Here is a 123,939-nt window from a genome sequence, read left to right on the forward strand (position 1 = left end):
CTGTCGGTCAGTTTAAGGCCAGCACACACTACTATACACTACTACAGAAGGATCAGGCCGAATTTTGCCCCGATCTTCTCCTCCCGACCGAAGCCGACAAGGTCCGACTGTCGGGAGTAAGATAATGATCTCGGGTCTGAACTTCGTGTAGTGTTCGGGGGGTTCAGAGAGATGTTTTCCGGTCGGAGCCTCTCGGGAGGCGTCGGAAGGGGAGATCGTAAATAATGAACATGTTTAATATTTCTGATCGCAAATCCTGTGGTGCGTGGAGCTCTGAGAGGCGCTGATCAGCTCCGAGTAGACCTGTCCACACCCTCGAAATAAAGCTCCCTGATTGGCTGGTGCTGCTGCTTAAAAAAAATCCCCTCTCAGCTGTCAGAGATGGAAACATATGTGAAATATATTCACTATATGACAGTGAAAGAGAAAAGTCAGAACTCCATTCAGACCCAAACTCCGATCTGCTCATTCATCTGCATCGCCAGCCCTGCAATAATCCCGATGTTTGAATTCATGTCCACTATTAACCATCATGGAAAAAAAAACAACTTTCCCTGCCTTCAGAGAGACGAAATTTACCTAATCGCTTAAGAGCAGTAGCAGACTCTGACAAAGCTACTTTTTAAAATCACCATATATCTTAAATCATTCTTTTTGTCCCCAGATTGGATAGTTTACACCAGAATAAAATCTCGTTGAGCTTTGATTAGGTAAATTTCATGATGCGTCGCTCGTCTCTCTGAAGGCACGGAGTCAGGATATTAAAGTTGTTGTTTTTTTTTTTCATTTATTTTTTTCCTCGTTCTTCCGTGATGGTTAATGTAGGACTTGCGATGCAGATCGTAGTTTGGGTCTGAATGGAGGAAATACAGTTTATCCTGGAGCGATCCAGTTATTGAGGATTAACCCCTCACTTTCTTCACTGCTGAGTTTAGGAGTTCTGACTTTTCTCTTTCACTGTCATATAGTGAATATATTTCACATATGTCTCCATCTCTGACAGCTGAGAGGGGATTTTTTTAAGCAGCAGCACCAGCCAATCAGGGAGCTTTATTTCGAGGGAGTGGACAGCTCTACTCGGAGCTGATCAGCGCCTCTCAGAGCTCCACGCATCACAGGATTTGCGATCAGAAATATTAAACATGTTCATTATTTACGATCTCCCCTTCCGACGCCTCCCGAGAGGCTCCGACCGGAAAAAATCTCTCTGAACCCCCCGAACACTACACGAAGTTCAGACCCGAGATCATTATCTTACTCCCGACAGTCGGACCTTGTCGGCTTCGGTCGGGAGGAGAAGATCGGGGCAAAATTCGGCCTGATCCTTCTGTAGTAGTGTATAGTAGTGTGTGCTGGCCTTAAACTGACCGACAGGGTCCCGTGACCCGCCCACCTTCCCGCCGACAAAAACCAAAACACAGACGATAGAACTTCCGGGTCACGGAGATCGAAGAAATTGAAAAATCACATTAAAGTCTGCTCTGTGGCCGTATTTCAACTTTCCTTTATTTGATCTGTCTTAACAAACGGGATATTGAAAAACGAACCAATTTTCATTTATTTGTTTTCATTTTAAAAACGAAAAAAGGAAAAACGACTCATTTTTCAATATTTTGTTTTTTGATTCTAAATTGAATATCAATTGAACGAATGATACACGGATTATGGTAATATCAATTTGCAAAACACACATTTCAAAACACTGACTAACGTTTCCTTCTACAATCCATTCATGCTTTGCGTGACATTTCAGCGTCACAGCAATGAGTTCATTCATCAAAAGTCCTATCACTATCACGTACACTGTCAGAGCTAACAAAAATCCATTTTTCATGATTTCTTTAGAAAACATAAATCATACAAAGTAAAGCAGGCATAGCAACAACCCCCCCCCCCACCCCCCACCCCCCTCAACATTAATGAGTCAATCTTGAATTATACAGAACCTTTCAGACAAAATGCAACTCAGAAAGAGCTCCATGGCTGAGAGACTCGTGCATGTTTGCGTCCATGACACTGCACACACACACACACACACACACACACACACACACACACACACACACACACACACACACACACACACACACACACACAGGCTCTCATAGCTTTTTCAGCCTTTCCTCACCTGCGCTGACAGAAGCAGGACATCTCCATCAGTCATCCCTACACAGCATAAACATTTTGATCTGATGAATGACATGTGCTCTAAGGACCACAAAAAGTCCTTCACCTGTGCCTTTAGCTGCCTGGAGTGCCTGTCTACAATTACTTGTTACAACAATGATTTGATGGTGTAAATAACTACTTCTACTGTTAAGTGTTAGAAACCACAATGATAATAATAATTACAATAAGCAAAAATGAAAATAATTGGACATGAGTGACAATGACATTTAATGTCTTCAGTCTGCTAATTACTATGAGTTGCAACTAAAAACTAACTCAAAGGTGAAAAAAAAACAATTATTAATTGTTGGAATAAAGCATCTATTGTAAAATACTCAACATGCCATTTCAGAAATGCACAGTTAAATTGTGTTGAAATAAATATTACAGAGTAGAGATTATAAATATGAGAGAAGGACAGAGGTGAGGTGGTTCAGGAGGACACATAAGAGATGAGTCCGCAGGGAAAACTGACAGGCACCCAGAGATGAATCATACTTTCACTGCAAACGAATGGGCCATTTAGCATTTGGTGTGTGTTGAGTGAGGCTGTTGTTTGTGTGTTTGTGTGTGTGCGCCTGTCACGCCACTGCTGGAGGAGACAGCAGCATTTGCCCTGTGACGAGGCCGTGCAGATTGGTGTGAAGTGAGAAGCCAGTTCGGATCTGGCGTAGCAACGCTGTGCATGTCATATTTGATCTGATGGCGCCGAGTTAAAGGGAAAACAGCGGGGCCGTCACATCCGCCGCGGCCCTCTGTTCTGCTGATGACGGCGGGGAGAGCGAGGCCGGCCGCACAGCAGCGCCGCTCCGTCCACAAGGACAGGCCAGAGGCTACGGCCGCGAGGAGCTGCGAGCCGAAAAGTCACCTCCTCAGCAGGGACAGGAATAACAGCATTAAGCATCCAGCAGAAATGAATCATTAGCACTTTTACTGGAAAAGGATTATTATGAAGGCTACCTGTCATAACAACCCTCTATGATCTGATTGGACAGTCTGCTTACCTACACACAATAAACTACACCACTTTATAAAATGTTTATTTCTAATTCTGATTTCATCTTCATGATGACAAGAAAAACAATAAAATATGAAGTTTTCATTTAACTATCACTTAACGTGGTGTGCTTTTATTGTGAAAGTCAGTGCTAAACACTTTATTTACTGTTTTTGTAAATATTGGACTGCTAAGCACAAGTAGTACATGAAGTATGCGTAAATTAGCTGAATTTTTTTCCAAGATAAAGACTAGACACAATGAAACAAATTAAAAAAAGACAAAATTAAATACTATATCACATGGTGTTTCATGTCATGTTCCTTTATCTTCAGCATTCTTGTCCCTCCGTCCAAGCTGCACATAGCTGGACAATGGAGGAGAAGGGAGATACAATTTTTCGGGGTAAAAAATAAACATGCAATTGCACCCAAACATGTTCTGGATCTGGATGTATTCTTTAAAACTGATGCCATCAATAAAACAAAGGATTTTTTCAAAGACAGAAGTTATTCACAACATCAGTCCCTAGAAAGATGAGAGAAAATGGATGAAATAACATGTCAAAAACGTTTCTTCTGACATGTCCAATATAAATTACACAAGATTAACTAAACTAAATTAAAATGCAATAGTTTTTCATTGACTAAAGTAGCACTAATATAATAACTACCATATTCTTGGTCTATGATGAAGACTAAAATGATGTGATGAAAACAAACAAGGCCGAAGTAGTAACGAGGCAAAAATGAAAAAGAAAAAAGAAGAAGACAAAATTGTCACTGCTTTAAATGACAGCATCGGAGTAAAATAAGCCAACAGATGGACAAACACCCACCTACAGAGTTTATTATGGGCTTAGCAGTGAAAAAGTGTGGTTGTGGTAAATTATGATGCAATTATATGAAAGTCCATCCGTCTGACAGCGAGACAAGGAGACGGAGTCAGACGGATGGGGGAGGACAGGAAGATGCATCAAAGTGGGAGCTGGGATGGAGACGGAGGAAGTGGAGGAGATAATACCAGTGGTTGTGCTGACTTTTCACATGCAGCATGTTCAGAAAAATGTAACAGAATGTGAGGCAACTATAATGCAATCACACAGAATGACAGATATTATGAGCTCTAAATACTTTTTTTTTTTTTTTTTTTTTTTTTTGCATCAGCACTTTTTGCTCCACACCTTCAGCTTGATTCAACTTTTTGGCCTTTTTGCATTTTTCCCCAAATGCATGCTCAAGTTTTTATCTGGTTTCCTTGTGTGTGTCACTGTGCGACTATCTCTGTCGGTGTTGTGATGGACTGGAGAGGAATGAGCTCCAGCCTCCTGCAACCACCAGATGTAAAAGACACTCTATAGAATGTGCATGAATGAATAGAAGGAATACATCTTCTAATAATATAACCAGAACCTTCAATTGTTATCAACAGTGTTGATCACGATTTACAGATACAATCTGCAAGTGCACTTTGTTTAGTGCACATGAAATATGTAATTTTAAAAACATCATCACACACTGCATTGCATTATTTCATACCAAGAACAGATAAAATAATAATGATACATCTCTATAAATAATGGAGCATTTCACTCACAGTTGTAATAAGAAAGACTTGTTTGGATTGCGACGGCTACAGTGGAATAAATCATTCTTATTCCAATTTTCATTCTCTTTCAGCATGTTTCCACTCACTGAATGATGGATGTTGAGTCACAAAAATTTAGTTTCCCCTCATTGTGTTTATAATGACATGATCAATAAAGTTTTTTGGGGTTGAGTGCTGTTCTCCGCTCAGTTAATGGTTTCTTGTGGTTTTTGCGCCTTCATCTCCGCCTGCGATTAAACAAAGCTACGGCTCCTGCGAGAGAACGAGCGAGCAGAATATGTAAGTGTTCCTGTGTATTTGAAGACCTGCGGAGATGCTGTTCTGTCGTCCATCATACGGTGACATTAAAGCGGCTACCCAGATGGGGGGTAAGAGGAGATTTCTGGCCACACTTCCTGAAACCCCCGAGATTTAATTGATCTTCCTCTTCCTCCTGCTGGTTTGTGCGATGTCCTCGTCTCCCGCTTCAGCATCACCACTGTCCTGCCCGAAATTAAACATCATGGTTGGAAAAAAAAAAAAAAACAATGTTCTTGCTGAGTTTGGGTGACTAATATGCAAGTTTGTGATAAAAACAACCAGTTGGAGTCTGCGCTTGGGAAAATGGGAAGAACGGCGTCACCGGCGTTTTTCAACATGAACCATGAGTGTGAACGATTCATTTAAAGGTAATTTTCTGGCAGAACTACAATCCTGGTACTTTGTGTGCTTGGAAATGGAGGTAAACTAAACCTTGGAGGAAGTTATTCACTCCTGCTAATATAAATAGCACCTGGCTGTCATCTAAATGCCATTCTTAGTCACGGCATTATGATGCATGTAGCTCTCGGTGATGACGAGTTTCCCGCCGCTTTACCTTTGAGAACAGAGCGAGAGCCACAAGTCACAGAGAGGAGGGAAAAAAACAACAACCTGCACCCCAATTACTGTCACGCTCACTTGACCTTTCACCTGAACTTTTCTCATCAGCACCTGAAGAACTAAAATAGCCAAAACACGCATCCCGGTTTCCCTCCTCTTGGCCCGTTGTTTCCATCTCCAGCGTGGAGCCGGGCTGAATAATTGAAGAGTGAACAGAAGACGCATGAAAGGAGTGGCTGCCAGAGCGCTGCAGGGGCCCAACGCTCAACACAAACCTCCAGAAACTGTGAGAGGAAGCAACAAACTCATCCATATTCACTGTCTCATCACATCACTGTAGGCTGGAGGAGGAGGAGGAGGAGGAGGAGGAGGAGGAGGAGGAGGAGGGAGGCTGCACACTTTGTTTCCGCTGTGAATGTCTGTGCAGGTGTTTCAAATTGAGAGGAAAAAAAAAAAGAAAGAAAAAAAAACTTTTGGCGGCTTTGTTAAAGTATCACTTCCACTTCCAGACCTATTCAGCAAAAAAAAAAAAAAAATAACTACCCAAGCATGTTTTCTAAAAGTAGATTTTATATTACTAAATGCTGAAAGCTACTATATTACTCCCCAAAGCACCAGGGAGCTTTAGTGGAGAGCTCAGCTGCGGGAAATATCTGGGGGTCTGGAGGATGAATTTTCTCAGCATGATTCAGTTAGAAAGGTAAATGAGAGAAATTCAAATTAGAAGAACATGTTTAATGGGAAACCAGAAGAGTAACAGGCAATATGCAAACACCTTCAAGTGTTTAAAAGTAAAACTGTCGAAGAACTAAACACTTCAATTGTATCCAACTCTTGATTTGCTTTATTAAACATGTTTTTAATCGTATTCTTGTACACTTTTTGTAACCGTAGCCCACATTATATCAATTTCATACGTGCAAACAAGCAAAATAGCTTCAATACATAAAGAGATAAATTGACGAATACAATTGCATATTACTGCATGACTTAAATCCAATCATCTTTTTGTTGGTTGTCATGTGATGTGTACTGCTTTGCTCTCTTGCTGCACTGTGAGAATCTCAACAGGACCACAGCTTCAGTAACGAGGTATTAACAGATCAATTCACTTACAGGCATTAATTATTAAGCTGCAAGATCAGCTGTTCAGTCAGTCCATGTGTGTATCAGCAGCTTATCACCATGTCTCCATTTGCCATCCAGAGTATTGAAAGCATTTCTGTGTTATGGTGCAAGATTTTTTTTTTTTTTTTTTTTTGAAGAGCGATTATAGATGAGAGTAAATGTCAATATCACAGAAATCCTTTTTAGTCAGCAGAACTGATGTGCTCCATTTATTTCCATTCACTGAAGTTTGAACAACACTGCACCCTGCAGCCTTTAAGGTCTACACTGGTTTGCGAGACGTGTCCCTACATGAGCCTTCAGACAGCAGAAAAAGACTAAAATACATCAGGGACTGCATAAAACACTAACTCAACAAAATGCTGTACATTAAAAGCACAGAATCCGGAGTCAGCAGGAGAAATTCAGACAGAACACAAGATCCAATTTGGATAAACTGTGTTTTTAGGGGAATAAATCTTATTCTTTTCATTTGTTTTTTTAATTAAAAAATAATTTCTCAATCAGGATCTATTCAGAGTTTTCTGTGTAAATATTCCATTCCTAAAGCATAAACTTTAAATGAGGATTAATGAACGGACGCCCTGTTGCTCCTCCTCTCATCCCTGTGGGAAACCACCTGGTCAATGAGCAGCTGAGCAGCCTAATGATGCAGCCTTTTACGAACTAGTTTGCAAAGTATCAGTGGAATGAAATGAGTTTCCCCTCCAACATTTCAGCTACTCTCTCATGAGAAGATGTGGGATTGTTGTGTTTGGCAGGAGATTATTGAAAGCATAAACCTGGGCAGGCAGCAGATGGCTGACTAAGCTGCAGCAGGAGGAAAAAGAAGTAAACAAACTTGCTTTGTATTTTACACTAATGATCCTGGCTGAGGACAGACAGCGTGTCACCGGCAGGGTGCTGAAAAACAGCACGGACCACACCACTGTGCTAATTGTGACATTTACAGAAACACTAACATTTTGTTTGTGTTGCGGCTGAAAAGCTAAACAGCGAATCAAATTTATTTCTGTTCTTTTTCTATTTCATGCAGGATGTTTGTTTGATGGCTCATTTAACACAGTGCACTACCAGACCTGTGCTTGTTTTTGTAAGTTAAATAAAAATGAGTTTTAAGCACGACTGTAAATATGCGGCGTCGTTAACTTGCTGCAGAAGACTCGTCGTCTGCCATGTGTGTCTGGCTGCTGGGCGATGTGGCCAGCCGGTTAATGAGCCACCTTTACTTTTATATGCAAATAATGTGACGATATAAAGAAGAAAAACAAAGACGTGAAAAGAGACGGCATTACGAGGTAAACCAGCTTGATGTGCATTTGTTGGTGCATCTTGTCCTCCTTTCACCTCACGATCAAAGTTTGATCCCTGCAGTCCAGTCCAGACACACAGGTCTGAGACCAGCCGCACACACACACACACATACACACACACACACACACACGTATGCACAGCGTGACAAACACATTGATCTTTAGCCAGTTTCTTTTTTCCTCTCACTGAAGCTTCACGTGTGTTAAGAAATCACTATCAGAACACACACACAAGCACATACTGGCATATAGGAGTGTGTTATAGCTTTCAGCACAATTAGAGAGCCACACAAATGTGATGGTGTCATGGAATACTGGGAAGAGAAAGAGAGACAGGGAAGGAGAGAGAGAGGGAGAAATTAATTCAGAAATAAGTTTTTTGATATTCAGGCTCAGAATCTAAAAGGGCGAAGCCACTGAAACAACGTCATTCCTACATTTAGAGCCAGCTCACAGGGAAACGATAAAGATAAAGACAAAAGAGAGAGAGATCACAACATAAAGAAATATATTGTCATGTGATTGTTTGCCACTTCATACACCATTAATTTGCTGGTTGAGACGCAAAACAACGGAATAGATCATTTGCTTCTCTGTATGCATGAATTATACATTATAAATTATACACATCCTGTTTTGACCTCTGATCTCTGATCTGATTCTGGGATCAACTTTTCCCCATTGTCAGTCTCGTCCTCAGGTTCTAATCTGCATGACCTTAACTTGCATAGCAAAGGTCCTGCAGCTGGAAAAAGTAGCCACGTCCATTTTCTGGGACTGATACTCCATAGTATATATACACAGTGAGTGTGTTTCCCACTGCCCGGTTGAGCACATCTCCCAACATTTGTAGCGTTGCCTCAGGCCAACACCTGCATGAAGCTGCCCCGAGGCAACGAACGAAAAAACGCAATTTTAGCATCCAAACAAAAATAAACATATTTAAACCATCACTCATCTCCACAGACTTTTATGTGCTGCAATTTCACTGACAACTTGCACAAGATGGCAGCACATGGGCACCATAGGTATATACAATACACTCTTGGTAGACTCGTCCATCCACAGTCCGCATGGGCGGCGTGTGAGAGTGTGTGGTCGTCTGTCTCCATGACGGACTGGTGACCTACCCAGCATGCACTCTGTCTTCACACAGAGTTAACTGGGAAGGCGAATGTGAAGACAGCGTCTGGTTGTGGGGATGCCCCGCAATGATTTGAAGAGTTCATGACTCTCGGCGTCAGTATTTATTCATGGGACACAGCGGTGCTGACAGATAACTCCTCTTCCGGGAGGAGCCTCTCCTGCCACAGACACAGGTTTTTTTTTAGGATGGCTGAACTCCCTGCAGACTGCTGTTGGACTTGAATTATGCAAGTCCTTGAGAAGACAAAGGCACCGACTCACTCAGCCATTGTTCATTCAGTTTATAATTATGTGGCATGATTGTTTAGTCTGTTGAAGTTGAAAATCACCAAGACTTCACTCACTTGAATTACTGTTCTTTTGTTTGAGATGCCATATATGAAAATCAACAAGTCCAAAGTGAACTCTCTAGACGCTAACCAACGCAACAAGTCGTTTCAGTGATTGTTTTTCCTTTGAAAGAGGCCATCATCAGTCACACACTGTTGTGTTTTCTCAATACAATTCAAAAACATTCAATAACCCTTACAAAGGTTATCTTTGGCGAATTGACAGAATGAAATGTGACCGCGTCTGCCACATTGGAAAGTCTCAGACTTTTGAGAAGCAAAGTGAATTTCTGGTGCTGTTCGGGGTGAGGCGGGGACACGTGACGCTTGACTTGCTCCGAACAAAATAAAGAGACTTTTTCACAGTAAGCTCTAATAAACGCTGCAAACCTCTTCAGGGCTAAAGTGAAAAGAGATGAAAGGGGCTGATGGTGAAAATCTGCCAACCTTGAAAGCACTGTGAGCTGACAACCCCCCCACTAAACCTCCCATCTGTCTCCCCACTCCTTCCCTCACACTGTACCAATCCTCCTGCTCAGGCCCTGAAACGCGAGGAGTCGACGCAGCTCACTGAGAGTTACGGAAAGGTAAAGTAATCATCGTGATTAATGCACGAAGCCGTTCGAACCATCTGAGAGAATCACAACAGATCTCATCCAAGCTAAGTCGGGTTGACTCAAATGTGACTGCATTTCCTAAACCTTTCACTGTTACAACATTAAAACAACAGCAGGCTGTGCACTTCAGCCACAGCTCTCATCTGCCAGCCATTTCATACTCTGGCCATATTTTCTCCTTGTAACGCATCAAACCCCTCCAAAGCAATTATACCTCCCACAAAAATATGTGACATTATGCAAACTTTGGCCCTTTTCTGTTGTCTTATGTCCTTACTTTGCACCAGCTATATCCACTTGTCTTCTCTACCGAACCTCAAATAAGTTCCCCTTGCTTTCAAAAGTGACAGTGCCTGCGGGGGAAGCGTGTTCAGACATATTTGCGTTTCTTAGCGTTTGAATTAGCTCCTTTTGAAGAGAGTAATCTGAATGCAAAGCGATGGGGAGGGAAACGTCTGAGAAGGTGCAGGGTTTTATCTGCCGCACACATTCTTTGTGTCCTCACATGGAATCCAGGAGGTTTAGTTGGCTGCAGGGGTCTTTTTCCATTAAAGATCTCATTCGTTTTAGCCCTCTGCCGCGTCCTCCCTGGGAGCTACGGTCCAACTTCAAAGGTGTTGGCGGAAACCTTGTAACGTGGGGGTTTATTCTCCCCCTCCATACCTTCAACTGCAGGCCGAGCACATTATGTTAAACTCACACAGAAAGCTTGAGCTCTCCTCGTAATTTGTCAAATTAGTGGAAGGTTTGTCACACATTTCATGAATATATAGCTGCAAACTGTATAAGTGTGGAATTTAATTCAAGGATCATATACCGAACTTTTGCCAGCAGCTAAGTTAAGATGCAAACTGACACACAGGTCATTTTGAGCTCAGTGCTCAGTGCTTTTATTAATTAAACTGTTTTGGTCTTTTATTTTCAATTGAAATGAATACAGACAGTCTAAATGTTAAGGAGATACTTTCAGGGATGGATCACTGTTTAGATTAGAAGCTACACGTGGAAATCCACAGCAGACACATTTACTAACAGTTTTTATGCAGGAGTCTTATTTACAATCAACAACAGAAAACCAGGGTCACTGTTAGAATTTCTGGAGTTTATGAGTGATTTTTATATATTTTTGAGTGTTTTCTACATTAATTTTTACTGTACTGGTTCACTGACTTAAAAGACATTCTGCTCTTCTAATATTTAGCTTTTCTAAGCTGATTAACATTTCAAAAAGCCTTTTGCTATTTTAACCCAAGATTTGGCTTCCATGCTAATGCTATTTCACATTTCACATGAGGGTAGCATTATTATAGGAACTGCTGCCATCTGCTGACGTGTCAATATCAAGTTATGTCTGTTATTTGAACAACAACAACAAAAAAGAGGAAATCTGATTATTTTTCTGAGCAAGAAAAAGATCTTTGCAGTTTTTCAACCCGAAGTTGTCTTTTTGGCCAGACGGAACAATCTACGAAATTCTAAATCCATTAAAAACACACCAAGACAAACAGCTGTTCTTCTTCATCGATGGCGGCAAATCCTGGCCAAAAAGGAGCAAGTGCAAATGAGATCCATGCCCATGAATATAAGCGAGCGACGAGTGCAACTGCAGGACAGCTGCGAATACATTACATTTGCTGTTTTTCTGCAAAGTTCATTCATTAGTCCATTGCAATCTCAAAATGACTTTTCTTCCAAGTAAATAATGGGAACATGTTTCCACAGCTATTGTTGGGAAACTTCAGGATCGACTGGAGAGAAGTGCTGAATGTGTACATGTGTGTGTGTGTGTGTGTGTGTGTGTGTGTGTGTGTGTGTGTGTGTGTGTGTGTGTGTGTGTGTGTGTGTGTGTGTGTGTGTGTGTGTGTGTGTGTGTTCAGAGCAGCTTTTCCCCTCGCAAGACAAAATATTGAGAGTGCTGCAAAGATTCTGGCAAAAATAATACACACCTGGATGATTCAGCTGCGCTTGGCTTCCTTGTTTTGCTGGCATGGCTGTGACTTGATCTTGCAAAGTTTGGCAGGGATTAGCTGCTGCATTCGTCTCAACTCTTTCCCATTAATCAGCTACTTACATTTAATTTTCACATCAATGTGAAAACAATTATGTCTTCATCTTTTGGAGCTTTTCTTGCAGATACTGACGTAGTAGTGCTGTCCTATGATAGTAATTTTTATTAAAAAAATCCTTTCTGCAGCACCCTGTAATGATGATCGCACGTCTCATGGAGCAGCTGCACTGTCTGCCATTCATTCATTTATTGTCGATTGCGTACCAACCCAGTTACTCCAGCTTTCACCAGCGGAGGAACCAGAAGCAAACTGCAGTGGACCTGCAGCTCAGAGCCAACAGGTGGATGCTGGAGATGGAGGATGAGCTTTTAAAATGTTTTCACGGCAGCGGCGGCTGGGCTCAGCTGAATTTGGAAATAAGCAGTGTATCAGCACCGACACAGCAGAGAAAGGAGAAAGACCAAGATAAATTCCCTGAAACTGCACTCAGGGCCTGATATAAGCGCCTCCTGTTTTACCTGCCTTCTTGCATTTTCGCTTATTTATTTATATACTTGCCCTCATATCAGTGGCTCTTTGTCCCTGTCCTTAAGCATCTTTCAGCAGCACATCTCTACGGCTATAGCTCAGGGCTAATCTTCACAGGGATTATAGGATGACTGTAATGCCAACCGATCTTTGTTCTTTGTTCTCCTTTTTTTTTTTTTATTTATTAACTGTATTACTTGTCCTTGTGTGCACGTTGCTTTGATGTGCAGACCGCAGTGGGGATGTTTGAAGTGTGACCTCTGCTTTACTGTACCATATGCTATCTGGTGTTGCTTTTGCAGGAAGTGGGAATACTTCAAAGGTCAAAATAAAATCGATTAAATAAAAAAAAAAATAAAAAAAAAAAAAAAAAAACAGTCTCAGGAAGTGCTTTATTGTTTTTGTGTAAACTGGGTATTGTGGAGTGCCGTGAAGCGAAGCTCTGTGTTTACCTGAAGCTCCGGCCTCACCGATGGGCAGGAACTTTGGGTCGTGACCAAAACAACAAGATGGTGGATGGGACTCGACTGAAATGAGTTTTCTCTGCAGGGTGCTGGGCCTCGCTCATCATCACAGAGTCAGGAGCTCGCCGGTCCTCCACACTCGAAGGAAGCTGTTCTGGATGGCAGGCACATCCCACCGGGAGGGGACCCCGGGGTCAGTCACGGCCCCGCTGGACACATCCATGCTTCTCTCTTTTTATCAGAAAGAGGGTTGGGATTTCCTCCTGAAGCGCCCGAAGAAGTCTCTTGTGTTGATAGATAACCGACTCCCAGGCTGAAACAGAGTGTGTTCCACTCCTATGTGAGTCCCGGCTGACATGAGTTCTTGCTCTGGAAATAAGCAGAAAGTGGAAGAAATAAAACTGATAACTAAGTGTAACCTGTGATTATAAAGGCATAGTCCTGTATTTGTTGGTCAATCCATGGGAATTAATCTGTTGTGTAACATAAACATTCACACAGATATATATATTTTCCCAAACGCAAAGCGGTTGCACGATTTTCTACATCGTTGCTTCACCGTGACGTCTGGCATTTCTGAAACTCAAGGAGAGTCTCACTTCTTGTCCCCTTTTGCAAGAAACGCTTCATTTCAATATTTTGGAGAGCTGCAAGTGGTTTCAAAGGCAGGAAGACTTTCTCGTTTGTCATCTCCGTTTGGAAGAATGTGAAGCGAAGTTCACTGTAAGCAAAGCAGGAACCTACTGTAAGTGTCAGTGAGTCGTAGCAGCGACTGGAACCTCAAAACTCACACAACACAGACAACCAACAGCGAAATCTAAAGAAGATTCTGTTATTACTTGATTGTTTTTAAACAGAACGCAGTAAAGCTACAGTAAAGCTTAAAAAGAGAGCAGCTATTTTTTTGTTGTATTTTGATATTGAGTCATTATTTATATAACTTACTAGAAAAATCTGAGCTATTTTTGGACTGAAGAGAGATTAGTTTACACAAAATACAGCATGTTGCAACACTAACAAACCATTGCTCTCTTGTATCAGAACCTGGCATCATGGTCCTGATCAGCTGAATCTGGAGCATCTCTAAAAACAAGAAAAAAAAAAGAGATGCACAGAAAAAAAAAGAGAAAGACTAACTAGATCACTTACATTTTCAGTTTCAGTTATTCAGCACCGCCCTCTGATAAAACCTTGATCCTCACACCAACACTATCACTGCAGAGCTGCTCTTTTTTAACTCATAGCTACGTTTGGTGGATTTGTGTGATTTTTTTTTTCAAGCTCTGCAATGAAGCTGATTTGTTGGTCTGTCCCCACTCCTGCAGTTGTGTTGAGGCATGACAAAACTCAGTAAAATTCCTTCAGGTCGCTGAACAGACTCCTGTCCTGTCCAATGCTGGTTTCCCTTTAACAGATATCGCCCTCCAGTACCAGTGAAAACCGTGAAGCTTGAGGAGGTTTGAATTCTCTTGCATGGTATAGGGGGCATTAGCTGGGTGATTTTAAGTCTGTGCACTCATGCATGTCGCTATATGTGTGCAAGCAGAGGCAGGGAGTGTGCATACGTGGACGTGCGATATACGAGCGGGCCTGCATGCCACTTTCTTCATTGACTCAAGGTTACTCTGCGAGTACTGTCACTGGCTCTGAGGCCTGTTCTCAAATGAATTATTCAGATGTGCGTTCTCTCTTCCAACCCAGTGGTACATGTTAATGTGAAATTAGTCCCACTTTACTCTGCTGATCTTTTTGTGCACATGCTGCTATTATACATCACAATAAAGTGGACCCTGCAACCAGATCTCTGAGTAGGCTGATGCCAAGGCGTGCCGCATCAGTGGGACGTGAGAGCGTTCTCCTATTGTCCTCCCATGTTGTTTCATGCAGTGTGGTGCTGATTTACATTGGTTTTTTCAAAGCTGCACTGATAAAATTAGCATTGTCTGTTCACTGTTTATTTTTTTCCATGGCTGAAAATTGTCACAAAAACAAACAGACTTGAAGAATTGTGGTTTGCAATCCACTAAAATAGTCAGGGGACATCTGCCACGGGACACCACTTCTTCTTTTAAACTGTCATTTATTTACATCTGTTTCAACCTGGAGGAATTGTCTGAAAGATTGAAATTCATATGACACAGACCCTAATGTTTAATTCACAAAGGTTTCTAAAGACTTTTGAAAGATGATTCATGATATTCATGAAACCTTTTCCAATAACAAGACCTTCAGTGGATCTGTTCGCTGCGGTGCACAGATTGTACAGTAAAGTGGGAATATGAGAGTGATGAGACTGTGTCCAGGAGAGATGATGCTACATTTTCTTCCCACAGTCCAGATGTTTCGTTTGATTGTTGGTGACTCAAAATCTTCTAGAGATATAAATAATTGTTTCTCTATTTGCCCTTTGATGGACTGATCATCTATCCATTCTGTCTTTGCTCATAATCAGCTGGGATCAGCTCAGCTTAGATCTTAGGTTCAATAAAGCTTTGGAGAAGATGGATGAATATGAATGAATGTCACCATATTCAACTACTCAGTGTCCTTATTTGTAAGTTAATTATCTTCTTTAGTTTTAAATTAGTGCAGACTTTAGAGGACATGATCTGCCAAATCAGCCTGGCTTAAAATAGAAAAGCTTTAGTTAATTTAAATGTCTTTAACTTAACCGCCCCGTTAAAAACTTGCCAGGTTTTGTATTAGCATGATAATTGCAGAAAAAGAGAATAATCCATCCTCAGTAGTTTCATGTCTGCACACAGATCCAAGTTGAAATTTCTATATTTTAACACACTCCGAATGAATAATTGTGATTTACATCAACATTTGGAAGGTGTTCAACATACAAGTTTGCTCTTCAGTGGTCTAAAACAAAACAAAGGAACCATTGTGTCTCTGAGGTGTTTCAGCAAAAAGGCCAAGAATAAAGGAGCCACAGGAACCAACCTATTAAGAGGAACTAGGAGGCTGCTTAGAAGAATCAGACCGTACTCCCGCTGATCTAAATCCATCTTGAATTCAGGCTGGTGGACGGGATGATGCTGTGTCACAGGAAGTGGTGTGAATCCGGCTCTGCGTATTTCTTCTCAGTCCACACCAGAAAAGAATAACACCAGGCAGACCGCCCTTCAATGCAAAAGCTACTCTGACCTTCAGGAACAAAATAAAGCAGCTCAACAAACAAGTTTTCTGTCCGTGTTGTTATTTATTTTATTTTTTTTTTTGAGAGTGATCTTTCTTCCCCTTCCATCAACTAGCTTTCATTTCTAAAGGAGTTGCTCAGCTCTTGTAGATTCAACCGTAGAGTCAACCGAAAAGGTGCCGGTCCTTCACTCGGCAGGAAACCGCCTTATTGAATCATGTTTAATGCAGAAAGAGGATGGGAAAGCAGCTCAGCGTTCACATTTAGATACAATCGAGAGCCTGAGCCGTACAGTACTGAGAATAAGAGCAAAGGCACACAATGACACGGAGCAGGAATAACAATGAGAGCAGTGCCGCAGTGTGATTCCACCATGAACAAAGACACTGCGTGTGGCACGGGTGTTATGTGTGTCTGTGTGTGTGTGTGTGTGTGTGAGTGTGGATCAGAGCACAGGGAGCATGTGTTGTATATCATTTCTCTAATTGCGCTTCTGTCGTCTGATTACGGTGCAGAGGGGACAGATTCTACTCTCTGATCTTTGCCGATGCAAATTCCATAGGTACACTTTCTTTAAGGAATCATGCTCGTAGAAAAGTTTATTTCCTATTCTTTTGAGAATCAGATTGTCTCCCAAGCACGTGGGATGCTTGTGCTGAAAGAAGGGTTGTTGTCCATCACAGTGACTTCATTTGACGGGTTCAGAGGGCGGCAGCAGGATGAGTTTGAGTACGAGAGGAGGATTAAGATGATGATCCACCGCACGTCTGTTTCGGACACTGCATATGTGGCACCTCACTGATAAATTGGGTCCTTTTGCCACTGCAATAAGAGAGAGCAATATTATAAAGAACATAGCAGGGTAGTTAGAACAAAAGCTACTGCTGGATGTAGATGAACTTTTGTTGGAGTCTGCAAATCCAGAAACAGCTGAATCACACTTACTATATCAGTGATGTTTTCTTTTCCTGTGATCTCAGGATACAAAGTTAATTGGAGTAAACGGAGGTAATGCAATTATCTAATCAGGACTGGCACTATAAGTGGCCCCCAGCAGGTCAGAGCAGGTTCTCCATACGGCAGATAAATCTTCCTCCTCTTTTACTGAAAATCAAGAGCACATTCAGAAGAACCGGGCTGTTAGGACTGAAGCAGGGATTACATATGTTGAAAATGCCTCGGAGGGAAATAAATTAATCTGCTTTGAACAAATGATGATGAAATACAAAATCACAAAAATAGATTTCTGGAACTTCTTCCAGCTAAGAGGTTTCTTTCTTTTTTTCTTTTTTTTTTGTCAACAAAATAAAGCAGCCCTAGAGGAACACCCAGGGCTGCAGGAAAGAGGCAGGTCAGAAAAAGAACCCCAAACTTTTACAACTTAATGAAACTGTTTCACCCAGCCGGACTTTCAGGCCTTTAGAAATCCTGCGGGGAAGACTTGGGAGGAGGTATGGCGAAATATTACTGGGCCATGGCAAAAGACATCAAGGGAGGCACAGACCAGACTAATTAAACACAAAATTATTCATAGAGGTTATTGAACTCCTTGTAAAATGGTTATATACCTTCCAGTGATGGATGAGGGAAATGACCAAAATAGTCAGCTATGAACAACTGGTTCTTTAAATCAATAACAGACTGTAGAAATTAAAATATGTATAGTAGCCCATATGAATGCCCCTTTTTGGATGAAGTGCAGAATTGATCACTTTGAGCGGATCTGACTGCATTTTGGCTTTTCCTATGATAACTTAAGGGATTCTGACTCCACAAGATTTGTAAATGTTTAATTACCATTACCCTGATTTGGTCATTATTTCACCAGGAAAGATAGATTATGTAATCGTATAAGCTGGATAAGTAAATCAACAGTACTCCTTTTATTATGGATTTGCATATTTTTGTAATTTTTTTGGTGGGTGGGTGATTTTCTCACTTTTATTTCTCTATTTTCTTGTCATTTCCATCTATTGCATTGCTATAAAGTACTTCATGTGTGGAAAGAAAAATCAACTACAAGTGAGTTCCATAAAAATAAAGTCATCATCAGAAAACCAGAAAGTAACTAGCTGATCTTTCAATGACACTGAAGAATCTACCCCTGAATCTAACAGATCTCCACCTGCCTCATCTTCATTCTTCAGCCAGTCACGAGGTTTTGGATGATTATGAATATTTGAGACAACTTATCACCACATTAAAGGTTCTGGTGCAAGGTGAAGGGTTCAGCAAACTGAGGATCGTCTGCGTATGAGTTCACAGCTTTTTATGTAATTGCAGGAGTCGTCTAAAGAGTCACAATCTCATAGAGATGCTCACAATATTTTCTTGTTGAACCAGTTAAACACGGGTAAATAGATCTAACTCTCACAGATAATCATAGATGACCTTTAAATCCTTCAGAGAGCTGAAGAACACAAACAGAGACGATGAGATCAACCTGATCTCAACCCTTTCTTCCTGATTGACTCGTGGTGCTCAGCTTTGACCTGAGTGGATGACAAGGATGGAAAGATGAAAGAAGGAGCTCACGGACACAGGTGGCTCTCAGATGCAAGTCCTTCTTCTTCTTCTTTTTTTTATTGATTAATATTAACCGACTTTTTAGTCATGTGAGGTTTTTCTTCAAGAAATATGTGAGATCAGTGACAACCCTAAGTGATTTCCTGGCTCATTTATAATGCTGCTTCCTCAAAACGAAAGCTTTTGTGCCATCTAGTGACGAGTCGCCCTGCATGGCAGATAATTCCACAACCACCAGAGGGCAACACTGCAGAGCTGCCATTTTCACCAGGGGACTGCAGCCTGGGCCCTGGAGCCACACGTGGCCCTTTGGTGCTTCTGCAGAGGCTCCCTGAAGCTTTTCCCACATTATGGATAAAAAAAAAAAAGGCACAATAATTAAAATGGTAAACATTCTAAAACAACTAGAATTTCTGAAAGGGGAAAGGTTTTCTGTGTATTTGTCCTGCGTTGGACACACAGTGTTCACCTGCAGTTACGACGGATTAAGTGTACGATCGCGAGCTGCAATGCTTTGACAAAAAAAGACGAGAAAACAGATCTTTTTTTTTATTTATTTATTTTTTTTGCTTTATTTTGAAAACCCCATATTAAAACAGTCTAAAGGTTTCATCCAGTTTTTAAAGGAATGTAACAGCCTTTTCAGCAGTTTATTTTCAAAAGGTACAGTGAGGTCCTGAACTCCTCTGGCAGGGTTAAGAACTCAGTGAATCCATTAAAGAAAGTCTTTTCTCTCTGTACTTTTCCTGCCAATAAGGGATTCTTACCGTTGTCTCCTTTCACATTTCGGTCTGATCTGACAAGTTCAGCCTGAGGAAACGTCTTAAATACTCACTATTGATTGATTGATATTAAAATCACCTGCACAGATCAGTACACCTGTCGGGTTTATTTAAGCCATTTACATTCCATGTAACTGCTTTGATATTGCATTGAATTGGCACAGCATGAACACGTGCAACACTCAACAGAAAATATCTCTTCATGGGAAAAAACACAGAAAATAAAGAGAAAAAAAAAAGAAAACTGCCTTCCACTTGAGCACGGATCGCAAAACCGACCAAGAAACATGAAAACGATATAAACTAATAAATGTGCTCTGTGATCAATAAACTACGGTGACAGTGAACATTAACAACTTAAACAAACAGAAAAAACAAGCAGAAAGCAACGCCACACACACCACGCTCTCACACACTCCTACCACCACTCACTCCCAGCATGCACTGCGAGAGAGAGAGAGAGACAGACAGACAGACAGACAGACAGACAGAGACAGACAGACAGAGAGAGAAAGAAGAGTTTGATGATATGGAGGAAGAACAGGGAGTTCAGAAAAAATAAGGAGGTTTTTAACCAAAGAGAAAGGTTTTGATGTGATTGATTCCCTGAGAAGGATTCACTCTGCAATTTAAAAATTATATTGATTTAAAAAATTAAAACCAAAATAAAGCAAAACAATGAAAGTTTTTGAAAGGGGGAATTCATTTAATTAAAATTAAATTTCTGATTATATTAATATTTGGTCACAAGACAAACTGTCTTGGCAGAGTTTTTCCATTGTTCATCTGAGAAAAGTCTTTAAGCGTAGCATTGTATCAGATGAATCAAATAAGATGGCTGCTACTGACAACACAGTAAAACATCCATTGGTTAAAAGAAATAAACTCTGAGCAGTTTATTTAGAAACATACTTTGTACTCTTAAGTATTTTTCTGACACCAGCATTTTTAGGTGCAATTGAGAATTAATCAGTGTAGCAGCATTTGTAATTCACGACAAAATTTTCATAACTCTTTCCACCTCTGGAAATTTGTCAAAATAAATTTCTATTGTTCCATCTTCAGTAGTTGAGCAGTGGCCAGAAGATCCACCTGTCAACCTTTCCTGGATAATGCTGCAATGATGTGATTCAGGCCTGTGCGAGAAAACTGATTTCCCTAAGACTGCCAGCTGCGTGCAGGGTCAGAGGTCACTGCTTGAGCCATTGACAGGTTTGAGGAAAACCCTTAGGATGATTATTCAGGGTTAAAGAAATCAGACAACCTGTAATTGCAAGGCAGTCTAATTTTTTGAAAAATGTTAACCTGCATGGTGTCTGTTTTAAAATGACATGAAAGAGCATTTTTATTTATATATATATATATATATTTTTTTTTTTTTTTTTTGACAAGTGGGGCTGAGACTGCAGCGTCATTTCCAAACTGAGAGCTGATTGGCTGCTGCCGATGTAGGCGGGCCCTGATCACAGACGGTGATACGGTCCTGATTAGTGATTGACAGATTGAGGGAGACGCTAAAGCTAAGGCTAACAATCGGAAATCAAAACGTATGAAGGTCGTCAAAGTTTATTTAAAAGAAGAACCGCCGTGCGCCTTTCTTTAAAAGTGAGTCCGCAGCTTTGGTGAGTGAAAGCATATTTAGATATGTGCGTTGGCAGCTTTGTCTCAGCTCTCCGCTCCCCCACAACACCCAGACATTAGAGTTCTGGAAGGGCTGGATGAAACCATCCAGCTGCGCCCACAGGGTCTGGGGTTATGGGCTCAAGGTTGTCGTGGATGGACTCTAGCTGGCGACTCTGGTAAGGTCTACTCCTGAGCTAAGGAAATTCATCATGGAAGAAAAACCTTTTTTTCTCACAAATTGTATGTAAAATCGACTTCTTCCTTGATTTCTCTCTTTTGATGAAGCAGAACACGTGCAGAGACAAAGAGAGGCCAGAGCGAAAGCAGCGATGCAGCGAAACAGAGTTGAGCCAAGTGAGCTGACGGTGTTCATACCAAACCTGCATGATGCAAACACACGTTTCAGTTTGATTGTTTCCTCAAAATCAGAGCAGATCAGAACCGCTTGACTTGCTGAATGTTATTTTAAACAGTGTGTGAAAACCCCTCAAACTCACTACTGTAACTCTACATTTTCTGTTGACAGGGAAAGTGGTTCAGCCGGTGGAGCCAGAGCAGCCTGCAGAACCAGTGGTGCCACTGGAGCTGGTAGAGTTCATTGAGCCGGTGGAGTCCGTTGAACCGGTAGAACCCTTTGAACCGGTGGAGTCCGTCGAACCGGTAGAGTCCGTCGAACCGATAGAGTCCGTCGAACCGGTAGAGTCCGTTGAGCCGGCGGAGTCCGTTGAACCAGCAGATTCCGTTGAACCAGGAGAGTCCGTTGACCCGGTGGCGTCCTTTGAACCAGTAGGGTCCGTCGAACCGGCAGAGTCCGTCGAACCGGTAGAGTCCGTCGAACCGGTAGAGTCTGTCGAACCGGTGGAGTCCGTCGAACCGGTGGAGTCCGTTGAACCGGTGGAGTCCGTTGAAGCATGTCGTGGATGGACTCTAGCTGGCGACTCTGGCAAAGTCTCCTCGTCGATTTCTCTCTTTTGTTGAATCAGAACACATGCTTTAATTAGGGCTGTCAGCTTTATGCTGCTGCATGAGAATGGTGATAATGAGGCTTTTCCTTGATTGATCTCTTGCAGAATCAAGTGTTTTCCAGGCCGCCAGCCCCAAACCAGACCCTGTGGATGAAACCATCCAGCTGTGCCCACAGGGTCTGGGGTTATGGGCTCAAGGATGCCGAGGATGGACTCTAGCTGGTGACTCTGGTAAGGTCTCCTCCTGAGCTAAGGAAACTCATTATGGAAGAAAAACCTTTTTTTTTTTCTCTAAAATTGTATGTAAAATCGACTTCTTCCTTGATTTCTCTCTTTTGTTGAAGCAGAACACGTGCAGAGACCAAGAGAGGCCAGAGTGAAAGCAGCGATGGAGCGAAACAGAGTGGAGCCACGTGAGCTGACGATGTTCATACCGAACCTCCATGACGCAAACACACGTTTCAATTTGTTTCCTCAAAATCAGAGCAGATCAGAGCCGCTTGATTTGCTGATTGTTATTTTAAACAGTGTGTAAAGAACCCTCAAACTCACTACTGTTACTCTACATTTTCTGTTGACAGGGAAAGCGGTTCAGCTGGTGGAGCCTGCAGAATAAGTGGTGCCACTGGAGCTGGTAGAGTCCGTTGAACCGGCGGAGTCCGTTGAGCCGGTGGAGTCCGTTGAGCCAGTGGAGCCCGTTGAACCTGTAGAGTCCGTTGAACCGGTAGAGCCCGTTGAACCTGTAGAGCCTGTTGAACCTGTAGAGTCTGTTGAACCGGGAGAGCCTGTTGAACCGGAGAAGCCCGTTGAACCGGTAGAGCCCGTTGTACCGGTGGAGCCTGTTGAACCGGTGGAGCCCGTTGATCCAGTAGAGCCCGTTGAACCGGTGGAGTCCGTAGAACCGGTAGAGTCCGTTGAACCGGTAGAATCTGTTGAACCTGTAGAGCCCGTTGAACCGGTGGAGTCCGTTGAACCGGTAGAATCTGTTGAACCTGTAGAGCCCGTTGAACCGGTGGAGCCCGTTGAACCGGTAGAGATCGTTGAACCCGTGGAGCCCGCTGAACCAGTACAGTTCATTAAACCAGTAGAGCCCGTTGAACCGGTGGAGTCCGTTGAACCAGTACAGTCCGTTAAACCGGTACAGCCCGTTGAACCTGTAGAGCCCTTTGAACCGGTGGAGTCCGTTGAACCGTTAGAGACCGCTGAACCAGTGGAGCCCGTTGAACCAGTACAGTCCGTTAAACCGGTAGAGCCCGTTGCACTGCTAGAGTACGTTGAACCGGTAGAGCCCGTTGAACCGGTGGAGCCCGTTGAACCGGTAGAGCCTGTTGAACCAGTGGAGCCCGTTGAACCAGCGGAGCCCGTTGATCCAGTAGAGCCCGCTGAACAGGTGGAGCCGGTGAAACCGCTTAAAAAGTCGAGCCAGTGGAGCTGGTGGAGGAAAGTGTTCTGCTGTTGCAGCCAGAAGAGCTAGAATAACTGATTTCTGTCCAGTTCGCTCAGCTGGACAGATATTTGGAAATTCAATGGAAACTGGGGAAGTAGAACAGGAAAGAAGAAAAAAATTCAGAACAAATTTAGGTTATAAAAGAAAGAAACGAGCTAAATTCCAGGCACTATTAGATTAAACAAAAAAAAAGCTAATTTCCAGGCACAATTCAATTAAACAAAAAAAAAAAAAAAAAAAAAAAAAAAAAGAAGGCACTAATAGTTTAAAAAAAAGTGTCTTTTGTGCTGTAGGCAGGATTTTGCTAGTCAGTGCTAATTTTTCTGTGTTTTCTTTGGATTAAATGTTACAGTATCCATTGATAATCCTTTAGGAGTGTAGCATAACTGCACTACCGCGAGGGCGCAGCGTTTCCATTTGTCTCTGTTCTGAGCTGAAAAGGAATCTCGACAGCTCCAGGTATCTTTGACCAATCAGAAGAGCCCATGAGGCCCTAACCGTGATTGGTCGAGGGGCGTTAGTCGCACGTTCTTGTGGGAGGGGCTTAACTTGCGTAAGGGCGTGATGTCAGAGAAAACAGGACAGGATTGGCTGTGCTGGGTTTCAAATGGCCATCTTAGATGGGTCAAATCGCCATCTTGCTTAGGTAACCCTAAGCAAGACGGTGGAGATGTGGAATCCTGCCAACAGCACCTTTAATCTGTGAAGCACTTTGTGTTGCAATTTTTATGTCTAGATTCAGGGTTGTGAAGCTGGGTTGTTGGGTGATGCAGGTTGAACCAACGGCACGGATGAGTCTTTGTATTTCATGTATCTACACGCACACACACACACACACACACACACACACACACACACACAGTTATAGCACCCCCCCCCCCCATTTTCAAAACAAACTGACAGCCTTCCTATTAAGGTGTGGGCTTAAAAGGTTCTTCAGACTCCTTTTCCATCATGTGAACATGCAAACTGCACTTTTCAAAAACAGATTCTTCAACATTTCTTTTTTTTTTATTTATTTAGTTTATTTTTTTTTTTTACATTTTCAAAATGAAGATGTCAGTAAATTAATCAATATTTACAGAGGGGGGCTGCTGCAGGGGGCTGAGGGGACTGAGGGGGGCCTGAGGAGGGCTGCTGCTGGGGGCCTGAGACAGGCCTGGGGAGGGCTGCGACTGTGGGCCTGAGGGGGGGCCTGAGGAGAGCTGATGCTGGGGGCCTGAGGGGCCTGAGGAGGGCTGCTGTTGGAGGCCTGTAGGGCCTGAGGGGGGCCTGAGGAGGGCTGCTGCTGGGGGCCTGAGGGGGGCCTGAGAATGGCTGCTGCTGGGGGCCTGAGGTGGGCCTGAGGAGGGCTGCTGTTGGGGGCCTGAGGGGCCTGAGGAGGGCTGCTGCTGGGGGCCTGAGGGGGGCCTGACAAGGGCTGCTGCTAGGGGCCTGAGGGGGGTCTGAGAATTCCTGCTGGTGGGGGCCTGAGGGGCCTAAGGAGGGCTGTTGCTGTGGGCCTGAGGGGGGCCTGTGGAGGGCTGTTGCTGGGGGCCTGAGGGGGGTCTGAGAATGGCTGCTGCTGGGGGCCTGAGGAGGGCTGTTGCTGGGGGCCTGAGGAGGACTGCTGCTGGGGGCCTGAGGTGGGCCTGAGGAGGCCTGCTGCTGGGGGCCTGAGGAGGGCTGCTGCTGGACGCCTGAGGTGGGCCTGAGGAGGGCTGCTGCTAGGGGCCTGAGGGGCCTGAGGAGGGCTGCTGCTGGGGGCCTGAGGGGGGCCTGAGAAGGGCTGCTGCTAGGGGCCTGAGGGGGGCCTGAGGAGGGCTGCTGCTGGGGGCCTGAGGGGCCTGAGGGCGGCTGTTGCTGGGGGCCTGAGGGGGGCCTGTGGAGGGCTGCTGCTGGGGGCCTGAGGGGGGCCTGAGGAGGGCTGCTGCAGGGGGCCTGCGGGGGGCCTGAGGAGGGCTGCTGTTGCGGGCCTGAGGGGCCTGAGGAGGGCTGCTGCTGGGGGCCTGAGGGGGGCCTGAGGGGGGCCTGAGAAGGGCTGCTGCTAGGGGCCTGAGGGGGGCCTGAGGAGGGCTGCTGCTGGGGGCCTGAGGGGCCTGAGGGCGGCTGTTGCTGGGGGCCTGAGGGGGGCCTGTGGAGGGCTGCTGCTGGGGGCCTGAGGGGGGCCTGAGGAGGGCTGCTGCAGGGGGCCTGCGGGGGGCCTGAGGAGGGCTGCTGTTGCGGGCCTGAGGGGCCTGAGGAGGGCTGCTGCTGGGGGCCTGAGGGGGGCCTGAGGGGAGCCGGAGGACGGCTTCTGCTGGAGGCCTGAGGGGGGCCTGCTGGGGGCCTGAGGGGCCTGAAGAGGGCTGCTACTGGGTGCCTGAGGGGCCTGAGGAGGGCTGCTGCTGGGGGCCTGAGGGGGGCCTGAGGAGGGCTACTGCTGAAGGCCTGAGGGGGGCCTGAGGTGAGCCTGAGGACGGCTGCTGCTGGGGGCCTGAGAGGCCTGACGGGGGCTACTGCTGGAGGCCTGAGGATGGGCCTGAGGAGGGCTGCTGCTGGGGGCCTGAGGGGGGCCTGAGGAGGGCTGCTACTGTGGGCCTGAGGGGCCTGAGGTGGGCCTGAGGAGGGCTGCTGCTGGGGGCCTGAGGGGCCGGAGGAGGGCTGCGGCTGGGAGCCTGAGGGGGCCTGAGGAGGGCTGCTGCTGGGGGCCTGAGGGGCCTGAAGAGGGCTGCTGCTGGGTGCCTGAGGGGCCTGAGGAGGGCTGCTACTGGGTGCCTGAGGGGCCTGAGGAGGGCTGCTGCTGGGGGCCTGAGGGGGGCCTGAGGAGGGCTACTGCTGAAGGCCTGAGGGGGGCCTGAGGTGAGCCTGAGGACGGCTGCTGCTGGGGGCCTGAGAGGCCTGACAGGGGCTACTGCTGGAGGCCTGAGGATGGGCCTGAGGAGGGCTGCTGCTGGGGGCCTGAGGTCAGCCTGAGGAGGGCTGCTGGGGGCCTGGGTGAGGTTACTGCTGTGGTTCTGGGTGGAGCTTCTGGTGCGGGCACATGTAGGGCTTAAACCGTGGACGCATGCGGGGTGGTGCCGGGAACGTGTGCGGGGCCCCAGCTCAGGACAAACGTGTTTTTTCTGCTGGGGATCTGGTTTGGGCTCCTGCTGGGGGCCGAGATGCAGCTTTTGGTGGGGGCAGATGTAGGGCAAAAACCCTTGGTGCATGCGGGGCTCTCGCCGGGAATGTGCGTTGGGCTCCAGCTGGGGGCACATATTGTTTTTCAGCGGGGGGCCTGGGTGGGGCTTCTGCTGGGGCTCTGTCTGGTGTTCCTGCTGGGGTCCTGGGTGGAACTTCTGCCGGGGGTGAACGTAGAGCTCGTACCCTGAGCGCACACGGGGCTCTCGCCGGGAATGTGCCTGGGGCCCCAACGGGTGGGGTTTCTGCTGGGTGCCTGGGTGGGGCTTCTGCTGGATCCCTGGGTGGAGCTTCTGCTGGGGGTGAACGTAGGGCTCGTACCCTGGGCGCACGCGGGGCTCTCATCAGGAATGTGCCTGGGTATGGAGATAATTTTGTTTCTTTATTATTCAATCAATCAAAAACGGTTTTGCAAACGAAAAAGAGAGTTGAGACCAAAAAACATAAAGTTGCAATTAAAAAATAAAAGTTCAATCAAATAGAATAGATCTGAGAACTAAATAATTTAAGTGGCAACCCCACCAATTTTTTTTTTTTAGATCAAAACAGCAAAAAGCTTTGGTTTTGAATTCTGAAGTTTTGCTTGCAAGCTCAAAAGTTTTGGTTTTGAATTCAAAAGTTTTGCTTGCAAATCCAAAAGTTTTGCTTGCGAATCTGACTGAACCCAACACTGGTGGAAGAGAGAAGAGCTCCTATTGGTCGTTTTGACCTCGCTCCACCGCCTATCTCCGCGCTGTTGCTGCCTGCTTTTGCATTCGGTAAAGGCCAGTACACGTTACAGGCTTTTTTCAGTCTTCCCCGATTCAGAGACCACACAGTAGAAGACAACAGAGGACAGATCGCACCAGATCTTCCTCTCCTGATCTTCTGGTGTGGAGTCGCTGTGGAACAGACTAGAAGATTCTTCATCAGAGAATCGGCTCCTCGCTCTTCCAAATCTCACGGAGTTAAACTTGACTTTGAGCAGTTTCCCTTCAGTCCTGTGTTCACATTAATCTCCACTATTAATAATAAGCGAAGAGCTCATTCCCTCAGGTCATTCATTCATATCGGCATCGACTTCGTTCTTTCAGAGCACACCCACCCACCACAAAGTGATCTTTTATTCATGATTCATCATTTCTCCTGTTGTTGTGTTATTTCTTCTAGTCTGGTTCTGGATATGTTATCAAAAAAGCAATTGTTTGGGTACTGCACTTGAAAGGCAGTTTCAACCATTACATTCATAGTTAGAGCGGGTGTGAAAATGTTTATATTGTGTTATTTTATGACGAATAATTATAAGTTTATGTACCTGGGGCTCCTGGCCGAGCAAAGTATTAGTTAAGTATGTTGTGTTTCGGAAGCGTTCAATGGAGATCCCGGTTGGTAAGTTTGGATTGTGCCGAGTGTTCGGGGAGTCGGTACTTAAAGGGAGGGGAAGGGTTTAGTTTCTTCTGTGTTTTTATGTTTGGTTTTATTGTAAGAGAAGCATTTTCTTCAGGTTTTTTTGCTGAGAGGCTATGAGGTATATTACTGTCAAACCACTTTTTTTTCTTCTCATGAACAAGGTTGTAAAATTTGTCAGTTTTAATGTTAATTGTTTAAATGGGCCTGTCAAACGAAAAAGAGTGCTAACATACTTAAAAAAGATTAAAACTGATATAGCCTTTATTCAGGAGACTCATCTCACTATAGAAGAGCACAAAACATTAAAGAGAGGGTTGATAGGCCAGGTTTTCTCCTTGTCTTTTAACTCCAAGGCAAGAGGAGTCGCTATTTTGATAAATAAAAATATTCTCATCACTATCCATGATACAGTTACTGACCCATTAGGCAGCTATTTTTTGATAAATTGTCAACTTTACTCAGAACAATGGACTTTGCTAAATCTTTATGCTCCAAACTATGATGATGTTTCTTTTATCCAGGACATTTTTCTTAAGGTATCAGGAGGTCATAAACATATTCTTCTGGGAGGAGACTTCAACTTCTGTTTGGATCCAGTACTGGATAAATCTTCAACCTCCATTTCCAGAACAAACTCAACCTTAACTACTTTGTCATTTATGAATGATTTAAATCTAGCAGACGTCTGGAGGCAGATGCAGCCCCAAAACATAGACTACTCATATTATTCGGGCCATAATATTTCACATACAAGAATCAATTTTTTCTTACTGTCAACACAGTTGAGTTACAGAGCATTAGAGTCCGAATATTTACCAAGGATTCTCTCTGATCATTCCCCCCTTACTCTGTCTATAGAAATGCCAGAAAAAGGACCAACTTTATACAGGTGGCCTTTGACTCCAACCCTCCTAAAGAAAACTGACTTCTGTACTTTTATCAGGGAACAAATCAAACTATTTTGTGAAACAAATTGCGCCTCCTCACCCAATAGTTTCATATTATGGGATACATTAAAAGCTTATTTAAGAGGACAGATCATTCCCTATACAAATAGACTTAAAAAATCTTATACAGCAGAACTGGAAATTTTAGAAAGTGAAATTCTGAGCCTGGAGGAAAATTTTCAACATCATAAAGATAAAAAGACTTAGAATTTATTGGTCATTAAAAAAAACTTAAGTATAATACATTAAGTACTTACAGAGCTGAGAAGAATATTTTGAGAACAAAACAAAGGCACTATGAATTGGGGGAAAAAGCTCAAAAAGTCCTGTCTTGGCAGTTCAAAAGGGAGGAAAGTTTAAAAACAATTAATCAAATTGAAAACGAATGTGGATGTATTACCCAAAATCCAAAAGAAATAAATGAAACCTTCAAAAAACTTTTATGTTAATCTGTATAAATTAGAATCACCGGAAGATCTGTCTGCAGTCCTAGTATCTAATCTAGGACAAGAGGGATCTAGATCTCCCATTTACTCCCATTTACTTCAAAAGAAATCCAGGAGGCTTTATCTTCTTTACAATCCAACAAATCACCAGGGGAAGATGGGTTTCCTCCTGAATTTTGTAAAGGGTTTAAGGATTTGCTTGTGCCTCTTCTTATGGATGTGATGAATCTAGCATCCAGAACACAAAGCCTTCTTGACTCCTTTTTTTTTGGCTATAATTACAGTGATCCCTAAAAAAAACAAAGATCCTCTAAAGTGCTCTTCTTATAGACCGATCTCCCTTTTGAATACTGATTATAAAGTGATTTCTAAAGCTCTAGCAAATAGGCTGAGTAAATATTTACTAAAACTGATACACCCAGACCAGGTGGGTTTTATTCAGAAGAGATCCTCTGCCAATAATTTATGCAGGTTGTTTAATATTGTTCATGAGGCAACATCCAGTGTTGAACCCAGTATAGCTGTCACTTTAGAAGCTAAAAAAGCCTTTGACAGGCTTGAATGGCCTTATTTATTCATGGTGCTATCTAAATTTGGATTTGGTTCTTATTTTATTAATTGGATTAATACACTAGAAAACCACAAGCTAAATTTATTACTAACGGACAAATTTCCACTGTTTTCCACCTGAACAGGTCGAGCCGACGAGGTTGCCCCTTATCCCCTGGCCTGTTTGTTATAGCAATCGAGCCTTTAATTCAATCAGGCAAGATTCAGAGATAAAGGGGGTAAAAGTGGGTAGGACGACACATAAAGTTAATCTTACGGCAGATGATATTATTCTGTATTGAACAAACCCGTTCAATTCTCTGGCTAAATTACAATCAATTTTACATCATTTTGGGTTTGTTTCAGGATATAAAGTGAATTATGGAAAAAGAGAAATTCTTCCCCTCTCAGACTTTGATTATGTGGAATATCAACAGAGGAGCCCATTTACTGTAAATGGTCCCCAGAGGGGATAAGATACCTTGGAATAATGGTGGATAAAACTGTAAAGAATCTGTACAATCTTAATTATGTGACACTAATTAGTCAAATAACAGAGGATCTGAAAAAATGGATCAATCTACCTATTACCTTGATTGGCCAGATAAATTGTATTAAAATGAACATATTGCCTAAACTGCAATACCTCTTTCAAGTCCTTACCGATTCCATTACAAATCAGTTTTTTTAAGAACCTTAATAAACATATTAGACAATTCATATGCAATGGTAAACCTCCAAGGGTTTCAACTGAAAAACTTACCTGGGACTTTAAATTGGGGGGTCTTAAATTACCAAATCTGAAAAAGCATTATTTGGCAGCCCAAATGCAACTTGTTTCTTTTCTTTTTGGTAGGGAAAATATCCCACCGTGGGTTTTATTTGGAATGCATGCACTCAAAGAAACTGTTCCTGCGGATTTTGTTTATAAGTGGACGCCCAAAACTATTTGTATTAGAACTGACAACCCTGTATTAATACATGTCATCAAAACATGGTACGAAGTTCGTAAAAATGTTGGACTGGAAAATAATTTGTTACCCAAAACACCTCTGAAACAGAATGGACTCATACCCATGTCACTGGACAATAAGACCTTGGAAATCTGGCACCAGAAAGGAGTCCGCTATCTGGAGGACTGTTATGAGAATGGATCTCTTATGTCTTTTGAGGACCTGAGGAGGAAGTATGATCTGTCCAGCAGAAACTTCTTCTGTTACTTACAGCTAAGACCCTTTCGTAAAACTACTCTTGGACATCAAATGACTCTGCCTACACTCAGTGAGCTGGAGAGACTACTTCATGAGAGCAACGCACCTCATCTTATTTCAGAAGTGTACTCTCTCCTGATGGAGGATACTCCAAAACCAGGTCTCCATAAGTCAAGGGAGAGATGGGAGTTGGACTTGAATATGTCAATTCGTCCAGAGCTCTGGTCTGACTTATGTCAAAAAAGTTTAACTACCACAATTAATTCCAGATAAAGGCTGACCAAATTATAACTTTCTCCATCAAACCTACATCACGCCAGAGAAGCTGCATAAATATGAACCTGAGATATCCAGCTTGTGCTGTGGATGTGGTCTTGAAGAGGGCTCCTTCCTGCACTGCACATGGTCTTCCACTAAACTTAATACATTCTGGCATGATTTCTCAGACATTATAACAAGATTCCTGGGAGTACATCTCTCATCATGTCCTCAAATGTGCTTGTTAGGGGATTTAACAAATATTGAAGCCCATTTGAGAAGAACTCAAAAGAAGTTTCTGGCTTTGGCCTTATGTGTTGCCAGGAAGTGTGTAGCCGCTACATGGAAGTCTGATTCCATGTTCCATGATTGATTGATTAATAAAGAAACAAAATTATCTCCATACCTGGGGCCCCAGCGGGTTGGGTTTCTGCTGGGTGCCTGGGTGGGGCTCCTGCTGGAGGCATGTAGGAAGCTCCTGCAGGGGACGTGGGTGGCGCTCCAGTCGGGGGTGAGAGTAGGGCTCATACCATGGGCGCACGTGGGACTTTTGGTTGGTTTGGTTTTTTTTTTTTGTCTTGTAATTTCTTTCTCATGAGAAATTGTATGCATTACAGGTCTTTATCCCATTTTTCCATAGATCAGGAGTATTCTGTGTGTTTCTCTTCCCCTTTAACATCTACTTCTAATAACAATATGTAGTTTCTTGAGAAAGTTAACACTTATGTATTTCATCAAACATATATGTCAGTGTAAATTGCAACTTTGGTTGGCAGAAAGAAATAACCACGATCCAATAATCAGCATAGGGCAGTATGAAGATTCTCATCAATATCTGTATGCATTTGTCCAGGTAAAGCTCTTGAAATGCCTCTGCTGTGTGAAAAGGAGTCATTGGTAGATACCATTCAACCTGACTGCAGCCCTTCAAACTGATGCTGACAAGAAATTCTGACAACAGAAATTCTGAAATTCTGTAGTTTTCACATCAGGCCACAAGTCAGCGCTGTTTGTTTTAGTAATGACACCTCACACACACATATGCATGCAGAAAACAATACACATTAACAATGACAAGTACATAGATGTTTAGCCACCACTGTTGATATAGTCCATCTCCTCATTGATATAGAGCATCTCCTCACGCATGTGCAATAAATAGTGCCATTAATTACGGCCAGAAGTGATTTCTTAGGGGCGCCAAACAATTTTGGAAAAACATAAATGCGCATAATTAATTTGGAATTACATTATTTTGGATAGGGAGCATTTTTTTAACATGTAAGATAGCTGTCAATTAGAATTTGTATGCAGAAACGCATCTGTGCAAAGCCTGAAAGGCATTCCACTGCTTTCCTCAAATAAACCCAATGACGAGGCCAATCAGTGAATGTGTGAACGCTGCCATTGTCAAACTGATAGCTTAAAGGCACAATAACTAAGAAATTTACTCTTCCCATTTTTCACATGTCATCGAAGAAACATTCCCTTTCAATAATCTGTTGTCTCCATCAACAAATGTCTTCATCAAGTTTTTTTCCTTTCAAAAGTTTCAATTTTGGGACAGAATAACTCCGATGGGCGGGGCTGGACTGTCACACTTCTGGGTTCCAGAGCCAATCATATCGGTATGTGAGTTCCTGAGGTTGCCAAATAAGCAGTGCAGCAATCCATATTTTCTGACTGCGTGCGCGCTACAATGGCAAACCACCTGAACTCTCTAAACTCACTTAAACTCAAACTGTCAACCTGCACGACGCCCTCCAGAGATGAGGAGGGGAAGGAGTTATATGTAGTGTGTCGGAGTACGTTATATGACATAATATTACTTATTAGTGTACTTGCAAATCTACTGAGCACACAATCAAATTGAATTTTATGAGCAATTTGTGCCGAAATAGCTCATTTGGGAGAGACTGAAGTTCTAAAGGTCCCTGGTTAAATCCCGGGTTTTTGCAGGCTATAAGAACTTTGCAGTCACAGGGTACATCAGGTCTCTAAACTGTCTCTTTCCTACTGTGAAAGAACAATGGAACAGTTCCCAGTTTTTAGTGTTTCTGCCATTGCCATGTAAATGTTTCTGGAATGAAAATACAAAAGCATTGATCATCTTTCCTAAAAGAGCACGTCTCCATTCTAAAAACTTTGAAAATAAACTTCTTTTGAAGATGAACCAAAAACACCTGTAAAATACTTGCCAAGAGAATTTTCTGTCTTGTTAAATATTATGCCAGAATTGTAAATAATTCACATTTTTTGAGCTTGTAAAGCTTTTTTTTACAATGCTCTGTTCTAAATAAATGTGAGCAGACAGTGTTTTGCCTGGTTCTTATTTTGAATATTTACTACATTCACAATTCACGCTCAGTATTTTACATTTTTGCATTTTTTCATCAGAAATAAATACTTTTACTTTTCACTTGCAAAGTAAATTTTAAAGCAAGTACTTTTGTACTTTTACTGAAGTAAATTATTCTTTGGGTACTTTGACTTTTACTTAAGTATTTCTTGCCCCAGTATCTGTACTTTTACTTAAGTAAACAAAATGAGTACTTCTTCCACCACTGGTTTTCAATGTATTTATGTAATGTGATATTTTAATATGCTGCTTATGAATGTTGTAGCCGCCTGGCGGCATTCATTGTTTTGTAATGTTTTGCACTGTTCTGCTTTATATGTGTTAATAAAGTTTAAAAAAAACGGGGAAGCGGGAAGTGAAGCGCCCATATGGAAGCGCAGCGCCGATATAAAGTACTGCGAGTAATTCTTTGAACAGAAGAGGGCAGCATTACACTGTATATGTGTACAGCCTGCCGGAAAGGAAAAGAAGAAGAAGTAGAAGAAGTGAAGCGCCGCGTGAGTTCAGACTGAGAGAGAAGGAGAAGCAGGTGAGTGCTGCTGCTGCTGTTCTGTTCTGGATCCGGGGTTTCTGGCTCTGTGAAGGGAGTTGAGCTGCAGACCGCACCTCTCAGGCCCCGCCACCGCATCTGAGGCGTCAGTCCAGCCCGGAAATGAAGTAACTACTGTACACTTGGACCGAAAATAGTGACTCAACTGAGTTGAGATCGATTTTTTTGTTTGTTTGTTTTCTGCTCAGAGTATGTCAGCGCCATAGACATCATATAACAACTTTGTATAGGTGTATGGTCAGCGCAGCCTCTCTGTCGGACCTCTGCGCCTCTCCCCTTCTCCCTCTGCTCTTCACTGCCGGAGCAGAGAGAGAGAGCGACCAAGGAAAGCGACGGTGGACGGAAAAAGAAGCGCTGTGTGGACTTATTTCACAGCTTCAAACAAAGACACTGCATCATGTAATGTGTGCAGAAAGGTAATTCGCTGCTGTGGTCACTCCACCAATCTGCACAAATATTTAAAAGCAGCGTTAACGGAGGGAGACGAAGGGAGAGCCCCAACCCACCAGACCCCGACACAGACAGAGGTCTGAGGCTTTTCAACAGAAGCCTCCAGAATATCCAGGGAGCTGTTTTTGAGAAGTCGTTAAGATTTTGGTATTACCAGCATAATTTCATGTTGCTTTTCAAGGTGCAATTGGTGGTCAACGATGTAATTTAAGCAGTGATTAAACTATTTTCATATAGGCTATTTAGTCAACTGAAATAAATCCTGATTGTGTTAACGGAACTAATATATATATATATATATATATATATATATATATATATATATATATATATATATATATATATACACATACACACATATATCAAAACTAGTGGAGATTCACAACCAACTATAGTTTACAGTATATTTGCTCTGACTGGATTTATTTAAAGCGTGTGACTCTGAACCAGACGCTGTGTGGTCGTCTTGTGTGTTTTTAAAGTTTTGTTTATCGTGTTATTTTTATTATTTTTTATTTTAAATTATTTTCTGTGCATTTTACGATATTTTTTAAATATATTTATTTACTGTATTATATAGCTACTCACGATATTCAGGGACAAAAAGGGGACCTCAGGACATAAGCTCATTGACAAAAGAGCAAAGAGGCAATAGTATTTTGCAGCTTATTTGCACTATTTTTTTTTTCATAAATACATATGGGTAATGGTCCTGCTGAAACTGTTACCTTTTTTTATATTATATTTTTAGTATTGACATTTTTTGTGTGTGAAAAAGTCAAAAGGAATTATTTTTTATTGAAATGTGGACATTGTTGTAGTATTCTTGTGTTGGTTAATAAAAAAAATATTTTATTTGGTTAAAATCTTGGTCCCGTGTTTTATTATGTTGGTGAGGTCATTACAAATAGCGCTCCTCTCTCTCTCAGCTCACTCAGGCTCAATGTGCAGCTCCCCTTCTCATTCTGCTGGTCAGACAGACAGACTGGCTCATTAATGGCAACGTTCAGATGAGGAAGAGGAGCAGGAACTGTTAGGAGCTACTTCAGAGTGTATGTGATGTATGTAAAATAAAAGTAAGCATGTAAAGAAAATGCACAAGTGTATGTGCATGAAAACCTTATTCAATGCAGCTAAAGCTTCCATCTGACCAGTCTTAAATAACACTCCAGCCCAGTTGGTGGCGGTAATGCACCAAGATGGTGGCCAGCCGCCAATAAACGAAAGAGAAGAAGGGGCCTGAGAGGCGAGGTCTGCAGCCAGACTGTTTTGGTTCGTTTGACAGAGCCGTTCTGAAGACTGGCTGCTTGATGAACGTCATGTGATCTCTAGTAGAAGGACGGCGACGTTGCCCTCAGTCCAGCAGGAGTCACGCCATTATTTCCTGACATGCAACACTGTTACTGTTGGGGCTGAGTTTCCATACACTGGTGTAAAGCTGTTTGTTGACCCAAGATTGAAAGAGATGTATTTCTGACAAATATTACAATGTGCTTTACCTTAGACATCGTCCCGAGAAAAGTGTGTCCAAATGCTCCTCAGACAGGATCCAACAGGTTGTCTCTGAAGAGTGACCGGTCCATGGATCTTCCACCAGTCTTCAGTGTTGAACCTGGACCTTCAGACACAAAGTAAGAAACTCTTCGTCTTCTTTGATTTCCTCCAAACCACAGTGAGAGATGTTGAGCTCCCTTTCAGATTCAGCTCCAGGATTGTGAAGCAGTGTGAGACTTGAAGCTGGATCTTTGTGTTGTGTTGCTCAGAGTAAATGTTGCTTGGTGTCCACAGAGAGAAGAAGAGGACTGATGTGTGTGAGGAGCAACCAGAAAGATCCAGAAGCGCCGCTGCACTAAGTAAGCGTGGACATGTCTGCTGAGGGACTGGTCTGTCTTCACTGGACTTGTTTTGTTGTAGAGACATGAAAGATTGTTGTTTGTGTGCAGTGTGATTGTTGTTGTTGTCTCTGAGCAGGTGTTGGTCTGCAGCAGCTTCTAGAAGAACATAAGAAGAGTGTGAGGAGGAGATGTGAACGTGTGACTGAAGGAAGCGATGAAGCAGGAGGAGGAAGCCTCCTCAACAGGATCTACACTGAGCTCCACATCACAGAGGGACTCAGTGAGGAGCTTCAGAGGGAACCTGAGCTGAAGCAGCTGGAGACAGCTTCCAGGAAGGAGAGCCTCCATCACACTGCCATCAGGGTTCAGGACATCTTCAAAGCCTGGGCCCAGCAGCACAGACACATCCGAGTGGTTGTGACCAGCGGCGTGACTGGCAGCGGAAAAACCTTCTCGGTGCACAAGTTCAGTCTGGACTGGGCCGAGGGCCTGGAGAACCAGGATGTCAGTGTGCTGGTGGTGCTCCCCTTCAGGGAGCTGAACCTGCTGGGAGAGCGGCCGTACAGTCTCCTCTCACTGCTGGGTGTTTTCCATCCCACGCTCCAGAAGCTGACGGCAGAGGAGCTGGCTGCCTGCAAGCTGCTCTTCATCTTTGACGGCCTGGATGAAAGCAGACTTTCTCTGGACTTCAGCGGCAGCCGGCGGCTGCTTGACGTCTCCCAGCAGTCTTCGGTCGGCGAGCTGCTCACTAACCTCATCCGGGGGGATCTGCTGCCCTCGGCTCGGGTCTGGATCACTTCCCGACCGGCGGCGGCCCATCAGATCCCTCCAACATGTGTGGACAGACTGACAGAATTGCGAGGCTTCACCGACGCCCAGAAGGAGGAGTACTTCAGGAGGAGGCTGAGTGATGAGGAGCTGAGCAGCAGGATCATCTCCCACATCCAGACATCCAGGAGCCTCCACATCATGTGTGGAATCCCAGTCTTCTGCTGGATCACTGCTACAGTTCTGGAGCACATGTTGAGCAGCGAGCAGAGAGGAGAGCTGCCCCAGACCCTGACTGACATGTACTCCCACTTTGTGCTGGTTCAGACACACAGGAAGAAGCTCAAGTACCATGAAGGACCTGAGACGGGTCCACAGGAGCTGACGAAGGCTGACAGAGAGCTTCTTCTGAAGCTGGGCAGGATGGCCTTGGAACATCTGAACAAAGGAAACATCCTGTTCTACCAAGAAGACCTGGAGCAGTGTGGTCTGGATGTGACTGAGGCCTCGCTGTACTCTGGAGTCTGTCCTCAGATCTTCAAGAGAGAGTCTGTGATCTTCCAGAAAGCCGTCTACAGCTTCGTCCATCTAAGTTTTCAGGAGTTTCTGGCTGCAGTCTTCATGTTCCACTGTTTCAACAACAAGAAGACGGACGAGCTTGAGACCTTTATTGGGGAGAACTGGGAAGACATGGACTTTAAACCAAAGTGTTTTACTGACAAGGTGCCAGAGTTTTTCAGAAAACATGATCCTTTCTCATCTCTTGACAACTTCCTGAAGGTCGTCCTGCAGAAATCCCTCAGCAGTCAGAACGGCCACCTGGACCTGTTTGTCCGCTTCCTTCATGGCCTCTCTCTGGAATCCAACCAGAGACTCTTAGAAGGTCTGCTGGGTCCAACAGAGATCAGTCTGACCCAGTTCTTCAAAGGTCTGCTGGGTCGGAGAGTGATCCGTCCAGGAACCATCCAGAGAGTCATCAAGAACCTGAAGAAGATCAGCAGTGGAGAAGTGTCTCCTGACAGAAGCATCAACATCTTCCACTGTCTGATGGAGATGAAGGACCTCTCAGTCCATCAGGACATCCAAGAGTTCCTGAAGTCAGAGAACAGATCAGAGAAGGAACTCTCTGAGATCCACTGCTCAGCTCTGGCCTACATGCTGCAGATGTCAGACCAGGTCCTGGAGGAGTTGGACCTGAAGAAGTACAAGACATCACAGGAGGGACGACGGAGACTGATCCCAGCTGTGAAGAAGTGCAGGAAGGCTGAGTGAGTCCACATGTCCTCATGATCAATGTCTCAGTGATGTTTGTAGACAGTAGTTCCTGTAGTTCCTCTGTGGAGATGATCCTCAATGATCTGTCCTGAAGAACCCATCAGTCCACTGTCTGATCCGCTGCCTCAGACTATGAGTGATTATTATTCAGCTGTTAACGGCTCCATTCTGCTGCTGAGAGGTTCAGCTCATTATTCAATCAAAATTTACATTTTAATATTTTATTTAAAAATATTTTCGTCAAACCTGCTGCTGTTCCTAAAAGTCACCTCTACCCTCCAGGGGCAACGGGGTCACTTGAGTACGGTGGAGGGGCAACGGAGCAACTTTGCCACAGTGCAGTCGGCAATGAGGCAATTGGGCAACATTAGCAAAGTGCAGGGGCCAACGGGGCAACACAGTAATAGGGCAACATGAGCACAGTGGAGGGGGCAGTAGAGCAGGTTGGAGGATCTGAGAAGAGGTGCAACTTTGGATGTCTGGACATCTGACTTGAACTCTACATATGGAACTCCGTGAACATGAAGTCAAAGTCAAACCAGAGCAGAAGAAGTGAAGCTGTGATGTCCAACAGTCCATCAAATGTCCTCTCTCTTAACGTCCTGTCCTCTCTGGGTCTCGTTACAGTCTTTCTTTCTGTGGACTCTCTGATCCTCACTGTGAAGTGATCTCTTCAGCTCTGACCTCTGACCCCTCCCATCTCAAACATCTGGACCTGAGTTGGAACAAGCTGGAGGATTCCTCAGTGAAGATTGTGTGTTCTGGACTGGAGAGTCCAAACTGTAACCTGGAGACTCTGAGGTCAGTTTGCTGTCTGAAGGTAGAATCTGAGATTAGGAGGATTCCAGATGTAGTTTGGACATAGAGTGGACTGAGCTCTGCAGCATGTTGATGAGAGCTCTTCTCCTCCTGGTGACTTCAGCTGTTTGGACTTTACATTTCTAAACTCTTCCAGTCTGAACCTTCTTCAGCTCTGTCACTTCAACATCAAACTCTGTCCTCTAATCTCACTTCTTTCTCTCTTTATTCAGGTTGTACTACTGCAGGTTGTCAGAGATCAGCTGTTCTTCTGTGGCCTCAGCTCTGAAGTTCAACCCCTCCCTCCAGAAACATCTGGAACATCTGGACCTGAGCAGGAACCCTCTGCAGGATTCAGCAGTTTCTCAGCTGTGTGGTTTCCTGCAGAGTCCACTCTGTGGTCTGCAGACTCTGAGGTCAGACTCCTTGTTTGAGTGTGTTTCAGTAAAGTAGTGTTGACACTAAAGGTCACAGCTCTCCAAAAGAGCCAAACCTGATTTGACACATGACTCATGGAAACAGTCCAGCTGTTCAGCAGCAGCAACAAGGATGTAGCGGCTGGGCTCTTCACTCCTCCATGGCAGAACTAAACAGCTGACTGAGCTTCACATTGTTCAAGTCCAGTGAGGTCTGGATGGGATGTGGTTTCAGAGTTTAGTCAGAGGAGGAGGAGAGTGAACAGGCTGCAGAGCTTCCTACAGACCATGTGGGAGCAGCACTTGTTCTCAGGCTCCTGGCCTTGATTCGGAGCTCGCCATCAGGAATTTGATCTCATTGCAGAACACCTGGCTGCACGGACCAAACTATTCCACTGAGAAAGTTCAAGTCAGCATGAAGCTAAGCTAACGCCAAGCTAACAGCTGAAAGACAAATGGCTTCGCAATACATTAAGTCTATGTTAATACATTAGCATGTTACCATTAGCATGCTAGCATTACTGCACATTATCATGTTAGCGTGTTGGCACATTAGAACATTAGCATAAGTATGTCACAACATTACCATGTTAGCATAATCATGTCACAACATAAACATGATATTATTTGTACTGTATGTCACAGCATTAGCATGGTAGCATAAGCATGTCAGCACATTAGCATGTCAGCATTCACTTCGGCACATCAGCATGTTAGCTTTCACATGTCAGCACATTAGCATGTTCATCTAAGAATGTCAGAACATAAGGATGTTGACATGTTAGTATTCCAGCACATTAGTATTTAGCATTAGCATGTTAGAACATCAGCAAGTGAGCACATTGGCTCGGGTGCAACATCTGTCTCATTAAAACCATCTGCATAACTACTATAAACTACTATAACTATAAAATAGTGGTTTATTGATGACGTTTTGTTCTAGCCAATGGATTCCAGCATCAGTGTCTCTCATCCGGATTTAGTCTGATCTTCCTCCATTCTCCATCTCAGCATCTTCTTTTGGTCAGGGTTAGCATCCACTGAAGGCAGCCACCTTTGGGACACACAAAAGCAGCAATTTTTACAATTTTAACCCCCCAAAAAAAACGAACAGAAGATAAAATATGTTAAAGCTCAAAATGTATCAGAATGAATAATGTGATGTTTTCATGTCAGCTTTTAGATCGATAATTTTCATTGTTTGTTACAAAAAATGATCAGCAGGACTAAGCATTTTGTGTATTTAATGTATTTTAGCCTAAATAGGGTCTCAAGTTAGTTATTTCTCCAGTAAGAAGCTGTAAGCAGCAGTAACATCTTGAATAATGTAAAGTGAAGGAATTCAATCTGCCCCGTTTGGGTTTATTTCACTATTTAACAAGCAGCCCTTTCCATGTTATTCTTTAGAGACCCTTTGCCTGTGAAAAGTGATTCTACAGTATCTGGTTTAATTAGAACATCCATGAGAGAGACAAAAAATCCGTCATCTTTTCCAGTTATATTATGTTGGACTTTGTTTTTAAAACATCCAAGCATCCTGTGTCATAGCCACACGTCTGACATTTTTAACGAATGAAACCGTTTGGAAATCGGCGGAAAATTCAGTGAATAATTCCACTTCAAGATGAAAGAAACCCCCTTAACTCTGTAGATGCACATGCACTGCTGTTGCTCCCATCCACCGTGCCAAGATGGCGTTGCTTTAGGCACGCCTCTCCGCCCTGCTGGGCTTCTCTCCCTCACACCTGAGAGGAATGAAGCTCAGCAGCTCATGAAGAGCCTTGGCTGATTGGAGGCTCTCAAGTCACATGATCATGTCATGTGACATGGTGCGTTTGAGGCCCTCCTGAAAGTAGGAAAAACACTGGTCCACTATAACCCTGGTTGTGTGTGTGTGTGTGTGTGTGTGTGTGTGTGTGTGTGTGTCTATATGGATTGGCCGGACATTTGACCTGACTACATACCGACATTACATGGACCTTAGGGGATTATGAGGACTATGCCGATGTCCCTGTAATTCGGAGAGTGTATTTGCATTTGTGAGTGTCTAAAGAACAAAAATCCTCATTTTCTTTGAAAGTCCTTATGTACCACTTGACCTGATTTTCAGTGTATCCCAGTGTATAGAACAGCGTCCCCTAGTGTTAGTCCCTGAATTGCATCTTCTTACACATTTTTGATACACACGGTGCAAATTTAGCGGGCTCTTTTGTGATTGGCTGGTTTGAACTTGTGGGCGCGATCAACATGGCGTCGGATTCAAGCTCCGCCCACGCACGCTTTGGGTTCGTCCTCGCTTTAAAAATTAAATGCCCACTTGAAAGTCCGAATGGATATCCACATCTCTGGAGGAATAAATACACACAGGTAAGTTTTGAAACTTATTAATTGGCCAACTGTTTGTTTAAGAAAGATTTTGCAAGTAACAGCACCAACAACACTGTGTTAAGACGTGCAGAGAGAGCTGTGTAGAGAGCTGCGTAGAGAACGTTAGTCGCAACGTTAGCTAACGTTAGCTTCGGCTAACGTTAGCTCAGGCTGTAGTCAGGCTGTAGTTATCTGTTTTTATTGACATATGGAAGCTGAGCTGAGGTCTGGAGAGTCTGTAGCTTTCAAGTAACACTGGGTTAAGATGTGTAGAGAGCTGTGTGGAGACGTTAGCTGACGTTAGCAACGTCGCTAACGCTAGCTAGCGTTAGCAACATCGCTAACGCTAGCTAGCGTTAGCAACGTCGCTAACGCTAGCTAGCGTCAGCTTTTTAAAAGATGAAACAAGCTGGGACTGTTTTCTTTTATTCTCTGTTGTTATCATTAACTAGTTAACTGCTTTTAGGAAACAGAAAATAATCAGATGTCAGAAGCAGTTCAGTAGCAACATGGTATGCCTTGCTTTTTACCTCACTGAGGGATCCAAGTGTTTTTTCTTACATGTTAAAAGGTGCTGAGCGTGTTTCTTCCAGCTTTTTGAATCTACTATTAGTTTAATACCTGCAGCATCAGACAGCAGTAGGATCCATATTTGTGTTTCTAAAGAGAAAAAAGCTTCTGTATTTACATAGAACAACAATAACTTCAATAATAAAGTTTACCCTTACACTATATTGTATTATTGAGAAAGGGACAATCAGGATCCAAAAACAGGTTAAAAGGTGGTGAGCGTGTTTGATTTTTTGCTATAGATGAAGTTTTAGTCTGTTAATACATATTACAAATATTGCATGCTTACAGCAGCACTCTCCAGCAACCAGTCTGTCTGAAAAGATGAAATGCCATCACTTTAATGGTTGAATGAAGAAAATGTTTCATGTTCTACATCTGGAAGGAGTTTTAGAAACTAATATTGTGGTTGATTTTTTTATGCTGTGAGTTAGCACAATATGTTTTGTTAAAGCTTAAGGTGCGTTCACACCGGACGCGTTGCAAGCGTCACGGGCGTCACTGACGCCTCAAAGTTGACGCATGTGAAGTGTGGAATTCAACGCGTGTTCAAATTACACACGACGCTTTCAACGCTCGCGACGCGCGGCAGCTCACTGGCGGGAGTGGGAGGAGCTTGTGTCCTGTCTTCATGTTGACAATTGCGGAATCGGTGCCGAAATCGACCTGCTAAAGCTGATTTCACTTTAGCTCTAAACTCTTCAAATGTATAACTTTATCGAGATTTTTTTTTAAATTAGGCGACAAAGTGGTCGTTTAGAGCCCGAGTGTGTCGTTTGTTTGCCTGAATACCAGCTGTTTATGATTTTCTTCGGACGAATTCGGTGAAATGTGAGCCAGCCGCAGTGAGCGGCTCCAGCACGGAGGTGTCAGAGAAGCAGGAGAGAAGCAGAGCACACACGAACCCTGGACCCGCCACGGGGGCCCCCCGCTACGGCGCCGTGGCGGGCTGTTCCCCCGACCCAGCGGCCCAGCCTCCAGACCCGGTCGGGCTTTGGCGGCGGGCGATGCGGATCGCACCGTCGGCCGCCCCCGCTTCTCCGACCGGCTCCCCGGCGACCCGCAGCAGGACCGAGATGCGCGGTCTCACCCAGCGGTCCTACGGAGCGGGCCCGCCGCTGGGGTGGCGCGCTGCACCGAGGGGCCCGGGGATCTGCCGCTGGACCTCCGGGACCGACTCGGTGCGACGTCCGGAGGGTGTGGGAAACTCTGCGCTGGCCGGCGGGACCGACTCGGTGCGACGTCCGGAGGTCCCGGAGGTCTGGCGGCGGACCCCCGGGCCCCCCGGTGCAGCGCGCCACCCCAGCGGCGGGCCTGCCGGCCAGCGCAGAGTTTCCCACACTCTCCGGGCCGGACCCAGATTGCGGGGCCAGCGTGAGGATGAGGTTAGCTTTCAGCAGTACCTCCGCCTCTCCCGGGCCCAGTTTGACGAGCTTCTGGCCCGCATCAGCGCTCAGAGTGCTCGTCTGTGATTGGATGACGCGTGCGTTGACGCTTCCAAAGTTCAATTTTCCCAACTTCAGGCGTTGACGCCTGCAACGCGCGTCGCCAACGCTCGGAAAGCGACGCTCGAAAAGCGTCTGACACGCGTTAGGTGTGTTGAAGCTCGTCCACCATAGACTTTGAATGTAAAAGCGACGCCCGTGATGCTTGCAACGCATCCGGTGTGAACGCACCTTTAGAGTCAAAATTAATTTGAGTCTCTGGTCCAATTCTGCTTTACATTACAACAAACATTGTCTTGCTCTGTTTAAAGTGTAATTCATATGCATACTCTCAACTGACCATCTCTGGTCTCAAAAAAAGTGTTATACTTAATATTGGTCCTTTTGCATGTGGAATGAATAATTGTCGTTGGTAACACATAGATTTCTGAAGGAACAATAAATACAATGTGCACAGACTCTCGTGAGACAGGTTAGTTTGACCCTACTGATGAGGTGTTGTTACAATAGTAATTCTGCTCAGTGAAGCCAGCCACTGGATTCTATCCGTACCTTTTAAGTATGTTACTGGCTTGCACAGCTAAAGATTTCCGTGCTTTGATAATACTTGTCTCTACAGATAAACATGATAACTTGACTGAGTCATTTTCCTTGACAATTCAGGGTTATGATGCAGTGGAGTTAAAATGCAATGGCGAAGACGCATAAATCAAAAGGAGGATGCAAAATTTTGCGTTACTGCTGGAAGGGACAAAGTGGGGCTTGACATCCAATACATCAATGCCTTCAAAGGTATGTTGAATCTTGGTAATGTTTGCAGTTAAACTTGAATGTGTGGCCTGACTTTACTCTTGACTTTATTTCTCTTGTACTTTGAATTTTACAAACTGTCCAGAGTGGCTCACAGGAGCATTTTCTTCTTATTGTGCGTCTCTTTCATGCATTGTCTGCTATAGATGACCAGTGACAGAAGTCAGACTGAAATGATTATGAGCGCCGTGAGCCAGACGAGGCCAGTGCTTGACCGAGCCACCAGAGTTGAAAAGGTAAATTACATTTGGTTTTCCATTGAATGTCATCACTCGAGGCACAATATTATGCTTTCTAACATGGTCATTTTTGGAGTGTGTGTGTTTATTCACATGCATGTAGTGTGGATTATGCGGACAGTGGTATGTGAGGACAATCTCAATGGATGCTTTTCAAAGTGTGAGTCAGTATAGCTTCTGAGTGTGTGTGTGTGCATATTACACTGTGAACCGCCCAATTATGACTTAGGCGGACTGTAGTGTTTAGAGGTTCCTTCCTCTGGTGGGGGGATGGTAATGGAATCACTTTGGTCTGTATGAATACCTGGACAACCTGCATTTGATCTGTATGTTACTTTTATGTTCATGGTCAGTGTTGTTATCCATGTCAGGATGTGGACCCAGACACCAGGCATAATTATGTTACAAGAAAAGATCGTATTTAGAATGAATGCGTGCAAATTTGTCAGCTATAAAGGCGCAGCATCTCCCTGCAAAAAGCTTCTGGCCACCTCTTTCAGATAGAATGGGACCATTCTAGGACATGAACCATAAGAGATAAAGAAGAATCAGATTCATCAGTTACAACTAACTTCGAACATTATAGGTTTAGTCATCTGCAGGTTATTGTCTGTTGACAAAAAAACGCATGTAGAGTACATTTTCCTCACTTTGAAGAATTCTGAATCACAGCCACGATGAACCTAACTTAATGTCACACAGAGAACATCATGCTGTCAAACTGTAACTTTTGCAGGCTCTTGACGAGAAAACAAATCAAGAAATTCCCAAGACCACAAATTCCAAATCAGCAAATGGAACCGTTGAACAGGTATTTCCATGTGTCAGTGGAAGACAGATGTCTCTTGTATTTTGAATTTTACAAACTGTCCAGAGTGGCTCACAGGAGCATTTTCTTCTTATTGTGCGTCTCTTTCATGCATTGTCTGCTATAGATGACCAGTGACAGAAGTCAGACTGAAATGATTATGAGCGCCGTGAGCCAGACGAGGCCAGTGCTTGACCGAGCCACCAGAGTTGAAAAGGTAAATTACATTTGGTTTTCCATTGAATGTCATCACTCGAGGCACAATATTATGCTTTCTAACATGGTCATTTTTGGAGTGTGTGTGTTTATTCACATGCATGTAGTGTGGATTATGCGGACAGTGGTATGTGAGGACAATCTCAATGGATGCTTTTCAAAGTGTGAGTCAGTATAGCTTCTGAGTGTGTGTGTGTGCATATTACACTGTGAACCGCCCAAATATGACTTAGGCGGACTGTAGTGTTTAGAGGGTCCTTCCTCTGGTGGGGGGATGGTAATGGAATCACTTTGGTCTGTATGAATACCTGGACAACCTGCATTTGATCTGTATGTTACTTTAGGGTGCTTTCACACCTACCAGTCCGCTAGAGTGGTTCGGTTCAGATATAAATTATTCATAAATGTTGCAGCTGTCAACTAGTTCGGTTCACATTCACACCACTTGTTTTTGCAGATGAACTATCCACTATGACCCTCCTGCCCCTTGGTGTCGCTGTTCACATAATAGTGTGTTTTGCGTGGCGGAAGTGAACCCTGATTGGCCAGCATGTGTGACGTGATGCGCCGCGCGGCTTGCTACGGAAGCCTCCGCTGACCAAAAAGCCTTCTCCACAACAGAGCGGACAGGACCGAGGCTGGTCAACGTTCACACCAGCAGCGGATCGCGCCGAGACCGCACCGAGACCGCCTCCTCGAGGAGGTCTCGGTGCGGTTCTTTGTCCCGGACCAAAACTAACTGGTCTGCTTTCACACCAGCGCATACGAACCGAACCTGCAGGAATTGGGGACGCTAGTCCGCTTCAAGCGGACCAAATGCTGTAGGTCTGAAAGCACCCTATGTTCATGGTCAGTGTTGTTATCCATGTCAGGATGTGGACCCAGACACCAGGCATAATTATGTTACAAGAAAAGATCGTATTTAGAATGAATGCGTGCAAATTTGTCAGCTATAAAGGCGCAGCATCTCCCTGCAAAAAGCTTCTGGCCACCTCTTTCAGATAGAATGGGACCATTCTAGGACATGAACCATAAGAGATAAAGAAGAATCAGATTCATCAGTTACAACTAACGTCGAACATTATAGGTTTAGTCATCTGCAGGTTATTGTCTGTTGACAAAAAAACGCATGTAGAGTACATTTTCCTCCCTTTGAAGAATTCTGAATCACAGCCACGATGAACCTAACTTAATGTCACACAGAGAACATCATGCTGTCAAACTGTTTGTAACTTTTGCAGGCTCTTGACGAGAAAACAAATCAAGAAATTCCCAAGACCACAAATTCCAAATCAGCAAATGGAACCGTTGAACAGGTATTTCCATGTGTCAGTGGAAGACAGATTTCTCTTGTACTTTGAATTTTACAAACTGTCCAGAGTGGCTCACAGGAGCATTTTCTTCTTATTGTGCGTCTCTTTCATGCATTGTCTGCTATAGATGACCAGTGACAGAAGTCAGACTGAAATGATTATGAGCGCCGTGAGCCAGACGAGGCCAGTGCTTGACCGAGCCACCAGAGTTGAAAAGGTAAATTACATTTGGTTTTCCATTGAATGTCATCACTCGAGGCACAATATTATGCTTTCTAACATGGTCATTTTTGGAGTGTGTGTGTTTATTCACATGCATGTAGTGTGGATTATGCGGACAGTGGTATGTGAGGACAATCTCAATGGATGCTTTTCAAAGTGTGAGTCAGTATAGCTTCTGAGTGTGTGTGTGTGCATATTACACTGTGAACCGCCCAATTATGACTTAGGCGGACTGTAGTGTTTAGAGGTTCCTTCCTCTGGTGGGGGGATGGTAATGGAATCACTTCGGCTTGGACAACCTGCATTTGATCTGTATGCAAGTTAAATGTTTACGGTCAGTGTGGTTAGACACTTGCCAGGCTGTGGACCCAGACACCAGTCATTATTATTATTATTATTATTATTATTATTATTGAAAGATGCTGCTTAGAATGAATCGGTGCAAATTCATCAACGATAAAGGCGCAGCTTCTCCTTGCAACAAGCTGCCAGCCACCTCTTTCAGATAGAATGGGACCATTCTACCAAAATGATTGTTAGATATAAAGAAAGAATCAAATATCAAATTCTTCACTTACGATTACCCTACAATATTGTAGTTTAGTGGTCTGCAGACTACAGTCAGTCGATAGAAATCACTTCTATAATGTATTTCCCTCTACCAAACATTCAGAATCACAGCCATGATGACCTTCTCATCATCTTACACAGAGAACATTTTCTTGAAATGAATTATAATATTGTTATGTCCTTTTTTACAGGATCTCGATGAGGAAATGCCTCAGGAAAGTCCCGAGACAACAAATTCCTCATCATCAAAAGAAGTTGTTGAACAGGTGTGTCTTAATGGAAGAAAGATTGTTATCTTGGACTTTACATCTTGCCAAACTCTCCAGAGAGGTTCACAACAATGTTTTGCCACCATTACTTTGTATTAACAGCAGAATGTTTCTTGGTCCAAACTTCAGACATCCTCCTGACTGTTAAGATTCTCTGTATTTTTAATGTATTGCTGTTCCATGCACTATCTGCTACAGGTGACAAGTGAGAAAAGCCAGATTGAGAGGACTGTGAGTGGCCTGAATCAGACAAGTCCAGTGTTGGATGTCCTCCCTGTGTTTGGACAGGTAGGTTAAACCCAGGGTGCCAATCAATGCCGGTGCAGTGTGAGTGCACTGCACTTACATGGATAGTGGAAAGGAAGGACGACCCCACCAGAAGCATAAGGCCTCAATCACACATACGCGGTCACTGCGCGGGCGCGGGGCGGACGCGTAGACCGCGCAGGCGCTGGAGCGGCGTACTCAGGCGTCCCTTTCTCACCAGCGCGGTCTGCGTGAGCGGGTTGTCGGCGGCAATGGGCTACTAGTGTAACATGTTTGAAGTAATTCCAGAGGCGTTTCGGGAGCGAAAGGATGTTTATTCCCAAGAGCAGGCATCCAGAAACGTGCATCAGCATCGGGAGTCAAAAACACACAACACAATGCGGCTTCCGTAGCTCCGGCATAGACTTATAGATATAGATCTCTAGATATATGTATCTACACACGCACGCTCCTCTCAACTGCGCCGAATAGTAAATTCAAACGGAACATATATCTGCATATATGACAACTCGGCCCTGTCTTCATTGTTTTCATTGGGACCCGCTCCAAGCTGCGTGGAAAAATAGACGGAGCAGAACACTGGTAAAAGCCTCTGGTGTAGACCAGTTTGTGAGCAAACATGAGCTCAATACATGCATAGAAAGCCCAGCTGACACGAGATGTGTGTTTATGCCATTGGTTTCAATGGGACACCGCGCACAACCCGCGCAGAAATATAGACTTGATTTCTATTTAGAAACCGCCGGATTTGAACGGGCCATGAACGTGTTCTCCGCGCGTGCAGTGTGAACCGACTGATCTGTCTGCATGCAGTTCTGACTTTTCCCCGCTGACACCGTGCAAACCCGGACAGATCCGCGCCCGCACAGCCGCGTATGTGTGATTGAGGCCTAAGAGATTGTAGGTCTTTGTAACATTGAAGTGTGTGTGAGTGTATTAAGCCATGAGCCACCCAAATGTGACTTGGAAGGACTGTAGTGTTTAGAGGGTCCTTCCTCTGGTGGGAATTTGACATCACTAGAAAAGACGGACCGTTTTCACGGGTATGAGAGGGGCTGCCTCTCTAAGCAGGAGAAAAATAAGGAAAGCTCAAACACAGGCACGAAGGAAAAACCCGCTTTGTGGATGTTTTTGATGAGTACATAACTATATATCAAGGCTGAAACATACAAAAGGTGAATTTTGAATGATACCGCCCCTTTAATGTCTCTTGAACCTTTACACTGTCTACAGTGTCCTTTTGCGCATATAATAAATACATTTCTCATCATTTCAGGATCAACAGTCTGATGTTACCCTTGATGATATCCAAGTTCACAGAGATTTCTACAGATTCGCAGTTCCCACCACACAGCTGGCCAAGGTTTCCAAACTGCTTCTGTCAATGCAAAAAGGATGTCTTTCTGGTCTGCAAGGGAAATCCCTGGATGAGATTGCACTTGAAGGTTTGTACAGAAATTAGTATTCCAAATAAATGTCTGTATTTAATGTGGAGTAATGCATCTGAATTTTACTAATACTTATTTCTAGGTGAAATTGCGTTAAGTGATGCTGAGGCCGAGGATAGTCAGAGGGAGTCAGATGACAACGGCACAACATTCACATCACACTGTGGAAATATCAAGCCTGTGGATGCTGCATCTGTTTCTGCATTAGCAGAGGAGGCTCGTGACACTGAAGGTTTTGGTAAGTTACCTCACCACATAGTTACAGTTGTGATCATAAGCGTACATGCACTAAAGACCATGCAGATCAATAAAGTCTTGAGTTTCCAATAACTCCCATCACTAAAAATATTCTATGATGAAATCATTAAAACACCTTCAATCACAAAATACAATAATGCAATTTCATCTCAACTAGGCAATTTTGGTAGCTGTCTACAAACTTCTGGTTGTATCTTTCACTACTCCTCATGACATAATTGGTACTTTTGAACAAAATGTTCAATTTTTTCACATAAATTAATTTGATTAGATTTAAGTCAGGGCTTAGGGGAAACGGGTCTCTTATCCTAATTTTAACCTGACTGAACCATTTCTTTACTGCTTTTGATGTGTGTTTGGAATCGTTTGCCGTTTTTCAATTCTTAGTATGAGTGCGTACCCATGTACTTAGCGAGAACACACTTGTTCGTCGTACTCAGGGCTGGCTCTGGGCATAGGTGAACTCGGCGGCCGCCTTGGGCACACTTTACAGGTGGTGGGGGGGGCATGTGGAAGAGTAGTTGGCGCATGGTGCGGTGCTCCGATGCTACGTGCGAGCACCGCACAGCAACACCCCCCCACCCACCACCCACCCCAATGAGGCCGCTCGTCTCAGGCTCATCTGGGGCGCATACTTAGGCATACAAGTCCGTCGCAAGTCTGTACTCGAAGTACAGACTTGTGACGAGGCTAGAACACAGTGGATTAATGTACAGCATACTTGATGACATCATTGTGTGTTCACAATGCCAATATCTCTTAGTTTTCATATCATTCATGCATTAGAATATTAATAAAACGCAACATAAGATGAGTGTTTATAGCGTGGCCAGTGATCAGGAAGTATTATTGAAGAGAGTAGCTGGTGTGGAACAAGTTAATATAGCAAATCGCAGCATTAAACATTGTAAAAACATTAAAATGACAATACAGGATGAACTAGATTGTAGAAAAATGTGGCAAAATTGCTAACTATTCTGTCACATAAATGCTGCATATAATACAGTGTTACATTTACTTCTAGCCTGCCTGCCCTCCTATACAGCCTTTCAATTACTGTTTAACTACTTGGAGCTGAGCTCAGAAGAAAAGCAGGTGATCAGATATTTCTACAAATACAATTTTTTCACTGTATGTTTTACTGCCTGTCATACCTGTGCGCCTTTTGTCATCCGTCTGCTCCGGTCTTCATGATGACTGATTTACATGAGTCTAATATACATTAGCTACACACATCATCAGCACCATTCAGTTCTCTCTTCAGTAAATACATCAATGTGTTCCACTAAGCAAAGAGAGATATTAATCATAAAAAGATGTTTAACAAAGAAAGTAAGGAGTTTAAGGAAACTTTAACAAACTTCAACAGAACCTTCAAGAGCAAAAGCGAAAATAAGTTAGAAACATCAGGAAGGTTAAAAAAATGACACGTTTTAAAAAAAATTCTACAGTTCTTTCTTTTATTTACCAGGAACAACAACAACTATATGAACAGGTCAATGATAAGATGTCGATCCTGGAGGTCATGTGACTCCAATCTTCAGTGTTGTCCAGGGAGAACACTGTTATATTGTTACAGATTCTGCTCCAGGAAAAAGCCCCTGGTTGGAGTGAGGAGCTTCGGTCTGGTTCCGGCAGAGTTCTGGACCTTCCTCAGTGTTGTGGATGAGCTGATGAACATCATCACAGAGTGATCCACTTCCAGACAGGAGCAGGTGGAGGAACCTGGAGCTTTGCTCTCCTGGCCATCGGGCATTTCTCCATCCTTCTGGAGTTGTTGATGGAGCCAGATCAAAATTCTTCCTCCTGCATAGCCACAGAAACATCTGTTACCTAAACAGAGAGTTTTCCCCTCCATCATACTGCAGAATGTTAGTGATGCCAAAGGGAGGTTTACTGATGTCTATATTAACAACCTGGGATGCGATGAGGCCTGGTCCTGCTCAGATCCCCCATGAACCAGCTGGTCCTGTCTCCACCAGCTGGGTTTCTGCTGGGTGGAGGTGGAGACTCATCCCTGCAGCACCAGGAGCCTTTATGACACCAGACTGACAACCTGTCACAAAGAAAGCTCTATCTCAATGATCAGACACATAAACATGTACACAGTGCATTCTGACCATGATCAGATCATAATGTATCAGTCACAGGAAGCATCTGTGGTGTCATTCAAAGTAAAAAAAAAAAAAAAACAAGTCAGATACCTTGGATTAAGCCTTCAAATTATGCCTATTTTATTCCTGGCTTGTTTGGCGTCACATCCAACCCTGAAGACTCTGAGGACAAAAAGAATCACACACTACCAACTCAATATGTTATTCATGCGTGCATTAATTCAGGCATTGAAAAACAAACCTCTCCATCCACATCTGGATGCAGATCACCTCTGGATCAGGTTCTGTTTCCTCAGTAATCCCTTGATTGAAATAGTTCATAGTTTTAGTTTGAATGCACAACATTTGCCAGTATAACCAGTAGAACACATTTAAACCACTGAGACTGAACTTTATGGTCAATGTTAACATTCACCTCCCATTTAAACATTCAAGTTCACTTAAACAGCTATAAACATGAACTTTTCCTTCAGCTGAGCAGATTTACTCTGAAACAGATTAAACTGGACGAAGACACCGTTGGATTCACACAAAACGATCCATATCTCCTGTGTAGCCATGGCGGAGAGTGATAGCCAGCTGCAGCCGTCATGAAGCAGCTGAGCGCCGGATGGCCTCAGACCCCCGGGTCACCTCGGTCCGCCGTTTGGTCCCCAGATGTCCGAAATTGTCGAAACAAATTTTTTAGTGAGCTTGATGTGGAGAGACTGACCCCATATCAACATTCTAAACAGCTACATTCTCGCCTAAAACACCGTTAAAACTATGTTCTGTTAAACAATAACGCTAATATTTCAGAATTTTTTTACTCACCGCTGTGTTCACTCCTCCGTCATGTCTTGCAAAATGCATTCTGGGTAATTTCACTTCTCAAGTCTACACAAGTCTGGTCCGATGCAGACTTGGTAAAGTGGGCGGAGTTAGTCCACATCGGGTATTTCATGCATACTTGGTTTGATGCGTACTTTGAATTGGAACAGTACTTGGTCTCCAACTGATGACATTTCATGAGTCTGAGAGTACACAACTACAGAGAAGTACGCGTATTGAGAAGCGATCATTGTCTTGTTGAAACATACAACTGTGTCCAAGATCAACTTTTTGGCTAATAATTTTAGGTTTTCCTGGATAATATTGAATTAACCCTTTTACATGATTCCATTTACTGTAAAACACCAGTTCCACTGGCAGCAAAACAGCCCTAGGGCAATAATACAACCATCATCATGGTTGACGATAGGTTTAGTGTTCTTAGGTTTAAAGGCTTCACCTTTTTTCCTTCATATTTAGGGTCGTTGTAGCCAAACAGCACAATTTTTCTTTCATCTGACGACAGAATTTTCTTTCAGAAGCCATTTGTTTCTCCATGTGATCAGCAGCATATTTCAGTCGAGCCTTAAGATTCAGCTTCTCGAGAGTTTCTCTTTGCAGGGCTACCTCTTATTTCATGATAATCATAATCTCTCACAAGAAGTTCAGAAGGCATGCAACTAAAAACATTTTGTTTCACACGTTTTTACATCTTCAAAACTGATAGGTCAAGTTGCTGTGTATATTTTTGACCCAGCAGATTTTATCATATTTCCAGAAGACCTTTAATATGTCAGAACCAAAAAGCACAATTGCTTTTTGTCTCCAAGATGCATAAGATTCATTTTATTTTTTTTTAGAAACCATGTAACCATGAGGCAAGGAAAAAAACATAACTAAAATAGTGGATAATTAACTGCTTTTAAGAATGTTCAGTGTCCACAGATAAAATGTCATTTGTCACATAAAAAGTCACATTTGGTTTCTTTTTGTGACGGTGTTTTCTACTTTTTATGTCTTCCAGGAAACGATGCTGCTCAACAACGGGATTCCAGAAGAATAACAAAGAGAACGTGGTCTAAGGCTGAAGTTGCTGCAGTAATGCGACATTTCAGAGATCACATATCTAAAGGAAAATTGGCCACCAAAAATGAATGCAGTCACTGCAAGCTGGTAGAAGACCCTGTGTTAGCCCAGAGAACAGTGCAAAATATCAGAGACTTTGTGAGAAATCGAGGAACAGCTGCAAAGAGGCAGCCACAGAAGCATAAGCTTTAAGTTCATTTGCAGTTATTCTCTTGTGTTGTAATTTTTCTGTTGCCTTAATATGTTTCGTAACAGCGAGTTGAGTGCACTTGCTTTTATTTATGTCTGCACACTTTTTCGTACTTTTCTTTGATTTTAGCTGTTGTATGTTTTAAGTTGTGTAGACAGATCTTTAAGTGCAATTTTACTTTTTTCGGATAATAAACCGACTGTTCCATTAATGTTGTGTGCAGTCAGGTCTGGTGTATAAGGTGGGTGTGTATTTATGCTAATGAGGTACTGACATCATTGTCCCTTTAAAGTCCCCATAGTGCTTTATTTTGGTTCTTATAAGTCACATATTTGTCAAGAAGAGAAATGTCTTCACAAACCACCATAATTTTAGGTAGGTGTGTATAGAGTTACGTAGCTCGTACCTGAAACCTAAAGTGACCTAAATTTTTTTCAGATTTTTTACAGCATTTTAATCCACCTCCCGTTGCTCTAGCACCTTGGGAAAGGGTAGCCGGCCTAAACCACCACCGGGCGGGTTTGGCGAAACTGTCCGTCTAGCCCTTATAAACCCGTATGTGTGTGTGTGTGTGTGTGTGTGTGTGTGTGTGTGTGTGTGTGTGTGTGTGTGTGTGTGTGTGTGTGTGTGGTGTGTGTGTGTGTGTGTGTGTGTGTGTGTGTGTGTGTGTGTGTGTGTGTGTGTGTGTGTGTGTGTGTGTGTGTGTGTGTGTTCTCGTATTTCTATCCTTGTTGGGGCCAAATGTCCCCACATGGATAGCAAAACGTGGAACGACGTGCCTTGTGGGGACCTTTTTCCGGTCCTAAGTAGGAGAAACGGTGTTTTCTTGACCATGTTGTTGTTACTGAAAAAAGTAAAAGTGCAAAAACATTTCTTTAGGGTTAGGCTTTGTTGTGGTGTGGGTTAGGGTAAGGGTCAGGGTTAGGGGCTAGACATGAATGGGAGTCAATGGAAGGTCCCCACAAGGATAGAAATACGAGACTGTGTGTGTGTGTGTGTGTGTGTGTGTGTGTGTGTGTGTGTGTGTGTGTGTGTGTGTGTGTGTGTGTGTGTGTGTGTGTGTGTGTGTGTGTGTGTGTGAAAACTCTGTCCTCTAATCTTCTTTCTCTCTTTATTCAGGTTGGAGGACTGCTGGTTGTCAGAGATCAGCTGTTCTTCTGTGGCCTCAGCTCTGAAGTCCAACCCCTCCCTCCAGAAACATCTGGAACATCTGGACCTGAGCAGGAACTCTCTGCAGGATTCAGCAGTTTCTCAGCTGTGTGATTTTCTGCAGGGTCCACTCTGTGTTCTGCAGACTCTGAGGTCAGTGGACTGTTTGTTCCTGTTGTGGAAGGAGAAATGTTTGTCAGCAGCTGTGATCTGAGACTCTGATCCTGCAGTGAGAGAGTGGACTGAGCTCAGCAGCAGCTGAATGATGTCACACTTTTGGTTCTCCAGACCATTCTTGGTCTCCAAACCACCTTTTTGTGGTCTGGGTCTGGACAGTCCAATGTCTCGGGTCTCTCGGTCTTGCAAGTCTCTGGCTGATGGTAAATTTCTAAGCTGGGGCTTCATCATTCTTCAGTTTCAGTGTGTTCATGTTGCAGCTCCTCCAGCAGGGACGACCAGCAGGATCGTCTTTTGAGCAAAAGTTTTATTTTTAGGCCAAGTTGCCAACATTTAACCGGAAACCTTTCTCCCTGGTTGCTCCTCCCCTCAACCCAGCCTCTGCTGTGCTGCTGTGCTGCTGCTCTCCAGGAATGTTTATGGCAGCTTGGACCTCAGTGAGGCCTTCAGAATAAATGGAAATTCCAGTGTTTACAGAACTAAAGAAGTGACAGAGGAAAAAAATGTGGAGTGTGTGAACCTTCTAGAATATAAAACACATTTGAAACCTGTTGTTTTTCCTTTTTACAACTGGGCAAAAGAAATAACTTCAAATGTACATAATTGTCCACATCTCTCACTCTTATATCATGTGTGTTCATCTCCAGTGTTGGGAAAGTTACTTTCAAAAATTAGTTACTTGTAGTTACCAGTTACTTCTTCAAAAAGTAACAGTTACAGTATTTTAAATATAATTATTGTGCAAAGTGACTATTGCTTTGCTTTAAAAAAACAAATGTGTTTACATATGTGAAAGAATCTGGATCCCCTCTGAACGGAACTTTAACATGCATGTTCATTATAAAACTGAATTTATGATTAATGAAATAAATGGACACTTGACAGAATAAATTACAAACAGGAAACACTGCATTAATATAAATCATTCGAACATTTCTGTGTGATTAGACAAGACACCAGAAAAGGTCATGACTAACTGTAGATAGCATTTCTACATCTACTGATATAGATGTATGTCAATAGATGTTTGCCCACAGATGCCTGAACTTCTATTTAAAAATGATCTTTGAAAAGTCAGGGCTCTGTGGCTGATGGTTGAGCTTCAACTCTCCCTAAACCTCAGTCATTAACTGACGCTGGTTGGTTTGATTTCATGTCATTCATTTACATGGTCAATCAGTGATTGGTGGAATCTCTGCTAAGCCCCGCCTCCTCCAGGTAACTGTTCCAGAACCATCAGCTGTTGATCTGCTCTCTGACTGCAGATGTTTTGTAGAAAATAAAGCACAGACATTTTTATTACGCAAGATGGATAAAAGCTTGTTTTTGTTCTGGGTCTGGAGCTCAACTGGTCTTAGTGTTGATTTTTTTTTTTTTTTTTTATTTACCCTTTATTTAGTCAGGAAAGTCCCGTTGATTAAAAGCCTCTTTTTTCAAGGGGGTCCTGGGGGTTACAGAGTAATAAATTATAATACAGAGTACAATAAATTACAATGAAATTAATAACAATGATACTCTATGAAATGGAAGTCTCTTGGTCTATGCGGTCTTGACTACAAGTCTAACTGATGTGTGTGGACATGAGGAGGAGTGTGAATGTTGTGTGCGATGAAGATCCACAACAACAGAGCAGCTCGTTGATCAGGACTGAGTAATGTGGAGCTGCTCATTTCTCCATCAATACATCTGATTGGTTCCTCCTCATTGATTCTGCTGCTTTCTCTCTTTATTCAGGTTGGAGGAATGCAGTTTGTCAGAGATCAGCTGTTCTTCTGTGGCCTCAGCTCTGAAGTCCAACCCCTCCCTCCTGAAACATCTGGACCTGAGTGAGAACCCTCTGCAGGATTCAGCAGTTTCTCAGCTGTGTGGTTTCCTGCAGAGTCCACTCTGTGGTCTGCAGACTCTGAGGTCAGTCTCCATGTTTGAGTGTGTTTCAGTAAAGTAGTGTTGACACTAAAGGTCAGACATCAGGCTGGTCTGAGAGTGATCCACACTGAGGATCTCCAGGAGAAACGGAGCTTCTTCTCTGTGAAGGGAATAATAAAGTGAACAAACAGACACGCTGTTTCCTCAGTCACATCCAGTGTATTAATAGCTGAACGGAAGCAGCGTTCCCTCCACAGGGCTCAGGCATGAGCAATCAAACCCCGATCATAAACAATTATCAACGAAATAAGCTTGTAGGAACAAAAACACTGCAGAAAACATGATGAAATAAGACTCAAATACATATTTCAAAACAATATCAGAAATTAATTATGTTTAACACAGATTAACCCTCTTTGGCTCAACACCGGATGTCTGCCTGGGAGACCAGAGCAATAGATAACAGATAATTCGATCAACAGATCACTATGAATTTCACCTTAGATCTTTTTTTTTTAACCTTTCATGAATTATTTTTAAGCAAATACTTTCATGAATTAAAACATTCTTTCATTTCTATTTTACCATATTCATATGTTCACATTGTTTTTAACAGCATTTTAACAGAAACTGTAACACCATTACATGTGCAGCTCCACATTACAAAGCTTTCTAGAAGAAGAAAGGTGCTGCCGTGAATCATTGACTATGAACCTCTGACACGCTCCATGTTGACCTTCAGCTTTCAAAGCAGGCTGATCTCTCCTGGATCGAGCCATCACTGATCTCCCAGCTGGAACTCCAGACTCTCAGCAACTTTTTGGTTTTCTGTCCAGTAACCTTGGCTGTTGACATGTCCTCCACTGGGCTCTGCTTCTGTTTGGTCTTCACATCAGTTCAGCTCTCCAAAAGATCAAAGGTCAGATCAGGGAGGAGAAGAAGCCCAGTTCTTCTTTCACTTCCTCGGAGCGCCAACCTTCTGAAGAAGAAGAAATGGACACCAAGGATCAGTCTGATCAGTCTCATCTAAAGAGGATTGAGTCCTCATTTCTTCATTGCTTCAGCTGTTTGGACTTTACATTTCTAAACTCTTCCAGTCTGAACCTTCTTCAGCTCTCAGTCACTTCAACATCACACTCTTTCCTCTAATCTCACTTTTCTCTCTTTATTCAGGTTGTCGAGCTGCAAGTTGTCAGAGATCAGCGGTTCTTCTGTGGCCTCAGCTCTGAAGTGCAACCCCTCCCTCCAGAAACATCTGGAACATCTGGACCTGAGCTGGAGCCCTCTGCAGGATTCAGCAGTTTCTCAGCTGTGTGGTTTTCTGGAGAGTCCACTCTGTGGTCTGCAGACTCTGAGGTCAGACTCCATGTTTGAGTGTGTTTCAGTAAAGTAGTGTTGACACTAAAGATCAGACATCAGACTGATCTTAGAGTGGTCCACACTGAGGATCTCCAAGAGAAATGGAGCTTCTTCACTGGTCTTTAGTCCTGTGACTGTGGCAGAGCCGTGTGCAGCTCCACATTTCAAAGCTTGCTAGAAGAAGAAAGGAGCTGCAGTGGATCATTGACTGTGAACCTCTGACACGCTCCATGTTGACCTTCAGCTTTCAAAGCAGGCTGATCTCTCCTGGATCGAGCCGTCACTGATCTCCCAGCTGGAGCGCCAAACTCTCAGCCACTTGTTGGCTTTCTGTCCAGTCACCTTGACTGTTGACGTGCCCTCCTCTGGGCTCTGCTTCTGTTTAGTCTTCACATCAGTTCAGCTCTTCAAAAGATCAAAGGTCAGATCAGGGAGGAGAAGAAGCCCAGTTCTTCTTTCACTTCCTCGGAGCGCCAACCTTCTGAAGAAGAAGAAATGGACACCAAGGATCAGTCTGATCAGTCTCATCTAAAGAGGATCAACTCTTCATTTCAACTCACATTTACAACCAGAGTTAGAAAAGATTCACAAACAAATGTTGAAGGATTTGAGTTCTGGAGAGAAGAGGCTGCACTTAAACATTCACACTGGAACAATAGAAAATAAAAGATTTTAGAGGTTGAAGCACTGACAATAGAAGAAATAGGTGTGTGTGTGTGTGTGTGTGTGTGTGTGTGTGTGTGTGTGTGTGTGTGTGTGTGTGTGTGTGTGTGTGTGTGTGTGTGTGTGTGTGTGTGTGTGTGTGTGTGTGTGTGTGTGTGTGTGTGTGTGTGTGTGTGTGTGTGTGTGTGTGTGTGTGTTGACATGGAGTGGACTGAGCTCTGCAGCATGTTGATGAGAGCTCTTCTCCTCCTGGTGGCTTCAGCTGTTTGGACTTTACATTTCTAAACTCTTCCAGTCTGAACCTTCTTCAGCTCTCAGTCACTTCAACATCAATCTTTGTCCTCTAATCTCACTTCTTTCTCTCTTTATTCAGGTTGGAGAGCTGCAGGTTGTCAGAGATCAGCTGTTCTTCTGTGGCCTCAGCCCTGAAGTCCAACCCCTCCCTCCAGAAACATCTGGAACGTCTGGACTTGAGCTGGAACCCTCTGCAGGATTCAGCAGTTTCTCAGCTGTGTGGTTTTCTGCAGAGTCCACTCTGTGGTCTGCAGACTCTGAGGTCAGTTGACTGTCTGTTCCTGTTGTAGAAGGAGAAATGTTTGTCAGCAGCTGTGATCTGAGACTCTGATCCTGCAGTGAGAGAGTGAACTGAGCTCAGCAGCAGCTGACTGGTGTGTGTGGACATGAGGAGGAGTGTGAATGTTGTGTGTGATGAAGATCGACAACAACAGAGCAGCTCGTTGATCAGGACACAGTAATGTGGAGCTGCTCATTTCTCCATCAATACATCTGATTGGTTCCTCCTCGTTGATTCTGCTGCTTTCTCTCTTTATTCAGGTTGTGGGGCTGCAGGTTGTCAAAGATCAGCTGTTCTTCTCTGGCCTCAGCTCTGAAGTCCAACCCCTCCCACCTGAAGGAGCTGCACATGAATTACAACCACCTGCAGTCTCCAGATGTGCAGCAGCTGGTTGCTCTCCAGCAGAGTCCAGACTGCAGCCTGCAGACTCTCTGGTCAGTTCATGGTTGGAGTGAGTCCATGCTGCTTTCAGCAGGTTTGGACTAAACGCAGTTAGTGTGAGAACAAAGATCCAGTGTTTGACTCTCAGTGAGGCTGTGAGAGGAGAACGCTGAGCAGCTTCAGGATTGGACAGCAGAGGACACACAGTCAGCCAATCAGAGGAGCCACAGGCTTGTTGTGTTGGTCTGACAGTGGTGGTCCTTCATGAGCTCTGAGCTGCTGACTGCTGCTCTGAACAGGACTGAAGTCCTCACTGCTTCACACACTGACCATCACCTCTCATCTCTCTGCAGCTGGGAGAGGAACACCTTCTAGCTCTGAGTGACAGAGGAACCGGCAGAAGAGCTGCTGAGTGTCAGTGGTGCAGTGTGAAGAGCTGTGAGAGTCCAGCATGGAACCATGGAGCATCAGCAGATCTTCAGCGTTCAGCCCTGCTGCTCTCCCTCATTTCACCATCCTGAAGGAGATTTATCCAAAGAACAACTCCGGAAACGTTTTCAGATCAACAACATCTGCTGCTTCTGTGAAACTGGTGTAGAAGCAACTGTCCAGGGGCCTTACCCATAAAACTCTGCGGGAAAATCTGACAATAATCGTGCGTGGGAACGCAACGTAAACTTCTGTCCGCAAAAAAAATTCGGGGGCTAAAAAAAAGTCCGCCGCACAGCTGTACGCAATTTCCAAGTAATGGTTCCAAATCCTGCAGAGAACATGACGGTGGCCGATCCCACCCACTATCCCGCCCCAACTCTACCCCTTGGCACCATATATGGGGATGCAAATGAACTCGTGAATGAAATTCGGGTATATCAGGGTGCAGCGCATAGCACTGTGAGATGCGCGGATTGCAGTTGCACCCACGGAGACCGCAGATAACCGCGGATCAGGCGGCTGACGTGTCGAGAAATTAAGATTTTAATTACATTCGGGCGGGTTGCGGTTGAAGCACTCAAAAAAAAAAGCAACATTTTAAATATTCCAAACAAAGAAATGAACATAAACAAATAGAAAAACACTTTTTGATCAGCCAAACGAGCAAAAGTGTGCATAATCATGGCATTTACAATTTAATCGCACATTCAGCATGCTCAGAGTACAATGCAGCTTTTCCTTTTCAGGGACGATCAGCATCTTGCTGCAGGCGCAGAACACAAGTGTCGGCCGGCAGGTGAGACGCACCGCATGCAGGCGGCGGATCTGCCACGCTGTGGAGGTTTGAGGTGATGTCTCAACATTGCAGAAACACCTTTAAAAAAAAAAAAAACTTAACATAAAAATGTAGTGGGAATTGGTTGCACAATATTGTGCGTCCATGCGTTATCAAAATTGTTTTGCCTCGAGTCAATTTTAATGCGCTGTAACACATAGAGGCTTTGAGGAAGTGCGTGTCATGAGAAGTATTGTTATGTCATTACAAGTGACAGTCATTTGTAAGTACACAGACAAAGACATTGTACGTGTTTTTATTACATGATGTGTTTGATTGCTCCCCTTTGAGCTATTTATTTTGTTTATTTTAGAAGATGTAGAAAGGTGAGGGTACAGGATGAAAACATTCCAAAGCACACTAAGCGTGACTTCCTCAAAGTGTCTCCCCTCATTGTTGTCATGTGCAATCATCACCCACTCACTGTCTGTCTTAAATGTGTCTTTAAATTATATCAAACTTATATCTGTTATTAGTATAGTGTACATATCTGTCCATCCTAAAGGTATATCTTAATTATCTCTTTGTATCTGCTAATGTATCTCTTTACGTCCGCCAAGGAGGTTATGTAATCACGTCGGTTTGTTGGTTTGTTGGTTGGTTGGTTGGTTGGTTGGTTTGTTTGTTAGCAGCATTACAGAAAAAGTTATGGTTATGCTTGGGCTAACTTAGAATCCATTAAATTTTGGTGATGATCTGGATCACTGTCTGGATCCAGGAATTTGTTAAAGGATTCTTTATCATTGAGAGATAGGGCAGTCTTTCACATAGTTGGGCAGGCCCGCCGACAGGGGGGGGACAAATGGCTCTGTTGTCCCGGGCCCAGGGTTGTGGGGGGTCCAGAATTAAAGGTATGGGGCCCCATCCAGCACCCCAGTCTCGGCTCCCGATGCAGCACCCCCCCCCCCCCCCCCCCCCCCCCCCCCCTCCACCCCCCACCCCGGTCCAACACCGCATGCAGGCACCGTGCCGCGCCGCTCCGATCACTGTGAGGCAACACATTGAAATATGAACATGCAACAAACAGCTTTCTCCCATACATTGTTTGTGTTGGGGAGAAATAAAACGTTTTTTATTATATATGGTGTTCTTATTGTTGTTGGTGACTGATTTGAGCTGTGGCGGTGGTCTGCGCTCTCTGAGTGCCAAATTCTAGTTCTGTTATGTAATTATATCTATCCTAATTTTACATACAAATTATATTTAACTCTTCCTTGTATGGTTGGGCTTTGTATTTTTCTACTTTTCTTTCGAGGTTTTTTGCTGCTGCAACCCTGCAAGTTCCCCATGCGGGACAAATAAAGGACTTTCAATTCCGTTTCCTTCTCCTTTTTCGTCTCCATGTAGTTTTTATGAATTGTGCGGTCGTGTACGGCAGCTATTTTGTTGGCGGTGAGGACCGCAAAGTCCCACGCATTTTTTCCACTTGCAAAATTTGTATAGGTACCAGCTTTAGCGCAGAGGAGCCGCTGCGCATAGTTTGGGGCTCGTTTTGTTCACTGTGAGCTTTATAGCTAAGGCCCCTGGTCATTTTGACATCTGTTCGTACGCTGATGAGGGGGCGTCCAGTCATGGCGTGAATCAGGAAGGAGAGGGGGAAGAGGGGGCGTGGACGACGACTCAGTAAATAATATGATAAACTGCTGGAATTAATTAATTGTCTTCGCTTAAGAGTACAACTACTTAGAAAAATTGTGAAAGTTACACTTTTTCTTCTTTCCCATTTGTACTGCTGGCGCAGTGGCGCTGGCGCCCCCTGATGGACCACGCCCCTTAGCATCTGCTTATACTGCCTGCGCCACAGGTCGGCTCTGCCTGAGTGGATGACAAAGATGGAAAGACGAAAGAAGGAGCTCACGGACACAGGTGGTTCTCAGATACATGTCCTTCTTCTTCTTTTTAATTGATTAATATTAACCGACTTTTTTGTCACGTGAGGTTTTTCTTCAATAAATATGTGAGATAAGTGACAACCATGAGAGATTTCCTGGCTCATTCATAATTCTGCTTCCTCAAAACGAAAGCTTTTGTGCCATCTAGTGACGAGTCGCCCAGCATGGCAGATGATCCCACAACCACCAGTGGACTGCAGCCTGGGCCCTGGAGCCACACGTGGCCCTTTGGTGCTTCTGCAGTGGCTCCCTGAAGCTTTCACCACATTATGCGTAAAAAAGGCACAATAATTAAAATGGGAAACATATCTAAAACAACTAGAATTTCTAAAAGGGGGAGGTTTTCTGTGTATTTTGTCCTGCATGGGACACACACTGTTCACCTGTAGTCACGGTGGATTAAGTGGAATTGATAGATAATCACGAGCTGCAATGTTATGACAGATAAAGACGAGAAAGCAGATCAATTTTTTTCTTTTTTCTTTTTTGGCTTTATTCTGAAAACCCCATATTGAAACAGTCCAGTTTTTAAAAGAATGTAACAGCATTTTCAGCAGTTTATTTTCAAAAGGTACAGCGAGGTCCTGAACTCACTTTGGTCCTCTGGCAGGGTTAAGAACTTAGTGAATTCATTAAAAAAGGTTTTTACTCTCTGTACTTTTCCTGCCAATAAGGGATTCTTACCGTTGTCTCCTTTCACATTTCGGTCTGATCTGACCAGTTCAGCCTGAGGAAACGTCTTAAATACTCACTATTGATTGATAAAGGTCCTGATTCAGCTGCTGGATTAAAGCTCACATTGACTGAATTGGCAGCGACACAAATGCTTTAAACCCAAATAGTCAGATTATCTAAACAAACTGAGTAAACATAGCTTTCAAAAACCATCTGTTGTGTCCTTTTGACTCTCTGTGGGCATTTCATTCTCTCCAAGTTCCATAAACTGACGTTAATAACCAGTTTGGATGGTAAACTTGTGACTTGCATTACTCACACTCCTACCGTGTCTGTGTGTAATATTGTGTAAAATCACAAACAGCAGGGACAAGGTGGATAAAGATCAAAATATCTCAAGTGTGATGCTTTTTAAAACCAGTCAGTGTAATTAAAACATAAAGAAAAAACATTTTAAGGTTTTTATACACATGACAGTTACACATACATGGGCTTATGTGGTACAAACTGTCTATAGAACTGCTGATAAAGTCGTTGTGCAATCATAGATGAGATCAACAGTATGTTCAGATTAGTGTGTAACGATTGACCTGTTGACTCAAAACATGTGACTGTGCCCTATACAGTGTTTGTCTTTTACTTCCTCTAATATCCTACAGGGGCTGCGAGTTTAAATCTATATATGATTGTGTTGTTGGTCGTAACTAATTTATAACTCTAATTTACTTTTTTTTTGGCACAGACATAGAAAAAGTCCTAAAAACTATCTCCAGAATTGACTTCCCCTGTAGTTTTTAACTACTTCTAACAGCTGAGTCTAAAATGTGCTCAGTTTTCATGTAGACATAATTCACGTAGACATTAACAAAACATTTGTTTATACAGAAGAAACATCACAGAATTTGGTCAAAGTACTGAAACGGTTTGATAAAAGTGCAGATGAACAAAAAAACAAAAAGACTGACAAAAACTGAGAACATACATAATGTTTTTATGATGCATGTTTTATAGTTGGATGAGTTTAGGAAAATACATAAGGCAGTTTTAAGAGGTAACAATGTTGAGAGACCTTAAACCAGTCAGCGCTTCATGCTGAAAGCAACAAGCACCAGAGTCCTGTTCTGCCTTTGTGACTGCAGAAACGCCAGCGTGAGAAAAGTGGCAGTTTTTTTTTTTAACCAGCGGCAGTTTCACCTCAAACTGAAGAGGTTTGGCGTTGCAGTCAGTGGAGTACCCGGTGGAGATATCTCTCCGGATTGCTTTCTCCTCCCCTCCTCAGTCCGAAGCTGCTTCTGACTGTCCGCTCAGAGGTTCCTGCAGGAGCCGGGCTCTCGTGTAGCGCTGAGGAAGTGGCTCTTCCTGTCGCTCCTCCTGGGATGTGTCTGTGAGGCTCTGGACTGCTCTGTGCTCCTGCACCAGGATCGCTCTCCTCTCTGGGATCTGGCCCCTGGCTGCTCACCGAGCTCTCCCCGATCCTGAAATTCAGATACAGATCCAGTCATTACAGACACAAACCAACTGTATCTCAACCAAATGCTGAATTTTGTCAATGAATGAAAGTAGCTGTTTTACCTGAGGTGATTGAAGGCTCGCAGCCAGTGTGAACCAAGTGCGTCTTTTCCATTAGCCCTCAGGCCTCTCCGGTGACTCCGGGCCCGCAGACCGATCAACGCCTGAGCCAGTTCCGCCTCGTCTCTGTGACCCCAGACCAGCTGGGCCCTCTGCTCGGCGTCCTCGTCGCCCGCCGCCCTGAACAGCCGCTGGAGCTGCCACAGGTTCACGTTGCTAAAGATGTTTCCCGAGCCGGTCTTCCTGCTCCTCCTGTCGGCCAGCCGCCACAGGGAGGGAGCGCCTGCCACCACGGAGGAGGACGGGGAGGCAGGACTGGTATCCATCCAGGGAGACACGGGAAAAGGTGGCATGCACCTTCTTTAATCTGTGGAGAAAAAAACAAAATATCAAGACTGTAAAGTAATTCTGACACGCTCAACAAGCAATCACTGCTTCAGATTCGTCTTTTATACTTTGACAAAACCCAACACAATATAGCATGACAGAGATACAACAGAAAGTGTAACGCTGGAAAGCTGCCAGGCAGGTGTGAGACGTCTGCTCTCCGTAATCCTGCTTCACCAAGGCAGCGATGACGAACTTCGCTTTAAAGCCCATTAAACTGCAGATGGCATCTTTATCTTGCGTTACGCACGTATGCTTTCACTAAGACTTAAGCAGCCCCAGCGTGAAGAGGTCAGGACTCCATGGGCAGTCAGTGGTCTTTCTGCTGCTCTGTCAGGTTCACAGAAAAACCCTCAAACAGAAGAGAACTCTCCAGCGTCATGCTGTACTGTGACAGCATGCTGGACAAATTTAAAGCGCAATAAAAAGCAGCTCAGGAATAAATAATACTTTGGATAGTTTTGTGGAAAAGTACAGTGCATCCATCTTCAATAGTGCTTTGTTCACTTCAGGGTCATCAGGTCATTCTGATGACTGTGTGTGAGGACAAGGTACACTCTGTCCCCGGTTCATCACAGGACAAGCGCAAAAAGACAATCACACGCATATTCCCACCTTGAGGCAATGTTCAGAGCCACTGATTGACCTCAAATGCATGGTTATGCACTATAGAAGGAAACCAGGAGAATCCATCCAGGGAGAAAGTGTAAACTCTACACAAGCACTAAAGCACAGACTCAAATCTGGAATATTCCCTTTGTAAAGCAAGTGCACTGAAGCAAGAATTAATTTTCTGTACTTGTTGGATCCTGGACACTATCTTCACCCCATGCTCAAAGCACAAGTTCCAGTTTGTTGTCTAATATGTTATTTACTAGCCCACATGCTTCTGTTTCACCATGAAAGCTTCATTCTACAGGGTCTCCTGTGTCTGCCGTATCAGCAGACAGGGTTGTGGTCTGCACTTTTAATTTCCTTTTTTCTGTTATTTTGTGCTGGATGTGCCGATCACACAAGCAATTCATTATCCTCAAAGTGAATTCCCAAGTAATCCAGACAACTGCAGCTCACCCAGCCGAAGTCCTGACCAACGCCAAGACAATCAAGCACATTCCACTCGCTGAGAGAGAGACTTTAAAATTCTGTTACTGGTCAATAAAGCACTAAATGGTCTGGAGCCTTCACACAGTTTACCTCACCCAAACCCCACAGCTCATCTGGTTCAACTTTATTCTGAGTTTCATGGATCAAAAGCAAACAAGTTGAATCAACCTTTAATTTCTGAGCCTCAGGTTGGTGGAAACACTTCCAACACTTCTGTTTACTACAGGTTATTGCTTCTATATTTTCCCACTTGCATTGAGTTTGTTTCTCAAATGCAAACTCTGCTTATGATACTTTACAGCTTCTAATAAATAAATACCAGGTTTTTACCAACTGTGTTGTTTTGATCTTTGTTTCCCCGTCCCATAAATGCTTCTTCAATGCTTCATTCTTTTGCATTTTCAAGTAATTGTAAAGTAATTACTTTGTGCACTATATAAACAACACTGGGTCATCTGAGGACATATTTTAGGCAAATTTGTGTCTGTTGCTCCAAAACAGCGACACATTTACGCACATGCAGATCGCGTCTCATTCGTTTTAAAAGTAGGTTAACCAAACACACTTCTCCATTACCCACCCCGCAGCGGTTTCCTGACTGTTTGAGGTTGAATAATAAATAACTGCAGCTTGCTGGTGAAGGCAAACCAGGTATACTCAGAGTGAATTTTCAAAAATAGTCAGACGGATCAGGGCGATAATGTAGCGCTGCGCTGCGCTCTGTTGTTTTGGATTGAAGACAAGTAAACACAGATCGCATGACAGTCATGTGAAAATATGAAAGAGGAGATAACCTTACCCTTCAGATTCTATAGAAATATCCCGCTTCTGCTTCACTCTGCGCCGTTTATCGCTTCTTATTATTCCTCACAGAGACCAGCGGCGGCGCGCGTCCCGGGGTGCAGGAGGCAGTGCGCCCGAGCGTCATCCGCGATCAATTTGTGTCCTCGAGCCGTCTGTCAATCACGAATCGCTGCCGTCAGAACGTCAAACGGGATCGCGGTGCACGGGACCGGCGGGCTGAGCGGCTTTGCGCGGCCCAATGGCCGGGCTGGAGGGGGGAGGGGACGCGCCGGGGCCCGGCCTCCCTCCCGGCCACGTAGGGCGCAGCGCGTAAAGCCATTGACGTCAATGAGCCTGGCTGGCACAAGACGCATCTGTCGCTTATGTGAGAGAGAAGTAAACGTGTGAGAGTCTTGCGCACGGACACGCAAACGCGGTGACGCATGGAGTTCTAAACACCGGGAGTGAATAAACACAGCTGACCGTGACTGGAAAAGTGAGGAAAATACTGCTGAGGAAAAAAAAAATAAATAAATAAATAAAGAAAGAAAGACTGTGTTTGTTGATTTATTTAGTCATACTGAATGACTAAAAGTTAACACGGGAGATGTGACAGAACTGCAAAACAAAGAAACGGGCGAACAGAGGAGCGGACATGGACGAGTCCGTCCGTCCAGCAGAGGTGGAGTGGAGTTTGAATTACAGGCCGCCCCCCGATCCGTCACCCAGCCCCCCCTACACACACTCTACATCCAGCAGAGGAAACGGAAAAGACGAAACATACAAGAAGGTTTGTCATTTCAAAACCCCGGAGCTGTGGAAAGAACAGAGAGTTCCCTTTTTATCCTCCAAACTTTGCCCGCATTTGGCGTCTTTTATCGGAGCGCGCGGCCGGCCTTCCAGCCCCTTTATCCCCTCTTTTTGTCCATCTTTTCCACCAGCTGTTTGCAGCTGGCAAAAAGGCACCCGCCCTGTTCGGGGGGAAAAAGGGACCGAGAGTGATCGGAGGAGGAGAGACAGAAGAGAGAGAGAGAAAGAGATGCCACCCCAACCTTCGGAGCCGCAGGTGAGGAAGAACATCCTGAAGTTCCTCAAGAGTTTCCCGGGACTCGTCCGGATCCTGCAGATCGTGTTCGGCGCCGGGCTGTGGATCACCATCGCCACCAACAAATACGAGGGCCCCATCCACTTCGTGCTGTTCGTCGCTGTCCTCTTCTGGCTCCTCACCCTCGCCCTGTTCTTCCTCACCCTGCTGGAGAAGCAGGACCTGGTCCCGGTGCTGGGAGGGGACCGCTGGTTGGCCACCAACCTGGCGCACGACGTGGCCGCCGCCGCGCTCTACCTTCCGGCGATCGGAGTCATGATCTACAAGACGGAGCGCAACTCGTACTGCAACCTGGACCTGTACAAGCACTTCTGCCTGTACAAGGTCTACCTGGCGGCCGCGGTGTTCTCCTGCCTGTGCTGCCTGGCCTACCTGCTCTCCGTTATTTATGGGGCCTGCAGGAAGTGTCGAGGGGAACAGACGCTCATCTGATGGGACTGATAACATGGGGGTCAAAGGGGAGGGGGGTGTTGGATCCACAGCAAGATGAGGAATAGTTAACTTCACTGTAATTTTGTTCACACAGCGATGCAGATTTTTTTTTTTTTTGCTCTACTGTCTCTCTTCTTCCACGTTTAGTGTGTCGTGCTTGCAGTCCTGCAAAGCAGCTCCTGCAAAAAACCCAAGCTGGAGCTATTTTGATAAGGTGCAGCAGTGACATGCGTTTTGTCTCTCAACTGAATCCATTGTTGATGTTGGGTTTCATCATGAAAATGCAGTTCCATGTAGTTTTCACAGTAAAGTTTTCAATTCCAAATTGATTTGACTTCCAGTTGATTGAGCTTCACGTTCACCTCAGGCCTCCCCAAAACAGAAACTTGATTTAATCTCGTCAGTGAAATATTTTGAGTTTCTTTGCAGCCACAGTAAAAACATCAGCTTTTTGCAAAAGATATGTGCGGGATCATTATAGATGACAATGACACTTTGTATATATCTGAACAAAACATTGAAAATGTCTTATTTTGTTCTGAATGAGACTTTTTTTGTTCCAGAGATAGAGTAAGTGAAGTGATCTGATGTTGACAACTTTCACACTCATCATACGACCGTTATTGTTTCTATTTAACAGCAGAATTTCTTGCCCAAAGCTCTAAAAGGCACTTTCAGAGCGCCCAGCATCTCAGGTCACTGTTGTCATCTGTCTGCTGGTTTTTAACGGGTTCATACCATTTTGTGTTGGTACTGTCCATCTCAGACCTCTCAGATGTTTTCACAGGGGATTGTTTTTTTTTATTAATTGCCTTTTTAAAATTTATATTTTCTATGTTTTTATAGGTTTTTGTACATCTGCAAACTATAGAGAACAAACTCGATGGACACAAGCACTGGCTGGTGTCCTTTTTTTAAAATGCCACCTCTGTTTTTGTTTTGTCAAACTCAGACAGTGCGTTCGGTTCTCTGTCCATCGGTGCCTTCTGTCAGAACGCTGTACACTCAAAAACAGCAGTCCGTGTGATTGGTGCTACCAAGTGTATGCTGAATTTAAAAAAAAAATAAAAGGCATATATGTAATACAAAGAGAAAAAAAAAGATGAATAATAAAGATAACATGAACTAGAGGGATGTTTCTTGTCGTCGTGTCTTAGTGCATGAGCGTCAGATGAGCTGCAGGAGGGAAATGTTTCTGAAATCCGGACTGAATGTGGTTTTAGTAAAACTTGGAGAAAGAACTGGGTCTTAGACGCAGATTGTGTTCTTGATGCCTTTCTTCCTAAATGAAATCCAGATTTGGAGCAGCGGAAGCCCTCAGGAACTTCCTGTTGGGAGATAAAAGCCTCGGCCAATCAGCGGGGATCATTTATAAGCTGTGCCACTTAACCACATGAAAGGCATTCTGTGGATCCGGAGACCTGTCTGAGCCGCTCAGTGAGAGAGTCGCACGACCCAGGCACGCACACACACAATGTGATGAACTGAGTGGATGCACAAAGTGACTCTTGCTCACCCGTTTTTTGTTTTTTTTTTTTAGAAAGCGGCATGCATGAGGCCTGTGCTGTGTGAACAATAATCTGGGAAAAGGCTTGTTCTTACCGGAAAAGTCTGTTGGGGGGTCTGGAGGTGGGCTCACACTCAGCCAATGAAAGCAAAGCCAAACTGCGGAAGATGAGTCAATGCCTCAGTCCAGTCAGCGTACTCTTCCTAAAAACTTGCATCAGACAAGCAGCTTTAACACCTCCCTAAGCTGCACCCTGGTAACAAAAAAAAAATGCCCTGCACATGAAGGAGGGGCAGATTTTGTTCAGCAACAAGTTTTCAATCTATAGCTTTAAGATATTGTTCAGACAGTGAACTACAAGGACACACACACACACACACACACACACACACACACACACACACACACACACACACACACACACACACACACACACACACACACACAAGATCTGGAAAGGAGCAATAAAGATAAAAGGTAATTAAGAGAAGAAAAAGTGAAATTAATGTAGTAGAAGTGGGCAACAAGAGTCTGAGAAGCCATCAGAACAGCGTTGGTTGTCTGGGTGCATGCAGGGTGACATCCCCGGCCAGAGCTGCAGGAGTAGAAGACTTAATGTTAACCAGATGAACTACCGGGACATAAATCTTGTACTTCTAAACGAAGAAAGAAGTCCCCCCCCCTCCACACACACACACACACACTCAGCCTCTCCCCCTCTGTGTGTTGTCCTGTCCACGTGTCGGCCCCTGTGGAAACCCACTGTTGTTTACACCCAGGGCAGCACACAGCAGCACTGTGTGCTGCATAAACAAAGCGTCGCGTCCGCATCCAGGCTTTAGTTTGATACAGGGAGCAGCCATGGTGAATCATTTAAGTTTTGGCTGACTACAGCTGGAGCGCACACTGATAATTTGGCCAGAAAAGGATTCTCCACATCTGCGTTCTAAGTCTCTGTGAATTCGTTACATTTACAGGCTCCTCATTATCACAATGACCGTAATTTGAAGGCGTTGTGCGTTTTGCAGATTTTGTGAAAAAGCCAATTTGAAATTATTTCTGAAACATCACATCAGGCGTAGTCATTTAATTACAGGTAATGAGGCTGGAGTCCTCTGTGTCAGGCTGTGGACGCCTAAAGAGTGAGGCTGGTTAACCTTTTTCCCACAAACAGAGACACCGAGGAAAACCCAGACACTTGTTATAAGGACATATAGGCCTCGCTCTGGAGTGCCAACTGCGCGATATTTATTTTGGCCAGTCAACCAAAAAGACATTTCCTGTATGTGCTCGCCCACCCGTCTGCATGAGACCAGCATCCACAAGGCGTCATAACCTCTCCTGAGTTTCTTTACCTCTAACAGCATCTGTTGCTGTGGACCGGTGTTCAGCAAATGAACAACTCAGCCGTTTACAAATGATATTCACTAAAAAGGAAAAGACAGTAAATCCTTCAGTGTTGCCAGTGATTGTGAAAGTCCTTTTTTATGTACTTTGTAAGAAGTTCAGATATTTGCGTGAACACACAAATATTAAGTCAACTTCCTGGCTGGAGTTATTTTAGCCAACAGCATGACACATTTCTCCTAAATAAGGGCTTGGAGGGGGATGTGTTTTTACCTTGGAGAAACAAGGTCATCCATTTACTAGAAACAAGACCATGGAAGGCCCTGTTTCTTATAAATAACACCATAGATGGAGGGCCTATGGTTCTCTGGATGCACTCCATCTTTATTTGACTCTTATTTTCATTAAACATCTTGTTGCTTGATGGATGCCTAAAGGGAACCCCTTTGTATCTCTTGGCTCCCTCAATTTAGGCTAAACAGAGTTATAATGATGAAATGTTATCAATTTTAAAATTATACAAGCAGACTCTCAGTAACTTTCACAGTGAAAGCCTCTTTTGACATGCCGAGGCATGGGGTGAACAGGAGAAACAATCAGGCCAAGCAAAAGACCCTTCAATAAGAAGGTAATGTCAGTATTATTTTAAGGCAGACTTGGAAAAAAAAATCATGCCATTTTGTGCATGATCAGCACTATAAAGGAGAAACTTTTTATTCCCAAAACACACTTGTTGAAAATCTCTTACCCAGTCTTTTCACTGTGGCCTGTCCTAACTTTCATCTCAGCAGCTTTGTTTTCCTAAGACCTTCTCACAGAGGAGAGTGCGGTCTTACAGTTTAGTGACTCAGGTGCGTCGACTTGAACGGTACAAGTCCACTCAGCAGCCGCCTCTGGCTGGAAGAGACGCCGTCTATTCATACCCGCCCAAAACCCCGGGTGGGTAATTCCCAGTGAAAGAGCTTCATCCTATCAGCATGTCTGCTGCATCTTTTTTGTTTTTTTTTTCCTTTGCAGTCAGATCTCGTGTCCTGTCTCGCTCGGGCAGCGCCATGCACTCACATGAAACATGAAAACAGCCTCACACACACACACACACACACACACACACACACACAGCAGTGCCCTGTTAACCACATTTTCATCGGCTACTGCTGAGACGCACATTCCAGGGCGGCAGAGGGGGGGGGGAAGAGGGGTCGGGGAACCAGATGGAGGCCAAATGAACAAGTGAATGAGCAAAGAGGGAGATGCACTGAATGTCTTTTAAGTCTGAGCAGGATTCTGAGACTGACATTTCCTGTCTGAGCGAGGCATGAATTGACACAGTGTTCCAGGCAGGGGAGGCCTTGTCTGCCTCTGATACCATTCAGTTCACAGTCACCCAACATAGTGAGAGATTACTGAGGCTACATTAGCTCCAGCAGCTTCTGCCCAGATGATACTCGTGAATGGACTCAGTGTCTGTGCGTTGAATGAGGCCGATGGCAGCCGGTGGTGGGAAAAGATGATTCCTATTTATAGGGCACCGAAACTACCACAGCTTCCTTCACTCAGCCAAGACTCCGAGAGTGTATTGCAGAGGGAACAAGTCGAAAGGGAAAGGAGAGGGAAAGTTTTTCGTCACTGGGTGGGTGAACTTTCTAATTTCCTGCTTGACATTTAATAAGTCATTGCTTGCAGTTCGCATTTGCTACTCTACGTTCTTTCATCACCTGTAAGTCTTGGTTTATTAAATAAAAATGAAAGGGGACATTAGAAACATTTCTGAAAGTTCCCATGGCTCGAACCTTTTACAATTGCAGGCAGGCAAGTGCTGGGAAAGTTCAACAAGCATTCCTTCCCAGTGTGGATCATGGAGATTCTGATAACACTGCAGGTCCCACGGTTCTGAAATATTTCTCAGTCAACATTTCTTTAATTGTTTTTGGCCACAAAGACCCAATTCCTCTTTGCTATATTAGATGGGTGTTGTTAAAGGAGAAAAAAAGCCAAATTCAATAGTTTGCTTAGCACTTTGGTCTGAAATGTGCCCACAACTCCTGAACTGACAATAAATAAATAAATAAATAAATAAATAATAATAATAATAATGATAATAATGATGATAATAAAAAAAACTACTCTCATATGTTTAGAGACAACACCAGAAAAAATTGGGTCAAAATAATATTGTCCACTGCTTAAAAAAGAAATGAAACAAGAGAAGGTTCAAGAGGTCAAAGTAAATCTGAGATGTTTATGTTTGATGGGATTTATTTGTATAATTAATGAAAATCCCTTCATATGGCTAATTGTTCTAAACAAATATCTTGAGAAAAACAGAATTCTCGTGATCCAACAAACATGAATAATTATTTATCCATATGGTAAGTAGAGTACAGTGTTTGAAGAAAAGTTCTTGAAAAGTTTAAAAACAGTAAGTTGGAAGTGGTCATTGACATCTTTCTCCACAGGGAGGCGCACCTGGGTCACACAGAAAATAAAGACAATTCAATTTCAACACTGATTTATTTTTTACCAGAATTATGGTTATTCTGTTTTAATCTCAGTCACGAGTTCGACATAGTTTGATTGGGGACAAATACTGAACACAAACAATGAATGTTTCTGATATTACTGTAAAGTTTGATGGCATAGTTTGCTACCACTAACACACAGTTTACAGTAGATCTGTCATAATAAATTCAGTTGTTGCCTTCAAACATACTTGTAATGAAATGTTCCTGACAGATCCAAAAAATACCTGCATTGACTTGAAATGATACGCAATCGTTTCATCTGACACTAACATACACTGTCATTAATTTATTCTAATCTTAAATGCTACATATTGTAAGAAGTTCACACAAACAAAGCAGCCATTAAGTTAAATTGCAAAAATTTCCTGTTATTAATAACAAACAATTTACTCATCATTGAGTTTAGAGAATATCAGGAGGAGGTGGCAGTTACATACTACACTGAGATGTTTTTATGTTTGCTGTTCCTAATATTTAAAATTAAATGAGATCGGGAATTTTACACCTTCTCTGGAGACATCAAGTCAAGTTTTTACTTCAGTGACATAAATTTGCACCTGGTAAAGAAAGTGGACAGTGTCTCTGCTAGTATGAAAAGTAGTCGAGGCCCTTCGGGGTTAACCAAGAGGAGCATGCTGCTTTGTCACACATTATTCAACATGTCACACCTCCAGTATCAGCCTTTCAACAAAAAAAAAAAAAAGCTATTTTGCAAATGTACTCTTGACTTGCAAACACCATTCTTCTCCCCTTTTCCCTTCCACACCTCACTGGAGATAAACCACTGTTGCGCTGGCACCACAGCTATCACTGAGCACACAGAGGCTGAAGCTTATTGTAATCAGAGCGAAGAACAGTAGTTGGCCAACTGTTGACATGTTAAAAACAAAGAAAGCAACAGTTTGATAAAGACAATAATAATTGACGAAGCAGGTGGACTTGTTTCAAACTCTTGGTTTCAGGGATGCTTTATTCTTGCATATATACACCTTACATTTAGATAGATAGACAGATAGAAGCACAATGTCCAACATGAAGGTCAGGAGTCCCCTCCGCTCACGCCCACCCCTTCCATTGGTTGACAATAAATCTACGTCATCAGAAGAAATCTCATTGGCTGTAGAAACCCGGAAGTACACGGAGTAACCAATCCAGAGAATAAAAGGGCCTGACGGCAGTCAGCGGACCCTCTACCTCCACCGAGTTCACAGTCCATCCTTCAGCAGCCCTTAACACCTGTTAAAAACATATATTTATACATTCTCAGTTGAGTTTTCTACTTATCGACAATGGCTGCCTATAAACTGGTGCTGATCCGTCACGGGGAGAGCAATTGGAACCAGGAGAACAGGTTCTGCGGCTGGTTCGATGCGGATCTGAGCGTGACCGGGGAAAAGGAGGCCAGGAGGGGTGGACAGGCCCTGAAAGGTGAGGAAGAAACGTGGATTTTCTCTCCGTTTGAGTGTGACATCTCTTGACTTGCCATCGGCTCCAGTCGGTTGCATAATAACGGGCAGTGCATGCATCAGGTCGTGCAGAGATCCGCCCCCTCCTGAGCCAGTGCACTGTGCGGACGTGCGGCAGAGATGTCTGCTGCGGGGCTGCACAGCAATGCGCCACCGCGCATCACACCTCTGTAATACCAGTACTTTAGGATGGTGATATTCTTTATTTCCAAAAAGAGGATATCTGTCCCAGCGTCGAGATGCATAGATCAGACTTAAAATGACCTATAGTCAAAGTATGTCTCATCTGTTTATATATAAATGCAGCTGTAGTTGAGAAAATAATATATCATTATGTAACCAAGGGTACGCATAGGCTTCTCAGAGAATATTTTGCATGTTATATTATGGGTAAGATAATCATTTTTCCACAGGCAATGGTGCCAAAAGAATCAAACATGGAATGAACAAAAAACTAAACTATTTGTTAGAAAAAAAAACTATTTTGGTGGTTAGCTTTGACAGCATCTCTGATTTTATTTTCCAATATGATAATATGGAGAGTAAAACAGCTTCACAAACATACTAGTTTAAGAAATATTTTGTGTGCAGATTAGAGGTCATGCTACTTGAACATCTGTCAGAAAAACAAAGTGTCAGTATGTCCATTTAACTGGCTGTTCACTTAAAAAAACAACAGAATTCAGAGATATTTATGAACTTCCTCCTGATACCCCTGACAGAATGTAGGAAGTATGTGGTGAAAAGATGTTTTGTGTGGTCAATATGCTTGTCATTGGAAACTAGATTAAGATCGTAGTTAAAAGGAAGTTGAAGACTTTATCTTGTTCTCAGGGGAAGTTGAAGCTTTCAGTGCTGTGAGATGTCACTTTGTAATTTCAGTCTGCTTTGGACACTTTTCTCTAAGGTGTTTATTACTTTATTGTATTTCTGTGTAAAATAATCTAATTATTATTTTGAACGCATGATTTTGGAGATGCCATGACTGTATGACACAAGCAAAAGCATGTGGAGGAAAAAAAAAAAAAAACGTGTGTCCCTCCGTCTCTTTAACTCACAGATGCCGGCTTCGAGTTTGACATCTGCTACACCTCAGTGCTGAAGCGGGCCATCAGGACACTGTGGCTGGTCTTGGACGGCATCGACCAGATGTGGGTACCCGTGCATCGGACCTGGCGGCTCAACGAGCGTCACTACGGAGGCCTGACCGGGCTGAACAAGGCCGAGACGGCTGCCAAGCACGGAGAGGCCCAGGTGAAGATCTGGAGGCGCTCCTTTGATATCCCCCCTCCTCCCATGGGCCCAGAGCACGACTACTACACTATCATCAGCAAGGTAAGATTTCTTATCTGCAGTGCATATACACGCAACCACAGAACTTTGCTGGCCTCTCAGACAGAGATTGGTTTGGTACATATTGACCGACTTGATCAACTCCCTCCATGAGCTTTAACAAAGAAGAGGCATGACCTCAGCTGTAACCTGCAGAATCAGCACAAAGCCACACGACTGTTAAGAGAGTAGATAGTGAATTCAAGGTCAGTGGTATGTCTTTGAGTCTTCAACATAGTTAATCATCTAAATATTTCACTCACTTTAGCAATGTGATGTTTTTTTACTATTTGAGACCAGAGACCTTCATGTGATTGCCCAACAGCATGTCCAGCGTTAGTTAATATATGACTCACAAGATGAGTTCTTCTGCAATTGGTTCAAAGGTCAAAGTGGAGGCGAGCTGTTCTTTTCTAGACGTTGGCAATCTACAGTGAAGATGTGCTTGTCTGTAGTCCCCAATGACAGCAGAACCGCAACTGGAAGAAAGAATTGCTTGTTGCACAGCATCCATCTCTGTCTGATTCAGGGTTCACTTTGAATAACTATTGGACTGGATCATTAAAATGATTAAAACCTAAAAATGAATACAGGTAGAATCTAAAAATGAGCATATTTAATGTACTTTTTACATTTTTTTACATTGTATAAAATGGAAATAATTTGCAGCTTTTCTTACATCCCTCACAATGTCTTTATGACTCTTCCTCACTCTGGCTTTGGATGAAGGTGAAGCCAGTCTCTCTGGACTGCAGTCCAGATCTTTGATCTCTAGAGGACCTGACTTTGCAGGCACAAACAGATGGTATTTCGTTGTTCTCAGGAAAGAGTTGATCAAAAATGAAATACAATTGAAAAGGGCCGAGCATTGCTTGACTGTTTCTACTCTCTCTGGTAAACTTGTGTCACTTGCTTTTTGCAGGATCGTCGCTATGGAGACCTAACGGAGGACCAGCTGCCTTCCTGTGAGAGCTTGAAGGACACTATTGCTCGAGCTCTGCCTTTCTGGAACGAGGAAATTGCTCCTCAGATCAAACAGGGAAAGAGAGTCCTCATTGCCGCCCATGGAAACAGTCTGAGGGGGATTGTCAAGCACCTGGAGGGTGGGTGGTTAACGTTAACTAGTCCTGTATAGGCAACTTATTATGATAAATAAATATAAAGTGTCTACTGCTGCAGCATGCTCTGTTTGTGCTCTGGTTTCCTCACAGAGTCTGAAAACACACATTTGAGGTTAAATTTTCACTCTAAAATGACTGTCGGCTTGAGTTTGAGTGTGTCTGGTTGTTTTTCTCTGCCCTGTGATGGACGGATGACCCCCACCTTCAGCATAACCCCACAACCCTGATCTGGATTGAGCTTCAAAGAAGATAGATGGATGGACAGTTTATATTGTGTTTAAATGAGATTTCATGTGTTTCCTTGTGTGTTTCCGCCTGCAGGAATGTCAGATGAAGCCATCATGGAGCTGAACCTGCCCACAGGAATCCCCATCCTTTATGAACTCGACAAGAACTTGAAGCCCGTGAAGCCCATGCAGTTCCTGGGAGACGAGGAGACCGTACGCAAAGCCATGGAGGCTGTAGCTGCTCAGGGAAAGGCCAAGAAGTAAAGCAACAGAAAGGCCCTGTCTGTGCACCGTAGGTCCAGGTCATCCCGAAAAACTGGCCTCTGATTAGTGTTTTTCCTGAATCCTAATTTATTTTGGGTTGTAATATGTGATGAAAGTACAGAAGAGTGTCGTCATAGACAACTTCACAACAGTAGGATGTGAACAACTGAGGTTTGTTTGAGTCACGGGGGGCCAAAGCTCTCAAGAGATTTTAAATAAATGTTACTACAATGGTGCAATAAAATAAAATTGCATGCTCTCGGCTGATATAAACAACACTGCCCCTGTAGGGATTGTCTTTACAATGTAATTACTGATAATGTCTGTAATTAGTGAGTCCTAACACTGCTAATCAAACAGAGGAGGCCTTCAGTTACTGATGCTTACTATATGCCATGTTTGTGTGAGCTTTTGAGCTGAAGAAAAGAAGCTACAAATGTTTATTTGAAGTATACACGAAGCAGTAGTCTGCTCTGTCAACTAAGAACCTGCAAGAATTAACCACGGCTTGGAAGGAGAGAGCACTCAGTGACCCTGTTATTGAGGGTGCAGATATACTTGGCTCCACTAAGGTGATGACATTTTGCAATCTCTTGAGAACAATATGGGACCATAAAGACTAACTTCTATTCCCCTGTATGTGTTTGTAAATGTGTTCTTGCATGTTGTTGTGTCTGATGATTTTATTTTTTTTCTTTACACGGTCTACATCACTGATTCAGTGCTAGCTTCAAAATATTGCAGTGAAACAACATTTACAGTAAAACTAAAACTCTTCAGTTTAACTGTCTACTGTGCTGGGCCATCTTTGACCTGCTGTTTTTTCTTTGTCATAGTATTTATGTGCCTCATCCTACACTGAATGCCTCCCGTTGGACTTGCAGCCTGAAAAAAGCAGCTGCAGTGTTGTTGACCAAAATAAATAAATCTGTGAATGGATCATTCCTTTTGTGTCTTACAGTGTTGATGGTGTTACCAAGTGTAAGTCCCTTTGAGTTGGGTAATTATTCCCAAAAATCTCAGCTCTAATAAATGTGTCATGCGGGCATATCTAAAACATGTGTGTTTGTGTATTTCATTTTTTTCAAGTATAAGACATGGCTTTGACTACTTGTAAGTGAAGTTGCATAACATTAACCTTTACGAGTAATGAAATGGTGAATTCCACACACGTATTTACTGGTAGGATTTTAACTGATTCTTCTAGCTATTTTTCGTAAGAATGTCATGTAAAAAAAATAAGGTTTTAATATTATTTTCATAAAATTAGAATAAAAAAGGTCATTTAAGTCACTCAAATACTGAAAAATGAAAGTGTTTCATTGAAGAAATTACAAGTAAAGTGAAACAATTCAATAAATGATAACAAGACAAGTATAAAGATAACAGTTTGAACATGAATGTAAAATTTTGACTTAATCCTAAATTTTTAAGCTTCATTGTTCGTTTGTTTTCTGAGACTGAACATTTTCACATTGTTATGATTAAATCCTATTTTGGGATTAAAAAAGTATGCTTACATCCACAAAGTGTCTATATACTAAAATTTAAAAATGACATAAATATTAATTGCAATTTTTTTGAGAATCATCCAGAAACTATACCTGGTCTCTTCTGGCACTGCTCTTTCACGCAGAGATTCTGGAAATAATTTGGCAGATTCATAATTGCCCATATTTTCAAGGACTTCTCACTGCGATTTGTAAAATGTTTTATTCTTTTTTTTTCTAATATTCCCAGAAATTATGACAATTACTTTTTTGGAATAAACCTTCTCATTCTTTTAATTTAAATTTTCATATGCAGATGTAAATTCTCTAACAAAATACAATATATTATAATGTTGTATACTTGTTGTTCAATAAAATTCATTATAAGAAAAATCAATTAATTAAAGCATCTTTAAACTTTAAATACATATATACATAGTGTCATTTTTAGGCAAAGCAAATGTATTTATAAAGCATCATTCTGATACAAGGCAGTTCACAGTGCTTTTCAAGGAAATAAATGGAAATACATTTAAACAAAGCGTTTAAGGCCAGAATATAAAAGGATAAAAAAAAATTAAAAATCCGCAAAAACCGATGTGCCTGTCTCTTTTAATCGTTGCAGTGCGCAGTTAAACTACATTTCCCATGATGCATTTCCACGCTGTGGGTCAAGCAAGTGCAGGCGGGAGCAAAGATGAGTTTTTAGCGCTGGAATTCTGCGGCGAGGCGCTCTATGTAGCCAAGTATAACATTCACAGCCCGCACAATGAGGAAAGCAACAGAAAATCAAGGGAACACGCGGTAAGGTTGCTGAAAAACGTGGTTTTGTAACACATTGCTATGTTGCATGCTAATTAGCCGGCTAGCTAGCTAGCTAAACACTTCCTGAAACTGCTGTATATAACTACATTAGCCAGCTGCAGGAGTGCAGTGACCACATGCTTAATATACTTATCTGAGTATATCGTTTCTTAAACAAAACCGTGAGAGTGAATGTCGTGGCATGAAAGGCATTAATACTGTCATGTTGTCAAAACTACTGACTTTGTGTCGTGCAGGTGTAGTTACCCCGTCAGGAATCGATCGCCTCGTAAATGTTAGTAATCACATAGCGAGCAGTGGACTGCTTGTTTTAGCATTTAGGGTGTTCGTTTTTGGCTGTATTTATAGCTTGATCATATATATATACACAAATCGTTATTTGTGGGCGAAACTGAAAGCAATTACTTGAAAATACAAAACTCACCCATGTCACCCAGGGGAGCAGCTTGAAATGAGTCTGTGGTAACATCTCCCCACTTCGCTCCCATCAGGATTAAGATCCTGATACAAGATGCCAAAATGTGTGAAATCGTGTTCATCATTTACCTTTCAGAGTTCTTTTTTGTTGAAATGCAATATATAAAAATATTGTCAGCCTGTCAGAATGACTGTCCTCATCCGTGAGTTATCAAATCCAAAATACACATCATGCTTCCATAACTTAGTAAATATTGATGTATTATATAAGGTTTTCATTGGGGGGGTTTCTAGTTGAGCGTTCTGGCAGACACCATTCATTCACGCTGCAGCTGTCAGTTAGTTTCAGTTGTTTTGTCATCCCAGTTGTTTTGGTTTGTTTTTGTTTGTTTGTTTTTGTTGTTTGTTTTTTTTTTGGGTTCAGAGACATCAGCTTTGGAATATTTGCAGCAGGACATGTGGTGTCCCCCCAGGTACTATAGCGTGATCGGTAAATGGTGGAGGAGTAGAAACTTCCTGACAAGCCAGATGTCTATTTTGCTTTGAGCGGCTGGTGGACAGCTCTTGCTCGGGTTGTCATCTGTGATCACCATGCACTGCCAGGGTGATAAAATCAACACGTATATGTCAAAATGTAACGGTTTTGTTCTGTTTTCTGACAGAAAACTTGCTGATTACAAGAAGAATACAATCTCCAAGAAAAATAAAGGTGAGCCAAGGATTGGTTTCCTTGAGAATTACATTTTAATGACTGTTTATTTTTAATTGTACTAATAACTGAAGGAAATGTTGTCTGTTCTTAGATCAATCAGTTTTTGATCAGGGTTTATTTGTTCACTTGAGATCCAGGATAGATCAAACGTTTCATAATAAAAACATCATTTTTTTGTCTGTGTTTCAGTGAAGGACTTTGGAGGTCAGCAGTGCTCCCTACATTTCACATCTTCTCACCAGGAGATTCCAATGAAGCTCTCTCAGGTACCGAACCAGCTGTCTCCTCCACCGTCCAGGAAAATATTATCACACTCAAGACCTGAACTGTGCTGCAAAGAAAAACCAGGCGTACAACGGCACCCTACTCATTTTTCAGGGCAGGTTCCACCTAAAGGATGTATCCCCAGCAGCCCGACTGGTTCCCCTGTTAATAGACTTCATTCAAAGCCAAAGGACAGACTGAGTTCTTCAAATCACTCAATTCAACCCCCAGGACTTACTTTAAGTGGACCAAACCATATTTTGAACTCATCAAACAAGCCCCATGCAATGTCAAGGGACAGAGTGGGACCACCGCACGACAGGGAGCAAACTGTGCCGGGGCTTGTTCCAGTTACACCAGTCAATGGTGACAGTCCTTCCGTGCTACAGCCCTCAAATCCAGGTTCCCCCCACCCTGCGTCCCCTCAGTTTGGGAGGAAATCAAAGAATGACTCACCGTCCTCTCGCATCCATGTGGATCAGGTGCCTGAATCCAAGGCTGCTTTGTCGAACTCAGGAACCAAAAACAAATCTGCACAAGGACACAACTCTGACAAGGTACGATTTGCTCTTCATTTCCATATGGGTGAAACTTAACTACATGTCTTCAGGTGAACTGTACAGCTGAACATGCTGCCTGTGACTGGGGCTGCAACAAATAGTTATTTATGGTCAACTGGTTCTTAACTCCTGAAATGGTTTGTTGATTAATGGATTCGCGGGCAGTGGCTGCCTCGGGGCTTGAAAAGCGGACTTGGGTTCGGAAGTTCGCAAGTTTGAATCCCACAGCAGCAGACATGTCGCTGCTGTGACCCTTGACCCCCACCAGCTACCAGAGCACCCTAATGTGGTTGCGTACTGCATCCTAGAATTAAGATAAAGGTAGATGTAAATGTGGAAAAAACAATGTACAACATATGCTGAATTTATGATAAAGAAAATGAGGATACTATATGTCTTAGTTTTAGCAGGTTTGCCCTCTGGTTGTTTATTGTATTTATCTTTTTGTACATGTAAAGACAAAAAAAAAAAAAAAGTCACATGACAGCAGCATTTACGTGGCGTTAGGCCAAAGCCTAAACAAGGAGCAGGTAACTGGCTAGCTAACACATTGTTTTTAAAAAACAAACAAACCAACAAAAAGCAATTATTTTAATTTAAGCATGGTTACGGGTGTGCCAAGATCAGATGATATTTTCCCTAAGGGCAGTGTTACAGCAATTATTTGTGTTGAAACCCAATGCCTAGGTTTTGTGACCAATATTGCTTTCAATCTAGCATGTAACTAAACTACAAAAATCAGTTTGTCACTGATTTCGGCAAAACTGTTGGAAATTATTTGCCACAAATTAATGTATTGAAGGGTCATTTTTCATGTTACGGAATTCCATTGCAAAGAGATAATGATTTATGTTTTAAACAAAATATTACCAATGTGTTATGGCCACGTTATTTGAATAATGCCTAATAACAGCATGTCTCTAGTTTGTTTTGCAGGTTGTTTTGTGAAGATCGAGCCACATTTGACTGAATGATGCCAGATCTGGCGAACCAATATGCTGTTACAGAAATTTGTTTAAGACCCAATAATGTTGTTTATTTGTCACATTTCCAACCACTCCAAGAAGATATATTAGGAATTATGGGTTTATTATGTGCATTTGTTTGTAATTAATAGAAATATGACCAGTCTTTATCACCAAATATGGTGAATGCGAAAAACTCCCCACTAATCCCTCAATTCGTATAATGTGTAGTGTCCGTCCCCCGAATGTTCTGTCCTGATGCACATGTAATAGCAAGAAGGATTGGGGAACTATGGTTGTTCATACGTGCATCTTTGCTTAATGAATAGCAACTATATGTTTAAAAACATGATTCTCCATGTAATTTTTGAAATCGGGGCCACATTAGTCGCTTTGTAGTGTCCGTCCCTGAGTAGTGTCCGTCCCCTCTTATTCTCTGACCTTCAATTACCAGTTGTAATTGGTGCATTATTTATCATTGTTTATTGTTGAAGCACAATTTCTTCAAAATGCGTTTGCCATGTTCACCTTGGTTCAGATTAACTTTAATAATGGCAGAATAAATGCTATTGTACCAAGAAATCAAGATATAGCCACACAAAGGCAGTAGTCATTTTTGAGTTCCAATCCTGTCGCGAAATTGTCGGATGTAACAGTTAGAACTAATTTATCTGCTCATATTTGATACAAAAATAAAAGCCGCATTGTTCCAAAACTAAATAAAACATTCAGTAATCTCCAACAAAACATGAAGGTCAGGAGGGGACGGACACAATTGTGATTCTCATCATCACATTCTGTGGCAGATCTGGCCAGCTCTTGAATCGACGCATGACTCTCGTCACGCATGGCGAAGACTGTAGATGAGAAAACACCATCAAAACACCATCAGTCCCATTGAGATCACTGTTTAAATGGTCCTTGTACGAATATGTCATCAGGTGTAGCGTCTGTCCCCCCTTTTCTTGTGAATCGTTACTTAAGCTACAATTGATAAGGAACATAGTTAAATGAGGAATAAATGTTTAAATGGAGAAACTGAAAGGTTGTTGTTTGATATTCAACTAAATTAAAGCAGTGAGATTTCACTCTGACGAACAATGGGGGTAGATATAGTCTATTGACGGCATGAAATTTTTACATTTTGTGAAATTACTCATAAAATCAGTTAATATTTTGCAAGTTTCTTGCATTTTGGCGTTCTGTAACACGAAACGATTACTTTGGGTCACAAACATGTAAGAAAGACACCATCAGTACCATTATGAACACCCAGCAGTTGGTCTCAATAGGATGCATCTTCATGTTGTAGTGTCCGTCCCCTTAAAAAATGCGGATTTGGGTACCTGCGTTCGTTGCCTTTTTACGCGATAATGGTGTACGGATACTACAAATCATTGCTGCTTCATTATAGAAGAGGTGTTCAAGTACATGTTGCACCAACATACATGGGAATTTGGCAACATGAAATTTTCAGTCACCCTGTCCTGAAAGTCATGATCTGATCTTGGCACACCCGACAGTCAAACTGTCCAAGTTTTAGTCTGGTGTGACACTTGTTGCTTTTGGGCGACTCAAACAGAACTCCTCACTTGAAGATTGTTCCTGTTAAAAACCTGCCGGGTGCTGTAGACTGTATTGATCACTTCAATCATTTTTGGGTTTTTTTGTATTTATGTATTCAGTTGTAATCCAGAAGAAGCTGCTGTGGTGTCCTCCAAATTAGTTTCTGCTTGAAGTTCAAGGCCCCAAAATCCCCATACGAAATCACAGCGTAACAAAAAAATGCAACAGTGACTGTGATATTGTAGCACAGATCAGGATTCAGAAATGGACTACAGCTGGATGGTTGAAGCTCACAAGCCCTCAACAATCTTGATATTTATGTTATTCCTTAATCCAGAACACATTTGCAGGGAAACAGAAACATGTTTCTCTACGTTGCTTTGTTTCCACACCATGCTAATGCTTTGGACCAAGGGATTGTAAAAAATCATTTTGGACAGTTTTTGCTATCAATATTCTGTGGCATAAATGAAAAACAGTGCACAGTGATGAGTGCAGTGCAGTGTTTTCCAGGGAGTGTTGTGGAATTTTTAGATTTAGGATCTCACCCACAGAAGAAATGAATGAGGCTTGAGTTGCAATCTGCTTCAGAGACACAGTGCTTCTGATGCCCTGCACGTTCAACTAAAATTTCAATTACATTGAGACAGATTTTAGTGAATAATGTGTCAAAACCTGCTTTTCAGTTGGATTCATTCTGCTTCCAGGGCTTCACACCAGATTTCAGCTTACACTTGTTGTGTTCTAATGCAGTTACTTAAAAAAAAGGTGTTTATTTTACTCTGAGGAAACCTGACAAGCTTTAGCACATCGCCAGACAGAGCAAAACGAGTTTAATCTGTTTAATAAATTAAATAAACTCACGTTTTTCTCCTCATGAGCTGACCCAGGAGTAACGCTTTTTTTTTTTTTTCTTGTGTAGTGCCAACAAAGTGAACGCACAACTTCAAACCACAATGTGACTCCAGGTAATTTTGTTCAAGTATATTCAGTCTCTACTCTACTTATTATTGCTGTTGGTCATATAGCTGTCTTACATATTATAACATATTTTGTGTCTTTTCCAATCATTTATACATTTTTCTTATTGTTACATCGACTGAAAACACTTTGTGCAGTCTGAAGTAGCGGTATTGTCTCTTTTTTGCCTATTATTAAAAAAAATGCGACCTTGAATTGTTGCTCTCAACATAAATACCTGGTGCTTTTGACACTTGTTTTTAATATTAAAACTGATTCTAAGCTTGAGTTATAAAATTTTATACAGTTCTAAATGGAATTAATTACAATTTAATCTGACTGATTGTTATCTACCCAGTATGTGACGTATTGTCAGTCTGTACTATAGGCCTACATCCGCTCTACACCTGCATTGCTGAACACTGACAGTAAATTCAACAAAAATGTATCACATGTGCCTTCTTCTGTCTTCAGTTGTAGAGATTAATGCTTCGTCCCACAAGAACGACTTGGATTGCGCGACCAGCAAGAGCCTGCATCTTGGAAGTCCAAAGTTTGGTGACTCACAAACTGCTAAACCCACTGCTGGGGACTCACAAGGGAATTTTCTGGACTCTTCGCGCCTGGAACAGGCACTCAAAGCCAGAGGCGGCCAACTGCGGTCAGATGCATGTAAACGGTCAGCGTGCTCGGATCCGACGTCCTTAACCAAACACAAACAGTCACACGGCACGTCGTCACCCAAACGCTGGGCACACACACCTCCAACGATGGGTGCAAAACAAGCCTTATTAGATTCCACTGTAACGGGCGTACTGACGATAAGGTCGCCTTCACTTCCAAAATCCGGTGAAGACAGGCTGAAAAACAGGACTGGGGTCCACAGCAAAACTGATAAATCTCACTCTTCCCCTCAGCTTCCTAGGAAAGACAGTAGTTGTTCCACTCCCAGCCACCGCTCGAGTCATTCTGCAAACACTACCTCAGCTTCAGCAGCTAAGCCCGTGAACAGAAGTCATCAAAATGTGGAGAGAAAAAAATCAGACGGCAACAATCTGAAGCCAGCCTCGAAACTAACTTCAGTTTCGTCCAATGGGCCCTCAGTGGAAAAATCTAAAGCTCCACGCGCACGCAAACATCTGGTCTTGCCCGACGACACAGAGGAGCTATTCACCCCCGATCCCCACACTTACGTCGTCAACTTCCCGCGAAAGACTTCAAAGTTGAAGACTGTGGAAGTGGCAGACAAGACGCCCACTTCCAACGCCACACCGAGCTCCAGCACCCCGGCGCCCGTATCGTCATGCCACAAAACGCCAAGTGCCGCTCCAGCCCCCGTGTCTTCGCACAGCTCTCCGCACAGTTCATCTCCAAAGCGAGTAAAGCTTGATAAAATTTCTCCCCCGTCCACCAAACTGGATAACGGCCCCGTCCCTCGCTCTGGTGTGCAACTGAAGAAAAAGAGCGTTAAAGTTGACAGTAAAGCCATTTTGCCCGTCTCCAACAGAGTGAGTTCTCACACGGCGGCAGACACCACTGCTTCTGAACCAAGTTCTGCCCCGAGCTCTCAGCATCCGCAAGAGGAAACGCAGGCCAGCGAGAGGAGCAGAAAGCATGTGATTGAAGAGGACCCTGTCGCGATGGACCTCGACCTGGACTTGAGCTTGGCTCTGGACTTCGATGTGACGCAGAGCTCTCAAAGCAGCGAGGACGAGCAGCTGATTTCCTTTAAGGAAATAATCGAGCGCGCCACCAAGCCTCCGGACACACCGGAAAAGGGAGCCTTTTCAGAGCCCAGTACGCCCGGACATCACAGCTCACAAACAAAACATGTAAGCTTCTCAGAACTTGCACTTGTGTGCATAAAGTTACTTCTGCATGACAGTAATCATGCTGTGATTCAAAACTGTGAATCTCACCTTTTAGCATGTTTGGTTTTTAAATATATCGTGTTTCTTTCTGCAGAATCTGTTGCCGACAACCACAAAGCCAGACATCTACAGGAACAATCTAGATAACATTTTGAAGGAAATGCACACCAATAAGCGGTACAGCTGTTAGAAAATATCACCTGTTAACATTTACTTTAAGCTGCGTTCTCAGCACAAAGCGGACGTCACATTCTCTTCTTTGAATTCATCAGGGCCAAAGAGATGGAAATGGAACATCTCACTGCATGTAAGGAGGACCTGTTGAGGATAGCTGAATATGAGGAAGTGGAGGAAAAGCAAGAGGAGGGCATCTCCTCTGAAGAACAGTAAGGCGCACACAGGCATGTCAACGCCAGTGTCGTCATTGCGATATACTTTGTAATTGTTAAGCGGCTTGTACTTTTTTGCCGTTTGTTTTGCAGGAGGTTCCTGCAGCGCTACTCGCTGACGTCCAGCACCATCAGAGAAATGCCCCCAGGAGAAGTGGTGTTCAACGTGGAGAAGGTTGGCCGGATCTTTGACCAGGATACGCTCCAGCTTCGGCATTGCATGGTCAATCCACAGGGGACGGCACAAAAAACAATGCTTTGGTGAGCTGCACTTCTCTGTGGACACAGATCAGTCGACTTCTCATCAGTGGGAAAAGTTCATACTGGCTGCAGACTGATGAGAGCAGGAGGCTCAGATCACAAACTTGTAGCTGTGTGGCCAGAGATCGGACCGGAAGGCACATCTGAACAGAGAGAGCACAGACTACAGGAGAGAGACAGTATTACTGATGTAATGTGTGCTGCTCAGTGATATCGAGTGATTGGAAAGCACTCGATACAACCATTCAAAGCTGATCTCAGAATAGAACTTCATTATGACCAAGACATTCTCCTGTATGTGTCTAGAAGGAGAATGGATTTTGTTCCTCAGTCCTTAATAAGCTGTTGAGCTTTGGTTTGAGATGCCACCAGAATTCTTCTGCAGATTAATGTACTTGTTCATATGCAATGTTGCTTTTCAGGTTTTTCGCTTATCTCGTTCTTGTCTGACAGCATTACTCTTTTTGATTATGTACCAGCTCTGCACAAACAAATGAAATAAGACCTTCATACTCGCTAGAAGGTAGAAGTGTTCCCGGTTTGCTCTCTGGTGCACTCTTAATTTCTTAACTTGCTTTAATCTAGACAGTTAGCCTTTACTTACAAAGCAGAGTACCACCGAACAGCGCTGCCTCAGTTGACCGCGAACACACCTTCAGACAGCTGAATCTCTCTCCATTTCTGTTTCCTGTCTGTACATCAGGTCCAGCCCGGCCCAGCTGAGACTGTATGTGGCCATCGGATTGTTCCAGGAGGGATATGACTATCAGTCCCCTTGTCCAACTCCGGTGACACGGTTTCTGTTCAAGGTGTGCGCGACACACATCCAGCACGCGGCGGTGGTTTTGTTGTCGTGCTCATGAGCTTGGTCCTGATGATCTGATGGTCTCTCCAGATGATGTCCATCCACAGTGACCGACTGGCGTCTGACGGCATGCTCCAGGCCCTGTTCGACATTGCTATGACTGCTGCTTATGAGAGAGGTTACCCTTTTTAAAATTTTTCTTCCCTCTAACGTTTGAGTTTCCATTTTATCGACGAGTGTGAATTTCATACGTGTTTCTTTCTGCCCGTTGACGTCCTCAGAGAAGAACGGCAGTCATCAGTTCAGGGTGTGGGTGCCCAGTTTAGCCGACGTGACGCTCATTCTGCTGAACATGGGAGCTGCATTTGTTACCCTCTACCCTTTTGAGAATCTACAGCCTTTGTTCACAGAAGGAGACCTGTTGTGAGTAGCATAGCTTTGGCCGTCACTCATTCACTCAATTGCAATTTGTTTTAAAGATGTTTTTCAGGTTCAAGTGTCACTTTTGCTTGCAGGGAGGATGTCTATGTCAAAAGGGAGAGTTCCTTCAACGAGGAACAGAGTGTTTTTTCTGATCACAACTACAACAATGTATTCAAGGTATAACACAGCAGGAATGTTGCAGCAGAATGTCAACATTAGCACTGATCACTTGTGATTATTATTATTTTTGTTTTTTTGTTGTTGCAGTATTTGCATTGCAGTTTGGGCCTGTGCCCTCGTGCGTACAGCGATGAGGAGCTGCTGCTGCTGCTCACCGTGCTGAGCCGCATCAGCCTGGACCCACAGCTCATCCTCCTGTCCAGTTTGAATCTGTACCCTCTTCACCGTCGAATTGTCAGCAACTTCACGGACTGGGACAAGATGGTGAGTACATCAACACTGTGACGCATGAAGGTGCAATTTTTGTTTTTCTCCTGTTGCATGTATATTTTCATTCATTCAATAAAGCCTCAAAATGTTTTGGATCTGCTGTATAGCCATTTTTTTTTAATCTTGTGAAGTCGTATACCCAGTGTATTACCTTTTTTTTCTTCAATATTTTTAGCTTCCCAAGATCTGTGTGGCCCTCACCGATTTGACAGATGATCATCACAACATGTGCTATCTAATCCATCTCCTGCCCAACAGCAAACGTGGAAGGTAAGTTGTCACATTTTGCATATTTGTTTACATCTCAGGAATTATATTTTAGATTTTGAACTTTTTTGATCATTTTTCTCATATATATATATATTTATATATATAAAAATTGTATTTTTTTAAGGCAACTGCGTCAGCATCTAAGCATGTCTATGGTCTCCAAATTGTTGGACGGAAACTGCACGTACAGACCCACACAAGCCGACTTTCAGGTAATCCCTTTGTTCTCTCAAGCGCTCCGATTACTTTCGAGCCCGACTTTACAAACATTGTCAATATATTTACAGTAGTGTTGTAATTTATAATGCAAGGAATCCTTTTTATCATTTGCGTGGCGATTAGCTCTCTGAGCTGAGGCCGTACGTTCTCCGCATGCAACCCTCCTCCCTTCTCCGAGACTTGCTGAACTCCGGCAGCGGACACAGAGATGAGGAGAACACCCTCGACCAACAAGTGAGCGTGGGATTCCTGTGAAGTTTCAGAGGGTTTCACTCCAAAATCAATTTGAGTTTTTTTTCTTTTCTTTTTTCTCATAAAACCATTTCTGGTGTTTCAGGCTTACTACCTGTGCTACAGTCTTCTGACTTTAGCAAACGAAGCATCCAATCTGCAGTTCTTCACAGCTCAGCAGAAGGTATTGTGGGACAGGATTGATTTCCGGGGCTTTCAGTCATGATGCTGATGATATAATCAATGCTTTAGTCTCTAATAAATGACCAATTTTTTGTTTCTGAATGTCAGGAGCAACTCCTGTATTTATCGTTCGAGCTGGAGGCGCACGTCAAGTCTGACATCAGAGAGAGTGAAAAATGTCTTTACCGGAGCAAAGTGAGTATGAGTTCAGTTTTATTTTTCTATTTGTCTTTTTTTGAATGCAGGAAAAAACAAAACTATATGCACGATGCACAAAAACATAGAAAACATGCAGTTTTGCTTTTCTGAAGGCTTCTGAGCTTGAAGAACTTGTACTTTTTGAAGTAAATTTATTCATCAGTGAATAAATTGATTCAGCATAAAGACATAGAGTCTGCCTGTAATGATTATCATCATGTTAGAAACCATTACTAGAAACTTGGTGTGGGATCAGTTTGGACAACCCTGCTATGAAAAGATCATGTTAATTATCATAATCTGTCAAAATGACTAACTGAGCAGCTTTTAATTATGTCAGTCAAAACAACGTTTGGACACACCTTCTCTTTCAGTGTTTATTTCTTTATTTTCCTGACTATTTACATTGCAGAGTTAATTCACACTTTTTTGTGAACGTATGTGTTCATCCACAGTTTTTTTTGTCTTCAGTGAGAATCTATAATGTAAACTGTCAGGGTAAAAAAAGAAAAAAAGCATTGAATGAGATGTGTCCAAACTAGTGTCTTTTTATGGATGACTAGTGGCAGAATGTACCATTTTGGTCCAAATCGTATTGAATGTTGACATGATTATAATTTTCTATTAAGAGGCATTGAGTTATCTACTGTGTTTAACTTGTAAAGGGAAAGAGCACGTGTACATACTGTTCAATGTTGTTGAACTCCGTGTCTGGTTACATACAGTGTCCTCGGCCTAGTCCTCACACACATCCTGCCTTGCTGGTGTAGCTCCAGGTGTTGTTGCATTTATGCTCCAGATATACAATGGCTTCACTTTTTCAGGCCTATTTCTAAGGAAAAAAACTGTCTTCTATTCATACAAATAGGGTATTTTGACTTTTCTTAAATACAGAGTCTGTATTATAAATGTGTATTTGAAGCATTGTCAATTATTTGGGGAATTTGAACCTACTTTAGATAAGATATGAGGTCCCATTAATTACATTGACATCTCTCCTCCTCCTCCTCCCTCTCCTCAGGTGAAAGATCTTGTGGCCAGAATCTACACCAAGTGGCAGATCCTCCTTCAGAAGACCAGGCCTCTCCATGTAAACCAGCCACACACAAACAACATTCAAATACTTCTTATCCACTGTGGGTTTGTTTTTTTTTTTTTCACTTTTAAATTGCTGTTTTTTCAATTCTCTTCCTGTAGAATAAGCTGTATGATTACTGGCAGCCTGTGGATACTTTGACGGAGGGCAGCCAAGAGGAGCAAGGCAACGAAGAGACTGCTGTAATGGACGTCGACGAGACCGCTCCAACCGAACAGAGTCCCGAGGAGATGCAAAAGGAAACAGTGGAGCCAGAAGAGGACATGGAACTTGGTGAAGAGCTTGATAAAACAGAACACGGTTCTACAACTGATTCATTCAGAACAGAAGATTCAAGTGACCTAGCATCAGACAGTTTTACCCTGGAAGCACCTGACACGGGGAATGGAGCAGACAGCACGCCTCAGACCGTGGAGATGTAAAGAGAAGCTGGTTGTGTTGCATGAAGGACCAATGGAGAACAAGTTCCAGCTGATGGCACCAAGTCGTTTAGCCTCAGCGATTCTAGGGGAGTGGTTTCCTTCACTGTAATATCCGATGCTTTATTTTTTTTTTTAGTTTTGCACTATTTGTGTTCATAACCAAACCTCCATGTGAAATTATTAAAAGAGTCTGAATCCTTGTTTACTCTTTGTTAATATTGCACTAGACAGGCTGTTGTTATGATGTGTAAGTTTTGCATTGAAAGTTGTTCTTCCTCCTTAAAGTTTGTGTAGATATGGGTGCTTGTGTGTCATATCCACCAGTTTGGGGTTGTTTTTTGTTTGAAAACGTCATCTTTAGGTAGTGTAACACTGCTACTGATTAACTGCTGGCTCTCTTATCGGAGAAAGTGTTAACTGTCACATTAATACGGTAACTCAATTCATATTAATTCTCTGTACAATCTAAAAGGCAGCCAACACAACATATGCCACTTAAAGACTGAAGTGAAACATTTTAATACAGTTAATTTGTTTGTATATCAGCACATCGTTTTCCTTTTGCAAAATGTTAAAATATGTCAGCACTGTATTATTAATTCTATAATATATTGTTATCTTTGAAGATGCATATTCACTTATTTTATAGAATTATTGTAATTAAACTGTTGCATTGTACATTTAGTTTTGTATTTTTTTATGACTCAAAATATTTTATTATTGGAGTTTCCACATACAGGAAATAAAGTATTTGCAAATTAAAACAAGCAGTCAATGAGGTGCTTTTTTTATGTGTTGATATTGAATTGTTAAAGTTTTGAAAAGCATTTTATGGAAGGTCAATGGAATTTTTTTTTCCTTTTTCGAGTTATTGGCAAGCTTGTTTTTAGGTACAAATATCTCAAAGAAGAATTTGCAATATTTGTGTTAGCCTAACCCATCAGCAGTGCAAATTGTGTACTTGTGTTGAGTATTTATGAGTTGAGGACATCAGTGAATTGTTAATAGAATCATCTGCTTCTGCTGAGTTAGTTTTCAGTCTTGCTGAGGTCCAAATTAAGAGTTTATAGACTCCATGTCAGGTCTGTTTTAGGAGTTCGGGTTTAGTTTGAAACGCACAGATCATATGTTGAATGTACGTGGGAGTCTGGCTCTAGATGAAAGTCCAGGTTTGTTTAAATAAGTTCTCTTCTGGTTTAATTAAATATTAGTTCCATTTCTCTTTTCTTGGGGAACATGAACGTGTCTCGTCCGTCTTCTTTTAACATTTATGTATTCATTTATCCATTTATTTATTTATTTATTTGTTTGTTTGTTTGTTTATTTATTTTACTCTTTTGCCTACTTTCTGGACATTAGAGTAAACCCCGGAAGTCCTGTGTGGTCAAACGTTAAGCGCACCGCGGCTGATCCGGGATCAGTTTCTGTTCTCCAGTCTTTGCTCCGCCCCGCCCACTTTCACCGGGTTGCTAGGCAACAGCAGTCAGGTGACTGTCTGCAGACAGAACATGGCTGACCTGTCAGAAGACCAATGAGGGAAAGGCCAAATTTTGCATAATCGATCTCAATTTTTTGGTCTTTTTTGACAACGGTTGACCGCCGCGGACAACATTTGACCCGCTTTTTTACGAGGTGAGCCGAGGAGCGTCTGACGGAGGCTGGAGAAACCTCTCCGTGTAGACTGGTGTAGCTGTAGCTGTCGCTGCTGTTGGCTAGCTAAGTTCAGCTAGCCATTAGCCAAACAATCCCCCGCTTTCTCACAGGAAAACTCGTTCTAGAGGCAGGAAACAACGTTTTAGGAACTTTGTGTGGAAACTGTTTTTTTATTTCCTTCCTGAAAATGTGCTGCGTTGTTGCATGAGTCATGTGATGCTGTCGTCTTGCAAGCGTGCCAGTAAAACTACACAAGTTGAGGTGAATCTACAAGTTCAGCAGAGGTTTGATTTGTGGTTTTTCTGTTCAGATTAGTCAGTATCTACACTTAAAAACGAGCCAATCTATAGATCAACCCTTTGGATTTTTGTCTTTTGTCAGGTTAACGTACATCTAGCGTAATTTTATTCGTTCTGATTTCCATATTGATCTATAATTATTTACATCAGAGTGAGCATCGACATGCATATAGACGACAGAAGTATGCTACACATACTGTTGCTCACCTTGTGCTCCCTCTTGTTTTTAGCTAGTTTTGTCGTGGACAGTTGTAAAGCTCTGATCTTACGGCTGCTATTGCTTCCTGTATGTGAAACTGTGCTGCAGTACTCTTTCGACATACTTTCTGTTTACTTCAATCGCACTTGGCACAGGAATTACAGAATAGAAACATTTAACATCAGCAGCATCATTCATCTTTGATTGTTTTGTTGTTTTGTAATAACGTGACAAAATCATCTCAGGATCCCATAGTACCAGTTCCATTAACGTAATGATTGTACAACAAACTGAGTATTAATAAGATATCAGACCACCCATGACTTCATCGTTATGGGGGGAAAAAACTAAACAAATATCCATTTTTGTCCTGCCATCAAAACATCTTCTGTGGCTCTTTCACCAAATCATGTTTGTAGGCCGATGGAACCAGTGGGTGGAACCGATCGCAGCTGATTAAAAGAGAGGGCAGAGTACACAGGTCAACAATCAGAGAGAGGAAGACAGATACTCACAAACATGCAGATGGGCAATTAAGACTTAAAGATTAGTTGTAAATTACCATGATAAAAGAAAAACTAGGAATGTTGCTTGCAATTGCTAGTTTATTTATTCAATTCTTGAAAATCTCTTTCCTTTGTCCCTACCTTGCAATTTGATTCTCACATGTAGAATGTCAGTGCATAAAGTTGCTTTGTACATTCATTTTTGCTTGTTTTAAGTAAAATACGTCCACAAAAGTCACCACGGAGAAGGCCAAGAATGAATTTATAAGTTAAAGTGTACCAGTGTGTGAGTCTGTGCAGGGTCAAGTAGGGGCCACTGAACTCTGGCTTATCAGATGCAATGGTGAGTTAGAGCTTTGCAGCCTGTGACAAACCTCAAAAAGCCACACAGTTGTACACAGTGTCCAGGTGATGCAGGCATTGGTCAGGGTCATGCAGAAACAGCAGATCGCTACAGTCAGGCAAAGGGACAAACATTGCTTTTACCCGTTTTTTTCCTGGCAGCAAAGGGAAAAACATGACTTCTTTCTAAAAAAGGAAACCAAGCTTAAGCTTCTTTATTCGGGTTTCAACATGGGGTCTTAAAGTTAAGCGTTCATCAGTTAAAATACTTAAATACTATTACAACCATCACGCAAAGCTAACCTGTTTTCCTCAGAATCTACGTAAGTCCACACACAATGAACCAAGTGATCATGATAAAGTCTATTTATATATCACTTATCAAAACCAGAGTTACAAAGTGCTGTGCCATAAACATATAAAACACAACAAACAATGAAAGAAGACTGATTAAAGCTAAAATAACAGCAAATGTGAAACTGATCAAAAAGCAGCAAAAGTAAAAGGTACATATTAAAAAATAAAATCGAAAGTCTGAAATTCCGGAAGCCAACTTCTGATGCTGTTGTGTCGCTCTTTAGTTTGCATTCATCCTCTGTGGTAAGACAGGGACTTAGAATGGTGCATTAATTATTAATTCCACTAACAATCACTTTGCAGATGAGTGGGGTGCCGGAGAGAATGGCAAATGGTCCCAGCAGGAGTGACCAGTTTGAGAGAGATGCTCAGGTCTGGGAGAGGCCTTGGACTCTTGAAGAGATGCGGCAGAGCAGCGCCAACTGGTCCCTGGCAGCCGACTCGGGGGTACGTCAAAGACCGTCATCCCCCAATCTGAAGTATTAGTTTATCCAAGGTTTTCAAAGGAAAACAGTAGAAAGCATTTATGATGGTGATAAGATTGTGAAATACTCTGCTTTGGAGTGAGGAAATTTCAACTGATTTTGTCCTATTTTTTTTTTTTTTTTTTTATAGCTCTTTCTCTTCCTCCAAGACTTCTCCCAGAGAATGCTGTCAAAGACACACGACATCGAAAAGCAGCTGGACAGCCTGATCCGGGACACCAAGGCTACAGATAGCTGCCTGCACTCCGTCTTTAACGACTTCCTCATGCTCTCCAATACCCAGTTTATAGAAAATGTAATGTATATCATTCAAACATTATGTTACAGTTTACTTTTAATGATGTTCATAATGAATTGCCCGATTGATTAGTGCACCATGAACAGCTTTTCAGTTTGTTTCCTTTACTCTGTGTGCTGTTGCAGAGGGTGTACGATGAGGAAATAGAAGAGACTCTTCCCAAATCCGACACTTTAGAAAAGCAACCAGAGCAGGTGTGTTAAGATACATAAACTTTACTCAGATCTTTGATTATTCCTGAATAGCTTGATAAGAATTACGCTTGTTTTTTCCCGAAGGAGAAAACGCGAGAGCAGAAAGAAGCAGAGCTGATCCCCAAGATGCAGGAAGCCGTGAATTTCGGCCTGAAAGTGCTGGAGTCAGCGTTTGAGCATCTGGACATCAAAGCAGGAAATTCTGACTCAGAGGACGAGGAGACGACGGACAGAGTGGAGGCTATACTAGAGCCCAAGGTTTGCTTTTTTCCCCTCATTGTTCAATGCAGGAGAGTAGATTGAGACAAGTTCTCCATGCATGTGGAGGGAGGCTGTCTCATTTGTGTAATCTGTGATGTTTTTTTCTGTGTCCTCACCTGTCAGGATCTCTATGTGGACAGACCGCTCCCTTATCTGATTGGTTCCCAGGCTTTCATGGAACAAGATGATGTTGGACTGGGTGATCTATCCAGTGATGGTAATGTATCATCAGTGTGTCTACCAGAAACACTTACACAATTTGATTACGTCCCACATTTCAGGTGTTTTGTTTTGTTTGCTTTTTTTTCTTTCCAGAAATGTCAGTTGACAGTGACAGAGACAGCGTAATCGACAGTGAAGACGGCAAAGAAGCAGTCGTACGAATGTTTCTCTCAAACTTTCACATATTTACTTTTTTTATACATACATGTATAAATATACATGTATATTTTGTATCATTTTTACAGCATTCAGATGAGGACTTCAATCAAGATGAGGATGATGAACCGATCAATATTAAAAAGGTTACCACATACCCTTTTAAGCTTGCATTTCTAGTAATAAATGGCAAGTTAAAACCCTATATCACTCAGAAATTTCCCTCCTTGTTCTCCTAGAAATCCTCCATGATGAGTTATGATGATGATGAAGAGGAAGAAGATGAAGATTCTGACATATTTGGAGAATCGGATAAGGACGACGACGATGATGACACAAAAGTATGACGTGAACATAATGATAAACTACATCTCCTGAGTAGTGTAACAGCTTACGCTTGAACTGAATATGTTATTTGAAATGCAGCTGATGAAGGTGTGCCTCTCTCTCACTCAGAACACAGGCCCATCATCCTTTGCAGATGAGCTTGCTGCCCGGATCAAAGGTGAACCGGTGAATAAACCTGAGGCAGACCGTGCCTGTAAGTCCCCGTCATCACCAAAACAGCTGAGAGTTCCTCACGTTATCTCACTTTGAATTTACATTCCTCTCACTCATCGTGTTTGATTTTACATGGGAGTGAATCCATCCAAGTTTTGAGTTTTAAATGAACGTTGAAAGCACGAGCTCCATCGCTGCATGTGCATGTTTATGGAGTTTTTCTCTCCACCCTGTCATATCTCGAAAGCATTGGCATCTAAGAAGAAGAGCAAAGGCAGAAAAGAGTCAAAATCTTCCAAACCGCAGGGTAAGACACTCATAGTCATCACTGCATTTCAGCCTTTGTGTTGTGTTTCACATGAGTTATTTACATTTTTGTTTGTCAAATGTAAAGCTCATTGCCGTTAACATGCTTTGCAACAGCAGCCGACGAGGACAGCGACGACATGTTCAAACCACCAAAAATGGACGACGACGACGACTTCTCCCCATTCGGTGGGAAGAGCGGCCTCTTCAGCGGAGGAAGAGGTCTGTTCGACGACGACGTCGACGGGGTAAATTATTTTCTCTGCTTCTTCAGATTCAGCAATTATTCTAAAGTAAAAAAGTCAGAAAAAAACTAATTTATTCTGTATGACACTGTGCCATTAAGGGGGATCTTTTCTCTGAGGCGCCAAAGCCGCTGCCGCCTCCCGAAGAGAAAAAAGCAGCGAGTGAAAGTACGAAAAGCACAGCTCAAACTGCAGGTGAGAGAGGGCTCTGCTGTCGATGGGATATATACAGGCCTTTGAAAGAAATAGCTTTTATATATTCTTTTATACCTTTTCTGCTGCAGAAGCCAGTAAACCTGGAAAGAAGATTCCTGCCGGTGCGGTGTCAATATTCCCAGGTAGCTAGTTGCTGTCTGACAGCTGATGTCAGCCTCCTGTCTGCTTCATCCGCCTCAGACTAAATCGCCTTCTGCCAACAGATAACAACCTGTTCAGTTCAGGGAACGAGTCTGACCCCGAGGAGAGGAAAGAGAACGGGATTACAGCTCCCAAGACGAACACCATCTCTAAACAGGTTGGTGGCGGTGGGCTGTTTGACGATGAAGAGGAGGACGATGACTTCTTCGGCAGCAAAACCCTGAAAAAGGCCGATTCAGGTTAGTGTGTGAAAACCAATGCTGAGAACCGTCCGGGCCGGGATTTTAATGCCATGAATGACTTTTTTATTTCCTTCTAATTTTCAGCTGCACAGGAGAAACCCAAACCCACCAAAGCTCTCGATCTTTTTGATGACGAGGAGGATGAGGATGGTGATATCTTCAGTAGCAAGTCCAGTGTCCCTGCACCAAGCCAGAGCAAGACAGAGGCAGCAGGAGCACAAGTTAAAGCTCCCGAGAAAAAGGTACACATCTGCATCAATGTAGAGTATTCTTTTCGTGTGTTGAAAAGCATGTTTAAGTCTCTTCTCGTGTTGGTAATTGATTGTCGTCTTCAGATGCCAGCGGGGGCTGTGTCTCTGTTCGGTCCTGGCACTAAAAGCTTGCTTAGCGAGGGCCTGAAAAAACGCCAGTCGTCTACCAGCGAGGAGTCTGAGAAATCTGAAGAGGTCCGAACCGCTTTTTTTTTCTCCTGTTTTAACCCTGTTAAGATGCAAAGGTTGACTTTAGATTGCTATTCTGCATTTCATCTCTGTCCCATTTTGGATTTCAGAATGGTCCACCTCCAGATGTTGGGCCAGCTGCTGTCAAGACACACGTACCGGTGACCAAAGGGCTCTTTTCTGATGATGAAGACATACAGGTAACGTCTTCAAAAGGAGCAAAAGCCGTTACAGTAACCAAAGCCGTTCAGTCCACAATATTTGAATTCCACCTCTCTAGGTATTTCCAACAATCCCTAAGAGCCAGTCTAAGCCTGAACCTACAAGCCAGAGAAAAAGCAGCAAGGCCACTCTGTCTTTATTTGACGACGAGGAAGAAGAGGCAAGAATAAATCACACCTGACCGAACAGAACTACACCCTGCCTTTTTGTCTTCCACTCTAATCCGTCTCCTTCCGTGCAGGATCTGTTTGCATCTGCAGCCAAATCTAAACCAAAACCCAGTCAAACTAAAGCCTCCACGCCACAGCCCAGCAAGACCGTGTCCCTCTTCAGTGACGATGAGGTATGGAACCCAGGAGAAATGCAGCATGTTCTTGTCTCTTTAATGTTTTGTATTATACGTACAGCACAATACATACTTTTTCCTGATGACAGGACCAGTGGTTAAACTCTAAAAGTACTGAAACAAAGACAGGAGGGATGAAAGCCAGCGTCAGCGCGCCGTCCAGCCTCCAGAAGCCTCCGCCCAGCACCAAAACGGCTCCCAGGAGCAGCCTTTTTGACAATGACGACGACGACGACCTGTTTGCTCCAACAAAGGAGTCAAGGTATATACAGCAAATCTTATTTTCCTGCCTTTCATTTTGAGTAAGTATCCAAACAATTAAACTCAATTTATGTTGCTATAACGTTATTTTTCTGTCTTTAACAGTCAGAAGAAGCCCCAGAGGGTCGCTCTCTTGTTCGAAGATGAGGATGATGATGATGATAAAGGATCCCTCTTCGGCACCAAACCTGCTGTGAACGTGAACACCGCAGCGCCAGCTAAAGTGGGTGCACAATGGCATTTTTTATTACACACGGAAAATGATCTTCTCTTGAAGATTCTCTGATTGCTATTTTATCTGATTTATGCCGCGATTAAATTGCTCTCATACCTGTTTGTCTTCAGACGCCTGCTGTAAGCACTAAGCCGAGCTCACAGCCTCAGAAGAGCGAGGAGATTACAGCGTCTGAGACACCAAGAGATAAGTCCGACGAGCAAGAGAAACCTGCATCCGATCCCCCTGAAGTATTACCAAAATCACAAGCCCCAGAGAGCAGTGAGAGTAAGAAGAAGCCTGCTGGAGCGGTCAGCCTCTTCGGAGGCATCGACGTTCTCGCCAGCAAGCGGACCAAGAGCCCATTGGAGGAAGTGGACCAAGATAACATTTTCAGCTCTAAGGATAGCCCGCCATCAACTGTAGAAGAGGAGAAGGAGGAGAAGGCGAAAACCAATGCCGTCAGTCTGTTCGACGATGAGGAGGAAGACGACTCTGACTGGAACGATCCGATATTCACACCCAGTAAACCCACAGCGAGAAAGACGCAGAAGGTTTGTGTGTCCAGCTTTACACGGGCCGGGAGAGTTTCTTTCTGCACGTCCCGTTTCTTCACATGCCGTTCTGTATGACTCGAAGGTGGCGGAGGAGCGACCGCAGGCAAAGAGCACAGGTGTGTTCCAGGACGAGGAGCTGCTGTTCAGTCACACGCAGCAGAAGGACAACGACCCAGACGTCGATCTTTTCGCCAGCTCAGGGAAACCAGCAGTCAGTGTCTCGCATGTCTTTAGTGTTTTCATGTGCTTGTCTGGAAGTGCACTGTGCCAAAGTTTTTACATGTCCGTCTTCTCCACTCAGAGCTCGAAGCCCAGCACAGCAAAGCCAGCAGCACAAAGTTTGTTTGCGGACGATGACGAGGACGACCTCTTCAGCTCGCTCAAACCAAAACCACCTCCTCCGGTACCGGCCGGCTCATTCATTTACACACAATAGAACCATCGGTTACTTAAAGGATCATCCTCCTTAACTCGGCTCTCATTTTCATTGTCAGGAAGTCCCAGAAAAACCCAACAAACCGAATGAAAAAGCCCCATTAGCGAGTCCAGAGCCTTCATCGGAGAGTCAGGTAGGTCACTGTGTTCTTACTATATGGTCAGACTGAGTGACGAAAGACACATCTGCTTTTGAGTTTCTGTTTAAATCCTTTTTTTTGTTTTTTGTTTTATGAGCACAGACTAGTTGCTTTTCTTGGTTTACATTTCTGATGTGACTGTAATCTGACCACACAGAAGCCTGCAGCAAGCCCTGTAAAACCTAAAGATTCCTCATCAAGGATTGGGAAACTTCAAGTAATACATTTTTTTAATCAAATCAAATGTCTTCATCCTTGACATTTCACTCTGATTCCTTCTGAGGAGGAACTATTCTATTCTCACTTGCATATTTTCTCTTTGAAGAACTCTCTTTTCTGGGCTTTTTCATGTTCCAACTTCAAAACTTGCCTATGATCCAGGACCATGTCTGTCAAAATGACTATTCTTTATTTTGATTCTGCCAAATCAGAAGATTCTACATAATTTCCTGTAGTTTTAGAAGTTGTTTCTCACCTGTTTTACTCTTGCTCCATTTCCATTCATAGTCCTGGTTTCTCATTTTGTCTTAATCTGCTTCTTTATAAGATTTATGAACTAGGTGGTTTGATGAGGTAAATGTAATACCTGTTTGGGTTTTTCCTACATCTAGGCCAGTTTAATGATCAACCCTGCTGCGTTGCTCCCTGGTGCTGCTCCCAGCATGCCAGGGTCCAGTGGAATGGGTCCCAGTAGTTCTTCAGGGGTGTCCAGCTCCAGCCTGAGCCCCAGCCCTTTGACCAGTCCTGCGGAGCCACCGCCAGGCAGCGAGGGAGGAGTGAGCTTTGACGTTCCCGTCCAGGTCTCAACGCTCCAGAGTGCAAACAAGGTGTGCTCCTGATACCTGCAGCGTGGCTCTCACATTCTCTCATGGTTCTCCCCTGGAGGATTTGTGATGTGACGTTTGTTCTAAATCCTGTGTCGTGTAGAGTCGGACCAAAGGTTCTGCACAACGCCGACCCCAGTCCAGAGCAGCGAGACAGCAGGCAGCTCAGAAATCTCTGCAGGATAAAGACGAGGCTGGAGGTGGGGGGCCAAAATCCGGTCCGTCTGGGTCAGTTTTACCTCCTCCAGACAAATCCAGCCCGACAGAAGTCAGTGCAACATTACCGAACAAGCCTACGTCTCCAGCCATTCCTCCCTCCGCCTTGTCTCAGCCTTCACCCCCCCAAAGTTTCACCAGGCCTTCAGAACTCCCTCTGCCAGTCTCAGAAAATGCCATCAAGAAAGACTCTACTAAAAACGGCAAAGATGCCAAGGGAGCGCAGTCTTCTGACGAGGAGGATCTTTTTGGCTCCGACAGTCTGTTTGGGGCGACCGCCATCACTAACTCAGCTTCCGCCAGACCAGCCAGCAAGACGACGCCTCCTCAGGCCAGCAGCGGGGCGGGGCTGAAGAAAGACAAGGACACAAGCACACTCCCATCCATTTTTGATGACAACACCGATGATCTCTTTAAGAAGGTCAAGCCAAGGTCGGTCACTAAAAAAGCTAAGGCCTCTGCCTTTTTGGAAGAAGACGACGACGACGAAGACATATTTGGCCTGAGCAACAGCTCCACTCCCACACCTACGAGTAGCAAAGAAATCAAAAGCAGCAGTAGCTTGTCAAAGCAGGACATCTTTCAGGTACGTTACAGTCCGTTTTACTGCCATTAGGCATCCATTGCTTTTCATTGATTTTCCTGCTTCTCTCCATATTTTCAGGATGAAGTAACCACTGTGCCTAAAGCTCACAAGAAGCACAAAGAAAAGGCCCTGGATGCCAGCTTGTTTGATGATAACATAGACATTTTTGCCGACCTGACAGACACTTTGAAATCCAAACACAAGTCCAAGACAAAGGGAGAGACCAAATCAATATTCGATGATGATATGGGTAAGCAAGCCTAAATCGTACATTTTTTCCTGCATTGTGAACCTGTGTAACTTTTTTTTTTTGGTATCTCTTTGTCCTTTCAAGATGATATCTTCTCACCAAGCACAGTAAAACCAGTGGTGAAGGCTCCCCATAAATCAAAGAAAACAGCCCCACCCCAGGAGACCACCCCAGCGTCAGAGTCAAGCAGCATATTTGATGATCCTCTCAATGCTCTGGGTGGAAACTGAACTGTTGTAGCAGGATTTGTAAAAATGTGGATTCATTTATTTGCCATTTGGATCACTCAAAGATATCGGATACACTGTCGATAGAGTATTTATTGAGATAAATTCATATAAATACTGTGGCTTATTTTTGGCAGAGAAAGACACAAATAAAAAAAAATTTTCCAGTCATATTCCAACATGTCCGAAATCATAATGGTATCATAGTTATTATATCCACTTACTCTACATTGTACATGATAGCACTTTACAAGCATATCATATGCTTTGCCTCAAAGCTGCAGAAATTAAACAGTTTTTTTTTTTTTTTTTTTTTTTTTGTATGTTTTGGCTTTGCCATGCGAGATTTCATGTCTTTTGGTTTGTGCCATATCATGTTTAATTAAGAGAAATTGTTGTTTACTTACAGTCTTAGTCTTTTTGACATTGTTTTTATTAAGAAATTCATCCATTTCTTAACTTTGGCTGTGATAAAGAAGAAATTCCATTTTTAATAACTAAAAAGAAACATATTTTATCCTATGTGAAATGTGTGTGCTCATTTTTGATATGTTGCATTTCATCTTTCTTGTCTGTCTAGACTCTAGACATATAAAGGATGCTGGTTAATATGAGTATTACATCCACACAAGCACAATGAATTGTTTCCAGAGATGCAATTTTTTTCTTTTTCTGAGGGGGTGTCACTTTTATTAAAGCAAGGGTAGCAGGATTGAAACTCCTTATTCAAGTTTTCAAACTGAAATAATCATAGTGTATTGCCATACCTTTCAACTAAAGTGATTCAAACGATTTATACGCCTGTGATGATTTTGCAGATATGACAGTGTCATGCAGTCACTTCAATTATCTGTAAATCATCTAAAAGCCATCGCAGAAAGGTTGCAATCAAGCAATACTCATTGACTTCAGATAAATTATTTATTTATGTATTTATTCCCCCACGCGGAAGTAACACGCTCTTTCACTGGACGAAGGTCCCGCCCACTTCAGCCCTCTGCGGTTGGCTTCTTTGTCTGTCAATCACCTGAAGCCGTAAAGGTGTCGTTCGTCCGCCGCGGACAGGTACGGTGGTGTCGGCCACCGGGACACCGCGGCGACCCACCATGGTCGGCAGGGTTTTCTTTATGTAGTGTGTGTGGTCGAACGGGATGCCGCAGAGGTTTCCGCACTGACTGCTGCGCTGCGCCGACCGTGCCGGAGCCGGAGCCCATGGATGTAGCCTAGCAACCTGCTAGCAGCCACGGAGAAAGGTAGCCATTGTTTGAGTTGTTGGCTAACATGGCAACGAAAAGCTAAGGCTAGCAGCGGCGCTTATGCGGGCTGTTGTGTCGTTGCCAGATATACTGGTAAGCGAATTTCGACAGGGAATATGTTAGCGGCGAGTACAGATCATAGCTGCTATGAAAACAGCGAGTTGTAAAAAGTGGCTGTTTGACCTTTCTCCGCTAACGTTAGCTACAGATGTACTGAACCGTTCTCCATTCATCTCCGTTGTCAGGCAGCCAGCTAACCTTGTTAATCTCTCCATACCTGCCTGCGTGGTGGCTCCTGCTGTGATCGTTCAGTATTATATTCTGTTAGATATCTACTAGAAGTCTCCAGATTGCGTCGTCTATATTTTCACAGCTTGTATGGCTCCTTGGCCTGATGTGGCACCCTTTAAATGTCTGAGTGTGGGCACTCCAGGCCTTGTTTAATAATAATACAGAGTCGATCTTCAGCATGAGTTAGTTTTTAAGGCTTCGCATTTGTTAGTAGGCTTTGGTGACCACCGAAAATCCCGTCACCCCCGTTAAAATCTTCATTAAAGACAAAGGTCAAACTTTACATGGAAATATCGACGATAGCGGCTTCGTCCACAAACCAATCTGGGAATCTATCACCAAGGAAAACTCCAGGATTTGGGGTGCATGTTGTTTTAGATATCACACAATGGAATTGTAGTCACATTTTATCAAAATCCTAAGAATAAGGACTGCATCAGGAGGCGAAGCATCATGAATATAACGGACATCAGACAGAATAAGTAAAATTTGCAACAATAACATCTCAAAGAGTCAGTGACACATCACATCACACAGTCTTTTAGGTTAGGAAACTTTAAAGAAAGTACGTAGAAAATCCACATGCTAACTAACAATGGAAAGAATATAACAAAGAAATGACAATTTAAAGATCACCTTCACATTTCAACAACATGAAAGTTGTTTTAAAGCAGTGAATCGAATTAAGTCTTAACCCTGCCCATCTTAAGGTTTAGGTCAGGGGTTGTTCAGCTGTTTGAAACGAGTCTTGAGTTGTACTTGTTACAAACAAGACTCAAAAGTTCCAAATCACGTTGGGTGTACTGACAGCCGATTCTGAGAACAACCTTTGTGAACTTAACACAAACTCTGTGCAGGTTACTGGGTATCTGAGGGCATCACACTGGCCTCCCCTTTAGATTTACCACCTGTTTTCTACCTTGCGCCATTAATGGAGGTTGGTTCTTTTATTTGAGCAAAGTGACACGAGATGATCTATCAGTCTGGTCAGCCAAAGGACACCTCATACCACTGATGGGCTTGCGTAACACACCTGATCTTGAATTTTGGCCAGGGCCTTTATTGCTGCTCTGAATGTTTTATGAGATGGCAGCTTGTTATTTAAACCACAAATGAGAGACTCTCTTTAGGAAATAACTTTTTAATTGAAAGTCCTGTAAGTTTTTGTCACTAAGCAAGGGTTTGAATTGATGCTTTTAAATGTTGAAATGAGATAATAGGGAGCACCTGTGGTTAATCATTGATTGCCGCTCCACCATCTCTTCCCCACTACATTCAGGCTTAACCACACCACTGCATTGTGATTGTAGCCTGTCGTACCTTGTCTTTTTTATTTATTTATTTTTCTCCTCTTATTTCACAGCTGTGGTAATCCTGCGGGATGTGTGTCCATCGTGAGGCTAGCGAGCTGTCCCTCTCTCCCTCACTTTGGGCCACTCCTCCACCATCTTCCTGAAGTCTCCCTGTCCCGACCCTCAAAGATGACAGATCGGAAGGAGCCGCCTTTCTTCAATGACGACAGCGTGGGGGCTTTTCAGTATAGGCTCTCTTTCTACGACACCATGGAGCTCTTCATCGAGACCTTGACGGGGACCTGTTTCGAGCTGCGGGTGTTGCCTTTTGAGGCTGTCGTTTCAGTTAAAGCAAAGATCCAGAGGCTGGAAGGTAAAAAGTCCACCAATCTAAATTTGCATGTTTTAGTCAGTGCAGCTACTTGTGCACCACTCCTTTTCTGGCTAAATTTCACTCAATATAACATTCGGAGTGGCCTGCTCAGTCCTCGAAACTGTGCTCATCTGTATCTAACTACTGTGTGTCTCATTTACAATGGGTTCTAGTCTCTTGTTTGTGGTGTTGTCTTTCCTTAGAGCAGGACAATGTAGCTCAGTCACTTGAGAACATTCAGTCTGTCGTCACACTTGTTATGTGGTTCCTCAAGTCTCTACTAAAGCAGACATGGACTGAAAACTCCAGTTCTTAAATGTTTGATTTGATGAACATTTATTGTGACACTGTGTGCATCAGCCAGAAAGATGACCCTTTTAGCTTTCAAACCTTAATCAATAGAACTGCAGAGTTTTTCAAAGTAGGAAGACAGGAATTCTTCATTACTTTGTCAGACAAGTAGTGTGAAAATAAGACTGAAATGCAAAAAACAGTGCAGGGGACATACTCGATTTATGTTCTTAAGACGGGCAGCACTGACTGCTGTGCTAAATGTATTTGGTATTTTCACTCTGCAAGTCTGTTGAAAGTGAGTCGATCTTCTCAGAGGAAGTACACCACCAGTGAAGATCTGATCTGACATTAGTATACTTCTAACATCTAATGGAAGATTTATTCATTGGTGAAAGTAAAATGTAGAATGACTAATGTCTAACTCATGGCATGATCTTGACATGATTGTAGAAATCATCACTGTTTGCATGTCAAACATGGTATTGAATGCATTGCAATTATTGGTTTGCAAATCACTGCAGTCACTGAGCTTGCTGAATTACATCTACATTTTTTTTCAAATAATGTTTGGCTGAACTTTTGTATTAAATTTTAGAAAGGTCAAAGGTCAGGTCTCCAATATTGAAAAGAGAGAAAAGGACATTTCACAACATTGCATGATTTGACTGGATTTCCATTTTGAACAAAGCAAGCTCCTTGTATGTTATGTGGACAACACCGAATGTATTATTTCAAACTGACGTTTCCTTTTTGCCCCACAGATCTCAGTCGGAGGCTTAGTTGTCGATCAAAATGACTTACCATACTCGCCTTCTGTTTTTAGCTTCTTTTTGTCCAACCTGTGTGTTTTGTGATGGAGCATACCACTCTGCAATAAGAGTAGTGCTGCTCACTCGCTAGCACACTCGCCTCCTGCCACGAGTCAGCCAGTTCACTTTTGTGGGTTCAGAGTACTTCATGACTGCACATACGCTTCATGTCATTCCAGGCAGTCGCTCTGGAGAGCCTTGTATTCATTCACCTGCCGCCCTCCTACTGGAGATTGATTTTTGAAAAAAAAAAAAAAAAAGAAGTATCCAGCCTATCACAGTATTCTTGTTTGAGCTGTGAGACATGTTGACTGTATTGTATGTTCATATTACGCAGTTGTACTTTATCTATCATTTGGGTTCCTCTTTTTCAGCACTTGCATAGTTGTGCCTTAAGGGGGCAGGCATGAATCATCTCGTTCAGTGTGTGGATGCGACTGATGTCTTGTATCTGAAAATTATCTAAACTGGCAACTCTCTGTCTGTCAAGGTATTCCTGTTGCCCAGCAGCACCTGATCTGGAACAACGTGGAGCTGGATGATGAGCACCGTCTACACGACTATGGGTAAAATCCTTTCCTCACAACCTTTTAGCCCTTCAGCTCACTGCCATGGAGGTGAGATGAGACAGCTGAGCTTGTCAAAACCGACTTTGAAAACACACAGTGGTACATTCAGAATGACTTGCAAGCACACACGGAAGGCCCCCCCCCCACTGTGGCAGTGCCTCAGTTGGGCTCAACATGTTTTAGATGAGGCAGAGAAGTCGAGCAGGGTGAGACGAGCGACACGCTGGTCATATTTAAAGAGCGTGCCCTTCCAATCCCGCTGCTTTATGAGATGCAGAACTCACCCTCCAGTGCTCCGCCGGCTGCAGATGGCGGTATTGTTATGAATGCTTGTCACTTAATTTTCCACTCAGATGGCCCGTGGTGAGATCTTGCTCAGTTCTCCTATTACACAGCAGCAAGCAGGTTTTTTTGAAGTTTCAGAAGCATAGGAAAGTAGGCAATAAAACATCTGCTCATATGCCACAAACGTTCCAGTGGAATTCCCAGTTCTGTACTCGTGTTCATCTGGAGACCGTCTCGTCCCTTCAAGTGCCGTTTACTTTAGATCAGAGCCGCTGCCTTGGATGAGCAAAATTGGACTCTGAATGGAAATGGGTTATTTCCTTCTCATTTTTATGCTCATGTACTCAATCACTGTCTATTTCACACTTCATTCTCTGCTGACTAGCGTCTGGTTTGTCTTGCAGCATTGCAGAAGGCTGCACTTTAAAACTGGTGCTGGCTATGAGGGGAGGCCCAATTAACACCAGGAGAGGTAAAACCAAACGAGCTGGTGTCACAGCTTTAATTCTGTGAACATATTGTGTTTTTGTTTGTTTTTAGTTATGATCACAGAGCCCCCTTTATTCTCTCGCTCAGTAACAATGGAGGAGCCCGTCAAAGACGTTGCTGACCTGATGGAGGGTGCCAAGGTCGAAGGCTGGGAGAAAAGCCCGACTAGCAAGCAGGTCACGTTCGTGGTGTACCGTGAGGGCGACCAGCTGAATTTCTTCCGGGTGATGGACCGAGGTGACGGCACCCTGACACCTCTGTCTGAATCTCTGAGGTGAGAGCATGATTGTGTTGGAAATGTGTGTTGTTTAGAACACAGTTATTAGATAATAATAAGACTGTTGAGAATTTTGTGCAGTCGGTTGATGTTGATTGGTTCAGAACATTTTCCGGCAGGCAACAGAACTGCTGCGGCTGTGTTGTTGGGACGCCATGCGATCACTAATAGGAAGTATCTTCGCCTGTCATGTTTTTCCAGCGGCGGCTCCATCTACAACGTGTACACGGACGAGGAGGACAGCGAAAGCTCTGCAGCCGCACAGCAGAGCTTCGAGAACGCCATCACCATGAGCAAAATGAAATTACTCAAAGCAAAGATGGAGGGCATGAACCTCAATAAGAAGGTAAAGAAAAAAACTCTTTCTGAAAGTAAACATGGGTGAGAAAAAGCCTTTCATCCTAACAGTAGCCTGTCTGGGGAAAAAAAAAAGTTTAGAATTGTTTGTAAATTAGAATCTCAACATTTTTTTTAAATTAAAACTTAATGTGCCTCAAATATACATTCTTGACTTCCTCTAAAAATGTCTCCATAATGGAAACATAGTTTATTGGGAACAGGCAGCACCTTGAATAGAGAGCAGTCAAGCTCAGTCCGGAGACTGAGAGAAGGAATTATTTACTCTTACAAATCCAATCCACTCAGACTTATTTGTGTAAAGCTTTTCTTTTCCCAGACAGCAGCTTACAGCTCAGTGTAATTCTTTTCTTCACTGATTAAAAAAAACAAAGGTATAATATTTAAACTTCTAGAGTTTTGTTGCATAATGTTGCCACACTAATGGGAATATTTTTGTGAGATTGGACTTTTCACTCTACTGTCTCAAATGCAGTGATAAGAAAGCCACTGTTTTCAGAATTCCTCTGCGTGTGATGGGATTTACATTTTCTTCTGAGCTTTCTGTCCTTTGTGACTCTCTCTCTGTCCCCTAGAAGTCTGCAAAGTTAAAACCACGGGCCCCAGTCGGCCCACATCCCAGCGGCGGCTCCCACGGACCTTCAAGCACAAGACACCACCATCGCCTCTTTCGCTCGCTGTCACAGATGAACCAGCCTCGGCATTCAAGCACCCCACTACCTCCTATTGTAGACCACGAATCAGTAGACCCCTCTGCTGCTGTGACCTCGGCCCACCTGTCCACCCCCAGGCGGCCTCCCCCCTCTTTCCGTTCGCCCTCTTGTTTCATGCTTCAGGAGGAGGAGCCGTGGGAGCCATGCCAAACTTTTGCAAAAATCCGCCCTCCTTCCAAAGTGTCCCGGTTTGAAATGGGCAACAAGAGGTTGATGAGGGACTGTGTGTATCCGCAGCTGCCCCCGCTGTGTATTAGAGGGGTGCCCGAAGCCACCTTTGACCCAGTCGAGCCTAACGGGGAGGCGTTCGGGCTGGGTCTGTTGGAGGAGTCTGTTGGTCTGGTGGGGCCATCGCAGGCGCCGTTTGGGGACCTGTCGGACCCTCTGGTCCTGGACGTTTCCACCCAGCCGGAGGACGGATGCCAGCCCCTCGACGTCGGCGCGCAGCACCAGCTGCCCCACTCACCGTCTCCACTCAGCCCTTGGACACTTGGAGCAAGCGACACTCTCACCAGCAGAGCCGACGGACCGCAGCTCGGCACGTCTTTTCACATCAGCCCTCCCTCCCCGTTACCAGCGGCCACGTCGACGTCAGCCAGGCTGATGTCTCAGCCTTTTGATTCCACACTCTCCTTTCTACAGCCCAACTTTCAAGCACAAAGCTCCGTGAAGCCAGACAGCACATCTCCCCATCGCCCCGCCGCCCTGTCCACTCCCTCACCTCGTCTCCGATGCGTTAAAGTCGAGTCGCCGGGCAAAAGGCCAGAGCTCATTTCAAAGAGAGAAGCGCGAGGCATCACCAAGATTGCGAACCACGCCTGTAAGGAGCCACTGGGGTGTCTGAACAACTCCGAGCTCTTGGCTTCTTTCTCCACAAGGACTCCAGACAACAGCAGGGATCACCTGGAAGAGAGTCTGGGACTTGCGCTGCCTGCCGCCACTGCCTCAGGACAGAGCGGCCTCGGCTCCAGGCTGCCATGCATCCCCTCCAACAGGCTCCTTCAGGATGAACTCATTAGACAAATGTCACCCTTGCACCGAGCAGCTGCCTCTTACATGGTAAGAGTGTCGGTTTTAGCTTCTAGTATTGGGTTGGTCGAGTTATTTTACATTCAGGGTGTGTGGTTGTTGCTTTGCTCTTCAAAAAATGTGAGATGTAATTTTGATTTTTGCCTTTTCACATAACATGTTTTTTTGGAGAGGCTCTTATTTAAGTTTGAGTAAAGGGGATGAATTGGTTATTGGAATTTAATTTTTAAACCTATAAAAAATGAGAAACGTTGTGCTGTTTTGATGCTTCAGTCATTTTCTGAAGGTTGGACTTCTTAACAGCAGCATGCTCTGTTTTATTTTCACATTAGTTGAGCCTGCTTCTGGATCACAGTGGATCAACAGTCTTATGCTATGGGGAATGAATATGGACGATTAGTTTCTTTTTTACATTACAGTCGCAGAATAACTGCAGAAATGGTGTCTTTAAGTGAGTTGAAAATGTTAAAGACTAGATGAAACATGAGAACTCCCAGAACTGGTTTAACAGTAGAATAGTTTAGTTTCTCTTTCTGGTTTCATTCCAGTAAAATTAAAAATGGTTACAAACACCCATTTACCTGGAATTCGGCTTGCGGAACACTTGTTGCCCAACAGACACTTTTCAGAATTGATTTCACAACGTATGACTCATTCCCAGGGAAAAGGGAGTGCATGTTCCTTTATGCAGTAAAGCAAGTTTGCTGACTTTTACCTTTCTTGAGTCTTTGAGTTTATCTAACCGGTTCATGTTCCTGTTGTTTCCTCAGACCACCAACACTCTTGCATCAGTAGGCGGCGTCCTGACCCCGTTTGGGACAACAGGTAAGGGAGACACACGTACACCACCAGTCAAGAGTTGGACACACCCTCTCATTCAATGTTTTCCTCTTTATTTTCTTGACTGTGGCCGAACTTCTGGCTCGTAGTGTTTCTATCGCACTCACAGATGCTGTTAAATTGCGGTTTGAAAAAAAAACGCTTCGCATCGAATCGTCTGTGCCGTTGTAAACACGAGTGCGCCGCTAATGGCTCAGAACAAAGATGGTCTTTCAAAGTGCAGCCTCATGCAGAGGGGAGGCTGTGTTGCATGAGTGCTACTATAAAGCACCACGAGGGTGTTAAATATTCATTATATTCCAGCGTCTGCAAAAGCAAAACCACAACACCGGCATGCTTATTGAAACTGTTATGTCTAAGTTCATAGCGAATATAGATTAATGCGCTAAGTAGAGAATCAATACTGTCAATGTCCGATATCACCCTGGTTGTCCGTTTATCAGATTCTCTAATGGATGCTGACTGTGGTTCTCATGCCTCAGTGAGTTAGATGGGCGGAATGTTCCCAAGCTCATATTCTAGATTTAAATCATGACATCTGCTTATCGAAGACTGAGATCTGACTTTTTTTTTCTTTTTTTTTTAAAAACAAGATTGAGATTTTATTTAGTGCTCAGCAGTAATTACATCACTTTCTCCTCTGGGATCACCCACATCAGTTTGACTCATTTTTCTGTTTCGATACCTGGGGACTCATGGAAAAAGAGGCTGTGTATTTTCAGTCTTTTCGAGCCTCTTGAGGTGTCACTCAAAGGCGGCCGAACTCGAATTCACTGTTTTGCATACGCTGTCGAACCGAAGAGCACTTCACATTGAGCCTTGATGTGCAGCGACCGGCGTTTTTTTGCCTCAAAAAGTCCCATTTGTGTTTTTCTCAGCATGACGTTTCCCACTGCGGCCTAACAAGAAACATCCCCACGGTGAGATGACGGCCTTTTTTTTTTTTTTTTTTTTTCCTGACAGACCCCCAAAATCCACTCAGAAAAAGAAGCATCTAAATAGACCAGTAAGATTTTGGTGTATCAGAGGTCCAGGTTTCATAATCATGGAAAATATTTGCAACGTGTGCACATTTTTTTAGAGAAATAGAAGCAGTTGGAAAAAGTTGCAATACATGCTTTTCCTCAACTGGAAGACTGTTGCCAAGCAACTTATTGACAAAAGCAAATTATTTGGAAGTTATTTTATTTCTTAAGAAAGAAGATGGTGATACGGATCAAATAAAACCTCAGTGAGAAACAAACTCTTAATCTTCACAAACGTCTCATTAAAAGAAATTATTTTCCGCTGTCGCCAGTGAGCCACAAAAATATAACAGCAGAGACGGGGACAACAAGCTGGGAAGCTTCACGTCGCCATATTCTACCTTTATCATGCTCTGTGGGCTGCAGTGCTGCTGTATGCACAGAAAATGTGTATGAAGATGAAACGACTCCTGGAGGATTAGCTCGACGGCAAAAATGTTTGATCACAGCAAGAAATTTAATTGAATATGGTGAAGAGACGCGTCGGGCTACAATTGACGATAATGAACCTGCTGCATATCTGTATGGTCACAGACGTACAGTATCTTCAATAGCAAGCAAAAACAAATCCGAATGCACCCAACCAGTCAGCCAGCATGCTGCACCCTCATCACACAGCAAGGTGTCAGGTTTATCTCTCTTCCTGCATTCTCACAGCTTTCAAAGGAAGCAGAGTCATGTGTTTCCACATTCTGGATTATCACCAACACACGCCTGCATAAACTGGAGTTTCCTGAATTTGGAAAAGGTGTGTTTCCCTGTATTAGTGTTAACTCTGTTTAGTCATGATCTGGACAGTAACCCTGTGCGTTCTTTTCAAAGTCAGAATCATTCATCGCTGCCATAGTACACCGCAGTGTCAGTGAACTTGACACTCTCTTTGAATCAACCTTTATTCAAGCATGACTCAAGATTTTTTTTTTTTCTTCAGACGTCAAAGGAGCGAATTGATCCACACAAAAGAAAAAATGGTCAGGAGCAGTGAGAGCAGGTCCGCCTCGTATAGACATCCCCAGAGTGCAGACCGAGCTTCACAAAGGGAAACACTGCTGCTGGAGAATACTTTGCTCTTCCCCTGTTGTGACGCGCCGGGTTCTGAGGAAGGTCGTATTCCTGAGGGACCGAGCCTCTGCAGAGTCCAGCTGAAAGCCACAGACACAGTAATCCAGTCCAGGACTTTCTGCTAGAGACCTTTTAACAGCAACTGACTTCACTGCAAAGCATCAGTCAATAGTTCTGAATCAAATCAAAATCACAGTGCACCTCATAAGCAATCTAACTGCTTTGGCTATATTTATTTTGAAGGTGGCCGCAGCCCCATTTTATAGTTCTTTATAGCGTAGCCCAACTGAACCAGGTTTGCCGTATCAGCAGAGCAGGAGCAGTAGGTTGTATCTTTCAGCAGAACTTGTTTTACAGTTCTCCATGATAGTTTCTGACACGGCCCTCTCAGCATAATTGGTTTTATGACGTTTGGAGCAGCGCTCCAAAATCCCAACTCAGCCTTTTTGACAGGTTTTCTGATCCAGACAGCCTGCGAGCTCTGCCTCTGACCTCAGATCAGGAAACCTGCATGGGACTGAACGCTGCTCCTTAAAAATGGATATGAGAGTTTTCAGTGAGACGTGACTTCAGGCAGACATAATTCTTGCTATGAAAACAATTTGCCTGCACTCAGTAGGGTTTCAATAAAATGGTCCATACAAAAGCGGATGAAGACGACGCTTTCAGAGAAATGTGTATTCGGGCCACTCTCAAGATCCTGATGTCACAACCGATGTGTTTTTCCTTTTGGCAGATGACGAAAATTGCAGCTTTCACGTTACCCCGCTGTGGTTTCAGTCGGAAACTCAATATGTCTAAAAGCACTGCCTAGAAAGGAATGCTCTTTTCCTCCTTTTCTAGCTGTTGTTTTGATACAACCTTTCAGAGCTTCACCGTTACGATGACAAATCCAGATTGAGCAAATGTGACGTCTGAGAAATGTTAAACAAGCACAAATGAAAGCAAATGGCTCTCAGAACGTAGGAGGGAGTCCCACATGCTCCTGGTTCTTGGCTTGGGTTTTATTCAGACTCCGGCTTTACCTAAACTATTGCCATTTAAAAAAAAAAAAAAAAATCAGTCATTCTGGCAGAGTTACCTCGGGACTCATGTTCCCTTTGCTTTCAGGCGCTCCAGCGTACCACCTACCTCCAGTCAAGGCCCCCACAGGCGCCAAGAAGAAGAGCTCCAAGCACTGCTTCCTCTGTGGCAAGAAGACCGGGCTGGCCACCAGCTACGAGTGCAGGTACGACGCCTCCGGCGCTCCCACCTGCGCTCACTTCCTCGCCGCCTCGCTCCAAATCAAATCTCTCGCCTGCTTTGGCAGTCTCGTCCACGCAGCCAGCCTGTTAGCACGCCGTGGTTTTTTTTTTTTTTTCTTTTCCCCTCTTTCTTCATCATTTTGTCTTTCTGCCACATCTCCAAAGAAAATGCGCCCTCTGCTTGTTCTGCCACGAGTTATTAGCTTTATCAAAGTTTTCCCTCCACCAGCGACATCAGTATGGATCATTTCCCCCTCTCGGGCTTTGTCCCTGCGCGTACGCCCAGCCTGACGCAACAGAGTGTAACTCTAATCTCTCTACATCGACCACTCGAAGCAGCCGAGCTCCCTGCCGCGTTCAAAGGCTGCTGCCAGTTTAGTCCGCTTGTGAACCTTTTTCTGATTCGACAATAAATGTCATTCACTCGGTATAAATGAAAGAGATGTGAATGTAGAAGCGCTCCTCCTTTCACTACTGCCTTGACGGAAAATGAGATGATTAAAAGGCGTATTTAATTAGTTTGCCACTCTGCCCGAACGCTCCCGTAACCACCGGTGTGCTCCGACCCCGTCAGGTGCGGCCACAACTTCTGCGCCACCCACCGCTACGCGGAGACGCACGACTGCACGTACGACTACAAGAGCACCGGCCGGCGGTTCCTGCAAGAAACGAACCCCCTCATCAGCGCTCCCAAACTGCCCAAGATATGAGCCCTGCTGCGACCGCTGGCCTGTCCCTGGAGCCGCAGACGGTCCGACGTTTCAGTGCAACGCAGAATCCGAAACACCACTTTGTGCTCTTTTTTTCTGTTTATTAGCCAAGTTCACTTAAAGATTAAGATGAGATGCTCTGTAAAAGCCAGGCGTGGACTGAAGTGGTACAAACTAATTCTCTCCTCTTGACAATGTGAAAATATTTATCCTTTATATCTGTTACTGTTACTTTTTTCTTTCTATTTCCATTGCCTAAAAACAAAACTAAAAAATCCTCTGCATGTATATAGGTAGGTTTGCTCGGTATATCAGCTGCACGTTAAGACATACGTTCCAGTCTTGATAGCCTTTTTTTTTTTTCTTTTTTTTTTCCTCTTTCATTTAAGTCGACAAGTCTTTGACAGATGCACTTTAGAGCGATCATATTTATACGTCATTTTAACGGGGCGGGACGCTGCTTTCATTTCGGTGTTTGTCTCATTCAGTGTTCATGTTATTCAGATTTTTATACCGTGCACATGAAAGCATTTTTCCTGACATAGGCACATACAGACATCACTAATGAAATCTTTCTTAAGAGAACAGTACACCCCATGTATTGACGAAATATTTATTGATGAATACTTATTTAAATTAACGGTTGGTTTTTTGACATAGCAAGTATGCAATGTGTGTAGGTGTGAATGTCCGTATGTAACGTCTGTATGCCTATCGAGTAAATTGTATTAGGACGAGGGGGGGGGGTTATGGTATTTATGATGTGTCTACTGTGAGGTGGTTGCCATAAAAATCTTTTTTAAGTCTTTTTTTATTGCTGAGTTGTTGCGAAAACTTTAAATGCTGTTGAAGTATCTCCAGGGGTTTGATCTAATAAAGTTTCTTTCCATACTTATTGTACGTCGCCGGCGTGAGCGTGTGTCTAAAATTACATCGCAGACTTGATTGTTCGCGTTGAAGGAAATCCTGATTCCACCGGCTCAGACCAGCTCTTTCAGTAATTTCCTCGTGATTTCCTTTCTGTGTCCTCGAGTCCAGGCGTTTCCGTTCCTCGTTACGCGGTCACTGAATATTTGACCTTTGCTGAAAGCTGCTCGACGCATCGCTGTGAGGTAGACGAGGAAATGATTTGCACTTTCTATCGCTCACTCATTCCCGTCACATTAAATACAAATTTTCACCCTCTGCTGATTTCTAAGCAACTCAAATGTTCTTTTTTTTCTAACCGGTTGACCTCCTCAGAGCGTCAACTGTGCTTACTCCAGCCGTCGCTGGCAGAAAACAGGACGGCTCCCGCTGTAGCTGTTTGGCGACTGTGTCACCGTCTCGGTAAATCAGATCTCACTGGGCTGCTAACTGCTAATTTCTGCTCATCGGGCGGCTGCGTGTGAAGTGTTCCAACATGTTAACACCTTCTGATTAAGAAAAACATCTCCTGACTAACACGCCAGGGACGGTGCAAAATGGTAATTTGTTCCAGGAGAGTGTGTGTGTGTGTGTGTTTGTGTGTAATTACATGTAAATGATATGAGTGGGCTGTATTGCCGTGGAGTGATTACTGCTTTAGAGTCACTGCAGAAATGTCCCCGGTTCGAGTCTGTGTCTCTGTGGGTGTCCTGCGATGGCCTGTCCAGGCCCTAAACTACCCTCAGTTCAAAGAGACAGAAACATTTACACTCTTCTAATGGACGCTGAGAAACTCCACTTTGTTTATATCATATCAGTGAATCCTGGACGGTAGAGTGTAGATTGTATTTTAATTGGACAGTATGAGGACACTCTGCGCCTTCAGAAATGTGTTTCCTGCCTTCACTTGTGAATCACGGTGTGGAAACGTTCCACCGAAGACTCGGGACGCTGCCTTTTACTCGCCTTCCCTTCGCTTCTGGAAGCTGTTCCTGTGTGACAGAGAAAGCCTGACCCGAGTCACGTCTGGGTGTTTTTATCCTCACTTTCCTCCTTCATGTTGTCTGCCTTTGATCCATGATAATTGGGCTGTGCGGCATGAACTGCCAAGTCGCTGCTCGGCGGATAAATGCACCTCGACAAGAAGAGGGGATCGAGTTTATCACGTTTTTCAGCTGAATTTTTGGAAAAAGAAAAACTACATCGTGCTGTGTTTTATTTCAAAGCCGATCACTGCGAAACAAGTTTACAAAAAGCAGGGGATGAACGTATGGAGATGCTCTGATTGGTGATTTTGATTGTTGTCAGGTGAAAATGGTCTTCCTCACTGCCAGAGGGCCAAATTGTACCTGAGCACATCCATCACAAGGAGTTATGAGACGTATGGCAGCTCGCCTAATGAAGAGAACGTTCAAAGTAAACTCTGTAATGTGATAATTTGGAGCCGTTTTAATTGACCATCATCCCGCCATCACCAGCAAAACTAATATTTTGTTCATTTTTTTTTTAAATTGGCTCTCAAACTATTGGAACAGGGCCACATGTGGGCGGCGAACTGCCAGCCTCGGTTTGAAATCATAAGCATACGCCGCTGGAAGCTTGATTATCAGTATTGTTTTTGAGGCAATAAATGAGCTGCCAGTGCTGTGGCTCAATGTAGAAACAGGAATATTGATCTACTTATCTGCTCAGGTGTTTTGATCATGATTTATTCTCAAACATTAGTGTGATTAATAGTAACTGAGTAGGAATGAGAGACAGGAAGTCTAAAACTGTTCTCAGTAATAAGGAAATTAGTAGCAAATACAAATTCATAGTAATCGACTGATCTAAATCCAAAAATAGAGGTGTTATCAGTTGCAACACCTTCACTTTAAATTATTCCACAATACTCACTATATTTCATGCTGATATAGAAATAAATTAATACTGCAAGATAGCTGCCACAGAGTAATGAAGACGCCAGTTCAGGTCGACATCTGACTGGATATTTAACATGTTCAAGATTAGAAAATGAAGCTTACAGATGGGGAACCTTCCTGTCTTGGCTTGGTCTTGCAGATTATATTATATTTATTTTTCACAAAGCCTATGAGACAAACCTGGGTGGTGATTTTCGAAAAACAGGGATATTTATAAATCATCTTAGCTCATGCTGCATCGGGTTTGATCTGTTTTTGTTTTTTTTATGCCTTGTGAGTCTTATCCTAAGTCTCTGCTGTGGATTTTCAACAGTGTTCTCCTTTCATTCCCGTCACCGAGTGTATCTTTTGAGAAATGCGCAGGTTTTGTGTGAGTTTTGCGTTCGCTTTTCCGTGTAGTGTGTCACACCAGCACAGCAGCCAAATGCCTATTTTGGACTTTCTGTTTCAGGATTGCTCAGCTTGTCTTTTGCAACTCAGCCAAGTTCTGCAAATTTATGTTTTTCACAAACTGAGAAACAGTGACTTTCCTTTTCACTCTGTGCAACCCAGACCCAGGATGTGATACGGCTGTGGTGGATGGAACAAAAATACATGTATATGGATATAATATACAATGCCTTTTTTCTGCTATGCATGTAAGAGCAAATACAACTTTACTGTTATGTTTAAATGTTGATTAGCAGATGCAAAGTAGCAGCAAACTGCAGTTTACATGTGGAAATGTTAAGCCAAAGAGTACTATTAGTAGTACTACTATTAATAATAATCATCATAATTACCAGTGATGTAAAGTCGATTTTTGTGGTGTACGACACACGGAGCAGTGTGCGCCAGCTCCACCCACACCAACAGGTTAGGCCCGATGTCGCACCTCACTCCTGACTCCCAATGTCTGTAAGTATTTCCCAACGCCGTGTTTCCCACGTGAAAGCACCGAGCAGATTAATATAACATCCATTTATAGACAATGCTTGTGTCAAAAGTCTCAGTTCACAATGAGAAAGGGGGATATCACCTCCTCACATACCTCTGTTTGGATTTCACAGGAAGAAAACTGGGAGGTTGTATTATTTATTTCACAATGTTAGCGTCCAGGCCTGGTAAGCGCCACACAAAGATTGTTCATTATACGAGAAAAACTGTCAAAATGAGTAATTTTTCTTGAAAACTTCTTACAGTCTGTAAAACTATAAATTGCCTTGTGTTGACATAGTAAGAATCAGTGGTCATGAGTCGAAACCAAGCAAGAGGAAGATAACAAAAATGACAATTCATAGTTTGACTAATTTCATCCATCCCTCTTCTGTGCTGCTTCCTCCAATTCAGGGTTTCAGGGGTCTGGAGCCAGTCCCACACTGGGCTCTGGGTGAAGGCACGGTACACACTGTAGTCACACACTCTCTCACACACACCTACAGTCAGTTTTGAGTCACCAGTTCTCCTCGAATGCCAGTTTTTTAACTGCGGGTGTGAATTGGAGTACTTGGAGAAAACCCACCCGCACACTGGAGTAATGTGCAAACTGCACTGAAAAGCCCCCAAACTCAAACCGGGGATCCTCTGGCGATGGCGCAACAGCCCCCACCACTACACCCGAGTTCTGCTTATTTCAGCGCAGCCTAAGATGGCGGTGTTTCAGTAACTGTTAATTCCAAATGTGAATGGATGGTGACGGTGATTCATCCTCACACGTGCCGATCGAGCACTACCAGTCTGACGGGTTCTGAAGGAGCGCTGGAACCGTGCACGCCATGGATATGTTCACACTTTTAAAGAACAGCGCCGCTTTTTTTGTTTTGCTTTTTTTTTTTTTTTTTTTGCTTTTTTTTCCCGCTCTATCATCGCACCTCGTGCAGTTTCAATTCCACCTCCTGACAAGCCGCTGACCCCCCTGGGAGGAACCTATCGCGCCCTTCTCGGCATCTCTTTCAGCTTCTCCTTTCTGATCAGCACGCTCTCTCTGGTTTTCGGGTGTCAACAACCTCTTGCTCGGACGCCACCAAGTTAAACAAACACTCCCCATGTCGGCCATGTAAGTATCCTCACCCCAGTTAG

General features: G+C 43.4%; 7 protein-coding genes and 2 long non-coding RNA genes across 18 annotated transcripts; 7 read left to right on the forward strand and 2 right to left on the reverse strand.

The window, feature by feature from the left end:
• Nucleotides 1–34,436: 34,436 nt before the first annotated feature.
• Nucleotides 34,437–36,966, forward strand: LOC115399656 (uncharacterized). 2 transcript variants are annotated; one of them, XR_003932706.1, is made up of 3 exons: nucleotides 34,437–34,486; nucleotides 36,462–36,588; nucleotides 36,746–36,966. It is a non-coding gene; the product is annotated as an uncharacterized LOC115399656 (long non-coding RNA). The 2 variants fall into 2 exon arrangements; XR_003932705.1 differs by lacking the exon at nucleotides 34,437–34,486 and adding an exon at nucleotides 34,540–34,923.
• A 5,335-nt stretch (nucleotides 36,967–42,301) lies between these two features.
• LOC115399798 (uncharacterized) lies at nucleotides 42,302–55,262 on the forward strand. Its single transcript, XM_030107369.1, has 12 exons — nucleotides 42,302–42,416; nucleotides 45,095–45,223; nucleotides 45,388–45,477; nucleotides 46,217–46,291; nucleotides 46,416–46,505; nucleotides 47,746–47,820; nucleotides 47,945–48,034; nucleotides 48,801–48,875; nucleotides 49,077–49,166; nucleotides 50,422–50,590; nucleotides 50,676–50,831; nucleotides 54,800–55,262. The coding sequence occupies exons 2-12, from the start codon at nucleotides 45,152–45,154 to the stop codon at nucleotides 55,051–55,053; spliced, it is 1,236 nt and encodes a 411-aa protein (XP_029963229.1). The 5' UTR covers nucleotides 42,302–42,416; nucleotides 45,095–45,151; the 3' UTR covers nucleotides 55,054–55,262.
• On the reverse strand, nucleotides 52,283–53,559 carry LOC115399799 (uncharacterized). Of its 2 annotated transcripts, XR_003932731.1 has the most exons (4): nucleotides 53,207–53,559; nucleotides 53,056–53,127; nucleotides 52,768–52,907; nucleotides 52,283–52,657 (listed from the first exon to the last, which is right to left on the reverse strand). It is a non-coding gene; the product is annotated as an uncharacterized LOC115399799 (long non-coding RNA). The 2 variants fall into 2 exon arrangements; XR_003932730.1 differs by lacking the exon at nucleotides 53,207–53,559 and having other exon boundaries at nucleotides 53,056–53,187.
• A 9,618-nt stretch (nucleotides 55,263–64,880) lies between the features above and the next one.
• On the reverse strand, nucleotides 64,881–70,081 carry LOC115399768 (arginine vasopressin-induced protein 1). Of its 2 annotated transcripts, none has more exons than XM_030107324.1 (3): nucleotides 69,950–70,081; nucleotides 66,627–66,990; nucleotides 64,881–66,529 (listed from the first exon to the last, which is right to left on the reverse strand). In XM_030107324.1, exons 2-3 carry the CDS (start codon nucleotides 66,974–66,976, stop codon nucleotides 66,277–66,279), a joined length of 603 nt encoding a protein of 200 aa, XP_029963184.1. In that variant the 5' UTR covers nucleotides 66,977–66,990; nucleotides 69,950–70,081; the 3' UTR covers nucleotides 64,881–66,276. The 2 variants fall into 2 exon arrangements, with proteins under 2 accessions (XP_029963184.1, XP_029963183.1); XM_030107323.1 differs by lacking the exon at nucleotides 69,950–70,081 and adding an exon at nucleotides 68,914–69,163.
• On the forward strand, nucleotides 69,306–71,555 carry marveld1 (MARVEL domain containing 1). Its single transcript, XM_030107320.1, has one exon. The coding sequence runs from the start codon at nucleotides 69,553–69,555 to the stop codon at nucleotides 70,432–70,434; it is 882 nt and encodes a 293-aa protein (XP_029963180.1). The 5' UTR covers nucleotides 69,306–69,552; the 3' UTR covers nucleotides 70,435–71,555.
• A 5,424-nt stretch (nucleotides 71,556–76,979) lies between these two features.
• On the forward strand, nucleotides 76,980–80,222 carry LOC115399454 (phosphoglycerate mutase 1-like). Its single transcript, XM_030106841.1, has 4 exons — nucleotides 76,980–77,238; nucleotides 78,337–78,611; nucleotides 79,531–79,711; nucleotides 80,051–80,222. Exons 1-4 carry the CDS (start codon nucleotides 77,100–77,102, stop codon nucleotides 80,218–80,220), a joined length of 765 nt encoding a protein of 254 aa, XP_029962701.1. The 5' UTR covers nucleotides 76,980–77,099; the 3' UTR covers nucleotides 80,221–80,222.
• Nucleotides 80,223–82,368: 2,146 nt separating this feature from the next.
• slf2 (SMC5/6 complex localization factor 2) lies at nucleotides 82,369–95,555 on the forward strand. 2 transcript variants are annotated; one of them, XM_030106839.1, is made up of 20 exons: nucleotides 82,369–82,514; nucleotides 83,615–83,661; nucleotides 83,854–84,485; nucleotides 87,942–87,987; nucleotides 88,454–89,811; nucleotides 89,945–90,027; nucleotides 90,123–90,236; nucleotides 90,333–90,500; nucleotides 91,204–91,309; nucleotides 91,396–91,483; nucleotides 91,587–91,728; nucleotides 91,821–91,905; nucleotides 91,996–92,172; nucleotides 92,354–92,448; nucleotides 92,573–92,660; nucleotides 92,791–92,901; nucleotides 93,005–93,082; nucleotides 93,190–93,276; nucleotides 94,301–94,369; nucleotides 94,477–95,555. In XM_030106839.1, the coding sequence occupies exons 1-20, from the start codon at nucleotides 82,480–82,482 to the stop codon at nucleotides 94,795–94,797; spliced, it is 3,930 nt and encodes a 1,309-aa protein (XP_029962699.1). In that variant the 5' UTR covers nucleotides 82,369–82,479; the 3' UTR covers nucleotides 94,798–95,555. The 2 variants fall into 2 exon arrangements, with proteins under 2 accessions (XP_029962699.1, XP_029962700.1); XM_030106840.1 differs by lacking the exon at nucleotides 82,369–82,514 and having other exon boundaries at nucleotides 83,618–83,661; nucleotides 83,854–83,930; nucleotides 84,043–84,485.
• A 741-nt stretch (nucleotides 95,556–96,296) lies between these two features.
• Nucleotides 96,297–106,655, forward strand: washc2c (WASH complex subunit 2C). 4 transcript variants are annotated; one of them, XM_030106493.1, is made up of 31 exons: nucleotides 96,297–96,429; nucleotides 98,457–98,600; nucleotides 98,769–98,933; nucleotides 99,062–99,130; nucleotides 99,215–99,388; nucleotides 99,515–99,608; nucleotides 99,707–99,768; nucleotides 99,859–99,915; nucleotides 100,009–100,110; nucleotides 100,226–100,310; nucleotides 100,518–100,577; nucleotides 100,694–100,824; nucleotides 100,923–101,016; nucleotides 101,106–101,159; nucleotides 101,241–101,417; nucleotides 101,505–101,662; nucleotides 101,756–101,866; nucleotides 101,971–102,060; nucleotides 102,141–102,242; nucleotides 102,324–102,425; nucleotides 102,518–102,690; nucleotides 102,795–102,912; nucleotides 103,035–103,457; nucleotides 103,543–103,671; nucleotides 103,762–103,863; nucleotides 103,955–104,029; nucleotides 104,193–104,252; nucleotides 104,647–104,862; nucleotides 104,963–105,661; nucleotides 105,740–105,911; nucleotides 105,996–106,655. In XM_030106493.1, exons 2-31 carry the CDS (start codon nucleotides 98,457–98,459, stop codon nucleotides 106,139–106,141), a joined length of 4,344 nt encoding a protein of 1,447 aa, XP_029962353.1. In that variant the 5' UTR covers nucleotides 96,297–96,429; the 3' UTR covers nucleotides 106,142–106,655. The 4 variants fall into 4 exon arrangements, with proteins under 4 accessions (XP_029962353.1, XP_029962355.1, XP_029962354.1 ...); XM_030106495.1 differs by having other exon boundaries at nucleotides 101,109–101,159; XM_030106494.1 differs by having other exon boundaries at nucleotides 100,697–100,824.
• A 515-nt stretch (nucleotides 106,656–107,170) lies between these two features.
• zfand4 (zinc finger, AN1-type domain 4) lies at nucleotides 107,171–119,948 on the forward strand. 3 transcript variants are annotated; one of them, XM_030106356.1, is made up of 10 exons: nucleotides 107,171–107,487; nucleotides 109,049–109,350; nucleotides 110,944–111,019; nucleotides 111,712–111,779; nucleotides 111,884–112,070; nucleotides 112,275–112,419; nucleotides 113,006–114,202; nucleotides 114,931–114,997; nucleotides 118,210–118,327; nucleotides 118,918–119,948. In XM_030106356.1, exons 2-10 carry the CDS (start codon nucleotides 109,167–109,169, stop codon nucleotides 119,051–119,053), a joined length of 2,178 nt encoding a protein of 725 aa, XP_029962216.1. In that variant the 5' UTR covers nucleotides 107,171–107,487; nucleotides 109,049–109,166; the 3' UTR covers nucleotides 119,054–119,948. The 3 variants fall into 3 exon arrangements, with proteins under 3 accessions (XP_029962216.1, XP_029962215.1, XP_029962217.1); XM_030106355.1 differs by having other exon boundaries at nucleotides 107,171–107,391; XM_030106357.1 differs by having other exon boundaries at nucleotides 107,171–107,391; nucleotides 114,943–114,997.
• The last annotated feature ends 3,991 nt before the right edge of the window (nucleotides 119,949–123,939 follow it).

Source organism: Salarias fasciatus, chromosome 13 (assembly GCF_902148845.1).
Source record: "Salarias fasciatus chromosome 13, fSalaFa1.1, whole genome shotgun sequence".
Taxonomy (NCBI): domain Eukaryota; kingdom Metazoa; phylum Chordata; class Actinopteri; order Blenniiformes; family Blenniidae; genus Salarias; species Salarias fasciatus.

Coding starts and splice junctions, on each gene's coding strand:
- LOC115399798 (XM_030107369.1), top strand. CDS start 45,152: ATGCAAAATTTTGCGTTACTGCTGGAAGGGACAAAGTGGGGCTTGACA. Junction 45,224..45,387: donor ATACATCAATGCCTTCAAAG/GTATGTTGAATC, acceptor TGTCTGCTATAG/ATGACCAGTGACAGAAGTCA. Junction 48,035..48,800: donor GAGCCACCAGAGTTGAAAAG/GTAAATTACATT, acceptor CCTTTTTTACAG/GATCTCGATGAGGAAATGCC.
- LOC115399768 (XM_030107324.1), bottom strand. CDS start 66,976: ATGCCACCTTTTCCCGTGTCTCCCTGGATGGATACCAGTCCTGCCTCC. Junction 66,530..66,626: donor CGAGCCTTCAATCACCTCAG/GTAAAACAGCTA, acceptor TCTGAATTTCAG/GATCGGGGAGAGCTCGGTGA.
- marveld1 (XM_030107320.1), top strand. CDS start 69,553: ATGGACGAGTCCGTCCGTCCAGCAGAGGTGGAGTGGAGTTTGAATTAC.
- LOC115399454 (XM_030106841.1), top strand. CDS start 77,100: ATGGCTGCCTATAAACTGGTGCTGATCCGTCACGGGGAGAGCAATTGG. Junction 77,239..78,336: donor GGGTGGACAGGCCCTGAAAG/GTGAGGAAGAAA, acceptor TTTAACTCACAG/ATGCCGGCTTCGAGTTTGAC. Junction 79,712..80,050: donor GATTGTCAAGCACCTGGAGG/GTGGGTGGTTAA, acceptor TTCCGCCTGCAG/GAATGTCAGATGAAGCCATC.
- slf2 (XM_030106839.1), top strand. CDS start 82,480: ATGAGGAAAGCAACAGAAAATCAAGGGAACACGCG. Junction 87,988..88,453: donor AAACCACAATGTGACTCCAG/GTAATTTTGTTC, acceptor TTCTGTCTTCAG/TTGTAGAGATTAATGCTTCG. Junction 91,729..91,820: donor TTCACAGAAGGAGACCTGTT/GTGAGTAGCATA, acceptor TTTTGCTTGCAG/GGAGGATGTCTATGTCAAAA.
- washc2c (XM_030106493.1), top strand. CDS start 98,457: ATGAGTGGGGTGCCGGAGAGAATGGCAAATGGTCCCAGCAGGAGTGAC. Junction 99,131..99,214: donor TAGAAAAGCAACCAGAGCAG/GTGTGTTAAGAT, acceptor TTTTTCCCGAAG/GAGAAAACGCGAGAGCAGAA. Junction 99,769..99,858: donor AAGACGGCAAAGAAGCAGTC/GTACGAATGTTT, acceptor TCATTTTTACAG/CATTCAGATGAGGACTTCAA.
- zfand4 (XM_030106356.1), top strand. CDS start 109,167: ATGACAGATCGGAAGGAGCCGCCTTTCTTCAATGACGACAGCGTGGGG. Junction 111,780..111,883: donor CCCAATTAACACCAGGAGAG/GTAAAACCAAAC, acceptor TCTCTCGCTCAG/TAACAATGGAGGAGCCCGTC. Junction 112,071..112,274: donor CCTCTGTCTGAATCTCTGAG/GTGAGAGCATGA, acceptor ATGTTTTTCCAG/CGGCGGCTCCATCTACAACG.